Source organism: Mesocricetus auratus, unplaced genomic scaffold (assembly GCF_017639785.1).
Source record: "Mesocricetus auratus isolate SY011 unplaced genomic scaffold, BCM_Maur_2.0 Super-Scaffold_100022, whole genome shotgun sequence".
NCBI lineage: Eukaryota > Metazoa > Chordata > Mammalia > Rodentia > Cricetidae > Mesocricetus > Mesocricetus auratus.
This window is the reverse complement of record NW_024429203.1, coordinates 13,659,626-13,803,804: the sequence shown is the minus strand read 5'-3', so window position 1 is coordinate 13,803,804 and position 144,179 is coordinate 13,659,626.

Genomic DNA, 144,179 nt, shown 5'->3' with positions numbered 1-144,179 from the left:
CAGAAAACCTACAGGGCTAACTCTTGAGGTGTTAACTCTGAAAGTGCCATGGGGAGATGACATGGGCGGTTTCTTTCCTTCGGGACCCTGCAGGGCTCAGACCCATGGGGCATCCCTGTGAGTTGGATGCTACTAAGTGATCCTTTGAGGTTCAGGTCCCCCTGGTTTCTTTAAGCTTGAAAACAACTGTCAGCAGATAAATCAAGTAGCCCTCAAGGTGTGGGAAAATAGTTCCCAGAGAGAGCTCAGCTGGAGGAACCGAAGTCACAGGGAAACCCTGAGTTTGCAGAAAAATCTGTTGAAAAAAATTGACAAGTGTTTATTTGAGAGTACCCACTGTGAGTCCAGAGGCAGACTGGCCTAGAGAGCAGAGGTGGAGTTGCATAGCAATCATTCACATCTAGTCATTCTTCAGCATCCACAAAAATATACAGCCTGAAAAAACATACATACAAGTAACATTGTGTAGATTGTATATATCCTTCTCAGTCTATACAAGGCGATATATGCATATATATGATGAAAACACCATGTATTTCAAACAGAGCAAGGCAGAAGATAAGGTAGGATTTAGAAGGAAAGGGGGAAAGGAGGGATTGGTGATATTGTGCTATATTATATCCCCTTTCCTTTCTAAAAAAGGAAATGAAAATACAGTGTGCCAGTTACTGTGCTAGTGCAGACAGGTAAATCAACAGTGAACAAAATTTGTCTTCTGCTCTCATGGAATAAATATTTTAGGTTACTTGCCTGAAATTAAGGCACATTTTCTTTCCAATTATATTCTCAATAACAAAGGGAAACACCAGGTAGGCACATCAAAAGTTGTCATCACCTGGACTAACAGATAGCTGGCATTCTAACCCATTATTCGTAGGTACATCTGGGACAATGATGGGTCACCATGACTACACACAGGGACACACAAGCAACATTCATCTCCTATGTGAAGCATATGCTCTCTGTTTAGAACCAGCTGAAGGAAAAGTTCACAGTTTCTTACAGTTTTAATAAAGCCAAAATGTAGAGCCAAATCTTTCCTATTGGGGATTCTATAGTTGGTTTGAAAACATTTTTGAATGTAAAAAAAAATGAGTGAACAATTCAAGATAATACAGTCAAGCTCCCTATTATCAGACCACTGCTATTAAATTTAAATGCGGATTCTACCTTCTTAAGTGCGCAGACTGCTTCTAAGAACTTGCCATTAATTAGTGCAATGCAGATGGGTACAAATGGATGCTGCTAGCCATAAATGAGTCTTATATATTAAATGAATTAACACTCATCAAGAATATGTCATCTGTCTTCCAAGTCATAAACCAATTTCTTTATAATTATATCATTTCTGCATTTTATTTATCAATTCATTTTATTTACTGACTCACCCACATATTTCATGTATGTGAGGTAGTTTGAATGTAACTGGCTCCCATAAGCTCGTAGGAAGTGGTACTATTAGGAGGTGTGGTCTTGTTGAAGTAGGTGTGGCCTTGTTGAAGGAAGTGTGTCACTGTGGGGGTGGGCTTTGAAGTCTGTTTTGCTTAAACTTCACTCAGTGTCACAGGCACTTCCTGTTGCCTTCTGATCAAGACTTAGCCAGCACCATGTCTTTCAGCATCCTACCATGCTCCCTGCCACGATGACAATGAACTGAACCTCTGAACTGTAAGGGAGCCACCCCACATTAATTGCTATCCTTTATAACAGTTGCTGTGGTCATGGTGTCTCTTCACAGCAATATAAACCCTAACGAAGACAGTATGTATTGGTCTCTGGAGATAACACTGAATAAAACAGAAACACAGAGCATCTTTCCTTCCAGGGTCTACACTCTAAGGGTGATGGAAGAAGAGGTTAAAAAAACCAAACTTAAATTCAATGATTGCAAACTGCAAAAAGTCTGTGGAAAACAAGAATGCAACACTAGGAGAGAGGATTATGGGAAAGCTGTACTCTAGATAGAGTGGTCAGAGAAGGCTCAGGAATGAGTGGGATTGGTGGTAGTTCAGTCAGTCAAGGGTACTGGAGTGACCGGGTGAAGCAAATGACCTGAAGTGTTGGGGAAGTCAGGCTGAAGGAATGTATGGATTTGTCATTTCTTGATTGATGAGTAGGAAAGAGCAGGAGGAACCTAAGATGACTGTTTCTTTTCCCTTGAGTGACAAATGGATAGGATGTCCATTGTAATAGTGAGGATGGAGATAAATGAGGGAGAAGAGACTTGTTGACCGATGCTTGGAGAATGAGAAACTTTATTTATGATTGTAAATAGAAGATGAAGTCTTTGGTCATAGCTCTTGTTACGGTAAATTAATTCTTAAAAGTTCCTTCCGAAGACCTCCCCCTACAACATTCTTTGATGTGCACATTTTCACTGAGTGATCATTTTCCTTTTCACTTCCATGCTGTCAGTTTTTGTACCTTCCCATTCCGCTCCAAGTTGTGTTTACCAGCTCTTCCTGCCCTCTGAACCACTTAGCTTCAGGAATGTAGGCATCTTAGTTTAGCAGACACACACAGATCCCTCTCTAGGTACATATTCTGTTGCAATCCACACCCAAGGGAACCACAAAATGAGGCAGAGTATGTTCAATTTCTTTTAGTATCACTGCCTGTGTCCCTCTTTAGGGCATCCTGATCACTGTGGGGAATGTGGAACAGTGCTTTTCTTTCATTGCCAATTTGATGATGCTATTATACTAATTGCCTCCTTTACCACAATGTCAACTCTTCATCACATCTCTCAAATAACCTAACCTTCCAAACTCAACCCAGGAGGACTTTACCAGCCACCTATGTAGAAAGCCAGTGTGTTAAGCTAGGGTTTGTATACACACACATACACACACACACACACACACACACACACACACTCAGCATATGTATCTAATGAACATGCTATACCATAATGCTATAGGAGGAAGTACCATTCTAAAAATAAATGTAATTCCATAATTACACTAATTTCCTGTCATTAGTTACAAACCTTGAGTCCCAGCAGGTAGAAGGATAAGGAACTGCAGTTTAAGCAGTCTGTGTTTAGAGTCTAAACATATGGAAGAGTGGCACATGGGGACAGGGCCTAGTTGGAAAGAAATGAGACTCACTGATCTGTACCCATTATTAATTTATCAATTCTTTCATATCTCAAATATCCACAATGCATATAGCACGTGGTATGTGACCTGTCTGCATGCTGTAGTCACGAGGAGTTTAAGAAATGAACAGGAATTAATTATCATGGAAGAGCAGAGATGAACTCAACATGCTGTTGAAACTGGGACTCAGAAGGGACAGCTAGCTGTCCAATGGCCAGGGTCCTGTCAGAGTTGTGGAAAGTGTGGGGAGTGGCCAGGCAAAGTGTTTACAAAGGAGGCAGCAGTTAAAGTATAATCTCAGCAGTATTGCATTGCTATCACATTTGGGGATATAGGTGAAGAAGAAGACAGAGAATGACAAGAAAGGATGCTTGTAGAGATGATGAGACAGAAGGGATATACAGAAGTGATTTGTTGATATGGAAATACTCTTTGCTTTACATTTCATAGATGGCATCCATAAACATCTTGTAAACTCTGCTGGCAAGCTGTTTGTTTGCTCCGGATATTATTTCCCTCTGTATCTTACTCAGATGTATGCTCCATACTGTTTAATTGAACTTGTGGTCACAACTACAGAGAGCAATTCTATGTGTCAAAGATGATCCCCAACTCTGATTACTTGCCTTTTAGTGAATCAGTCCACCATGCGTTGTGCATACAGACCTGTGGTGTGCTGCCGAGGCAGACAGAATTGTAGACAGAGTGATAGTCCAGAATAAAGAAGCAAGAAAGGCGTGGTGGTATGGTTATAATCCAATTGTGGAAACTGTAGCATGAAATTCACTAGCTTGAGGTAACATAGTGAGACCCTGTCAAACCCTTCCCCCATACATACACACATTAAAATAAAAAGGAGTGGGGGAGGAAGGAAGGGTAGGAGGCAGGACCAAAGAACTAGTCTCAGTGCCAGTTTTGGCTTAAAAGCAGTGTTTGGGTATCAAGTTGACAGAGGGTGGAATTGTGATGTGCAGTGATAATTGTCAACTTGATGGGGTATAGAACCACTTGGAAGGCGGCCTCGGGGAATGCCTGTGGGGATTATCTTGATTGCATTATTTCATATAGGATGACTCATCTTCATTGAGAGCAGGGCCATTTCCTGGCCAGGGGATCCCATACTGTCTAAAATGGAGAAAGCGGGCTGAGTACCAGTGTGCATTTGTCTCTCTGTCTCTGCTTCTCGACTACATGCTGTGTGACTAGCTCTTTCAAGCCCCTTTCCACTGTGATGTCCTCTTCCCAGTGGACTGCAACCTGGACCTGTGAGTCAAGATAAACTTTGTCTTCCCTGAGTTGCTTTTGTCATGGTATTTTATCACAGCAGCAACAACAAAGAATGGTCCTCAAGTTCCTTAAAATCTAAGTGGTGGGGAAACACAGCAAGTTGAGATGACTGAAGGACACTTACAGGGTATCCTATGGACAGGTACAGGTCTTCCTACCCTGACTGACAACTCAGGAGGTGATAAGCACTCCAACATCTGTACTGGTGCCCTCCCACAGACAGTTCACTGAGATAACCTTTGAAGCATTCTGGTTTTTGTTTGTTTGTTTGTTTTTCATAGCTTAAGGAGGGAGCAAAGATGGTCTTGACAATGAGAGGTATGGGCAGGGGTAATAGGCAAGGGCTCATGTCCAGGGAGTTGAAGTTAGTGAGACAGACTGCACCCAAGAAATCTTTGGATGCTAAATGACCAGCCAAGCTGAGAAACCCATGCTCATTTGTTCTCCTGACTCAGAACTGACATCCATAGAAAGATTAAAATAAAAAGAAAGACTTAGTTTTGGCAAACCAATAACAGGCTTTGGGATTTTGCTTTAAACATTCTGAATAATCCTATTAGCAGCTTAGAAAAACGGGGTTATTTTAATGACAGAGTATGTGTATCTATATATTCATATGTACCAGTGTCTGATAGAGATTATCCTCACCAGCTGAGGTCAACCCCTTTCTGTGATATATCCCTGCCACCTTGGGAAAGCAGGCAGCTAAAGCATCTCTGTTTTTATTCTTCTTGGGGCCAAGCCTGTTACACAAAGTCTTCACCTAGTCACCTGCCAGTGGTCCCTGAGCCACGTCAACCCAAAAAAACACACAGAGACTCTATTAATTACAATGCTGTCAGCCAATATCCAGGGCTTCTCATGTTTCTATAAGGTCTTCTTTTACCGAGGATGCCAGCCTCATTTTTCTTCTCTTCTGGGGTCACATGGCAACTCTCCACTCTTGACTACATTTCTCAGAATCCTCCTCAACTCCTAGTCCCACCTATCTTGCTTTCCTATTGGTCAATAGTACTTTATTTATCAACCAATAAGACAAACATAGACACATAAGGACATGCCCCATCAGTCTACTGACCAGTTGTCCTGGTGTCCAATGGTCCAGGTCCAGCATGGGAGATATGGTACAACAGACAAGAGTCAAACTGCAGGTTGAAAAGACATGAGTATATGACTTGGTTCTGGCTATGCCGTCTTACTTACACATTGGAAATACCCATCATATTAAAAGTCATGGGTTACCTTGGAAATGAAGACTATACAAGTAGAAGTGCCTGGTCACGTGCTTAGACCTCCACTGATGGTTGCTACTTTTGCCTGTCTGGATGTCTCAGAGAGATTGGGTATTATTAATAGCCATGCCTGTAGAATCAGCTGCCTTGACTAGGATCAGGTGGAGTTTGTTTTCTGGCTTACCTACAGCCTTGAAAGATAGAAAACATGAAGGAAGAGGTGTTCTGGTCTTCTCTTTCAGACTTGGGATCCTACCAACAAGGATCACAAAATTAAGCCTGTGTTTGCTACTGCATTTGAATGAGATTATGCATAAAGTCTTATGGTTATGAGCTGTGAATTTCAACACTATGTGGTTATGTGTTCTGAGTAATCTTTTAAAAACTGCTTACGCTTATTTATTATACATGTGTGTTTATGTATGTATGTGGGCATGCGAAAGCAATTGTGCATATGCAGAGATAACAATCCTTCCGCCATCTGAGCTATAGGTTTGTCAGCTTGTCCTTTATCCACTGAGCCATCCCACTGGCCCTCAGCAATCCTCTCTCCATCACCTCTCCCTCAATTTCAGGAACTGTGTCATGCCTGGACAAAAGGAACATAGATAGTTTACATAAAAAATACAACCAAAGCCTCCTGTCCCCATGAATGCTGTTACTTGCAGGGATAAGGCCTGCCTGTTGCCAAGAACATTTATCCTATATTTTGTAATGACTCATGTCCCCAGGATAATGAGCAAGACTTGGCAATGGCCATGCCCTAATTCCAGAGCCAACAGAGGACGTCTACATCAGAGAAGCTGGTAGTCACGAGCCCATCCTGAAGCTTTGCCTGTAATTCCTAGAGCAAGAAATAGTTTATTAGCTACCAACATCCTTCCCTCATTCTAACACACAAACTAATATGTTTCTTGTATGTATATTCTTTTGTAATCACCTACATTTCCCCTGGTGAATCTTTATTTCAACAGGTAGGGGAGGTGAAGAAAGCTTTGGGAGGTATTAATTCAGTCAAGGAAATCTACTGAGAGGCGTCTACAGACATTTTATTCTTGAAAAAAAAAGTACAGTTAAAACTACAGCTCAGCTTTCATTTAAAGATCAAATAGATTTAGGCTTTGTCTGGCAGGTGCTGGGAGGAAAAAGTGTAAACAGTATGCACAGTAGACTTTAGTTAAGGGAGAGTCAAATGGATTGGCATGGAGGAAGGGCTGTATGGAGAAGGAGACATGAGTGACAGCAAGCAGAACCCCGGTGATGAAAGGGGGTAAGGAGGAGCTCAGTGGGGGGCACTGAGTCAACCGGAAAAAGGTGCTGGAAGTCACATACTGGTCTCTGTTGTTTCGGGGTGCTGTTGCCAGCTGAAATGTTAAACTGATAAACTATTTTCAAATCCTCCTCAGATGTTTTAACCTTTAAACCAAATCCCCTGTAAATTGGATAACCATAGCAACCTGATACATTGTTAACTTTTCTGGGTGGACAGCCACCTCTAGAGGTGGCCAGAGGCCCAAGGAAATGAGTGAAAGGTCCATATGGTGCTTTTGAGGGGAGGTCCCCCATGCTTTAAACCTGGGGTTTGGCCTGACAGTGGCTTTCCAGACTTGCCGTGCAGAGGGGCTGCATGAAGAAGGAACTGTGTTTCTACATGCCCCACGTGTGGCTGCCCTCAGGATTCCGTCATACATCACTGTATAGGACAATGTAACAGAAGAGTAAACAGAGCGTTTATTTCTACCCAGGCAGAACACAAACAGCAGCGTGAACAGCACGCAAGATTCAATGTAAGAACAGCCTACAAAATGCGGACTGTAACCTCGGTGGTATTGATTGAGTGCACCTGTCCGTCTTCATTTTAAAACGGGAGCTTGATTGCTGGCAAGTTTATAGGATTATGGGTTTAATTGGATGCCTGTGTTTTACTAGATGTAAGTGAAATTTATGGCTGTGGGGTTTGTGGTGCCAAGGTTTACCTCAGTCATTGCCTATCAGCTGAGAAGCCAAGACTCAGGGCAGCCAATGGAAGTAAGCAGTGGGGGTTCTCCTGCAGGACAGTCACCCCGGGGAGCTGCTAGCAGGTTGGGGCCACAGGAAGAGCAGATGGACCAGGTGACAAGAGCCAGGGGCTAGCACTGTGCCCTCAAGGCTCCCTAGCTCTCTGGCCTCATGTAATGCTAAAAGGAGCTGGTAGCAAGCATCCTGCAGGAGTTACTGATAATCTGTTAGAGCCCTGAGTCCTGAGCCCTGAGCCCTGAGCCCTGAGCCCTGAGCCCTGAGTCCTGAGCCCTGAGCCCTGAGTCCTGAGCAAGGTGGAAGAGCGCTCAGGAGGACGGCGACTGCACTCTGTGTCCTGTGAAGCACTGTAGTACAGTGTTTGTGGAGATTTTCTGTGAGAGATGGAGGGCTTTCCGGAGAGGAGTGTGTGCATGGGTGCAGATCCTTTAAACCCAGGGGCTGGCACACTCATCTGCTGCTTAGCAGCCTATTATGTAAATTTAAATGATTATTTTTTCAGACACTTATTTGGGCTGAAAGTAGTTATTCTTCAGTTGAGCACGTTATTCTTTGAGTCCTTAATGTAGGCCATTTCCTAGGCTTAGGCAAAAAATGGAAAGAATTCCTGTTGTCTTTACAGATGAGAAAAGTGGAGGCCTGGAAAATGTCTTTGTTTCTCCCTAGTTTCCTGGAGATGCATGGGTAGATCCAGGCACGTGCCTGGTTCTTTGCTCAGAAAGAACTTGGTCAGCTGATTGGGTGGAGTCCTAGTTGAGAAAACAAGCAAAGAAACCTGGGTTCATTTTGGGGTGGAGTGGAGGGGTATTATGTTGCCTTGGACCTCTCTTCACCTGCTTGGAAAATTCAAATGCTCAATTCTAGTTTTTGTTGGTCTGGGACAGTTTTATGAACAAAGTATGTGGCTCCTCAAAAGTGTCAGATTATATGCCACGTGGTTCTTCTAACGCAGGAGAATGGACACTAATGAGATCCAACCCCAATGTTTCATTTCATAAGTGCTTCACTGTTATTGAAATATCCTTGAACTAAATACTCTGGGTGGAGCTCAGATTAAAACAGAAATTATCTACCATCATAATACATTCCAACAAAACATATAAGTCCTTTAATGTGTGTCTGGGTGTGTACACATACACAGACATTATGGGCAGCATTTTATTCACATTGCCCTCCACTGGTTCTGAAAATGCTCATTTCATAGATGATGCTTGGGGAGATTATACAATTTTCTCTGGGCGTTCAATTCCCAAGTGGGTTCTAAATTCCTTTAACTTCATCGTCGAACCCATGCTGTTAACCACGAAACTCTCCTCAGAGTACTGAGGTAAGCTGAGATAGTTCTGCCCCTCAGAGAAGTGCTACCTTCAAGAACAGAGAGGTACACTATTTGGAGAGGTGACCAGGGACCTGTAAAGGCAGAAGTAGGTCTCAAACAGGACTATTGAGAACACGTTTGAAAGTGAGTTTTTAAGGAAATGGACAGATAACACAGCATTTTTAAAAAGAACACATACTCTCCAAACGTCTATTAGAGAAGGATATCAACATTTGTCAGAAGAGGGTATAGTGCTGAAAGCTAAGCTAAAGCTGGTGAATTTAACTGTTTGAAGAGGCTTGGTAGGATCCCATGGCAGCACAGAATTTCTAGAGGCTTTTGAGAAGGGCAGCAGAAAGTCGAGGGCGCGCAGTGACACTGATGGTGTCCAAGTAGATGCCATTGAAGGTGTTCAGGAAGGACAGACAGACTTAGGCAAAGCTACTGATTTGATGTGGGGCCCACCTATAAAGGGACCTAAAAACGTGTCCAGTTTATGTGGGTATCTGAGAACACGTGGGCAATTGTAGATTAGCCATCAGGAGAAAGTGGGCAGATGTCAAAATATATCAAAGTCCCATTAGATTAGAAAGGAGCGGAGGGGTCCTGGGCAGGTGATAATTGTTACCATCTTAGGGATCTGGAGTTTAGTGTTTCTCACTAGCATGCATATTAGTTATACGCAATAACAGGTTCAGCATGGCATTGTGTACATGTGCATGTATGTGTTTCTATCACACATTACTTTACCCTCTATTGTTCTCCTTTGCCTGCTGATTCCCTTTCTCTTCTCGGGGCTCTGGTTTGGCAAAGGCAGAATTGAGAAAAGAATGAGGAAAGTAAGAGTGCAGAAGAGCATATGGAGTGTAAAGAGGATATGAAAGGGTTTCGCTTCTTCAGGGAAGTCCTGGAAGGAGGGCTGAGAAGCAACAGTTGAGGGTCAGTGAGCTGCTCAGTGGGTAAAAGGCTTGCCTATCAGACCTGAGTTAAACCCTGGAACCCACGGTAAAGGTGGAGGAGAGAACTGACTCCCCAAGCTTGCCTGTGATCTTCACACATGCTCTGCATATATGTATGTCCCCACATACATTATACATATAAAACAATAATTTTTTAAAAATTTAAAAATTACCCTTGCCCCTGAACTAGTAAGGTAAGGATGTGGATATTTTCTTCCCTGAAGCTGTGGTTCAACTCAGCCTAGAGGGTGGGATGACTCTTTGAGGGTAGTAAGAGATTGGTGAAGTAGCCATCAGAATGCCATTTGATTTTACAGGCTGGGGATAGAAAATACGTATAAAGTAGAGCAGAAACTAACGAAGAGAGAAAGATAGATGTTATGAGACCGGAGGAGAATTTTTAACAGAGCAAAGGAAAAGGTGGTAAGAAAAGTGTGGGTTTCCTGATTCAGGAAAAAAACACAGTGGGTTTTATTTAAGAGCTTAGAATGAGACAGCAAAGAAAGGTATATTGTGCTACCCATGAATGATGCAAGTAATAGTCAGATCACCTGTTAGAGCATGCGTAGGTGGGACAGGGGAGGAAACACTTCAGGTGATTTTTAGACACAATGAAATTTAGTTGATATGTATAAAGATTTCACCTGAGACTAAAATGTCAGGTGAGTTTAGTTAAATTGACTTTTGCAGTGAACAAAAGTTAAATGTGTTTTCATGAACTTCCAGCAGTTACAGTTTAACAGTGTATTCCAAGCTCTGTCTCTGTGTCTCTGTTCTCTGTCTCTGTGCCTCTGTCTCTCTGTCTGTCTGTCTGTCTGTCTCTGTCTCTGTCTCTCTCTCTCTCTATCTGTGTGTATATGTGTTTTTGTAATTGAATCCATGGATTTGTACACACAAAACACACGATCTACCACACCAAAGCCTGTCGTTATATTTTAAACCTCTGAAAATGAGTAGAAAAAGCAGACGGTAGTCTTCCCAAGTTAACAACTATCAGAGAGAGCGTTGGCATAGGAAGTACGGCAGTTGGGCGGTGACATGAGTCAGCATAGCACTAAGATGAGGATGGAGTAACACAGTTGGTTCCTAGGACTTAGAGCTACACGAGCCAGTTCATTTGAAATGGAAGCAAAGGAGTGTGGAGAAGAAGGGTGGGAGTGGAAAGGAACTACGGCAAGATAAGTTCCTAGGGTTACAGGACCTCAGCTGTAAGTGGTGGGTGGCGGTGACATAGGGCTGTGCTTGTGAATAGATCAACTGCTAAAGAGTTACAAGTCCATAACCATAAATACTAACCCTTATTAGTTGATAGCAGAGCTAGTAGACACTGAAGACAGTATGGTGTAGGCAGACATCCAGGGGTAGTGAGGAACACTGTTGTGAGTACTGCCATGTGTAAAAACTATCCCATTCTAATGGTTGGATGTCAAGGATTGGGAGTCAGGTACAGGAATAAAGCCTGTTGAGAGACAACTCTGGGGAAGAGAATGGAGCAGTTATAAGCATAGCTTCTTGATCAGACCAGCTGATTCTATTCTACTATTGCTATTTTCTAGTACTGTTTTCTTGGGTAAATTACTCAAGCACCACAACCCTCAGTCTCCTTGTCTCTAAGATGGTGATCCCTCAGATGAGGATGCTATCTACCTATAGGGTCCTAAAGGATTAACTGCAAAAACTTAGAAAGTAGTAGCATGGAGCTCACTAGATGATAAATAAAAAAATGATTTTCCCTTCCTCCTCCTTCATTACCACTACCATTAGCACTGGGAGTGTATACAGTGCTTTCTGTGGCCATGTAGGGAGGAGTAACTTAAATACCAGTGATGTGAGGGATCTTGTCTCCAATAGAATCAGGGTCATATGTGTATCTGGGTTTTGTCCCTTAGAGTAACAGTGCCTTCAAGAGCGGGGGAGGGGTACCCTGGTGGGAAAGGTGACCATGGACCTATAAAGGAGGAACAGGGTCTCATGAAAGACTATTGAGAACAAACTATAGCCTGGGGTTGGGAGTTGGTAGATGCAAACATGTTTTATGAGAGTGCTCCACCCCTATGTTTGATTTGCTGCATGGCTAGGATGTGTTTGATGGCAATATCTCATAGCTTCACTCTGGAAAATTTTAATGTTAAGTCTTGAACTGTAAATTTTGCCCCAGCTTTACTAATAGATGTTAAATTTAATGGAAATCTCTTGTTGTGTTTTATTCACCTTGGGTAGTTTTAAAAATCCCTTTAAACTTGTCATGAAATTTAAAGAAAATATATGAATGTATTGGTAACTACAATCCTAACCCCTTTCTCTACCTTGTAAAATGACAGATTCCCCTGAAGAAGCTGTTTTGCTTCCTTTCATTAGAGGATCTCAGCCAACCAAGAAAAAGGTTCTGAAGAAAGCAGGAGGAAGAAACAGTTCTCATTCAAAAAGACCCTTTTCAGGGATTTATGGGAGATGGAAGGCATATGCAATGAATGTGGGTTTCTTTGGTGAACAAAACTTTGGGGAAAGAAAGACATTTTAAAATACTGCTTAAAAATTGCTATGAAAAATTTAAAGCTTGCAGTAAAGTTGAAAAATTGTTCAATGAATAACAACATATTCAGCATTTACACTTGACAATTGACAGTGTTTTTCTGAATCTGCTCAATCCATCTATCTGACTATCTTTACCCATGTTTATTCAAAGCCATTTAGAAGTCAGCATTTTATCTTTAAGTTCCCTGGTATGCATCTCCAGAAGTTGTCAAGGACAGTGCCAAGTTAATTTTTCTTCTTAATAAACCACTCTAAACTCAGGGGCACAAAATAACAATTGTGTTATTTCCTGACTGATCCCATATGTGAAGAATGTACAGAATGGTGACGTGTGCCTGCCAAACATTATGTAGAGTTGTAGCTGAGAATATTGAGATGGGTATGGGCTGGAACTATCTGGGCATTTCTGAAGATTAGCTAGGGAATGTCTGAAGGTCAAGATGTAATTAGGTATGGAGACTGGGCAGCTTGCATATATACTGTATTCCCCTATGTCTCTGGCATTGTCCACTATGGGACCTGGATTCTGAGAGGGAACATTTCAAGAAAGGACCTTCTAGAAAATGAAGCCTAGAAGACACAGGAGGCATCTGCATGGACTTTTTTTTTTGCTGCAGCCTTGGAAGCTGTGTAGCATCACATTCAGTCAGCTCTGCTGATGAAGGTAGGAACAACTGTGCCCATATGGGGAAGGGAAAGAGGTGACCTTTTCCATGAGGTACCAAAAGATTTATACCTGCTTTTAAAGTCCATCACAAAGACAGTATCTTATATTACATGATGCTATTGCCATATCAATAACATAATTTATAAATTTTGTCTGATACTAAGAATTTCTGTTATTTCAAAAGAAGGTTTTTAGTAGCTGATTTTTCTTATTTATTTTGTTGAGACAGGGCCTTACTATATAGACCCAGCTGGCTTAGACCTCAAGATCTTCCCAAACAATCTGAGCTATTGCCAAGGCTCTTGGTGGCTCTCTCCAAATTGATGTTGAGGCCCTATTGTAGAAGACAACATCCTCACAATTCATTGAACATGGAGAAGTTGAGCTGGTGACTGCCTTAGAGCCTTTACATGTACTGACTAATGTTTATGGTACTGGAAGGTACTCTGCATGCTACCAGAAGAGGAAGGTAAACACCAACTCAGCTACAAACCTTCCAATCCACAATGGTAACCTGTCTGAAAGACATACTGCTGTAATAATGGCACTTTTGTATTTAAGGCCCACTCTATTAGATGGAACCCATCTCTGACACTGCTCAGGTAGCCAGGAAACCGAGTCTAGATAGGCCATGCAGCTATATGAAAACCAAATACTTCAGTTCTGCAAAAGAATGAATTAATCAAGTGACTCCTAAGAACATTCTGTTGTACTTGTAGATTGGTGTCTTGGTCAGTCATCATCAGAGAAGCTTCCTCCTGCAGCAGATGGGAACAGATGCATAGAACCACAGCAGGACAATGTGCAGGGTGAGAGACACTCAGTTTCAAATTGATGTCTCCATCAAATCCCTGTGTTGTAATTTAAGAAAAACAGTGCATGAGAGAAAGATGCTGTGTGACAGGGTTCAAGCAGAGGCTTGTTTTTTAAATTAGGGAACGGGATCACAAAATGAATGTGTGTACAGCTGAGGGTGTACCCTTTAAGAACTCTAAGGAGAGGCCAGTACTGATGCCTGGATACCAGTACCCTCCCCTTAGGGCTCAGGGAGCTTAGTTAAAGTGGAGGTGGAAAGAGTGTAAGAATCAGTGGGTATGGAAGACACCAAGGAAACAAGGCCTTCTACAACATGATGTACACATGACCTCACGGAGACTGTGACAGCCTGCATAAGTCTTACATAGATCTAAGTCAGATGGGGTCTAGGACCTGGGAGGGGAAGTGGTCAGAAGCTGCTATTTCTAACCTGGAATCTAGCTCCAACTGATAACTATTCACAGATGAAAGATTAATTTTCTTCAATGGAGTCTTACTGAGAATACAAACAATGCTTAAAGACAGGCTCAATCCATGCCAGTAATATATTTATTTATTTATTTATTGAGGTTTTTAATCTCAGAATGTTTTTCTGGGCATTTATCTTTTTTTTTTAACCTTACAGGCCTTCCGCACATGTGTCATGGTTTCTGATTTAGTGTTTTGATGGAATCTCCCTCTCTCCCTCTCTCCCTCTCTCCCTCTCTTTCCCTTATGTCCGTGTGTGTGTGTGTGTGTGTGTGTGTGGTACCCTGTGCTTTTCTTTGACCTTTTTTTCTTGTTTGTTTTGTCATGTTCTGTTTTTGTTGTTGCTTTCTTGCTTGTTTTCTAATAACAAAAAAATTGTAGATTTGGGTGTATGGGGAGGCTGAGAGGTTTTTGGAGAAGTTGGGGGAGGGGAAACTGTGATCAGAAAAATAGTATCTGAAAAATTATTTTCAATAAAAATAAAAAGATTCTCCTACTTCAGACTTTCTCAAATGCTAGTTTATTTTTTCCTCAAAACTTGGTTCTTATTACAAATAATATGTCTTTTTTTATTCTGTTTTATGAAAGGTTCTGCAGAAGACCTCTGGTATAATATGCAATGTACTAACCATCTCTCTTTTTCCAGGTAGCTGACTTTCATAAGTTCTTAAGTGCTTTCTTTCACAAAACCTGTCTTTGCTGTAGATTTAGCCTGTGTACTGAGGAGAGCCTCAAATTACATTGACTCTACTTGTATGGTTTGTTCCTTCAAAAATAACATGGAGAACATATTCCAGGCACTGTGTTAGGCTCCAGACATAAGACCATAATTATAGCAAAACACAGAGGAATAATTAACCAACCAAAAAAATCCAAAAGTGCCAGAGAAATAGAAAACAGTAATCAATAGAAAATTGGTCAGGATGAGCAAAAACCCAACGGGCAAGTACAATCTAGGAAAGTGACTGCTCTGACACAGGAAGCTTAGCAGACATCATGGGGGCAGAGGTCTTGTGGCTCTCAGTGTCCAGGAGTCAGTCCAGGGTCTGATGGCAATGTCGGTAGGTAAATCATAGACAGGTTCTATTGAGCAGTAAGCACAGATATAACGGTGGCTCGTGGCAAAGAAAGCACATTCAGTGACCTATTTCCCACAAGATGAGATCCAAATGCATTAATTAGTACACTGTGCTTTATCTCTGTTTTATCTCTTTCCTTTCCAGATTATTCTTCCAATGTCCAGAAACATCTTCTAAGTCTTTGTTCTCTTGAATGTTCTCTGGCCTAGGCTATTGTTCCAATTGGCTTATTTGAATCTTTTATAAGTTTAGACTTCTCTTTTTATGCTTAGACACATTTACGGGGCCCAGACACAAAGCCTGCCAAGTGAATTTCCCGGGTCTTTGTTTGTTTCCCTTTGGTTTTTTATTTTTTATTTTTTATTTTTGCTGTAGAAACTGGAAAGCTGATGGGCTCCCACCGACTCTACCATTTTGGACCACATTCATGGCTGCTCACTAGGGAAGCCATAAAACCCGGCTCATTTGCATGAATCTCTGCAGTGGCTCTTTTGACCCTAGGGCTGTTAGAAGTACTCATTAGATCCTCTTTAATTAAATATGTAACACACATCATGCCATCAAGAATAAAAAAAGACAGAAAAATATAAATCCAAAAACGGCTCCTGCACCTAATTAAAAGCAGGCTGTCTTTGCCTCAGAGCAAGCTGGGGACAGTGCTTTTATCCTGGGCATAGCCATGGAACCCCTGGTGCCAAAACCGGGGACACAAGGACATGAGGCTTTGGATGTGCCCAGGGGGCTGAGCTTTGTTGGGTGACACAGGCTCCCTTGCCTCCCAGTAGGTGGGATCTAATTTCAGCTCCTGATACTCGACTCAAGGTGAGGACCAGATTTCCTACCCTTTCATCCTTCTTTTCAAATGCTCTTCTAGTGAATTCTACCTAGTGGTGTTGGAGGTAAACAGAACATGGATACAGTGGTATGGGCTCCCTGGCAAAGCAAAAGGTAACCGTTCAAAGAAAATGGCCATCAGACTTCAGTTGCTCCTCTGGGAAGTGAGGAGCAGAGGGTCAGTTGTTGGTCTGAGATTCCCATGGGAAATGAGGAGCAGGTTAGCGGGCTCACCGGGTAGGCTCCCTGGGGGGTCTTTATTTGGCACAATGCTGAAGACTGAAAGTAGCAAATCCATGTAGAGATTTGTTCCTCGCCTTCTCAGAATCTGTTTCGCAGATAACCTCCATTGTCCTTCTCTCCTCTCCTCCCCTAATCTTCTGCCCTCTCCACCCGCATTGATTCTCTCTCTCCTTTAGGAAAATTGTAAAACCCCCTGCACCTGCACCCTCGGACTACTTTCCTATTGTATGTGCATCTCAAAACAGTTTCCCGGTGCTCAAGGGATTCAAAATGCTCATTACATGTCAGTGATGGCAGCCTGTGAACTGTTACATTGTTGGTAGAAGGGCGGGTCAGAACAGGGGGCTGAAAGCCACAGGTGTCTTGAGAGGCCATTCTTGCGCATGGTTTATTTTCTTGCAGGTGGTTTATTTGTATAGCTATGAAGGACCCTGGGCACTTCCAGTAAGCCAGAAATTCTGGGTCCTCTATGAGCTTTGAAGTGAAAAGGAAAGCTTTGTTTTTCCTGGACTGCTATTTGCAATTTTTTAATTCAAACTCTCATCCAATGAAGCAAGCTAACAGAGAGAGTAGAAGGAGGAGGTTCATGGCATCTGCTCATTATGTTTGCTGCCAGTTCTTTGGGCACAAGAGCTATTGAATCTATCAAGATCCCTCAACTATAGACACACTCCTGGAGCAAGTAATTGTTAGGGTCCCATTATGTGCCAGGCCCTGTTTGAAATGCCAGGAAGCCAGCAGCAGAGGGAAGAAATGATGCCTCTTCTCCGATGGTTTTTATATGCTAGATCAGAACTTCATAAATTCTGGGTCATGATCTCATTATGGGGTCCTATAACTGAGTGGGGAGGTGGCCAAAATTTGGCAATAGGAAAAGGTTTCTTAATGTTCAGCGATAAAAAATTGGTTCAAAATCAAAAGCATTATCAATCTGAAGTGCTTCCAGCAGAACCCACCCATGTGGCATTATGTGACATCACTAAACCTGAACACTGGGGGTATGCACTTAGCATCCTGTAGCATAACACCAACCAATAGTGTCTGAAACACCTCAGTTCAGACTCCATACTATTGGATGTTGTTAACTGTGGTGTTTTTACTGTAAACACTGTTTTCTGCTCTTATGGGAACATAATGGTTTAATTACGGAAAACAAAGATTTTGAATATTTTTCTACCATCATTTCTCAGCATGTCAGTATCATATTAGTATGTCTTCAGATTGTACTGTGTTAGAATATTTGATTTGAAAAATTGCTAACTTGAGTTTTATTTTAAAAAATTAAGTGAATTTTGACTTAAGATTAGGATGGAATTTCCAACAATTTCTGAAATACCCCTAATTGGTACTTCTGCCATTTTATATTATGCATTTGTGCAAAGTAGTGTTCTCAACATTGACAGTGTTAAGTAAAAATATTGATCAACTCAGTAAAACACTGAAGATAATCTATATTGTATACTATCAAACATTCAGTCATGATTTAATTTCTTTGCATAAAAATAAGCAGGCACAACTATTTCATTAGCATGTAATTTGCTTTCATCTTCAATAAATTAAAAAATGTGTAGGAAGAATTGTTTAAAACAATGTTGTTGTGATTATTGGTAAATATCTGATTTGTATAGTAATTTTATATACCCACTGTTCGTTCTCCTTTCATTTTTGTTGCTATGGTGAAACCACTATGACCAAAGACAACTTAGGTGAGATAAAAGGTTTATTTGGTTTATGAGTCTAGGTGACAGCCCATCCTTGAGGAGAAATCACTGTGGGAACTCAATGTACTAGTCACACCATAGCCATTGTCAAGAGCAGGGTGAAATGAATAAACCATGTTCCCTGCTTTCTATGTAGCTTAGGAGCTTTGTTCACTTAAGTAGTCTAGGACCAACGGCTAAAATAATGGTGCCACCCACAGTAGCTTAGTTCTTCCCACATCAATCAATAATTAAGACATGGACATGCAAGATGGCCACAGATCAACCTGATCTAGGTAAGTTTCAGACTGAAGCTTTCTTTCTACGCATTCTACCTTGCTTTTCTGTTGCTAAAACACCAAAGACAACCTCAGGAGGAAAGGATTTTAGGTTATAGTTTATCATGGCAGTGTGTGTGTGTGTGTGTGTGTGTAAGAGAGAGGGGGCATAGACAGAAAAGAGACAGAGACAGAGAGAATGCAGAAACTCAAGCAAGAATTTGGAGTCAGGAATGACTTGCTCATCCTGCCTTTTTCTTCTTTCTTTCTCACACAACCCATGAACACCTGCCTAGGAATGACTGTCCCATACCATTCATCAATTTAAAAAATGCCCCACAGACACACACACAGGCTAATGTGATGAGGCAATACTTCAGTTGGGGTTCTGTCCTCCCAGTGATTCTAGTTAGTGTTACAAAAACTAACCAGTATACCAGGTAATTATGGTTATAGAAAGTTAACATTAAAAACTAAATAGTACACCTCTGTACTCAGTCATATAAAAAATTCCCAGTTGGAAAGAGGTCTCAAGTGAAAACAAAAACATGTTCTAGAGTGTCATAAAATAATAAAAAATTGACATTCAACTGTAAAAATTCTGAATACTAGTGGAGGAAAACAGACAGTCAAAGTGATAGAGTTGGTAGCTCAGATATGATGATTGGGGAAGTCTGTGTTTTGAGAAAAGACTTGTGTGACATGACACTGTGTGAATGTCTGTGGGAGGGCAGACTGGCCACATTTCAAGGCCATTTCTGTATCTAGAGTAGACTCAACTGATAGAGAAGTATAAGGATACTGCTGGTTGATTCTGAGGAGCCATTTGCATGCTTATAACATTACATCTGCTTTGGACAGAGACTGTGTTTTCATTATAATGTACAAATAATTTTACAAGACAGAAGTGATGATTGACTTCTATCACATGGACTGCCTGGAGGCAGTTCAAAACACTGGAGAAGTAGATTGAGATGATTGACCACAGGAATCCTTTGTGTGAGAACAGAATGAGGTGGAAACTGGACACACTAAGCAAAGGCACTCTTGAAAGATTATGAACCTTCAAGATGGAGAACAGATATAGAGAGGCAAGAGGGTGAATCAGGAATAAGGAGTCTAGAATTCTCCTTGCCACTTAGGGCTTTCCATCTAGTACGTATATCCCTTGTATGGCAGACTTCTACACTCATTGTTCATCCTTAGTCTTCCTCATCTCGGATGAGAACTCTGTTTTCCATTTTGTCCAAACTCTCTTTACCCTTTTTTTCTAAAACCTTACCATCAACTTCGTGGATTCTACTTTCAAAGTGTCTTCAGAGCATGGATATATCCTATGATTTTTATAGCAGCTTCCTGCCCTAAGCCATCCTCTCTCTCACATGTCTGAGGCTGCCTATCCTTGGCTAATCCCTTGTCCCACAGCCTATTGTGACTCAGCTACCAGGATAGTAAAAGAACAAAAAAAATCAATGAGAAATCATGTAATTCCTTAAAACTGTGAGATGATTTTCCATTTCCTTCAGAGTAAATTTCTCAATCCCTTAGACTGTGAGGCACCTTCACTGAGATCCCCTTACCACTGCGACTTTTTCTACCTCCACTGTTCACTTTGCTGGCTCTGCTATCCCTGTGCAGACAGGAAAAAGATATTCACATTAGAGATTTACTGTTCAGAATACGTACTCCAAACAGAGAATTATGTACCACAATATAAGGTCTTATATTGTGATGATGTTTATTTTATGGTTTAAAAATTCTAACCAATAATACCTTATCATTCCTAAAGCCTTAGATCATCCTCACATTTTTATTTTTTAAATCTCTATTGATACTAAATTAGTTCTGATACTAATGCTATTTTTCACATGTTGAAATACAGTCTCACTTTAATCTCATAAAGCTTAATAGAACTTTAATGCAATCTAACTGCCCCAAATAGCTTGACCTCTACAGCAGCCAACTCATTTCCTTTTCACCATATTAATGAAAATATTCAGTTTTGCTCTGTATATTTTAAGCATTTTATTTTGAAATATATCATAGGCACGGAGGATGCCATGCAAACTTGCCTAGCTATACATAACAACGTTTATAAAGCCACTAACATGTTTAAGAATATATGTATCCTTGTCAGTTCCCTGGAGAATGTTTCTGTGGGTCAAACATCTTGTTATATTCATTGCCTTTCCCCAGAGTTAAAGGAATTACTACTACTATTATCATTAATAGTAATTCTTTTCTTCCTAATTTCATCTTTGTATATGTTTTGAATGACCCATTCTTCATTTCTGGAAATCTGAAACATATAGAGTTAGACTCTACGTTCTTTAGGATAGTTTCTTCACTCAGTTAGTTGTATGCTCTATATTAATTTCTATCTTATTGATACATGCAATTGGGAATTATTGAGATTTTTCAGGCCAACTTTAAGGCCCACATCTTCCTATCCTTCTACTAGATTCTATGTAGTCTTTAAATAAAATTTCATTTTCCTCATTTCCTAGGGACTCCTATATTCTATGTTATAATATAATTTTTCATATTCTCTTACATTTACTCTTGGTTTATTGGTCTTTATAAAACAGACTGTTTATCTCCTTTTTCTTGTTTCAATAGCACTAGACCTAGAGAATATGCATAATTTATGATTATAAAATGCTTATTAAATGCATGATGTTGAGAACTACAGTATATACTTGGATGGCAGACCCTTTATTGCATATTCCCCAAAGCCTAGCTAGCTCAATAATAAATACATCTCATCTATTTCTCATCTCACTATGCTATTGTACACGCTCAGCTTAGTGTTTGACTTCAATTACATTCTCAATAGCATTTTTCATCTCTCCAAAGATATGTTTTGTATCTGCTAACCTGCATCTGTCTAATATTGAAATCTTTGCTCTAAAGAAAACAATTGGGTAAACAAAAGTGTAAGTGGGCGAAGGATTAATCAGAGTTGGGGCTCTTAATTCTGTGCTGCTTGTGCTAAACAAATGTAATGAAGGGGACTCCAATAATAGAAGCATGAAGAGTAAGAAACAGTCCCCAGGAGTGTGCAGAGACACAGCTGTGCTTACTCCAGTCTCTGCTAAGTAGCAGCACAAAGGTTCCCATGGCTGGATGTCCTGGAGCCCTGGGATGGTTGTCATTCTGAAACCCTTCTTCAGGAAAATGCCCCTGCCTGATCTGAGCCAAAGAACAAGTGTATTTGAGAAAGCTCACGTGAATTCCCCCAAGCTCAAAACACACAGAGCAAAATACAACTTCCTTCTGAAAAGGAAATGAAGTGTTTTATTTCTTTATTTATTAGATTTGTTACTAACCGTACCCCGTGCCAGAGGCCCCTAGGCAGAAGAGCTTATTGTAAAATAATAGAGATAATTAAATTTTATATTATGAAACAGCAATCAATGCAGCAAAACTAGTATCTCATCCACTGGGGATACTCAAACTAAAGAGGTGGGTTTCATGTGATGTCCCAAGGCCAAACGGCACTGCTATCTCTATTCTCTGCTCTCCTCCTTATCCTTTCATATTCATTAAGAATCGTGGTTGCTGAGCACCTTGTATGTCTTGTTTTCCACAAATTAAGACTGGCACTCAATTATATAGTAATGGCTTGGATAATACTTGTGGTATTGACCCAAGAAGAACTTAAGAATACATGCCATCACCCTAAGGGGAACTTGTAAAATTGGTTAATTTTGTTCTCAAGGAGTTGTTGGCCTCTTTGCTGTTCTTGTCTCTTTTCTGAGCTTTCTTCCTCAGATCAGAGTTTCCAGTGTGCACCCTTCCTGCTCACCCATGCAGAATTTCATGTGGAAATTTCTGTTTTTTTTCCAGACTCTTAAAGTTGCTGTGCTCATGGCATGGCATGGCATTTGCATGTGCTTAAAGGACTTGCTGTGAACCATGACATACTCACGTGTTGGCCATAAGACTTGAGGAAGTATATTTAGTCCCTTTAAATTTTTATTTTCAATTATACCTGGAAAATAAGTCTATCTACACTTTTTTGAAGACAAACTAGCAACTTTTTTGGTGGCTACCAAGTATCTGCTCTCTGAGGAAGAAGAAGGCAAATCCTACAAAACATAATAGAAAACCATTCCAAACACAAAGAGACTGAGGACTGCAGTCACCTAGATTTGTCCAAAAGAGTACTTCAGTCCTGGGCAAATGGGACCAAGAAAATTATTGTATGAAAACAGCAATAGCCATATAGCAGAGTACAGAAGATTATGGAGAAATTTAGAAATCCAAAAAATCCCTGCAAAGTTTCAAGGCACACAATGTTTCATCGACATCAGAGATCTTTAAGGCATTGTACATTTAGACAATAGCCATGCACACTGAGTTACAGCTCTGTAGAAATTGGAGAGACAAATATATATGGATGTTTGATTTAAAATCATCACAAAACCAGCTAGGAGTGTTGAACTTTTAGCTTTAACTTGATTCCATATTGCTTGGTTTGAAACTGTGAAAGTCGTTTTCAGAGCCTAAATTCAGTGGAGAAAGAAGTGCAAGAAGTTTTAAATAATAAAGACATTCATTCAAGGAAAGGAATCATTCATCCTTTTTATAAGTATTTGCACATGGGCAGCAGTGATCTAACTCAAAGTTCTTCTGTTTGGATACCACTTTACTGTGTTGGTTATTTTGTGATTAACTCAAACATTGGTGGTGCATCTTTTGTTCTTACTTCTACCACTGGATGGTAAACACTAAAACTGCGAGAGATACCAGAGAAATTACCTGTCTTTCTGTAGAGTACCAAGCCAAAGTGTGGTGAGAAGTCTATCTTGTGTGAAGAGCAATACAGCAATGTAGGAAAGACTTGTGAGCCTGTGAGGAAAGATATGATGCCTATGATGCCAAACTTGTGGAATATGACACCTTCTTTGTGCCTGTATTATCAAAAACTGAGTATTAATTATTTTACTAGGGGAAATCCAGTCAACAGATAACATCAAAATGTCTTTATTGCCTCCGAATACCTGATGGGTGACTAAACAACAACTAGGGCTTAAAATTATGTCTTCTCTATTTTCCTGATGACAATAACAACCAAAGAGCATTAAAATCATCTTGAAGTACAATTATTAAACTTATAGTAGTCATGTAAAGAACCAAAGATTTGGAGTCACAGATTTAGGGCCCATCATTTATGGTCATGGGGACTGGACATATGCCCACAGAAGGTATTACAGCTGAAGCATAGGAGAAACTCACTCACCTTTAAGCATAGTTGTTATTTTGATCATGACTAGGAAAGGGTGTGAGAAGTAACCTGCAGACTACATTGACAATAACGGGAAAATAGTTTTTCTGCATGATGACTCATAAAAGAATGATGTTCTCTGAGCAAATGGTGTAAGCTGCCATTCAAATACCCAGAAGAATATGGAAATACACCCGTCAATGTGATCAGAATAAACAAGCATTTTAAAAAGGTGAAAACAATGTCCACATGAAATGAAAATAAAAAGTATACCACTTGGGTAGAGAAATGATAATAATGCGATCACTATAATAGGAACAGTATTAGTGCAAATCATATATCTACATATGCCAATCATTCTTAATAATGAAATGTAGTTTTATATCTTGTACATCTGCATATATTATGTGTGTATAAATGTACACATATATACATAATTATACACATATTGGATAAAAAGATTTTGGTTCAATAACTGAAACATCCTTAGTTTTGAGCATGGATACAGTGTAGTAGTAGAATACACCTGTTTAAAGAAAAGTAATAAAACAGAAGAGGAAGGTAATTTGATCCATCTGTTAGCACACAGTACCCCTGTAATAAGCAACATCAGCAACAGGGTGGAGACCTGAAGACACCTGTATAAATCCAGCAGTAGAAATGAGCAAAATTTGATGATGAAGGACATGATCAGATCACTAAATGTAGTATAGAGATATACTTTAGACAACATAAAACTTCTCAAGAGGGTGTTGCTGACTGCATGTAATACTTTCATTACTGACCAGGCACTTCTAAAAATGAAGCACCTTGTTAAGGTAAGCTGCAAATCATTTTAGTTTTTATTTCAAAGGAAAACAGAGCACCTCAGGGCTGGCTCAGAGGTTACTTACTGCTCTTGCTGCAGACCTGGATTTGATTTCCAGTACCCATACAGTAGCTGACAACCATCTATAATCTAGTTTCTGGAGATCCAACAGGTACATACATGCTGTACACACATGTATGAAGGCAAAATATTCATACACAGAGAGTAAAACATATTCATCTAAAATTATTAAACATAAAAGGAGTAACAAGGAGGAAATTATTGTATTAATTTAAATATAACTATTGCAAAAATGGCTGTTGTCACTAAAACATCAGGGACTTTGGGTAGAATGATTCTGCATTGTTCTAGAGAACCTACAAAGACACAGAGCTTAATAATAATATAACCAGGGAAGAATGAGTGGGTGTATAATCTACAGAAAAATATGATGACCTAAGAGAGATAGTATGGTAAGAAAACTGGAGGAAAACAATCCCATAAAATAGGAAATTATTCTAATGATAACAAAAGATCTTCAAATCTTAATGAACTGTCAAGCTGAAAGTGAGGTTCCTTTTTTTTTTTAAAGGGACACATGCTAAGGACTGAAAGAACATCAAGGAAAAACACAAAAGAACAGCCTAGGAGCCAGGATATAGGAATGATTTTTTGGAAGCCTAAATATTGTTAAACAAAGATTTGAGAATGATGATTTTTATAACATAGCAATGTAAAAGCTGTGTGCAACACATGGTGTTAGGCAAAGAAACTGTCTTAGTCTGAGTTTCTCAGGAAGGAGCATCTGAGAGAAGGTTTGCATACTGGTAGAAGCATTTGCAAGCAATCCTAAAATATAGCCATCAGGCACCACATGGGAGAGGTAAAGTCACAAAAAACAATGCAGTATAGTGTAGGTCACTGTTTTAGGTGGCCAACCAGACCTTCATATTATGACCCTATTGCATACACTCTGGTCATAGGACATGGAGAAATCAAGTCAATACTGACTTGGAAACTTGTTCCATGACAGTTAACTCTCATAGTACTGGAAGTTACTATTCAGGCTACTGGCAGGGGCAAAAGACAGTAAGTAGTTTTATCTAGGTATGAACACTGTGAACTACAATAATGACCTTTGATTCAACAGTGGCATAGTAGCATGAAAATCATGATGGTAACAAACCACTTTCTGATTGGATTTAAAGCCTTCACAGGATGAAAAAATGCTGACACAGCAAATCTGGTCAAGAATCCACAGTTGTGGAGATCACAAGCCCTAGGGCAGAATCTGCCTGCTTGTTTTCTACTGAATGACATATCAAACAGCCCTCTAAATTGATATTTCTTTACTCATAGGTTAGTCACATCAGAGATTTTTCTATGAGCAGTGGATGATGGCTAATGCAGAAACTCCCAACTGGCCAAGATAAAAGTTTAAGTGTTAGTGGGATGATAGTGTTGTATCACCCACTGAAGGCCCAGGGACCATCTCATGGGAGGGGGACGAAAGCCAAAAGTTGGACGACTGGAACAAACTGGGGTCTTGTGGACATTACAGGACTATTCCACTGGTGAACTCACAGCAGCTGTGGTCACCTGCACAAGATCACACACACCACTCAGCCTTCCAGCATGGTGTCTAAAGGGGTTCAGGAGCCTCTACCCCAAATTGAGGGCATTGGATGGCTTCTTGGGGAGGAAGAGCCAGTCTTCTCTATGGATGTGGTTGCTGATAGGTCACCCATTCTCCAGAGAGTGGCCCCACATCCAGGAGTGTATGACAACCTAATAGGAGTCAAGGGGTAACGAAAACAAAAGCAAAAACCAAAACACAGCATAAAGTTGGAATGAGTCTAGGAGAAATTATGGTTGAATATAATCCAAATATGTTGTATCAAATTTGCAGAGGCAATGTAAGTATTTAAAGGAAACTACATACATGGTATCTTGGAAGAGGCTTTCCAGTCTCTTGTCTGGATGTCCAGACTTGAGAACAGGATGTTTAATCTGTCAGTTCTGACTGTTCAGTGGGGAAGTGTGTTTGAGAGCATTCCTGCGTGGAGCTCATTTTTCTATGCTTGTAGCTTGTCCTTGCTCAAGGAGCATACAGATCTGTTTTACCCATTAGAGTGGACACTGAGTAGTAGGGAGGAGGGAACATAGCTGACAGGCACTACTGAAGTCTGTCAGAGCTTTTTTTAGAATTGGCTGATGCAGTTACTGCCAGAATAAGGCATGTAACCTAAGGAATCTGTCCAACACCCTCTGCCCCCGCCCGTGTGCATGTGCATGTGCATGTGTTTGTGTGTGTGTGTGTGTGTGTGTGTGTGTGTGTGTGTGTGCTCACACATACCTGTATGTGTACAAAGATAGTATAGGACTCTTGCTTCTGTAATGCATTTTTGTAATGCATACTGAGAGCAAAAAGGGAAAGTCAAACAGCTGACATACAATTCCTAGAGAAAGGTGGAAAGCATAGGTTTGGTAAAATAGAATCTACTTTCACATGTCTTTACCTAGAATACAATAGAATACATAAAGCTCTGGGTTCCTCTTTCTCCATGAAAATTCTGGGTTTTGTTAGCTAATGATTCCAGTTTATTTCACTGTGATATTCAAGAAGACATCCAAACAGAAAACACTAAAAAATGAAATAAAATAGTATTTGGGTAGGAACGGTGAACTGACTAGTTTTATGTCAACTTGACACAAGTCAGAGTCATTTAGGAAGAGTGAATCTTCAGTTGAGAAAATTACCCCACAAAACTGGCTAGTGGGCAAGCCCCTGATGCATTTTCTTGATTGATGTTTGATATGGAAGTGCCCAGCCCATTGTGGGTGGTGCTATTCCAGGGCAATATAAGACTGAATAAGAAAGGAGTCTGAGCAAGCCTGGGGAATAAGCCAGTAAGTGTGTTGTTCCTTGGCCTCTGGGTGAGCTCCTGCCTCCATGTTCCTGTGAGTTCTTGATCAGACCTGCTTTGATGATGGACTCTATTGTGGAAATGAAAGCCAAATAAACCCTTTTTTTCCCAAGTTGCTGTTGGTTGGTTGTGGTATTTTTTCTTTATTTTTTTCTGCGTAGCAATAGAAATCCTATCTAAGACACAGGATGACATGCTCCCATAATCCCACAACTAGAGAGACAGAAGTAAGAGGATCAAGAGTTCAAAGTCAGCCTAGGCTACATAAGACACTGTCTCAAAAAGGAAGTGAGAAGCCTCAAACAAAAACCCAGCTATATGTGACACAATGTGTACAGAAGGCAGGAGAGTTGGGAAGGGCACTTCCACTCTGTTTTACAAAAGGTGGGCGTTTGTGTGATATGCTTGACTATGCCCTTTGTGTGGAGCCCTGGCTGTGAGTTTGAGAATCTTTTAGGTCTCCATGCCTGTGATTTTAGCTATTGGCCTAAGGCATCCTTCATCCATCCTCACAGCTGTGTCACCAGCACCGAGATGTGAGTTTGGCACAGAAAAGATGTTCAATATCACCTGGCAAATGAGCAAATGACTGAAACACCATTGTTGTAGTAGAACATTAACGTATATCTTGAAAACAATTTGAAGACTCTAACAGGTTTTGAATTGTAAATATATTGATCTTTGTATGGTAGATCTCATTCTCAAGTTTCAGTGAATAATTATAAAAACAGATTACATTATAGCTCACAAATAAAATGCATATCAGAAATTGAGTAGGAAAATGCTTGGTCACCATATAATGCCTGTAAATTAATACCCAGACTTGAAAAATCAAACAGAAATAAGACCTAGCAATTTGGTAATTTAAAACATTCTTTAAAAAACCTATTAGGACAAACAAGATGAAATCAAAATTACAACGATAGGCTATTTAGAAAATAATAGAAATAAAAATATGTTATTATACTGCAAAGCAGCTAAAGTTTCTCAGAGGCAATAATCTTAAATGCTTTCATTATTAAAATAATAATAAAATAAAGGAATATAGCAATCAACTGAGTAACTTAAAAAAGGAACCCCAGTCTATATCTAAGGAAACAGAAGAGAACATATAATAAGGACAGAGAGATTTTTAATGGATTCAGAAATGAAAGAATGTAACTTCTCAGTAAATCTAAGAGCTTTTCTTTAAACACAATGCAGCAATATCAGTGAAAAAAGGCAAAAGGTGAAGCCAGCCAAGATAAAAGAGAAGGAATAAACACAGTTTGTGATGTGAGGACATAAGAGCAGATAAATTTTTAAGTCAAGAAGACATGACTCACACTACACAATAGGTATTTTTTAAAAGTCACATTAAATAAATGATTTCCCAGGGAAGAAAATCAATGCCCAACATTTAGCAAAGAAAAAGTAGAAAATTGGATTTGACCAAATATAGAAAATAAATGATTTAAAAAATCTTTAATAACAGATCCACAATCAAATAATTTTACTGCTAGAATTTTGCAGAGCACATAATTCTCCTGCCACCCACAAGTTTTAGAAATATTAAAAAGCAGACTGCTATTTACTTCATTGTTTTTAAAAGCCCACCACCCAAAAAGACATAAGGAGAAAGCAGCACCTTGCAGAGGCTAGAAAGTATCTATGTAGGAGATTTCTGGAAGATACTGTTGTAAAACACTTAAGCCATTACCAAATCAGATTCCGCACTGTCTCCAAATAATCACCAACTGTGACCAAGAAGTGAGATTCAAGAGCTGGGTTATTGCATGATTATAATACACTGCAGCACAGAATCTCATATGAAATAATTCACCAGTCATCAGACAAGATGCTGATAACATTTGACGATGATCAATTTGCATTCTGATTTTTCTCTTTCATCCTTTTCTGGTTGTCTGTATTTAAGAAGCACAAACACTTTTGGGACCTAGGTTCCGAAGATTAAGCCTTTGACTCTGTAAGGGTGTCTACTGGAAATCAATAGGTCATGTGGTTAATGTTGATACACTAGAGTCAATCTTGTTAAAAACAGACTAATGTTTACTGTCTGCTACTTAATCCTGACTTTTTATGACCAGGAAGCAAAATAAAAGACAGAGAAATAGCCTTGTCAATATGGATGGCAAAAGGTAACTTGGGACTGCATTCATATGATGTGGTAAAAATAATTTCTAGACCTGGTTGTGGAAAAAATACGGCAACAGGTGGAGAGCCAAATGTAATGACCTTTGAGGAACAGCCATGCCACAGGCTGCTGGAGACAAGCAGGGACTCTCTTAATCTGTAATATGCAAAAGAAGGGGATGACAAAATAGAGAACTGGATTATTGACAGTAGTCTGTGGAGAGTTAAAAGATCATGAGTTACATAATACTTGTAATAAAGTTTGTGAAATAAAAAAAAGAGAGAGCTTTATGACCACAGTGCTTTGCTCATTCAGAAAAGGCATAGTTAGTTTAACTGCCTAATCAAATCTTCAAGTATTTCTTTGTTTTCCTTTCTCTTCTCTCCTCCCTCCCTCCCTTCTTCTCCTTCCCTCGTCCCTTCATCCCTCTCTCCTTTCCTTTTTGGTTCCAGGGCTCAAACCTCGGGATTTGAACATTCTAGGAAATACTCTGTTACTGAGAATTGGGTATGCCAGTTACTCACCACCTAAGGGTACCACTTCACAAGACCATTGTGTTCAAATTTCAACATAAATTTCAAAGGTGACAAATCATAATAATGAAGTTATACATAAACATATATAATTAAACTCTTAAAATATGTAATTATTTTATAATCATTCATACAATATGTTCCAAGATGCATTCTACACTATACGGTATTTGTCAAGCTTCCTCATGTGCCATTTGTACAGTTTATCAGTATATTTAGGTTTTAATTTTCTTTATCCATAACTTTATTTAGTCTAGTTTTTGATTATTTGAGTCTGTGCTCCTTTTTATTTTAATTTTAGTTCATTCATTCATTTATGTTAGTTTTGTTTTGAAACAAATTCTTTTTTTTTATTGAAAATAGATCCTTTGTTTTTAGGCCTGGCTGATCTCGGAGGAGAAGCACAGCTCTGCTCCATGTCTCTAGACATGGGGTGGGAAGTATTTCACCCATGATCCTCTGGTGCTGAGCAGTCAGGCAGCATTATGATTCTTCGAAGCAGGCTCCTGTCCAGTGCCACGAAAGACTGAGTGGGAGAAACGAGACCCTCATGTGGCACCGGGCAGATGGGAACTCTTACGGTGAAGAAATATATGGTGTGGTATCGGAGAGGGAGAGAAAGGCAGAATGGAATGGTTCATGCCCTGTGGACAGAGGCATATCTGAAGAGGTGGGAGCAGTGAGGAGCGGGCTAGCATGGGCGGCCCGATCACCACCCAGGGCCATGGTGAAGAAGTCTGGGTTGGGATGCTTCCTGGTTCACGGCCTTACTGCAGCCTCAGTCTGTGTTGATGTCTTGTCCACGGAGCCTGTTACCACTGAAGGCTGAGAGGACAGGGCTGCAAAACGCTGGCCCAGCCCCTCACTGGCTGCAATTCCAGGCAGAACTGATCCTGCCCCTCACTGACTGAAGCACTCAGGAGAGCGGGCAGGTCCAACACCTCACCTGGGCCGCTCAGTGGGCGAGGGCAAGCTGGCCCTCCTGCGTGTGAGAGAATAGGAGAGCAGGTTGCAATTGCCATTTGGTGAGAGAAAGATGCCTCCCCTTGCTCCTGGTCACCCAGGAGAACAGGTACCACGGTAGAGTTGACCCTGTAAACAGGGGCATGGGTGAGCCAGCCCCAAGGGTGTGAGAAGGGCATAGCGGGAACCGCCTCCGTTGTCTGTGGTGTAGTAGTGGTGGGGAGGGAGAGGTGTTCTCCCTCCTCATCTCTGCCATCTCCAGCTGACAAGGGAGCTGAAAGACAGCTCTGTGGGGGCAGCGGTGAGATGGTCTGAGAATGCGAGCATGGGAGGTCTGGCCCCACACCTCATCTACCACATGGCAGCACCGGAAGGAGGGAACTGCCATCACCCCACCCCTTTGTGCCTGAGGTACGTTGCAGAGCTTTCCCTGAGGTCATAAGTGTGGGAGAGCTTTTCTGGCCCCTCACCAGCTACAGCACCCAGGAGAGTGGCTCCTGCTCCTCACCTGAGCCTTACTTAGCAGATTCAGTGAGCCATGTTCTCTTTGAGTCCTCCATCCACTCTGACTCCTACAGTCTTTCCTCCATCTCCCTGAGCTCCAAGGGGAGGGACTCAATGGAGACCTTCAATTTAGCCTGTCTCTCTGCACAATGTCTGGCTGTGAGTCTCTGCCTCTGCTCCCATCCCATCTGATGCCAGAGGAAGTCTTTCCAATGACAACTGGACAAGGGACCCATGTGTGAGTATAACAGAATATCATTAGGAATAATTTCATTGATTTTTTTTTGCCAGTTGTATTTGGTTATACTCTAGATCTCTGGCTCCTAACCATCTAGGCTCCATCATGGGCTCCCTCAAGTTAAAGTAAAGTGGGCCTCAACTTAAATTAGACATTCGTTGGTCACTTCCATTAGTTCTGGGCCACCATTGCCTCAGTATGTTCTGAAGGCAGAAAGGATTGTAGATGGAGGATTTCATGTCTGGGTTGGTGTCTCTCCATAGCTCGTAGAATACCTTCCGCATGTCAAAGAGGCTAAAATGTAAGGGTGAAGGTAGCCCTTACCCGCTCCACCTATCCACATTTAATGAGCTGAGTGGAAGTTGTTCTTAACAATGGGGCCCTGCTTTAAGTTTTCAGAGGGAAACCTTCTGTCCTAGCAACAGTTTTGGTTATTTAGTGATCTCTATTAGGACCACTTTGGCTAACAACTCAATAGAATGTAAAGTTGGAAGCCTTGACTAGTTACAAAGATGACCAGTTCAGCCTCCTTATCCTTCATTACTAGTACTCACTAGGGTCATCCTCATAGATTCTAGGAAGTTTCCACTGTAATAGGTTTTGATACCTCCTCCAAGGGTCCTCAATTCTAGCTTTCCCTGCCCTCTCTTCCTTTATCACCCCACCTCAGCTGACCACTTCTGCTCCCGTCCGCTGCAGTCCCCATACTACCCACAGGATCTTTTGTATTTCTCCTTCCCAGGGACATTTCATGCATTCCTCTTGGGCTCTCCTTATTGTCTAGCTTCTCTGGGTCTGTGAACTGTGTCCTTTAGAGTTAATATCCAGTTGTAAGTGAGTATATACCATGATTGTCTTTTTGGATTTGTGTTACCTCACTCAGGAGACCTTGAAAGAACAATACTCAACTTCATATGGAAAAAGAAACAAACAAAAACCAGGACAGCTTAAACAATCCTGCACAATAAAATACCTAATCTCACAATGCCTGAACTCAAGTTCTACTACAGAACTATAGTGATAAAAACAGCATGCCATTGGCATTAAGACAGACACATTGACCAGTGGAATTGAATCAAAACCCAGACATAACCCACATTCCTATAGACACAAAAGAAGCCAAAATTATACAATGGAGAAAAGAAATCATTTTCAACAAATGGTGCTGGTGTAACTGGATGTAGGCATGTAGAAAAATGCAAATAGATCCATATCTATCATCCTGTACCCCATTTTTAAGTTGGATTGTTTGGTTTGCTGCTGTCTAGTCTCCTGAGTTTTTAAAAATATATTTTGGCTATTAGACCTCCATCAGATGTGGAATTGGTAGTCTATACCTATTCTATAGGCTACTACTTAGTTATACTAAAGGCAGCCTTTGCCTTACAGAAGCATTTCTGAGTCATGAGGTCTCATTTTATTAATTGTTGATCTTAGTTCTGTTCAGAAAGTTGTCTCCTGTGATAATATGTTCAAAGCTGTGCCTATTTTCTCTTCTATCAGGTTTAGTGTATCTTGTTTTTATGTCTGACCCACTTGGATTTGAATTTTGTGTAGAGTGGAATCTTGATGGGAATTGCATTGAATCTGTAGATTGCTAGTGGTAGGATGACCATTTTTTATTCTGTTAATCCTACTGATTCATGAGCATGGAAGATCTTTCCAAATTTTAATAATTTTTAAATTCCTTTCTTCCAAATCTTAGGTTTTTTTGTCACACAGTCTTTCACTTGCTTGATTAGAATTATCACAAGATATTTTATATTGTGTGAGGCTATTGTAGAAGGTGTCATTTCTTTCTCAGTCTGTTTGACATTTGTATATAGTAGGGTTACCGATTTTTTTAGTTACTATTGTATCCAGTCACTTTTCTGAAGGAGTTTATCAGCTTAAGGAGATCCTGGGGTAGAATTTTTAGGGTCACTTAATATGTATACTACCGTATCATCTGCAAATAACTATATTTTGACTTTTTCTTTTCCATTTTGTGTCTCCCTGATCTCCTTCAGTTGTCTTATTGCTCCAGCTAAAAGTTCAAGTACTATATTGAATAGATATGGAGAAAGTGCATGGCCTTGTCTTGTTCCTGATTTTAGCAAAATTGCTTTGAGTTTTTCTCCCTGTAATTTGATTTGGTTATAAGCTTCCTGTAAATTGTCTTTATTATGTTTAGGTATGTCCCTTTTATACCTAATCTCACAAAGACATTTATCACTAAGGGGTGTTGGATATTTTCAAAGGTTTTTCAGCATCTAATGAGATGATATTGTTTTTTTTTTGTTTGCTTATATGGTGTATTACATTGACTAATTTTCCTATGTTGAACCGTCCCTGTATCTCTGGGATGAAGCCTTCTTGATCATGGTGGATGATCTTTTTTTATTTGTTCTTGAATTTGGTTTATGTAAAGGGAAAGCCTTCTCCTTGAGAGAAACCTTCCCACCAGCCTGGTTCCAGAGCCGCATCAGTCCCAAATAAACACACAGGAGGCTATATTAATTATGAAGCTGTTGGCCTTCCTTGTTTTTTACTGGCCAGCTCTGACTTAAGTATTTATCCCATAATTGCTAATCTAAGTATTTCTCTTACCAGAGAGGTTTCCGGGCTTCCTACTCCATGGTGTTACATCTTGACTCTCTGTGTTTCTCCTGTGTTTCTCCTACCCAGAGTCCTCCTGGATTCCTAGTCCCACCTATATTGGTTCCCTATTGGCCAACAGTGTTTTATTGACATATACACAGGACTTCCCCCATCAGGTTTACAAGTATTTTATGGAGAATTTTGCATCTACAGTCATGCATGAAATTGCTTTGCAATTTTATTTCTATGTTGAATAATTGCTGTGGTTTTGGTATTAGGGTGATGTAGCCTCATGAAATGAATTTAGCAGTATTCCATCCATTTCTATTTTGTGAAACAATTTGAAGAGTATCTGACAGTAGTTGTTCTTTGAAACTTCGGTAGAATTCTTCACTAAGCTGTCTGGCCCTGATTTTTTGGTTTTTGCTTTGCTGTTTTGTTTTGTTTTTGGTTGGGAGATTTTTAGTCACAACTTCCATTTCCTTAGGGGTTATAGCTCTATTTAGGTAGTTTATCAGATCTTGATAACTTTGGTAAGTGATGAGAAAATTATCCATTTATTTTAGATTTTCCAATTATGTAGAGCCTATGTTTTTAAAGTATGACCTAGTGATTCTCTGAATTTCCTCAGTGTCTGTTGTTATGCCTCCTTTTAATTTTGGGTTCTGTTAACTTGGATAGTCTCTCTCTCTGTCTTTTAGGCAGTTTGTATAAGGGTTTGTATATCTTCCTTATTTTCTCAAAGAACTAACTCTTCATTTCATTGATTATTTGTTTTGGTTTTTGTTTCTACTTTATTTATTTAAGCCTTCAGTTTGATTATTTCTTTCCCTCTACTCCTCTTGGGTGAACATATTCTTTTTGTCCTAGAGATTTCAGTTACTGTTAAATAACTAGTATGAGATCTCTCCATTTATTTTTTAATGCAGGCACTTAGCACTTTGGACTTTCTTTTAGCACTGCTTTCAATGCATCTAGTAAGTGTGGGTGTGTTGTGTATTTGTTTTCTTTGAAGTCTATAAAGTCTTTAATTGATTTATTTCTATCTTGACCTATTTTTATTTAATTTCCATGAATTTTCAAACTTTTTGTTGTTGAAAATCATCTTTAATCCATGGTGTTCTGATAGTATGTAAGGAGTTATTTTAGTTTTCTTATATCAGTCAAGACTGGTTTGTGTCAATTTTGGAGAGTTCCATGAGTAGCAGAGAAAAAGGTATATACTTTTGTGGATAGGTGGTATCTTAGTTAGGTTTTCTATTACTGTGATGAAACATCATGACCCAAAAGCAAGTTGGGGAGGAAAGGGTTTACTTGGCTTATACTTCAGCACTGAAGAAAGTGAGGACAGGAATTCGACCAGGGAAGGACCCTGAAGGCAGGAGCTGATGCAGAGGCCATGGGGAGGAGCTACTTACTGGCTTGCTTGCCATGGTTTGCTCAGCTCACCTTCTTATAGAACCCAGGACCAGCAGCCCAGGGATGGCACCACCAACCATGGGCTTGGCTCTCCCTCATTGACCAGAAACTGAGAAAAAGCCTTGCAGCTGAATCTCAATCAGGCATTTCCTCAGCTGATGCTCCTTCCTCTCTGAGGACTCTAGCTTGTGTCAAGTTGACATGCAAAATCACCTAGTACAGGTGGAATGTCCCATAAATGTCTGTTATTTTCATTTGGTTTATAGTATCATTTAGTTCCTGTATTTATCTGTTTAGTTTTGCCTATTGGTGAGAGTGGGGTATGGAAGTCTACCATTATCAGTGTGTGAGTGTCAGTATGTCTCTTAAAGTGTAATAGAGTTTCTTTTACAACAGTGGGTACCCTTGTGGTTGGGGCACAGATGTTAAGAATTGAAATGTCATATTGGTGGATTTTTCCCTTTGATGAGTAAGTAGGTAGTATCCTTCCCCACATCATTTGATTAATTTTGGTTTGAAGCCTATTTTATTAGATATAAAAATGGTTACACAACCTTTTTCATCAGGTCCATTTGTTTGGAACATCTTTTTCCAATGCATTATCCAGAGGTATTGTCTATACTTGATGTTGAGATGTGTTTCTTGGATGCAGAAGGATGGATCCTGTTTTTGCATCTATTCTGTTAGACTGTGTCTTTTCTGTTTTGTTTTCAGAGTTTCCTCTATGTAGCTTTGGAACCTGTCCTGGAACTCACACTGTAAACCAGGCTGGGATCCAACTCACAGAGATCTGCCTACTTCTGCCTCCCAAGTACTGGTATTAAAGGCATGGACCAAAACTGCCAGGCTTTGTCTGTGTTGTTTGAGATAAATTTTATTGAGAGATATAAATGACCAGTGATCATTAATTCCTGTTATTTTGTTGCTGTGATGGTGGTGGTGGCTGTAAATGGAGTTCTAATTGGTCTAAGTAATAAAAACCCAGAGTCAGATACAGAAGAAAATGCTGAGAGATCAGAAAGGAGTTAGTCATAGCCACACCTTAACTCCTTAGCATGTCTCTGCAGACAAGAGATTGAGTCCCTGTTTCTTCCTGCTTATATCCTGTTTCTGCCCAGCTATCTCACTTCCTGTCTGTCTGTACAGACCTCCAGACCTTTATGATTAGCTAGTGGCAAGCTCCCTTCTCTGACCTTCTGACAGTCTTTATTTGTACAAGCAAGATATCACCATGGGTGATAAGTATGTATGCATGTGTTTCCCTTCTTTTGGTTTTGCTGGTATGAGATTATTTATTGTCTATGTTTTCATGGGTATAGTTAACCTCCTTGTTTTGGAGTTTCCCTTATAACACATTTTGTAGGGCTAGATATACAGATCAATATTGTTTGCATTTGATTTACTGTGTTTGAAAGTTTTGCTGGGTATGGTAACCTGGGCTGGCATCTGTGGTCTCATAGAGTCTGCAGCACATCTGTCCAAGTCCTTTTGGCTTTTAGAGTCTCCACTGATAAGTCAATAGCAGTTCTAATAGGTCTATTTTTATATGTTATTTGAACTTTAGTATTCTTTTTCTTTTGTTTTGTTTTGTATGTTTAGTGTTTTGATTATTATGTGGTGAGGGGATTTTCTTTTCTGGTACAATGCATTTTGTGTTTTGTATGCTTCTTGTAACTTCAGAGGCACCTTCTTTAGGTTAGGAAAATTTTCTTCTGTGGTTTTGCTGAAAATATTTTTTGAGCCCTGAGAAGAGATTCTTCTATTTCTATTATTCCTAGGTTTGTTCTTTTCAGTGTCCCTGATTTCATTGATATTTTGTCCCAGGACCTTTTTAGATCTAGCATTTTCTTTCATAGTTTTTTTTCAACTGTTAGTTTGACTTTTCTTGACTTTCTTTAAGAGATTTATTCATTTTCTTCAATTGTTTGTGTTTTCCTGTTACTTCTTTTAGGGATTTATTCAGTTCCTATTTAAAGACATCAATCATCTTCATATAGTTGGTTTTTAAGGTCTTTTCATATACTTCAAAATGTTGAATATTCAGGGCCTGCTGTGGTAGGATAGATGGGCTCTGGTGGAGACATATTGCCCTGTCCTATTATTGTGTTCTTACACTGGAGTCATGACATCTGCATTTGGGGTGATTAGAGGCCTAGCTGCTAATTTCTGTGCTTGTCTTTGTTGAGTGGGTGTTTTGTTCCTTGGTTTCTGTTTGATGTCAAGAGTTTTAGAAATTGTTCTGGCTGTGTGTTGGCTGCTTTAGTGGCCTACTGGGCTGATATGTTCATGGGGAATGCTTGTTAGTGTTGAAAGCCAGGGAAGATGGTCTTTTGCAGCACTAGGTGCTAACCTGAGGGATGAATCTGGGAGAACAGAGGGCGGTCATTTGGCAGGCATGGGCTGTGGTTTAGCATGGGGTGTCTGACAGAATTGGATGATGGAAAACAAGAATGAGGAGAGAGAGGAGACAGAGGTAGGTGGTGGCCTTTGTGATCCACAGGAGGCATGGGTAGGGTAAAGGGAGGCTGCAGCTTGTGTTCTGTCACAGCACTAGGGGCGACCTTGAGTATTGTGTCTGGGGGAACAGAAAGTTGAAACAGTACAGTTGTCCTTAAGTATTTGAAGTCCTTTCACATGAAGAGAAAAATAAATGTAGGTAGGATTGTGTCCAATGAATGGCAGTCCAAAGCAGAAATGCCTGTTTCAGTTTAGAGGTCAGGGGAAGGTGAGGAAGAATTGACCCATCACTTATTAAATGTGTATGTATCAGATATTGCACTGTCTGCAAACTTACATTACATACACTCATTTCTAGTAGTTGGTGCTCTCTAAATGTGCAATTGCACCCTAACATATTTTATAAGGATTCCAAGGGGAGGTAAGATATTAACTCTCTCTCAAGCCCTCCCACAGTTTATTCGTTGTTATCTAGCAGTTCTACAAGGGGGAATGAGGCTGGGGTAGGACCTGGAGGAATCCTCCAGGCTTCTTTGCCTGCTGTATGGCCTTAACTTCAGAGAACAAGGTGCTATGAAATCCATTCTTTTCCGTACGCAAAAAAAACTCTTCTGTTTGTTTTAGCTTACATAAATAACTTTGATCTGGTTATCTTTGGAGACAGGATCATATGCTTAGTGACATGTACACAACAGGAATTCCCATCAGGTAAAGAATCCTTTCCATCAGTCAGAATGCCACAGTTGGCTGTGGGCTGTGTGAGACTGAGCATAGCATGAAATGTACAGCTAGTTAGAATGCCAGATGGTAATTCAGACTATACCTTGTAGTGATATTTTGTGTGTGGATCTAACAAATAAAGCTTGCCTGAAGATCAGAGTGCAAAGCTAGTCAGGCTAATCAGACATCGAGGCCAGGCAGTGGTGGCATACAGTTTTAATCCTAGCAACCACCCATGTTAGCCATAGTAGCTGGGTGGTGGTGGTGCATACCTTTAATTCTAGCACTAAAGAGGAACATAGGGCAGGTGGAGACAGGAGGGCAGTGTATTCAGTTTGCAGTCATGATGAGGACTGGATTGCCTCTCTTGGTCTGAGCCTTGGTAGAGGTAAGAACTCTCGTGGCTTGACTGCTTTGCTTCTCTGATCCTGCAGGTTTCCCCCTTAATATCTGTCTCTGGTTTTTTATTATTCATGATACAATACCTTAATCTGTGCTCCCAGATTTCTAGACAATGACCTATTCTTGGGCTTATGGCCTGCTTTTTTTCTATTTGTACCATAAGAAAATAATTGTAAACATCATTCCTGACACAGATGATTCATCTTCTGAGGAATGCCCGATTTTTTTTTCCTTAAGGAAAATCTTTTGTCCAGGAAAATGCCTTAATTAGCCCTTGCATCTTCAAGCCTGGATAGGGGAAGAGAGTAAAGCTCTTCTACATGAAATGGAACCTTTATTTCAGGAAACAGAAAGCAAGAAGAGAAGGGACCTGCTAAGACAGGACTCCACAACTCAACAGAAGTTTGTGTGTGTGGGGACCATTATCAGAACTCTTTGAAAAGAAGAATTTTCCATGCTCAGAGGGGATGAAGGGATTTTAGGAACACACATATGTGGGGAGCCTTGCTCCTAATGGGTCTGATGACCTGGAATGGATGTGTGAAGTCAGCAAAACAGACCACCTGTTTCAAACAAGTGACTCTAGATAGCTTGAGTCAATTTTATCTATACCATTCCAATCTTTGTATGCACAGTTTTACAATCATATATGCTTCCTTACATTTCTAATAATAATTACAATAACTGCCAGTTTGTTCCCTTACCTCATTCCCTTTCTGTCCCCAGCTTTCCTACTAGTAATCATTATCTATGATTCATAGCTTTAATATCAGAAGAATAAGCACTACAGCAAGCAACACAGGATGTTTTCTAACCAGGCACACCTACAGATAAAACAGTGTGCCTAGTTGGCAGCGTTTGCAGTTACAGCACCATGCAAAGTGGAAGAGAATCTTTGCTTTAATGGTTAATGTTTATCTCTGGTCAAATCTAATTCTTATAATCAACTTATCAGCCAAAGCTGAATCGATTCATTCTTCACTCTGTACTACTCTATCTCCCATGGTATATATAGCATGTTTTCTCCCATCATCATGTAAACTACATAACTTAAAGCTTATTCTTAGTAGTAGGCACTGCTTATCTCTTGTTCTCATGTCCATTTCCTCTCAGCTTCCTACACTATTGGCACAGTATAAATGAGGGCATTTTGAGTATCTATGATTCTGCTTCATTCCCTGTTCTTAGATTGTTCTCACTAACTCTTGATATCATCTATTCATTTGCATTACTCTGACTCTTGTGGTTAAAATCATTTTCTCTAGGACAATTATGCAAATTTATGATATTATCATGAACTTCTGTGACTCTTTCATGCCAGTCACAAGGTAACATCCTGTTCTTGAGAATCCTGAATCTATGGACACACCTGAAGCATCAAAGGCTTTAGAAGCTGAATCACATCCACTGTATACTTTTAACAACATTCTCTCTGTCCTACTCAATGGAGAGTCATCAGGATAAAGTTTTCCGAATGCAGTAGTCATTTCATGTATGGCTCTAAGAAAGTGTAACTTGAGGTAACCAACAATATGATTTGTGTAAGGAAAGCAAGGTGAGAAGGTAGTACATATGCTCCTGAGGTCATGTCCAGAATTATACAGCAAACTATCTATCGGCCTTGCCAAAAATGGGTTAAATTTGTCATAGGCCTTGCCAAAATGAGAACATGTTCATGCTATTCTCAGGACTTGTCTCCCCAAAGAAGTCACATGGATTCCGGCACACATGTGTAACACACTTAATATTAAGGTTATGTCTGTCTATTGTGATATAACAACCACTTGTTATACACAATCACCTTGTGAGAACAGAGTTTTGGGAGACAAAGGATGAGGAGATGGGTTGGTGCTTGAGTTATCACCAAATAAGAAGATGGGAGCAGCCTCTGGACAGGAGATTAAGTTTAATGGAGATAGATCATTAAAAATACAGATAGCCACTGGGAGGTACAGTTTTGATATATGAAAACTCTTCCAGAGAATATTGGGCCTCTTATTATAAAAGACAAGAGTGTCAGCTGAAGTTAATTTATGTAAGTCTCAAAGGGCAGAGTGACTCTGTTGACACCTGGACTGGATATATAATTGACTCAATTCTGTTTCATTAGGTGTCAGTAGAAACATCTTGAAAGTCTAGATTGTGGAACAATTACAAACATGTCCTTGTTATGCTTATGACTCTGGAAATTTTTTTAAAAACTTTTTATTAAAATTCACTAAGTAAGCTCAAATTCACTATTTCACATTGAAAGCAGGCTAGGTAATATGGCCTATCAGATACTTCACATCATTCAAACCTACTCATTGGATTTGACCTGAACAAACCATGGGGTTGTTTGAAACTAGTTTCAGAAATTGGAAAGGCTTTAATTTTTAATGTGGTGTATTAGCAAAAAGCTAGAGAAATCTCGATTCAAAACTCATTGTCACAAAGGATCTATGCTACTACCTCATATATTTCCTTGAGGGTTTTTTAATGCCCCTTAATAGCAATCTCTAAATGGAATCAGCTAAAATCCAATAGAAAAGTGGCCTCAGGCCTTCCCATGAACCAGGCCTCGAGACTCCTCCCAACCTGCTTCCATCTGGCAAGCTCCAGTCTGAGCAGCTTGGTGGTACATTGCTAGGATTGCTTTCTCTGTTTTCTTTATTGATCTACTACAATGACATAGAAATATGTTTCCAAATTAAAGGAGAAGTGGAATTGATACATGAATAGCCCCGGAACAGTTTCTGCTTTACTAGATTCTGCACTATTTTCACACTCAAGTCACTTGAATGTGAGCCGAGGTGTGAACAAGGCATGAATGAGAATCAATAATTAAGCCTGTTCCCTTTATACCCACTATGCTGGGAAATCCATTTCTCTTTCTCAGCCTGATTATTGTTTAGCATTTATCTAATACCCTCAAGCCACATCTCTACAGCAGTGGAATACAACTTAAGGAAAATGAAACAAAAACACAAATCTGAACAACCCACTTAGCCTGTCTTCAAGATTATTTTATGCCTGGGAATAGTCAGGTCCTGCAGGAGAAGGCTGACACACTGTAAGAGAGGTGACATGTTTATCATCTGCTTTCCTGAATGTGAAGTGTCATATGTTATCGCACAGAGTTATCACCACATGTGACCACTGAAAAGCTGGAATACAGGTCTACATAGAGTGGCCTATCCCATATTTACCCCAGCAATGAGGCTTTGCTCGTACAGGTGGCTAGGAAGAGTGTCATTTGTAGCAAATCAAAGATGTCCTATGATCATTAGGCCAGCATGTCAAATTTTGAGACTGTGCCTCAAAATGTTACTAACAGACTTTCCAAGAAATCAGTTAGGGATTGTGTTGAAATGTTACTTAAAAGACAAAATGCAAAATTTCAGCTGAGAAAGAGGAGGTACCTGTTTGCACCATCACTGGTGATCAATGAGACACAAAGGAGCTTGATTCTGAGATTGCCTGTCCCAAGGTGATGGCCTCACTGGGGTTCAGGGAAATTAGTCACACCTGAAGACAAGTTCAGCTCCTGCTTTTCTTTCCATCATTTCTCCCTAAAAGATGGAAAATCATCAGGAAAAATAGGTATCCTCCCAATGATCTTCTGGGTCCTTTGTCTAGTTAGAGCCAGTAATGTCACCTTAATGGCTCTATATGGATACATGTGTGCATGTGTGCAAGTGGGCATTAAGGCATTGGGTGCTATCCCCATGCTTCCCTTACTGCTCATTCAATTTTCCCTTGAGAGGGGATCTCTAGCTGACTAGGAGTTCACTAAGTAGGTTAGGCTGGTCTTGGGAATCTACTAGTCCCCACCCATACCCATTCTCCGTAGCTTCAGCTCTACAGGTATTTGATACTTCTCACCCCTTTTCTCTCTTTCTGTTCTGGGGATGGGACTCAGATTCCCTATGCTTGCGAGTTGAGCACTTACTCAACACGTGCTCTATGAAGAAATGGGACAATTCTTTATGCAATTCAGCTATTTGCTGATGGCATGTCATTATTTGAGATTGTGAAGTGGTTATGTAAAGCTATTTAGGGTTGTTTAAATCTAAATATCGCTCACTTTTAGCTCACCTTTCATTCTGTTTCATCCACCTGAAATTTGGTTCCCATGAATACTAACCTGTGATAAGGAAGCCACCAGCATCCTTCAAGGTTCCACACAGCCTCTCACTTAGCTTTCCAGTGAACTTTCCCTGTTTGTTTATTGCTTGAGATCTTGTCCAACCTTATTCAAAGTGCCTTCCCATCCATTTTGTTGATGCTCTCAGCTATTGCCACTTTACCTTTTCAACTTAGCTTTTGTACACCTGGATCTTCCTCTGACATCACTTGTGGGCTGCATACTATTGAATTCATGTCTCAAATTCAGCTTGTCCTGACCAAATTCACCTTTTCAGTGTCAGATCCAATGTCACCTAGCAACTGAAAACATGACAAGTCTCCATCACTTAGCCTTAGTATTCTGACCACATTTTAAGTTTATTTTATTTACATCAAGATAAACTAGGCAGACACACAACCTGTAAATCCACCTTTGCTATGCTTCTCATGTTTTCTTCCTGTCCACACCCAAAGACTTCCTAGGATTGATTTGATTTCTTCTGGACCACTTAGCTCACTTTCCAGATGCTCACTTTATCTTCAGTCCTATTGTAATTTATCTTTCATACTGCTATACATTCACTTGGAGAGTGATGATCTGAGCATGCAAGTTGCCCATTCCAAGCTTGTGATGATTCCTAACTAGACTTCATGAGTGCTAATCATTCACACCCGACCTTCAGTGGTGACTTTCACACTGGTCTTTATTTACTTCTTACCAAAAATATTCTACCTTTCTTGGCTGTAGGTAAGGACCCCCACCTTTCCTGAAGTCCTTATCTGTGTCTATAATTGTTCAGCTCAATCACCACCTCCCAAGAAGGCTCTACAACTTTTTTTAGTTAAAAATGAGCTATCCTCTGTTGTTGCTTACTTTTTACTTTTTTGACTCTTTTTGGGGCCCACCATGCAGCCCCCAAGAAATCGCACAAAGGCTTGTTTCTTTTCTTATGAATGCCTAGCCTTAGCTTGGTTTATTTCTTGGCATCTATCTTTTGGCTTTGGGCTTTTACCATTTTCTATTTCTGTATATCTTTTCTTTACTCTTACTGCATTTTTGACTGTGTGGCTGGATGGCTGGCCCCCAGTGTCCTCTTCATTTACTTGTTCCTTGATATCCTCTTTTCAGATTCCCCCTATTTATCCTCCCTGCCTGCAAGCCTCCTGCCTATCGTTTCTCCTGCCTTGCTATTGGCCATTTAGGTCTTTATTAGACCAATCAGGTATTTAGTCAGTCAAACTAACACAGTTTCACAGAGTTAAACAAATGCAACATAAAAGAATGCAACACACCTTTGCATCATTAAACAAATGTTCCACAGAATAAACAAATGTAACACATCTTAAAATAATATTCTACAACAATGCTTTGTTAAATACAAAACAAATCAACCAAAAAAATCCAACTATCATATTTTGTTATCCCACCCAAATTCACTCATGGCACATTATAATTGACTTGAAATAGTATGGCAGAACTCACAAAGGCTGTTTTTGTCATTTCATGGACTTCATTTGTTGTCACTCCTCAGGACATCTCTTTGTAGGTCAGAGGTATTAGATTATTGCAATTGAATCCCTGAAGTTTCAGACCTCCTACCTCATAAGGGGTAAGTACACAAGAAATCATTGTAGTTTTAACGTTTGCTTCATCCAGAATCCAATATTTATTTTGTGTAGCTCCATGCTTCAATTATTTTCCACTTCCAGACAATCTTTCTCTTGTTACTTGTGCCCCAAAATATGAATTGCATTTGACTTTTGTGAGCCAAATCTATGCATATTTTTGCAAATCAGCTGAGAGAAAAGGATTTTTGTGCATGATGTACATCAGGATTAAAAACATTGGCAGCAGTAACAGGTACCAGAGGAAAAAAAACTTTAAATGGTTTGACTGTAAAAGCAATCTTAATTACAGTCATTTAAATGTACTGCATACCATGTGACCCAACAGTAATGATTCATAATAGTAATGCATGTTAAATTAACTTTGTTATAAATTTTACTTGATAGGATTTTCTTGATTACACTGCTAAAATGTTTATATGTATTTAATTGTTCCCATTTTCATATGGCTCTGTATTCAGAATTTAAAAAGAGACATGAGATTTGCTTAGCTTGATCTTCGATGGTGTTGGGTTTGTTGGAGGTAAAAATAAGAGATAGAATCCTTAAAGAGACCGAAATGTCACTGAAAAATAATCAAGCTGCTTAATTAACTCTTGTGGGAATAGTTTTCATGACTTTCAACAGATAAAGATGTAAGCAGACACCTCTAGAAGCAGAATACAAAATATGTCAATCAATTATAATGAAAAACAGTTCCTGGTATTTTCCCCTTTGTAGCTAGATCATCTTCCCAATTCCTACTCATGACAATCACTTATTCTATGTTGTCCCTGAATACTTTCCCAGGGAGTTATGAAGGACTCAACTTATGAGACTAGATTCTCTCACTTAGAGCCATCAAATTGTGTGTGCATTGATGGCAACTTCCTTTTTATAACTGGGTAGCATTCCACTACAAATAGAACTTCATCTGTCTATTTACATATTTAGTTTGTTTCTAACTTCTGGTGATTATGAATAACCATTCAATTACCTGTACAGATTTCTCATGTAATTGTAAGCTTTAATTTTTCTACACTTGATATGGAGGCATCTAAATACCAGGTCATATGGTAATTGCCTATTTAAGTAGAAAACACTGCCAAATCACTTTCCCACTGTTTATACCATTTCACACCTGCACTAACAATATATAAGAGTTCTAATTACCCTAAGCCATCACCATAACTTGGTATTATGGTTTGTTAATAAATTTGACTTATTCTAGTTTGTAATATTATAGCTTGTCAGGAGGGCTTCAAGTTATGTTTCCTTAAAGCCTACTGATACTAAGGATCTATGTCTATGATTTTGCCCATTTATATAATTATACATATTTTCTTACATCGATAGTTTTTATACATTTTTTTAATTTAAATTAGAAACATGCTTCACATGTCAATCCCAGCTCCCTCTCCCTCCCATCCTCCCCCAGCTCCTCAGCCCCCCCAACCCTCTACCCAATACCCACTCCATTCTCTAGGGAGGGTGAGGCCCTCCATGGGAGTATCTCCAGCGTCTGTCATTTCATCCAGGGCAGGGCCTAAGTCCTACCCCATGTGTCTAGCCTGAGAGAGCATCCCTCAATGTGGGATGGGCCCCCAAAGTACTGATCTACTATCCAAGGCCCCATAGATTGCCTAGGTCTCCTCACTGACAACCATGTTCTGGGGGTCTGGTAAGTCCCATTCTGGCCTCTCAGCCATCAGTCTGGGGTCCAAGAGCTCCCCCTTGTTCAGGTCAGCTGTTTCTGTGGGTTTCACCAGCCCGGTCTTGAACCCTTTGCTCATCACTCCTCCCTCTCTGTCACTGGGTTCCAGGAGTTCAGTTCAGTGTTTGTCTGTGGGTGTCTGCCTCTGCTTCCATCAGTCACTGGATGAAGGTTCTAGGATGGCATATAAGGTAGTCATCAAACTTATTATCTGGGAGGGGCATTTAAGGTAGTCTCTCCACTATTGCTTAGTTTGGCAGTTGGTGTCATCCTTGTAGATCTCTGGAAATCTCACTAGCATCAGATCTCTCTTCAAACATACAATGACTCCCTTTATTAAGGAATGGGGGCCTGGGGGGATGAGGGGAAAGGGAGCAAGGAAAAAGAGAGGGGGATATGAGGAGGGGAGGGGAGGATATGGGGAAGCAGGAAGGTTGAGTCAGGGGAAGTGATTGATTATACATATGTGTGTATATACGAGTGTATCTGTGTGTGTGTGTTTTTGTGTGTGTGTGTGTGTGTGGTATGTAACTGATCTATTCAAGTTGAACTGTATCTATTTTTCCCTAGTCATATGGTGTCTTCCTGTCTGTAACTATAATAAATCTTGATGTTGGGCAGTAGTTTTCTTGCTAACTTTGTTAGTTTTTCAATATTTGTAGCTATTATTTATTTACCTTTCTATGTGAACTTAAGAATACATTTCACCAAGAAAATCTTGCTTGTTTTTATTATAATCATATTAAATCTATACATCAATTTAGGAAGAATAAATCTTCACTGTGCTGTTTCCCAATCAATAAATACTATATGATTTATGACTTGTTTATGTCTTTTATTTATTGAATTTTTGACAGTATCTCTCTATTTTTGCAGTGGTTGTGCAAGGGATACAATATTCTTATTTACCTTTTCACATCCCTCTCAGAATTAATATTTAACCACTTAAAATGGAATGTTGAAGCCTTGCCACTGTATAGATTTTTGTTGTAGCTTAAATAAAATGTCTGAATTTTTCATTTCTAGATTATATGTGTATTTTACTAATTTTAATTTTTATTGATAGAAAAATACATATATTTATCACCTAAAACATGTCTTTAAATATGCATACCCTGTGGGACTGCCACATTGATCCAAATTCTAAATGCATTACTTCACATATTTATTGTGGACAGAATATCTCAAATCAACTTTCTTAGCAGTTTTTAGGCATTTCACATGCTGTCATTAACTCTCACCAACATGTTCTAAAGTAAATCTCTTTGGATTGTTTTTCCTAAGTGGGGTTTTATGTACTTTGACAAACATCTTCCTCTCTCAGTTACTGCTGCCCACTGTCTTACTGTGTAAGCCTGAGTTTTATCTTTTACATTTGTTTGAGATCATTTAACACTTTATCTGTCTAGATTATCTTACTTGTCCTCTATGCTTACCTATATAATTTCAAATAACTAAATATTACTCCTTTTTAAAGCCTGAAAATCATTCAGTTGTGTAGTATAACAAATTTATTTACCCATTCATACCTTGTTGGAATCTTAGTTTGACTCTGCCAATGTCTTGGCTATTGTTACTAATGGTATAGTGCAACTGGTAATGAAGGCATCTTTCCTATCCATTATTTTCATTTACTTTGAATATATATTCAGCAGTAGGATTGCTAGATCATATGGTATTCCTATTATAACTGTTTGGTGACCTTTCATTTTCCTTTTAATTATTGAGACACTCATCTACATGTCAACCAATGCAGATAGTTCCTTTCTCCATGTCTTCTCCAAGACTTGGTCTTCATAATTTTATTACGTGTGAATATGTGTGCATGTATATGATGTGTGTGAGTGTGGTTGTGTACACATTTGTAGTGGTCAGAGGACAATTTTTGAGAGTCATTTCTCTCCTTCCACATTGTGATGCATGGTATGGGCCTTGGGCTATAAGGTCTATGTGGCATGTATTTGTCATCTAAGTCATCTTTCTGACGCTACATTTGATAATAGACAATGTAAGGGGCTATCTTGATGTCGTTTTAATGTGCATTTTTCTGATGAATAGTGATGTTGAACACTTGGACATTTTTTTAAAATTTTACATCTTCATTTGAGAAAAGTCTATTAGGATCAGACTTTTAAACCAGTTATTTGTTTTCTTTATACAGAGTAGTTTGGTTTTCTTATAATTTTTGTAACTTTGTTTTCTTGTGTGTACAAGTGCATGTGTGCGTGTGTGTGTGTGTGTGTGTGTGTGTGTGTGTGTGTGTGTGTGTGTAGGGTATATATGCCTATGAACTGGCAGAGACAATGGAAGACACCAGGTATCCATTTCTATTGCTCTCTGCTTTATTTCTTTGAGGCAGGGTCTCTCACTAAACTTGGAGTTAATCTAGCTGCTAATAATCCCTAGTGATCCCCTTGTCTCCACCTGCCATGGCACTGGGCTTATAGGTATCTGCACAACAGTGCCTACCTCTTTTTTTTTTTTTTTGGTTTTACAAGACAGGGTTTTTCTGTATTGTTTTGGAGGCTGTCAGTCCAGCCTGGCCTCGAACTCACAGAGATCGCCTGCCTCTGCCTCCCGAGTGCTGGGATTAAAGGCGTGTGCCAACATCACCTGCCAGTGCCTACCTCTTTTAAAACCAAAATTTGCATGTTCATGCTTATGAAGCAAGCACTCTTACTTCTGGAGCCATCTTTCTGGCCCCCTTATATGTATATGAAGTTTTGAGACAATGTCTCATTATGTAGCTCTGGGTGGCCAGGAACTAACTGTGTAGAACAGGCTAGCTCAAGACTCAGAGATCTGCCTGACTCTGCCTCCAGAGCACTAGGTTTAAAAGTGTACACTGCCATGTTCAGCTCTTACATATAGTTTTAATATTATGCTCAACTAGTTGAGCCTGAATAAGTGTGTTTATTTCCTTGCTCAGTCTTCTGTCCTATTGGTCTCTTCCATGCCAACACCTTAAAATTATGAATTCTATAGATTTGAAGTCAGGTTTTATTATATCTTCAGTTTCATTAATATTGCCCACGATTGCTGTGCTACTAGAATACTTTGTTGATCCATATAAAATATAAGATTTCTTTATGTATGCAAAAAGTAATATTGCAATCTTCATACAGACTAAATCTGTAGGTCACATTGGATTATATGGACATTTTGATGATATTGATTTTTCTCTTCCATAAGCATGGATATCTTGATATTTATTTGTATCTTCTTCAGTTACTCCCATCAGTCTGCTATGGTTTTTGACATGTGGATCTGACTTCCTTCACTGAATTTGTTCCTAAATATTTCTAAAGGGTTTACTAGTTTTACAGGCAGGATTTTGTTAGTACACTAGTGTTTATGATATATGAATGCTGGTTTTAGTTTCTGAAATTTTGTTGAATTTCTTTACTAATTCTAAGAGTCTTGAGGGTTTTCTTTAGGGTTCTCACACCATCTGTAAGCACAGACAGATTGGCTTCTTCCTTTTTACTCTGACTGCCTTTAATCTGTTCATTTGCCTAATTACTTAGTCTAAGACTTTCAGCATTATATTGAATTTACAGGGTAAGAATAGGCATCTTTGTGTTGTATCTTGCCTTACAGAAAAATATAAAATCTTTTCATCATCAAGTCACATGTCATGTGTGTTTAATACAAACGGGTTTTGTGTCATGGCAGATTCCTCCTGTAACTAAATTATTGAAATTGCTGAAAAGACATTATATCTTGTAAGAAGCTTTTCCAGCATCCACAGAAATTATTGTAAGTATTCTTGCTTCATTTTCTATGGTTTGAATTTGAAATGTCTCCCACCAACTCATGTGTTTGAATATCTGGTCCACTACAGATAGCACTGTTTGGGAGAGGCTGTGAAATCTTAGCATGTAGGACAATTGGCAGAAGTAGATCACTGTAGGTGGGCTTTGAGTGTTGTGGCCACTTCTGGTTCTGGACTGCTTTCATTGATTCCTTCCTGCTATGATGTAGACAAGAGGCTGCCTCATGCTCTCCCTGTCAGAGAGACACGGCTGCTACACAGCCCTGTGCCTCATTGACACAGTGGACTGAAACCAAGAGGAAAATAAATGATTCTTTCCATAAGTTTCTTCTTCTGGGTATAGTGTGACAGTATCACAAAGGTGACTAATACATTCTTTCAGTTGAGGATGATTCCATCAATGTGCATCAAAATCATTGGTCTCCATTTCCTTTCCTTGGGTCCTCATCTGCCTTCAGTGCCTGAATAATAATGACCTAAAAGTGAGTTGAGAAGTATTCCATCTTCTCAGATTTTGGAAGAGTTTTTGAAAGATCAATATTACATTCTTTAGATGTTTGGTTGAGTTTCCTAGTTAAACCTCAATTAGATCCTTAGCTTTGCTTTGGGGTGAGTTTGTTTAGTATCAATTCAATGTCTTTATTCATTACTTGTTATTATATTAACTGAAGTGTATGTTTCAATGAATTTAAACAGAGAGATTGGTCTGTTATATACTTTCTGGTGTTTAAAGTTCCGACTTTTCCCTTCCATTCCTAAAATACCAACTTTCCCTCTAATGCATTTTCCTTCTGTGTTCATTTTCTTTAGCATTGATTTCAAAGCTTGTAGTTGGCAGTGGGTTCCCTTGGATTTCTTTTATCCTATAATTTCTTCATTTTGCTTTTATTTCTAACTAGATCTCTGTGACATTGTGAAATATATATTTGGACTTTGTTCTAGTTTTCATAATGTTGTTCTGATAAAGGACATACAGGTAACAACTTGGGGAGAAAACTTATTTCATCTTACAAAACCTAGGTCATAATTCAACATGGATGGAAGTCAGGACAGGCAGTCAAGCATGAAAGATGGAGGCCTGAACTGCAGCAGAGAACATGGAGAAATGGTGCTCACTGACTGAGTTCTCGTACTCATCCAGCTTTCTTATACAACCAAGGACCATCTCTGCTTCAGAGCTCGTACAGCACTCAATGACTTTGATCCTCCTACATCAAACATTGATCAAAACAAGCCTCATAGACCTGATCTCAGGATACTCTGGTGGTGGTACTTCCTTTCTTGAGGTTTTCTCATCCCAGCTGTTCCTAATTTTTGCCAATCTGGTAAAACCTGACCAATAATTGACCCATCAACCCTATTGCCTTCACACTTCCAAAACTCAGTATCATGTGGGAGACTTTTACAAATAATAAGTTCATCTGTCTGCTTGAGATACAACCTTGGATCCCTGACCCATGGCTTCTATGTACTGACACTTAGAAAATCCACGCCAAAGGATCTCACCTCAATGCTGCTAGATTCTTCTTATTCATAGGTAATTCTTCAGAGCTAGCTGATGCTCACCAATCAATCTCAGCAAGCAAAGTTTTCACTTCCACAGTTTCTCAGTCTAAAATATCTAACAAGTCAGGCCTCCATCATCTGCACCTCTCTCAACATTCTATCTTGCAAGTGCCCATAACAGCTAGCTCATCAAGCTAGTTCCAAATGCATCCGAAGTCCTCCCCCCAAACAACATGATAAGGTTCAACATAGTACATCCCCAGTTTTTGTCCAATGCACTTGGTATTAGTGAGGTTTCTCTAGGGAACAGAACCAATGGGATGAATATATATACCCATAAAAGAATTAAATCAGTTGATGTTAAATAGGAACCATAGTTATCTTATATTCAAGGAGCTGAGAACCTGTTAATGATTGATCTTTAAGTATGTGTGCCTCAGCAGCCCCGATTAATCACCATGCTCCCTAAACCTGGAAGGTTTCTGATGAACAGCTCATCCTTAGAGAATAATAAAAGTTTGGAAATGATGCTTCTGATAAAAGTGAAAAAATCAGCAGTGTCAGCAACATAGGTAAATCGACTTGATGGTAAAAGGGAAAGCCAATCAAACAAAAGACAAAGAATCTTCCTTCTGCCATGCCACCTTCGAAAAAAATATCTGGACTGCTACCAGTGCACAGTTTAGGGTGATTTTTCCACATCATTGAAGATAATGAGGACAGTTCTTAAGGTGACACTCTCTACTCAGGTGATTCTAATTTATGGCAAGTTGACTTTAACACCAATCCTCACAGACTTCTTGCTTCCTGGTACATAATTCCTAACATTCTTGTAATCTCAAAGGCATATGTGTCTTTTTCTATGCTGGTGAGTAGAGTGATGACTAGTCTCTGCTCCTTGGAAGTTATTATTAAAGTGGAGGCCCCTCCCAGGGAAAACACAAGATTTGAGGGTTCAAAATTTTCTTTCCAACTGCTAACTTTAAAGGAGGTGAGAGAAGCTGATAATTAAATTGAGCGTAGTAGTTCTGACTGGTCGACTCAAGTATGCATAGCAGAGAAAACCTCCCAGAAAACTGTCTCATCATCTTCTCATCTCCATCATCATATCTTTTATGACAAACTGATGAGTGTATTTACCTGGTTTGTTAATTTCTTCTTGAAAATTAATTGATCCAAGAAGGAGGTTGTAGGGATTCCAGGAGGTTGTAGGGATTCCAGGTTTTAATATTTTTATTTTACCTACCTACCTACCTACCTTCCTACCTGCCTGCCTGCCTGCCTGCCTGCCTGCCTGCCTACCTACCTACCTACCTACTTACCATCTACCTAGTGGATTAGAACTCCCAGAGTCCTGGGTGTTGTTAAGAGTTTGAAATGTGGAACAATCATGATTGATCCTTCAACCTATGGGATCTGGCAGTGTTTTCAGATAAATAGTGCCAGAATTAAAGTGAATTAGAGGCCATCGTGTGCTGTTCACTGCAATACTAATTGCTTTCCTGGTTTGTAGAAACAAACTACCACCCGTTTGATGTTAGAAATGTGTTGTGAGTATACTAGGTTAGTTTGGATTTTTAAAATCTATTTACAGAATGTAGGATGACTGAATATAGAATTGTAGACTGACAGTCATTTACTTTCAAAACTTGAAAATGTTGTTCTATTATTTTCTGGCCTCCATGGTGATAAAACAAAACTTATGAAATGTCCTATATTTACTTACAAGATCTGGAAAGCCAAGTGGGAGAGAAATAAGAAAATTAAACAAGAAACCTTAGATATTTTTTAATGTCTGGTTAAACCTTTATGACTCATTATGACTATATTGCCTTGACTTTTAATCCAACTGTATTAGTAATTTTCTGTTTTTGTGATAAAATGCCATAACCCAAGACAAATTAGGACAGAGATATATTATTTTTGCCTGTAGTTTTAGTGGGGATGAATCTAGTATGCCAGTGTGGAGCATGGCAGCAAGTAGCAGGCATGGAGGCTGAGAGATCCCATCTTTAACTTCAAACATAAAACAGGACTGGAAGTAAAGGGGGACCTGCCTCCCACGAAATACAGGGAGGCTGTACCTCCCTGTAACCTGTCCAAACAATGGCACCAACTGGAGATGAAATATTCAAACGCTCATCCAAGCCACCTTGGATTCCCCTTACAAACCAATTCAGAATCAGTAAATACTTCTCTTCCAGTACTGTGCTCTGATCCCAAATCTGCCCTGGCTTTACTAATCCCACCCCTCTCATCCTGAGCCAATTTGTGTCCAATTCAAACAATGCGTGTCTCTCCTTCCTGAATTTCATTTGTTAAAGTGCCTTTAACTCTAGGTTTAGCATATATTTTCACAACTGCTTTCTAGCCGTGTTGTCAGGAGTTTTGAAAACTGTTTTAGGACATTGTCCTTACCGACAGAATCTTTAATCACTCTGCGATCACATTATTTCCAGAGATCCCTCAATCTCAAGAGTTCTGTCATAGCAGTGGTTACTTATGAGAATTCTATAGTCTTTGAATTTTCCAAAATCCAAGATGCTCCTTTCTGTGTATCACACTGGTTTCTTCTCATTGCATTTAAGATAGTTTCTTTCTCTTCCTTTTCATTTTGTTTAATTTTTAATTTATTTTTATTGAAAATACATTTTTCATACAACATATTCTGATTGTGGTTTCCTGATCCCCCAACTCCTCTCCACTTTGCCACCCACTCAAGTACATACCCTTTACTTTCTCTCTTTCATTAGAATACAAACAGGGAGATACATATAATAATAATAATAATAACTTTATCATTTCACAATCTCACTTGGATACCTTCCTTCTCAGCATGTATTTCTCCTTGTTTATCCTGCCTGCAGTTTGGTAAGTTTCTTTATTAGTTACATTGTCTCTCAACAGCATATAAAGATCTCACAGTTCCAATATGTTTCCTGTTACAAATTATTTTTTCTCTTTTTTCTGGACACTAATTAAATGTGTACTAGATATTATTTAACCTTCTCATTGATACAAATGGCTTTGTTTCTTTAAAAAAATTCAATTTTATAAGACCCTATTTCCACCTTTGATTTTTAGGGACTAAATCTCATTTAGCCCAAGTTAGCATCAAATTGGTTGAGGGTGACCTTGAATCCTTGATACTCTTGTTTCCACATATGAAATGTTGAGATTCCAGACATATAAAATCATTCTCAGCTTTCTAAGACTACTTCATTTTAATTTCTACTAGTCTATTTTCAAATTTATTGATATTTTGTTCTTCTCCATCATGTTATTAAATTAACATATTGTGTTTTACAGCAATTATTGTATTATTCAACTTTAAAGTTTCCATTTGGTGTCATTTAAAGCTTACACTCTGCTCATAAAACTTTGCAACTTTTCTAGAGTTTTTATCTTTATCTTTACTTTATTGTGTTATTATAACTGCTTTATAATCTTTGTCAGATAATGACTTCTGGTTCATCTCAGAGTTAACTTTCTGCTACTGTTTATTCCTTTCAAACTTCTCAGGCTTCCCTGGTTCTTTGTGCTGTCTAATATTTTATTGGCTTTAAACATTTGAAGAATGAGACTCTGAGTGTTTTTAGAAACCTTATTGAGATTGTGTGTGTGGGGGTTGTCAATCTGACTTTCTAATGTTGGTTGTATTTCAAAGGCCTAGGAGTGTTACTGCAACTAGCAAACATTTGTGGCTTTGGAGAACAACCTCAAGTCTAGATAACGGTGTACTCCATGGTCAATTTCCTATGAGAGCCTATTCAGTCAGCTTAGCGGCATATTTCTGCATGAAAAGCTGAGATGAAGAGAGTAGAAGCCTTGTCTTGTTTCAGATTTTAGAGGACTTGTGTTGAGTTTCTGTCCATTTAGTTTGATATTGGCTGTTGATTTGCTGTATATAGCTTTTATAATGCTTTTATTATTCCTGATCTCTCAAAGACCTTTAACATGAAGGAGTGCTGGATTTTGTAAAAGACTTTTTCAGCATCTAGTGAGATGATCATGTGACTTTTTTCCTCAGCTTGTTTATATGGTGGATTATATTGGTGGATTTTTTTTTTTTTGGTTTTTCGAGACAGGGTTTCTCTGTGGCTTTGTAGGCTGTCCTGGAACTCGCTTGGTAGTCCAGGCTGGTCTCGAACTCACAGAGATCTGCCTGCCTCTGCCTCCCGAGTGCTGGGATTAAAGGCATGCGCCACCAACGCCCGGCTCATTGGTGGATTTTATTGTGTTGAACCATCCCTGTATCCATGGGATGAAACCTACTTGATCATGGTGGATAAGTTTTCTGATGCATTCTTGGATCTCTCCATACCTCTTTAATATTGTACTTGAAGTTCTAAATAGAGCAATAAGACAACAAAAGGAGCAAGAGGATACAAATTGGAAAAGAAGAGGTCAAACATTCACTATTTGCAGATGATATGATAGTTTACATAAGTGACCCAAAAAACTCTACCAGAGAACTCCTACAGCTGATAAATACCTTCAGCAAAGTGGCAGGATACAAGATCATTCAAGAAAATCAGTAGCCTTATTATATACAGAGGACAAAACAACTGAGAAAGAAATCGGAGAAACACCACCATTTCCAATTGCCACAAACAACATAAAATACCTTGGGGTAACGATAACCAAACTAGTGAAAGACCTGTATCACAAGAACTTTGAGTCTTTAAAGAAAGAATTTAAAGAAGACATGAGAACATGAGAGATCTCCCATGCTCTTGGATGGGTAGGATCAACATACTAAAAATGACAGGCTTGCCAAAAGCAATCTACAGATTCAATGCAATCCCCATTAAAATCTTAGCACAATTCTTCACAGACCTTGAAAGAACAATTCTCAACTATATAGGGAAAAACTAAACACCCAGGATAGTCAAAATAACCCTGTTCAGCAAAGCAACGTCTGGAGGCATCACCATCCCTGACTTCAAGCTCTATTATAGACCTATAGTTCTGAAAACAGCTTGATATTGGCACAAAAATAGATAGGCAGACCAATGGAGTCCAAATGAACACTCCAATATATCACACACACATATGAACACCTGAACTTGATGAAGAAGCTAAAATTATACAATGGAAGAAAGAAAGCATCTTCAAAAAATAGTGCTGGCATAACTGGAGGCAGACATGTAGAAGACTGAAGATAGATCCATGTCTATCGCCATGCACAAAACTTAAGTCCAAATGGATCAAAGACCTCAACATAAATCCAGCCACACTGAACCTCTTAGAAGAGAAAGTGGGAGGTACCCTTGAATGAATTGGTACAGGAGACTGCTTCCTGAACATAACTCCATTAGCACAGACACTAAGATCTAAATTAATAAATGGGACCTCCTGAAACTGAGAAGCTTTTGTAAGGCAAAGGACATAGTTATCAAGACAAAAAGGCAACCCACAGATTGGGAATAGATATTCACTAACCCCACATCTGAAAGAGGGCTGATCTCCAAAATTTACAAAGAACTCAAGAAGCAAGTCTCCAAAACACCAAAGGATCCAATCAAAAAGTGGGTTACAGAACTAGAGAATTCTCAGCAGAGGAGTCTAAAATGACTGAGAGACATTTAAGAAAGTGTTTATCATCCCTAGCCATCAGGGAAATGCAAATCAAAACAACTCTAAGATACCATCTTACTCCTGTCAGAATGACTAAAATAAAAAAACACCAAAGACAATTTGTACTGGAGAGGATGTGGAAAAAGGGGAACACTCTTCCACTGCTGGTGGGAGTGCCAAATTGTGCAGCCAGTTTGGAAATTAATATGGAAATTCTTAGGAAAATGGGAATCAGTCTACTACAAGACTCATCAATTCCATTCTTAGGCATATACCTAAAAGATGCATACAACAAGCATGTCTGTTTCACTATATTCATAGCAGCATTATTTGTAATAACCAGAACCTGGAAGCAACCTAGATGCCCCTCAACTGAAGAGTGGATAGAGAAAATGTTGTAAATCTACACAATGGAGTATTACTCAGGGAGAAAACAATGGAATCATGAAATTTGCAGGCAAATGGATGGCCCTAGAAGATACTATCTGAGTGAGCTAACCCATTCACAAAAAGACAAACATGATATGTACTCACTCATATATGGATTTTAGACATGGATCAGGGTAGTGCCAGCCTAAAATCCCACTGCCACAGAATCTGTAAAACAGAACCTTCATCCAGTGATTGATGGAAGCAAAGGCAGCCACCCACAACTAAACACTGAACTGAACTCCTGCAATCCAGTGACAGAAACAGAGGACTTATTTGCAAATGGGTCAAGCCTGGGCTGTTTTAACCCACAGAAACAGAACAAGGGGGAGCTCTTGGACCCCAGACTGATGGCTGGGAGGCCAGCATGGGACTGATCTAAACCCCCTGATATTGGGTATCATTGAGGAGGCCTAGGCAATCTATGGGGTATTGGTTAGTAGATCAGTATTTATCCCTGGTATACAAATGGACTTTGGTTGCCCATCCTACAATTAGGGATGCTCTCTGAGCCTGGACTCTTGGGGGAGGGCCTTGGCCCTGCCCTGAAGGAAATGACAGACTCTGAAGATCCCCCATGGAAGGCCTCACCATCCCTGGGATCAGGGTGGCGACTGGGTGGGTCTGGTGGGGGTGGGTGGAGGAGGGGAGGAAGATCGAGCTGGGATTGACATGTGAAGCAAACTTGTTTCTAATTATAAAAAAATGAAAAAAAGAAAATCTGAGATGATTCCAGGAGTTATTCTTCTCAAACAGTGATTCTGTTCTCTTTTCCGTGCTATAGGTTCTCTTCAACACTCAGGAGTAACAACAATGAGATTTCAATGAAACAAGAGGCTTTGAATTTGGAAGAAGGAAGGTTATATGGGAGTGTTTGAAGGAAGAAAGGGAAGACAGAAATGATGTAATTATAATATCAAAAAGAAATAATTAAAAAACTCTTGTAAACAGAAAAATAGCACAAATGTTAAACTGTATTTCATTAGTTAACAGATCCTAGCAGGAAGCTTTTTACCCATTAGTTTGTTACATGTGTTGCAGAGACTTTAAGGAATCTGATGGAAATTTCCAATCTTTTTTGAAAAAAATCACTTAATCAAATTATAACATTAGATGTTAAGAATTAATGTTTGTGCAGTTGTTTACCCAAATGGACACAACATTAAATTGTCTTCTAAATATCTATGCTTATACCAATAATTTTTAAAAAGATGTTTCCACACTCAATCACAGAAGTCATTTCTTACAGTGAACGGCAAAGAATGAAGAGGTTCATGGCTATCCAACATGCTGATACCAAATGATGAATGTAGGCTCAGTCCTAAACAAGATATTTCGTTTCATTTTTTCCTTTTTAAAAATTTAATTAGAAACAAGCTTGTTTTACACAGCAATATCAGTCCCCTCTCCATCCCCTTCTCCCCTGCCCTGCACTGATCCCTTATCCTATTCCCTTTCTGCTCCCCAGGGAGGGTGAGGCCTTCCATAGGGCATCTTCAAAGGCTATAATATCATTTGGAGCAGGGCCTAGACCTGCCCTGTGGGTCTAGGCTGATAGAGTATTCCTCTATGTGGAGTGGGCTCCCAAAGTCCATTAGTGTACTAGGGATAAATACTGATCCACTACCTGAGGCCCCATAGATTAACCAGACCTCCAAACTGACATCCTCATTCAGGTAGGTGGTTTGGAACAGTCCTATGCTGGTTTCCCAGCTCTCAGTGTAGGGTCCATGAGCTCCCACCTGTTCAGGTAAGCTGTTTTTGTGGGTTTCTCCAACCTGGTCATTTGCTCATCACTTTCTGCAACTGAATTTCAGAGTTCAGCTCAGTGTTTAGCTGTGGGTGTTTTGCTTCTGATTCCATCAGCTACTGGATGATGACTCTAGGATGGCATGTAAGGTAGTTAGCAAACTCATTGTCAGAGAAGGGCATTTAAGATAGTCTCTCGACTACTGCTTAGATAGTTAGTAGTGATCAACCTTGTAGATTTCTGGACAATTCCCTAGTGCCAGATTTCTCTTTAAACCTATAATGGCTCCCTCCATTATGGTATTTCTTTTCTTGCTCTCCTCTATTCTTCCACTGGTTCGATCTTCCTGCTCCCTCATGTCCTCCTCTCCCCTCCTCTTCTCTCCTCTTTCTCCTAACTGCCTCTCTCCTCCCACATGTTCCCAATTACCTCAGGAGATCTTGTCCAGTTACCCTTCTCCTAGGTGCCATGTAAATCTCTCTTAAGGTCCTCCTTGTTTCCTAGCCTTTTTGGTGGTGTGGAATGTAGGCGGGTAATCCTTTGCTCTATGTCTAAAATCCACATATGAGTGAGTACATACCATGTTTGTCTTTTTGTGACTGTGATACCTCATCAGGATGGTTCCTTCTTGTTCCATTTATTTGCCTGCGAATTTCAAGATTCCAGTGGTTTTTTTTTCCTGCTGAGTAGTACTCCATTGTATGTACCACAATTTCTCCATCCATTCTGCAGTTGAGGGGCATCTAGATTGCTTCCAGTTCTAGCTATTACAAATAATGCTGTTATGAACATGGTTGAACAGATGTTCTTGTTGTTGTATGAATGTGCATCTTTTGGGTATATGCTTAAGAGTGGAATTGTTGGATCTTGTGGTAGACTGACTGCCATTTTCCTGAGGAACCATCATACTGATTTCCAAAGTGACTGTACAAGGTGGAACTCCCAACAAAAGTGGAGGAATGCTCCATTTTCTCCACATTCTCTCCAGCATAGACTGTCATTGGTGTTTTTGATTTTAGCTATTTTGACAGGAGTAAGATGGTATCTTAGAGTTGTTTTGATTTGCATTTCCCTGATGGCTAAGGACGTTGAGCACTTTCTTATGTCTTTCACCTATTTTAGATTCCTCTAATGAGGATTCTCTATTTAGTTTTGTACCCCACTTTTAATTGGGTCATTTGGTGTTTTGGTGACTAGCTTCTTGAGTTCATTGTTTATTTTGGAAATCAGCCTTCTGTCAGATGTGAGGTTGGTGAATATCTTTTCCCATTCTGTGGTCTTCCGTTTTGTCTTGTTGACCGTGTCCTTTGCCTTACAGAACCTTCTCAGTTTCAAGAGGTCCTATTTATTAATTGTTGATCTCAGTGTCTGTGCTACTGGTGTTAAGTTCAGGAAACAGTCTCTCTTTACCAGTTTGTTCGAGGGTACCTCCCACTTTCTCTTCTAACAGGTTCTGTGTGGCTGGATTTATGTTGAGGTCTTTGATCCAATTGGACTTAAGTTTTGTTCATGGCAATAGACACGATCTATATGCGGTCTTCTACATGCCAGCATCCAGTTATGCCAGCACCATTTGTTGAAGATGCTTTTTTATTGCATTTTATAATTTTAGCTTCATTGTCATATTTTGGGTGTTCGTAGGTATGTGGCTCCATATCAGGGTTTTCAATTCTATTCCACTGGCCTGCCTATCTATTTTTGTTCTGATACCAAGTTTTCAGGACTTTAGCTCTACAATAGAGCTTAAAGTCAGGGATGGTGATGCCTGTGGACTTTTCTTTATTGTACAGGTTTGTTTTGGCTATCCTATGTCTTCTGTTTTTCCCTATAAAGTTGAGAATTGTTCTTTTAAGGTCTGTGAAGAATTGTTCTGGGATTTTGATGTGGATTGTTTTGAATCGCTATGTTGCTTTTGGCAAGATTGCCATTTTTACTGTGTTGCTCTTACCTATCCAAGAGCATGGGACATGTTTTCATTTCCTGGTACCTTCTTTAATTTCCTTATTTCATGTCTCAAATTTCTTGCTATACAGCTCTTTCACTTGTTTGGTTAGAGTTACTCCTAGATATTTTATGTTGTTTGTGGGAATTGTAAAGGGTGATGTTTCTCTCATTTCTTTCTCAGCCCATGTATTGTCTGTATACAGAGGGACTACTGCTTTGTTTTTAGTTAATCTTGTATCCTGCCACTTTACTGAAGGTGTTTATGCGCTGTAGGAGTTCCCTGGTAGAGTTTTGCCGGGTCACTTATATAAACTATCATATCATCTGCAAATAGTGCAAGCTTGACTTCTTCCTTTACAACTTGTATCCCCTTGATCTCCTTTTGTTGTATTATTGCTCTAGTAAGAACTTCAAGTACAGTATTGAAGAGATGTGCAGAGAGTGGACCACCATGTCTTGCTCCTGATTTTAGAGAAAACACCTTGAGTTTCTCTCCATTTAGTTTGATGTTGGCTGTTGGTTTTTCTGTATATTGCTTTTATTTTGTTTAGGTATGATCCTGTTATTCCTGATCTCTCCAAGACCTTTATCATGAAGGGGTGCTGGATTTTGTCAAAGGCTTTTCCAGCATCTATTGAGATGATCAGGTAATTTTTCTTTCTCAGTTTGTTTATATGGAGGATTACATTGATGGATTTTCATATGTTGTACCATTCCTGACAGTATTTTGTTGAGTATTTTTGAATCTGTATTCATAAGGGAAATTGGTATGTAGTTCTCTTTTTAGTTGTGTCATTGTGTGGCTTGGGTTCCAAGATAATTGTAGCTTGGTAAAAAGAGTTCGGGAAGAAGCTTCTGATTCTATTGTGTGGAATGATTTCAGGAGTATTGATATTATGTCTTTGAATTTCTGGTAGAATTCTGCACTGAAGCCATCCTGCCCTGGGCTTTTTTTGGTTGGGAGATTTTGATGACTGCTTCTATTTCATTAGGTGTTGTAGGTCGATTTAAATTGTTTATCTGTTCTTGATTTAGTTTTGGTAAGTGATACCTATTCAGAAAATTTTCAATTTCCTTTAAATTTTCCAATTTTGGGCAGTACAGGTTTTTAAAGTATGACCTGAAGATTGTCTGGTTTTCCTCAGTGTCTGTTGTTATGTCCCCCTTTTCATTTCTGATTTTGTTAATTTGCATATTTGCTCTCTGCTGTTTGGTAAGTTCAGATAAAGGTTACCCTGTTGATTTTCTGGAAGAAGCAACTCTTTGTTTCACTGACTATTTGTATTGTTTCCTTTGTTTCTACTTTATTGATTTCAGCCTCAATTTGATTTTTTCCTGGAGTCTACTCCTCTGGGGTAAGTTTGCTTCTTTTTGTTCTAGAGCTTTCAGTTGTGCTGTTAATTCTTTAGTATGACTATCCTCCAGTTTCTTTATTTGAGCACTTAGTGCTATGAACTTTCCTCTTAGTACTGTTTTCAAAGTGTCCCAGATGTTTGTGTTTTGATTATAATGTAAGGAGGGGACTTTTTTGTTCTCCACTCTATTTGGTGTTCTGTAAGCTTTTTGTACTTTCATTGGCATGTCCTTCTTTAGCTTGGGAAAATTTTGTTTTATGATTTTGTTGAACATGTTTTTTGTAACTTTGAGGTGGGTTTCTTCAGCTTCTTCTATACCTATTATTCTTAGATTTGGTCTTTTCAAGGTGTTCCATATTTCCTGTATATTTTGTGTTAGGGATTTATTGGACTTAAGATTTTCTTTGGTCAACGAATCTATTTCTCCTAAGTATATCTTCAATGCCTGAGATTCTCTCTTCCATCTCTTGTATTGTGTTGGATATTCTTACATCTGTAGTTCCTGATCATTTACCCAGCTTTTCTATTTCCAGCATTCCCTCAGTTTGTGTTTTCTTATTATCTCTATTTCAGTTTTCATGTCTTGAACTGTTTGAATTGTTTCCTTCATCTGTTTGACTGTTTTCTCTTGGCTTTCCTTGATTTCTTGTATTTTTTAATTTGCTTTTCTTCCATTTCTTTAAGGCCCTCTATCATTTTCATGAGTTGTTTTTAAGGTCATTCTCTTTTTACTTCATCTGTGTTGGGATGTTCAGGTCTTGCTGATATAGAGTCCCTAAACTCTGATGTTGTCATACTAGTATTTCTGTTGTTGAATATGTTTTTATATTGTCTCCTCCCATCCCTTCTTCCATTGGGTGCAGGAGGAGTCTCTTTCCTGGTGGGTTCTGGTCCTAGGTTCACTTCAGGTGGGTGTCAGCAGATCCTATACTCTTATGGCTCTCCTCTTCCTGTGGGTGCAGGTGGTATTAGTACTGGGGTCTTGTCAGTCTTTAGGTGGGCTGGACTGGCAGGATGGGTTCTCCAGTGTGCAGTCTCCATGCTTCAGGTGGCTCTGATCAGGACACCTCAAGGTGGGCTGGAAACAGGCCCAAGCTCACCGCATGCTGTGGGCAGAGAAAGGGACTAGGATTCTGGCAGTCTCTGGGTGGGCTGAACTGCCGGGATGGGATCCCAAGTGGGCAGTACCCAGGCCTCAGGTAATTTTCTAAAAATTAAATTTATTCATTTTACATCCATCTACAGTTTCCTCTCTCTCCTCTCGTCCCATTCCCTTCTCCCACTTTGCTTCCACATACCCCCCCTCCAATCCACTCCTCCTCTGTTTCTGTACAGAAAGGGGCAGTCCTCCCATGGATATCAACAAAGTGTGTCACACCAAATTGTGCTAAGACTAAGCCCCTCCCCTTGTATTTTAGACTGGGCAAGGCAATCCAGTGTGAAGAATAGGCTCCCAAGTACCAGTCAAAGCATTAGGTATAGCTCCTGTTCCCATTGTTAGGAGTTCCACAATTGTATCAATTTACACAACTTTCACATATATGTAGATGGATTAGGTTCATCCCACGCAGGCTCCTTGGTTGTTGCTTCAGACTTTGTGAGTTCCTATGAACCAGGTGACTTTAAACAAGAGATTTATGCCAAACCCCTCAAAGGCTCAGAAAAAAAATTATAGTGTAAGTATATAAGGAATTCCATTCTCCAGCCTCAGTAAAAGAACTTTAATCAACTCACAACAATAGTTGTTACCTGTACTGGGCCCACAGAAGAGAGATCCTGTCAATATTCAGTCTTAGAACCAAGAGGGGCTCAAAGAGCCCTACCTTTACCCTAGAACTGTTTACTATTGATAGATTCCTGGGAAGGATATTCAGTGACTTTAGACACTGAGCCCAACAAGTTCCTTTGGATAGCTCCAAACCTAAGGGCATACAGACATTCTTGGTTAAACACAGTGGCTCATAGGACAAAACAAATAGATATGAACACGAGAAAGATTTTATAGGGAGGATGGAGGGAACTGAGAAGCCATAGGGAGAGGGCTGAGAGAGAAAAGAGCCAGTATGCATTTTGTACATGTGTAAAACTGTCTACGTTTGATTAATGAAAAAATGTACTACTTCAGTGAATTGACAGGTTGGGCAAAGATAACCCACAACATGTGTCATCTTCAGTAGCTTCTCCCCAGGTAACAAGAAAAAGTGTTTGACAACCAGGTTATCTGTACCATTGATCAGAACTACTAGTTCTGGTGAAGCAAGAGACTGTTACAAGCATTGTATAGACCCAGAGCCACAGCAGAGGGATAGGTCTAGCATGTCTGTCATACACTGTCATTGTTTGAAAACAATTTCATTGGAAGTGCCCACATTTGGGGTAGATGATCCTGGAAGAGGCCATATGAAGATGATTAACTTAGTTGATTAAACAAAGTGAACCTCAACCTTTCATGCACTTATTCTGTGATGATTCATCCTGACAACTTGATGGGATTCAGAAGCACTATGGAGACAAAATTGTGGATATGTCTGTGAGGGTTTATCTAGATGGAGTTAACTGAGGTGAAAGACCCACCTTGAACATGTTCAGTATCATTCCATGGGCAGGGTCCTTGAACTGAATATAAAGGAGAAAGTGAGCTGTGTGTCTATAACCATCTCTCTGCTTCCTGGGTGTGGCTGCCATGTGCCTGACCCCTCAAGCTCCTGCTGCCGTAACTCCATGACTTCTCTGACATGATAGACTGTGGGCTCTTCCCTTCCTTAAGTTGCTTTTATTAGGCATTTTGTCCTAGCTATGCACAAAGTAACTAATACACTGACTATTCTATTATTAAAATTGCTACAGAAGCTGAGCCACATGGGTTTGTCATAATTGAATACGTGAAAGGTTGTTCTATAAACTGAGGCTAAAGTTTACTTTATGCTGCCCAAAGGACAGTAGCAGAGTCACTAAAACTCTTAGGAGACACATTTTCGTTTGTGCTGTGGACAGTTTTATGGTAATTTTTTTACAATCTTAAATATAACACAAAGTGCCATGAATGAAGTGTCTTTTCACAAACCATTTTAAGCACCTAGTCATTCCCTTCAACATCACAGTATGACAATTCCCTGTTGTGTTTAGACAATGGATGCTCAGACCCTCATCATTTCTGTAATTTTAACTGGATTCATTCATGTCAGGGGCCTCCCTTCCCACTCTGACTTGGGCTCTCTTTCAGATTCATCCTCCTAAGAAATCCCTTTCACTGTGACAATGCTCCCTTTGCCAAATAATTCACTTTACTCTTATACAAACAGATACTTTATTTAAAATAAATCTTATATAAGATGTATACATAAAAACGTACAAAGCAGATGCTCAGGTACATGATACATTAAAAATGAAAAACACACTCGTCATTACCAATGCATTTGGAAGGAATGCTGCCAGCACCCTGGAAGCCCACATTCCTGTTAGTTGTTTACTCCTCCCTCCCTCAAAACACTATTGTGCTTTTCAGTAACAACCCCATTGACAGATATACTAGCCAAGTATATGTCCCAGAATGTTTTAGCTCTGCTTATATTTTGAATTTATACAAACAAAATTATGTGCTATCTATTCTTTTGTGTCTGCCTTCTTCATTTGAAAGTATTTTGTGAAATTCAAATATGTTGTATCAATAGTAGCTAAGTCATTTTATTGCTTCATAGCCATTCTATTGTTGAAACATAATACAGTTTATCTCTTCTACTCTTTATAGCTATTTAAATTGTATTCATTTGGGAAATATTACAAATAAAACTACGGTGGCTATTTCAGTGTTTGCTTCCTAGTACATGTAGATTATGGTATAGTATGTTAGTAGATATCAGAGTTCCTGTGAACAGGTAGAATAAAAATAGCATGAATTACGTGTCCATAGGTGATAGGAATTCATTACTTATAGTTTTGGAGGCTAGGAAACATAGATTCTAGGCATTCTTCTGGGTTACAGAGTGTCTATGTCTCTGTTCTCAGGCATACGCCTTACTGTGAGGAGCCTATTACATGAGCACTAACCCTATCCATGCGGGCTCTGCCTCATGACCTAGTCACACCTCAAAAGCCACACCCACAAAAATCATTACATTGGCAGTTAAATTTTTGCATATGTATTTTGGAGCATACATATCCAGTCTGTAGTAGCAGAACATGTTAAATTGGGGCTGGAAGTCATTATGCCAATTATACTCTCAGTGGGATACACAGGATGCTAGCTGCTTGCTATCATCAATGTCTTGTTTCTTGTTTGGTTTTAATTCTTGCACTTATCGGAGGGTCTTTTAAGTAAATTGCATTGTTTCAATTCATATTTGTCTATTATTAATGAGGTCACACAATTTCACATAGTTGATTGATCATTTTAATAATCTATTCTGTGAGCTATCTATTTGGGTACTTTATATTTTACTATAGTATGTTTTTGTTTATCATGCATAAATAAGTTATAATCTTAATTTTTTAAATAAAGTCAAGCCAGAATCAATTTTCACACTTTGATATAGATCTCTGATTAAATAACATCTTCCCCAGGGAATCAATTCTCTCTTAGTGGTCTGCAGACTCTACCTTTCGTCTAAGTAAGTTGAGACTATAATGGTAAATGCTCTATTATGTTTAATTCACTAACAGTCTGTGTGACAACATAATGCTTTTAATATTATCATGGTCTTAACTGGATGTGGTAGCTTAAGATTGTAATTCTAGTGTTTGGGAAGGTAAGACAAGACTGTCTGTGAAAGGCCAACCTGGGCTACCTAGTGAGACCTTGCCTCAAAAAGCAACACTGTGGTCTTAATAGCCAGTACAATAAGTCTTACGTCTTTATTCACCTTGAGATTTCTTTACTGATTTTTATTGCTTTGTATTTCCAAGTGAATTTTATAATTGGCTTGAAATTTTCCACAAAATACCCTTGGGAGACTTACTGGAGTTGTATTTGATGCATAGCTCAATTTAATATAATTCATACATTTATAACATCAAGCCTACTAAATCTTGAAAATAATATGTACCTGTGTTTATGCATTCCTCAGTTTCAATAGTATTTGGTATTTTCTGTGTGAGAATATTAAATATATTTGTTATTTTCAGCCCTATGTTTTTTCATGTCATGGTATTATATTGCCCCAAAAGGGACATTAAAATAAATGGGCCAATAAATATTGAAAGTAAATGAACGGGAATGATATAGAAAGTTAATATTAAGGAAAAAGTAAAATGAATTAAAGAAAGGCTGAGAAACCAATATGAGCATTGGGCAATCTGAACTTAATAAATAATACCATTACAAAACAAGAGTTATATCATATACTGATGATGTTAACTATGGAAAAGTGAAAGTATCAATCATAAGTCCATATGGATCTTTCCACAGAACCTCTAATGTATTAAACAGTATCCAGTAGAACTGAAATACTATGCACAAGAACCAATAATATTGGAGCTTTCCCCTTTCTGAAGCCAGCAGAAAAAATGTATGAATCATATGCAATCATTTCAGCAAAGTATCAGGCACACTCATTCTCACACAACTGTATATAGAACTACAGCCCAGTGGGTAGAAATGGTACTCTCCCTACCCAATTACACTTGTAAGACTTACAAAGGTGGATTATTAATTAGGTATTAATATAAGAATATCTAAAACAAAAATTTCCATGACAAATACCAACAAGGATATGAAGCATCTAGCCATGCAAACATGGCTAGAAGGCATGTAATAATGCATCAGAAGGACTTCCTGTTTCTTTAAAAAGCTTAGCACAACACTTCACATTCCACATAGTCTATACACATCCACTGATACATGCAACAAAAATAAAAATGCTTATATAAACAAAGGTGGAACTGATTTGTTTTTGTCTTACTCAGACTAGAAACAACTGTCTTTCACTTGCCTATCAATATGGCTAAACGAATTTTGTTGTGTGCACTCACATTAAGAGGGAATGGACCACTGATGTATGAAATGACATGTATAAGTCTCAGAATAGTTGTGCTGAGTGCCAGAACCAAGGAGAGATAAAATTATTCACCCTTTTATTCCACATATGTAAAAATTTTTCAAACCATTGATATATGGTGACTCTAGATCAGTGGTTATGTATGGTGGATGGGAATGTGGAAGACGAGTGGGGAATTGCAAAAAGGCACAAGAAAACCCTGGAAGTTGATGTGTTTACAACTGTGTTTGAAAGGAAACCTGTAATAATGAACATACCACATTTCTGCCTCACTGAAACTGAGGTGCAAGGCAGTTCTGAGTATACTGTGGTTATCTATGTGCACCTCAGTTCATGCAAGTCTTTTACCTATTCTTATAGAGAGTAGCAGAAGTCCTGAGTGAGTGAGTGAGCAAATGAGTGAGTGAATGGGTGAGTGAGTGAATGAATAGGCGAGTGAGTGGGTGGGTGGGTGAGTGAATGGGTGAACCAGTGAGTGAGTGGGTGGGTGGGTGAGTGAATGAGTGATTGAGTGAGTGAGTGAGTGAGTGGGTGGGTGGGTGGGTGGGTAAGTGGGTGGGTGTGTGAGTGAGTGGGTAAGTGAGTGAATGAGTGAGTGAGTGAGTGGGTGGATAGGTAAGTGAATGAGTGAGTGAGTGAGTGAGTGAATGAGTGATTGAGTGAGTGAGTGAGTGGGTGGGTGGGTAAGTGGGTGGGTGTGTGAGTGAGTGGGTAAGTGAGTGAATGAGTGAGTGAGTGAGTGGGTGGGTAGGTAAGTGAATGAGTGAGTGAGTGAGTGAATGGGTGAGTGAGTAGGTGAGTGGGTGGGTGAGTGAATGGGTGAGCCAGTGAGTGAGTGAGTGAATGAGTGAGTGAGTGAATGAGTGAGTGAATGGGTGAGTCAGTAGGTGAGTGGGTGGGTGAGTGGGTGGGTGAGTGAGTGAGTGGGTGGGTGAGTGAATGGATGTTGCTCACATAGGCATGGTCATGCCAAGGACCACATAGCCTCAGCCTTCCATAGGGAACTGAGCATGAATGTTGACAGTGCCAAAAATGTCCTACCCCCACCAATGTTTACACTGTAAACTTTATGGCCTGAAGACTGCTCTCTTACACAGACTCTTCCCTATCAAGACAAGCTAAATCTGTGCTCTTAATCCAGCTGTATACCATAAACCCTGCCTCCTTGTTTATCTCTGTGTAACAATCCTGCCTCCTTGTTCAGCTGTATGCAATTAGACTGCTGCTCTGTTCCACTTAGTGCAATAAACACTGTGAGCTTCTGTGGTCCTGTGGATTCTTAAGCAGAGAGCACTGACCACCTGATCCAAGCTTTTCCGTGTGTCTGTCTGTGTTTGTCTTTTCTTCATTCCCTCGCCACTCCAGTCAGGTCCATCTCTAGAGCCCTCTTGAACACAGTACATCCTAGTTTATTGCACATGAGAAACTGACATACCGTTGCACTATTTTTTTGAATTTAGTTGGAATTCTGTTTAATTTTCCTCTTTTAAAGCACATGTTCAGTTTGATTTCTGTTTGATTGTTAAAATCATGATCCATTTAAATATATATATATTACTTTTAAGAATCATTATTCTCTCTCTCTCTCTCTCTCTGTGTGTGTGTGTGTGTGTGTGTGTGTGTGTGTGTGTGTGTGTGTTTCTGTGTGCAACTGCTGAGTGCACACAGCTTCCAGGAGTCATTCCTTCCTTCCATGATATGAGTGTTGGGGATTGAAGTCAGGCTGTTAGGGCTGGCTGCAAGGACTTTTACCCACTGAGCAATCTTGATGTTCTCATGATCCAATTTTAAGTCCAAAGTTTGCTGGGGGCTTACGCGATGCTGTTTTCCTAACTCCTCTAATCCAGGTTCTGTGACATACTACAATAGCCTATGCTCATCACTGTATAAGAGAGAGGAAGAAGGACCATGGACAGGAACACTGCAGAGCAGTGATATTAGCGTGGCAGGAATTTTACATAGGGCCTTGATTTCAGAGGGAGATCTAGTTACATAAACTTTAAAACAAGTTTATCCCTAAAGCACTGGCAATTTGGATCTCCCAAGTTTGGATATTCTCACTTATAATGTTGTGATTTTTTAAATTGATTTCCAAAGCCCACTGTAGTCATTAATGTTCTTCCATCTTTTTGTTCCACAGAGTATACTTTCCATGAATGTTGCTTGAGCCTTTCAAGAAATCCTTGGGGGAGGAGGAGTGTCTATGAAATAAGAAAGCAGCTTATGGAACAGAACAATGTTCTTACAAGAACCATTTAATATGTACATATGAAAGAATTTAATTATGTTTAAACCCTTGTTTGTTTTTGCTCCATGATAGTCGGCCTTTTAAGAAATGGTAGTACTATCATGAAAAATGTCAAGGTGTTGCGTGATTGATCACCTGATGTGTGGGTAAATGACATTCAGTTTGTGCATTGATGCATAGACAGCATTTACAAACTAACTATCATATTGATGTATGTGGTCTATTTTGTCTTCACTGTTGTATCTTATATATCTTTTCTTGTTTTTTGTAACATATGGGGTGATTTTTTATTATCTTGTTTATTCTTTTTAATAAAATATTTTCTATCTGATTTGGATATTTTCTGTCATAGCATAAAATTCATATGAATCAAATTTTATCACTTCTTGCAGTAATTAAGTAATCTGTGATACCACTTCTTGCTGTCTACTTTCATTCAATTGCACATTGTATCTTATGATCTGTTCTTGGAGTCACATCAATATATTTTAATTTTTAATAAATTCTGTGTTGAAAGTTGGAAAATGCTGACTTAGTCAAATCATTATTTGTATGACTATTTGATTAATGTTTCCATCTCTCTCAAGAAAATGTTTCAGAATGGGCTCCATGCCTATTTTCCTGTTCAAGTCTGGATCTCTCAGACCTAGCTCCTGTCACATGTAAGTACTATAATAAAATTGCATAATAATATATATATATACAATCCATGCCATTGAGCTAGCAGCACTTCCATTATGCATCAAGCCCCTTGATGGATGGAGAAAGAATTTTACTGGCATGTCTTTGCCTTTAGGTCTGGATTGCTCCATTTCCTTCCAGCATCTTTCTACCTGACCTGTATGGGATTCTTATCTACCTGATCATTATGGGATTCCTATTATCACTAATTGAATATGTTAGCATTTTGTGCATTGGCATTTATGACAAGTCTTTCTTTCCTGGAAAGGAATGATTAATTTGGCTGATTGTGAAAAACTGTATTTAATAGCTTGTAGAATTTAAAGTTAGTATTAAAGTCCCCTCCCCTTGTAATTTGAAACGTCATATTGGCTTCCTAGAATGTGTAAATCTGTATTTAAATTGAGCATATTTGTGGTCATTACCTTATATATTTTATTTCACAGCCATGAGTACAGATAAAGGAAATTGAAGCTCACACCATCAGTACCTTTAGATCCTGATCTGTTGACCTGTCATATTATTGATAACACTTACTGTGTTTTCTTCATTAAAAACATATTATTCAGTTCAATTCACACTTCGAGAGTAAGAATTAATCTCCATCCTTCAGGAGGAATTTGTGGATATATTTTCAAACAACTGCATAGAGATATTTACAAAAATCAATGTTCTTAGATAAAAGTAGATACTTCATTTCTAAAGCAAGAATGGGCTATTATAAGAATGAATAGTCAGATAAGAAGAAAAACTTCTAAAAGTTAAGGGAAAATCATTAATGTGATTACTGAAATATATGCATGGAAATCTAGTAGAAGGGATAAAACATAAAATTGGGAAAGTTGCCCAGAACTTCTTACAAAAAACCAATAAAGATAAACACTGTAGGAAATAAATAAGAATATTGATGATCAATAATAAAGAGCAAACATCCGCCTGACAGAAAAGCAGTGTGAAGAAAAAGAGGGTGCTTATGAACCAGAGGCAGCAGAGAACAGGAGAAGGAAGGGATCATGAGGTGAAAAAGTAGATCAGGAGACACATTAAACGTTTCTCTAAACCTGGCAGAGTTAAGTTCTCACCAGGACCCCTGATTGCAAACAGATGATATGACTACCAGCTATTTTTCTTATCATGATGACCACATTATCAATGACACAACTTCAGAATGGAAGATTTTGGCCCATGATTTTAGAGTGCCATTACATGATCATTTGGTCCCACATAATGGACAGAACTTCATGTACAGAGACATGGTGGATTAGATATGTTCACATCATGGCCAACTAGGAAGCAGAGAAAATATAGTGTTTCCCCTTTCCTGGCTTTCTTCCCCCCTCTTTGTTCTGTTAGAATCATGAAGCCATGGGAGGATGTCATAGCCATGCCAGGGGGAGGATAACCTCACACTTACTTCTTTTTAGAAACATACACACAGATACCTAGTGGTATGCTTTCATAGGTCAATATGGAATCCAGTTAAGTTGACAACAGAAAGTGGATTAAACATCACATTTAAAAGTGTGATCAAACAAAACTATCATAACTAGAAATGTGTCATGAGATAGACACAATATTTGTTTTATTTGGGAACAAATTTGCATGTGAAGTCACATGCTTATCATCCCTGTATTCAGAAGGATCAAGAGTTCAAGGCCAGCATTAGTTACTTAGTGATACTGAGGTCAGTATGCTCTATATGAGACCCCATTAAAAAATAAAAAAAGAAACCTATGAAAATAATTTTTATCTTTCATAAAGCCATATTTAGAGAAGTAGGTTTCAAATTGGAATAAAAGGATTGACATCTCTGGGCAAAGGTCCACAGAAGGAAAACTGAATTAATTAGGGTAACAACAACTGAATTGTTCCTATCTCATTAAAGCAGGATAGATTAAATGAACCTATCTCTTTAGACAAGCCAGGAAATCTGGAAGAAAAACTGGGTGGAAACAGTGAAAGTTAACCAGGTACTCAAGAAACATGCAAGTATATACCTGCGTGAATGCACTTCAGAGCTGGGTGTGGTCTTAAAATCCCACTTCTTGAGAGGCTGAGACACGGAGATAGGCAGCTTTAAGTCAGCCTGGGCTACATAGCAAAGGCATCAAGGTCAAGGTTTTATCATAAGAACATTTGTGATTTCAAGAAATGCAGCTAGGAAGAGCTGCACTAAATAAAAATGGCTTAAAAGCAGCCATGGTGTTTGCAGCTCACAGGTACAAGTGTCTTGTGAAGTATTTGTGCTCAGGATTGAGAAACAGAATTATACTATGCTAGTATAGGGGGTAATTTATAATGAGGGCATCCCTTGCATGGATTCATGCCTTTATTTTAATCACAATTGTCATATTGGGTTAAGTTAATCTGGAATTATTACTTCCCTAGTTACCTGTCAGGAGAAAATATTCTGAGGGAAGAGAATCATTTTGGAAGGCAACTATGTCTACAAATTGACAACAAATCCAACTAGGAGTGCAAAGACGTTATTAGAAGCCAAGGGCAATGATTTACCGTAGGAAAAAAGCATGCAGCAAATGGAGTAAATGGAATTATTTAGACAAATTAAAGTTTAATATGTTAACAGACATTAAATATAGCATTGAAAGTTCAGCCAAAGACTAAATACATGTAAACGAACATCAAAGCTCTAGAACCTGAAGGTAAAATTAAACTCTTCCTATTATTTTTAGTATTTATATTCATGGTGTGTGTGTGTGAAGTTGCATGTGGCTGTGTGTCTGTAGAGGCCAGAAGTTAATTTCAGTGTTTTACTTTCTGTCTTATTTATTTAATTTTAGTTGTTGTGTATATGTTATGAGAATTGTGTGTATTTATTTGGGGTGTGTGTGTGTGTGTGTGAGAGAGAGAGAGAGAGAGAGAGAGAGAGAAGGAGGAAGAGGGGAAAGGAGGGAGGGGGAGGGGGAAGGGAAGAAGAGAGGGACAGAGGGAGGAAGAGAGGGAGGGAGGAAGAGAGGGAGGGAGAGAGAGAGACAGACAGACAGACTACATGTAAAGGTGAAAGGACAACCTCTAGCATCAGTCCTCACCTTGATTGAGACTGGGTCTCTGTTGTTCATTGGTATGTCTGTCCATCAGGATTGACCTGTGAGCTTTAGGAAGTTCTCTAAAGAATTTATTCTCTGCTTCCCACCTTACTGTGAGAGAACTGGGATTACAGCCTTGTGCTGTCCTCGATGACTTTGCCTTGCTTCTGGAGATCTGATGTTTTCATGCCAAGTTCTTAGCACATAGAGCCATATCCCCAGTCCTCAACTTAATTGAGATGGAATCTCTCACTGAACCTGAGGTTTGCTAATTTGGCTAGGTTGGCTGGACAGCAAGCCCCTGAGGTCGTCCTGTCTCCTGCTTCAGAATGAGGATTAGAGAGCTTGAACTGCCCTACTGGAGTTTTCCAAGGATACTGGGATGCAAACTCAGGTTCTCATGCACTTGACCAGCTGACTATCTCCCCTGCCTAGGGAAGTACATTTTAAAAGCAGGCTTGTCAGTTAAATTGTGTTAGTATGTCCCAACTTCTAAAGTTCTTTCTCTGGAAAGCCAGATTGCATGCATATTAGACTGTCTAACCATTACAATTACCTTGTCTCCTCTCCGTTTTTCTGTAGTTACTGCCCTCCCTGTGCTTAGGTTGTGCTCTTTTGTTGTGATTTGCCTTCTAGTTTGCTCATTCTGTGTGTGATATCGTTAGCTAATAAACTTCAACATTTTTACCATTTTTTCTTTTAAAATTATTTTATTGTATTTATTTATTTTACTTATGTGTGTATAAGGTATGTGTGCGTGCATATACATGGCACACAGTGGAGGTTAGAGCACTAATTTGGAATTCATTCTTTCATCTTAACAAGTGGGGCCCAAACATGGAGTACAGGCTTGGCATCAAGCACCTTTATCCACTATCTTGTGCAGGCAACAGGGAATTAATTGAGACACTGGGTGAGGCTTGAATGTATATGAGACCTCAAATCCTGCCTCCACAATGACATACTTCCTCCAACAAAGCCACGCTTAATAAAACGAAGTAACACCCCCTGATAATGCCACTCCCTAATGAGCTTATGAGGAGCCAATTACATTCAAACTACCATAACAGGTAAATACGACAGTAAGTCTAATTTAGTATTTGCTGAAGGAAATTAGTCTAATAGCATAAGGTCCAATGATATCATACAGATTTGTAAGTAAAGACCAACCATTTATCATCAGGAGGGTGTAGAAGACTTTTAAAGTGCCAAAGTTTTTACTTTATATAGGTAAAATCATTCATTCACATTGTATTTTTATTATATCATGGACACATGATGCATACTTTAGCATAGTCACTGTAAGAAAAGTTAAAAAATGCACAGGTAGCACAGGTATTGAAAGAGGAAATGAGCATACTAAAAATAAGACTGAAAAGAAATAATCTAAATAATTTGCTCATGTAAGTAATTAATCTCATAAAGCAATAATCTCTCATTAAAAACAGAATAGAATCAGATAAAAATGCAATGCAATGGAATATTTGATGTTGAATGCATGAGAAACACACATGAGATTGATTTCTGACTTCCAAATGCTAATGAACATGCACACATATGCACCTTCATACACATGGCCTTGTCCTTGTACTCATACACATGAACATGCATATGCATGCATACACACACATACACCCTTAGACACAGATTGATGATCTTGACAAAATGTGTGTACTTTTCTAATTACAAGATGAAAGCTGGCTATTTAATAGTATATAATACTTTTTTTAGTTTCTTGTTTTAAACATGAAAGTATGAGCAATAATAAGAATCCTGTATTTGTAATTAAAATTTAATAAAACCCTAGTGGCCATAACTAAAATGAAAAAAATTCTTTGTGCAAATATTTTCTGATTCATATAAGCATAATTTTCATACTGTAGTGTCAATTATTATCACTAAGTATATACTAATTTCTATTTCTTCTGTTTGCCTTTATATTAGCCAATGATAATAAAATAGTTGGCATCATTTAGTAGTTTTCCTTCTGTTTCAGCTGTAAATAATATATAAAGACATTAAGTATCCAACTTAAAAAACCTCCTATTTTAATTTCTTCCTTATTTTTGTCTAATATTAGCATTTAAAATAAAATTTCCCAGTTTGCTGCTTTAAAAAGTGCTTTTACAATGTACACATTATTTTACTAAAGTAAATGAGTGTAAAAAGTAAAAGCAAACAGGCCTGGAGGGAATTCCCAGTATACTTCAGGGGACCCAAGACTCTTCTAGCCTCCATAGTCGCACGCACACACACACACACACACACACACACACACACACACACACACACACACCATGTACACGCACACAGACAGCACATATAAAAAACCTTTTAAAAAGTACAAGTAAACATTTCATGTGGGCACTGAGATTCATGAAGAGAATACATGCGAGAGCTGAGAGGTGTCAGGAATATTGGCCACCACAAAAACTGAAATTCTGTAAAATGTATAAAGCAGTTGCTGAAATCCTGCTGCAGAAGTGCACTCTGTTGTTAAGTGAGCAGATGAACACAGTTAAGTAGAGTAAAGGTAAGATTGAAGGAAGTCAGAGATCACAAAACTGGACTGCTCAAAAGAGGAGTGATGTGTGCTAGCCGTCTGGTGTCCAGGGAGACACAGAAGCAGCAGAGTACTGTCACACAGTACTGCCACACTGGTTCAGGATCCTATTCACACCAAATCAGTGTTAAGGGCCATACTGTATTTCCACTTACGTTGTTACATGAGTGCAGGACTGAGGGAATATTAAATGGTTCTTTACAAAATGTGTTAAAATATTCATTCCTACATAAACATTTACCAATTTAATAAATTCTAGATAAACAGTGTGTCCTTGTCTTGGTGTTGGATCAAACTCCAGTACTTGGGGCACAAAACATGTTTACTTTGATAGCATCTTTGTCTATACTTCAAGCTTCTGATGGTACCTTGAAAGGTGTGTATGAGGTGAAGTGAGTCCCCTAATATAATTTCTAGCCTGTTGTAAGTAATTAAGAAATAATAAACAGCTGCCTTATTATTATTATTTTTTTTTTGGTTTTTACGAGACAGGGTTTCTCTGTATTGTTTCGGAGGCTATCGGTCCAGCCCGGCCTCGAACTCACAGAGATCCACCTGCCTCTGCCTCCCGAGTGCTGGGATTAAAGGCGTGCGCCACCACAGCCCGGCCCAGCTGCCTTATTATTAATAAAAATGAAAAAAAAGCTGTGTTCCAGAGCCTGCAGATCGCCTGGGAACTGCACAGAGCTCCCAATCCCGGCGGGAGCATCAGGTAAACAGGCCAGCTTCCCGGCCTGTGTTCCAGAGCCTGCAGATCGCCTGGGAACTGCACAGAGCTCCCAATCCCGGCGGGAGCCAAGCACCCCAGACTCCAGATCTTCTCTCCCACCAAAGAGACCAGGAAACTACAGGAGCCAGGGAGACCAGGGGAGTAGCTGTTCCGGATCAGGTACAACAGGACCCAGCATAGGGTCCAGGGGACCAGGTAGGAGGCTAAGCGCCCCAGATTCCTGTTCTTCTTCTCTACCCACGGACCAGCATTTGGACAAGGCATAGAAGAACCACCAGATTACTGGACTTACTAGCACCCACCAAAAGGGAACTCTGGTCCCCAGACCAGGAAGGGGCTCTTTCTGCACCCACTAAAAGAAGAGATGGGAAAGAGACAATACAAAAACACAGTCAGCAACAGAAAAACAAATATGACACCGCCAGGTTCTAGAGACTCCACACCAGCAAGACCCCAATATTCCAACGCGAAGGAAGCAGAAGAGAACGACCTTAAAAGCACTTTCATGAAAATGATAGAGGCCCTAAAAGAGGATATTGGAAAATCCCTCAAAGAAATGGAAGAAAAAACAAACCAAAAAATGCAAGAAATGGAAGAAAAAACAAACCAAAAAATGCAAGAATTGGAAGAAAAAACAAACCAAAAAAGGCACGAAATGGAAGAAGAAATGAAGCAAAAAATGCAAGAAATGGAAGAAAAAGCAAAGCAAAAAATGCAAGAATTAGAAGAAGAAACATACCAAATAAGGCAGGAAATGGAAGAAGAAACAAAGCAAAAAATGCAAGAAATGGTAGAAAAAACAAAGCAAAAAATGAAAAAAATGGAGGAAGAAACAAACCAAAAAAGGCAGGAAATGGAAGAAGAAACAAAGCACAAAATCCAAGAAATGGAACAAAAAGCAAACCAAAAAATGCAAGAAATGGAAGAAAGAACAAACCAAAAAATTCATAAAAGGCAACAAATGGACGAACAGATAAACAGAAAATTGCAAGAAGCAATGCAAACGCTGCAAGGGTTGAAAACTGAAATAGAGACACTAAAAAAACACAATCTGAAGAAAGGCAGAAAATAGAAAAGCTGGACAAACAGTCAGGCACTACCAATACAAGCATTACCAACAGAATAGAAGAGATGGAAGAGAGAATCTCAAGTGTTGAAGATACATTAGGAGAAATGGATTTATCAACCAAAGAAAACCTTAAATCCAACAAATCCTTAACACAAAACATCCAGGAATTATGGGACACCATGAAAAGACCAAACCTAAGAATAATGGAAGGAGAAGAAATCCACCTCAAAGGGGCAGAAGGCATATTCAACAAAATCATAGAAGAAAACTTTCCCAACCTTAAGAAAGACATGCCAATGAAGGTACAAGAAGCCTACAGAACACCAAATAGAGTGGACCACAAAAAAATCCCCTCGCCACATAATAATCAAGACCCCAAACATACAGAATAAAGAAAGAATATTAAGAGCAGCTAAGGAAAAAGGTCAAGTAACATATAAAGGCAGACCTATCAGAATTACACCTGATTTCTCCATGGAAACTCTGAAAGCCAGAAGGTCCTGGATAGATATTCTACCTACACTAAGAGACCATGGATGCCAGCCCAGACTACTATACCCGGCAAAGCTCTCAATCACTATAGACGGAGAAAACAAGATATTCCATGACAAAACTAGATTCAACCAATATGTGTCCACTAACCCAGCCCTACAGAAAATTTTGGAAGGAAAACTCCAACCCAAGGAAGCTAACTACAACCAGAAAAACATAAGCATTAGAGAATCCTCTCTACCAACAGCCAAAAGAACAAAGGGGCGAAATTCCACCCATAATTCCACCAACAACAACCACCGCAAATCGAAGAAGGATGAGCAATCAATGGTCATTAATATCCCTCAATATTAACGGTCTTAACTCACCCATAAAAAGACACAGACTAGCAGAATGGATTCGAAGACAGAACCCTTCCTTCTGCTGCATACAAGAAACACACCTCACCCTCAAAGACAGACATTACTTGAGAGTTAAAGGTTGGGAAAAAATTTTTCAATCAAATGGACCCAAGAAACAAGCAGGGGTAGCAATCCTAATATCTAACAAACTAGACTTTAAAATAAAATCAATCAAAAGAGATGAAGGAGGTCATTACATACTCATCACAGGTGAAACCCACCAAGATGAAGTGTCTATCCTGAACATCTATGCCCCCAATACAAAGGCATCCACATTCGTTAAAGAAACATTATTAGAACTTAAATCTCATCTAAAGCCCCACACAGTTATAGTGGGAGATTTCAACACACCACTCTCACCACTAGACAAGAATACCAGACAGAAACTCAACAAAGAAGCAAAGGGTCTAATAGAAGTAATGACCCAACTGGGATTAACAGATATCTATAGAACATTTCATCCACATAAAAAAGAATATACCTTCTTCTCACCACCACATGGAACCTTCTCAAAAATCGACCACATACTTGGCAACATATCAAACCTCAGCAGCTACAAAAAAATTGGAATAACTCCATGCATCTTATCAGACCACCATGCTTTAAAATTAGAATTCAACAACAACACAAATTGCAGAAAACCTACAAATTCATGGAAATTGAATAATGCTCAACTGCACCATCCCTGGGTCAAAGAGGAAATAAAAAAAGAAATTAAAGACTTCCTCGAATTCAATGAGAATGAAGACACAACATACCCAAACCTATGGGACACTTTGAAAGCAGTGCTACGGGGGAAGTTCATAGCATTAAGTGCTCACATGAAGAAACAGGAAAACAGTTATACCAGAGAATTAACATCACAGCTAAAAGCTCTAGAACACAAAGAAGCAAACTCCCCCAGGAGGAGTAGACGCCAGGAAATAATCAAATTGAGGGCTGAAATCAACAAAGTAGAAACCAGGAAAACAATACAAAGAATCAATGCAACGAAGAGTTGGTTCTTTGAGAAAATCAACAAGATAGACAAACCTTTGTCCAAACTTACCAAACAGCAGAGAGTGAACACGCAAATTAACAAAATCAGAAATGAAAAGGGGGACATAACAACAGACTCTGAGGAAATCCAGAGAATCATTAGGTCATACTTTGAAAACCTGTACTCCACAAAATTCGAAAATTTAAAGGAAATGGATGACTTCCTGGACAGCTATCATTTGCCAAAACTAAATCAAGAACAGATAAGCAATTTAAATAGACTTATAACCCCTATGGAAATAGAAGCTGTCATCAAAAGTCTCCCAACCAAAAAAAGTCCAGGTCCAGATGGCCTCAGTGCAGAATTCTACCAAAAATTCAAAGAACAGCTTATACCAATTCTTCTCAAAGTGTTCCACACAATAGAAGCAGAAGGGTCTTTGCCAAACTCTTTCTATGAGGCTTCAATAACCTTGATCCCCAAGCCACACAAAGATACAACCAAGAAAGAGAACTTCAGACCAATATCCCTCATGAACATTGATGCAAAAATACTCAATAAAATACTGGCAAATCGGATCCAAGAACACATCAAAACAATCATTCACCACGATCAAGTAGGTTTCATCCCAGGGATGCAGGGATGGTTCAACATACGAAAATCCATCAACGTAATCCACCATATAAACAAGCTGAAAAACAAAAATCACATGATCATCTCACTAGATGCTGAAAAAGCCTTTGACAAAATCCAACACCCCTTCATGATAAAGGTCTTGGAGAGATCTGGGATAACAGGGACATACTTAAACATAATAAAAGCCATATACAGTAAACCAACAGCCAACATCAAACTAAATGGACAGAAACTCAACGCAATTCCTCTAAAATCAGGAACAAAACAAGGCTGTCCACTCTCTCCATACCTTTTCAACATGGTACTTGAAGTTCTAGCTATAGCCATACGACAACAAAGGGGGATCAAGGGGATACAAATTGGGAAGGAAGAAGTCAAACTTTCACTGTTTGCAGACGATAGGATAGTTTACATCAATGACCCAAAGAACTCTACCAGGGAACTCTTACAGCTGATTAACACCTTCAGCAAAGTTGCAGGTTACAAGATCAACTCAAGAAAGTCAGTAGCCCTACTATATACAGATGATAAAAGGGCTGAAAGAGAAATCAGAGAAACATCACCCTTTACAATTGCCACAAACAACATAAAATACCTTGGGGTAACGCTAACCAAACAAGTGAAAGACCTGTATCGTAAGAACTTTGAATCTTTAAAGAAAGAAATTAAAGAAGCCCTCAGAAAATGGAAAGATCTCCCATGCTCTTGGATAGGTAGGATCAATGTAGTAAAAATGGCAATCCTGCCAAAAGCAATCTACAGATTCAATGCTATCCCCATTAAAATCCCAGCACAATTCTTCACAGACCTTGAAAGAACAATAATCAATTTTGTATGGAAAAACAAAAGACCCAGGATAGCCAAAACAACCCTGTTCAACAAGGCAACGTCCGGAGGCATCACTATCCCTGACCTCAAGCTCTATTATAGAGCTATAGTCCTGAAAACAGCTTGGTATTGGCACAAAAATAGACAGGCAGACCAATGGAATCGAATTGAAAATCCGGGTATTAACCCACACACGTACGAACATCTGATCTTTGACAAAGAAGCTAAAAATATACAATGGAATAAAGAAAGCATCTTCAACAAATGGTGCTGGCATAATTGGTGACTGGCATGTAGAAAAATGCGGATCGATCCATGTTTATCGCCATGCACAAAACTTAAGTCCAAATGGATCAAAGACCTCAACATAAATCCAGCCACACTGAACCTCTTAGAAGAGAAAGTGGGTGGTACCCTTGAAAGAATTGGTATAGGAGACAGCTTCCTGAACATAACACCAGTAGCACAGACAGTGAGATCAACAATTAATAAATGGGACCTACTGAAACTGAGAAGCTTCTGTAAGGCAAAGGACACAGTCAGCAAGACAAAAAGGCAGCCCACAGAATGGGAAAAAATATTCACTAATCCCACATCTGACAGAGGGTTGATCTCCAAAATTTACAAAGAACTCAAGAAGCAAGTCTCCAAAACAGCAAAGGACCCAATTAAGAAGTGGGCTGCAGAACTAAATAGAGAGTTTTCAATAGAGGAGTCTAAAATGGCTGAGAGGCACTTGAGAAAGTGCTCAACATCCTTAGCCATCCGGGAAATGCAAATCAAAGCAACTCTGAGATACCATCTCACTCCTGTCAGAATGGCTAAAATCAAAAACACCAATGACAATTTATGCTGGAGAGGATGTGGTGAAAGGGGGACACTCCTCCATTGCTGGTGGGAGTGCCAACTGGTTCAGCCACTTTGGAAAGCAGTATGGAGATTCCTCAGAAAAATGGGAATAAACCTACCACAAGACCCAGCAACTGCACTCTTAGGCATATATCCAAACGATGCCCATTCATATAACAAAGATGTCTGTTCCACTATGTTCATAGCAGCTTTATTTGTAATAGCCAGAACTTGGAAGCAACCTAGATGTCCCTCACCCGAAGAATGGATAGAGGAAATGTGGTACATCTACACAATGGAGTACTATTCAGCAGAAAAAAATGATGGAATCATGAGATTCGCAGGCAAATGGATGACACTAGAAGAAACCATCCTGAGTGAGGTAACCCAGTCACAAAAAGAGAAACATGGCATGTACTCTCTCATATATGGATTTTAGACATAGATCTGGGGAGTGCCAGCCTACAATCCTATTGCCAGAGAGTCTGGGAAACAGAAACTTCATTTACTGGCTGGTTAAGTACTGAGCTGAACTCAAGAAAGCCAGTATCAGAGAGGGAGGACTGATGATCAAAGGGATTAAGACTGGGCTGGTTGAACCCCCAGAAACAGCTGACCAGACAAAGGTTAACTCTTGAATCCCAGGCATCAGCCTGGGAATCCAGCATGGGACTGATCAAGACCCCCTGAATATGGGTGTCAGTGAGGAGGCCTAGGTAACCTATTGAGCCTTGGACAGCAGATCAGTACCCATCCCAAGTATACACACGGTCTCTGGACTCCCATAGAACAATGTGAGGTGCACTCTCACCCTGAACCCTTGGGGAAGGGTCTAGGCCCTGCCCTATATGAAATGACAGACTATGGACACCCCCATGGAGGGCCTCACCCTCCCTGGGGGAATGAGGGGATAATGGGGGGGATGGGGGGGAGGGCACGGGAGGAGGGGAGGGAAAGGGAGAGGGACCTCGTACTGACTTGTGAAGCAACCTTGTTTCTTATCTAAATTTAAAATGGAAAATAAAAAAAATATTAATAAAAAAAAATAAAAAAAAATAAAAATAAAAAATAAAGAAATGAAAAAAAAATGAAAAAAAATCTTCAGAAAAAGATGATGATCTCTATATGGGATCAAAAGTCAACCAATGACCAATATTAAGTTTCATATTCAATTGAAACTAAAATATTATCAGCTATTGTAATAGACCTAAGTAAAATACAAAGACACAAAAGATACAAAGATATATGCACATACACATATATATTGTACCATATATCATATCAATCACTAACTTAATGTAAGTTGGCATAAAATTTAGATAAGAAGACAGGATATATATTTTATTTTTAAATTATATATTATTTATTTATATAATGGAGTGGGGGTCACATATTGAGTTCAGATGACTACTCAGTAGGGTTGATTCTCTCCTTCTACCATGTGGACCCAAGGGTGAATCTGAGACCATCAAGCTTATCGACAGGTACCTTTACCCACTAAACCACCTCAAAGATGCACGATATGTTATTTACAGAGATCAATAGAAATTCTTCATTAATTAGGTAAGTAATGATCTTCTTTCTATCTTTTAAAAATAAATAATATTTTTTGAAAAATGTAGATAATAAAGGCAGCCAGCATCCATGCAGATTGTGCGTGCGCTCTTATACACAGAAAAGTGGCTATGCTGGGTACTCTGATCAAAGTGGGTCACCTAGGAAGGTTTGTGATTTCCTTGCCAGTTTCACTTCTAAAGGCCCTTTCATGTCTGCATTTAGTACTTTGATTGATGCATTCTGTTTTGAATGGATACCCAGAATCCCCTGGTTACTCAGGGTCCACTTGTGCCTTGCTATCTCTGCAGTATTCTCACCAGAGTGCTTGTCATTCTTTGTCTCATTTCTTGATGTTCAGGGCCAGAGCAGGGAGAGCACTTTATATTCCTATGATTTTTTGCATCATCATCATCATCATCATCATCATCATCATCATCATCATCATCATTCTGTGACCAAAAAACATGCCACACATTTGAAGGTTTTGGTTTTCACTTAAATTTATATGAATATAATTTCACATTCATATACAGTTGTATAACAATGTGGTGTGCTCATTACCCAGTTTATCCTAATGGGAGCATCTTGCAAAACTATCCAACAATATCATTAACATTGAAACAACCCATTGTTCTTATTTCTTACTTTGGACTTCTCATTTTGCTTGACGTTATCCGTGTGTACTTAGTTCTGCATAATTTTAACACACATGTGGATAGATTTATCCATCACCACAGTCAGCCATAAACTCAGAGTTCTCAGTAGTTAACATGTATTTTCTCATAGCTGGGAAGGATTCCTAGGAAGTCCACGATCCAAGTGGCTGTGGACTTGGTGATTTGTAGACTTGTAGATGGCCACCTTCTGATGTGCCCTTTTAAGGAGAGACAGAGAGGGAAATGTAGAGGGAGAGAGAATGAAGGTCCGATGTATTGATGTATTCTAGCCTCTTGTGATTCTTGTTAGACATTGAACCATCACAGAAGCTCTACCCTTAAGACCTTCGGTAAACCCAGTCACTTCCCAGAGAAGTATTTCTCAACCTGTGGATTGCAATCCCTTTGTGTGTGTGTGTGTGTGTGTGTGTGTGTGTGTGTGTGTGTGTGTGTGTGTGTGGCTATAGAACAGATATCCTGTATATCACATATTTATTTCACAACAGTAACAAAATTTCAGTTATGAAGTAGAAATAAAATAATTTTATGGTTGGGGGTCACCATATCTTGAGAAAGTTTATTATTAAAGAGTCACAGAATTAGGAAGGTTGAGAACCAGTGTCTCAATGGCTTTAACTCCTACACCTCATGAGGGATTAGAGTTTCAACATATGAGCCATGGAGGGACAAAGCAAACTAAAACAACATCAAAACTGAAGTCAATAACAACAGACAAGCCTCAAAATTTTATCAATGAAAAGATCCTGCCAATTGCCCTTTTGTTCTCTCTGTTGATATCCCTAACTGTGGTACTACTAATTTATTTTTCTCATGTAAGACTTTATTATAAAAATAGCACATAAATGGAATGATATAGTAGGTGATATTTGGAGACAGCCTTTCCTTTGTATATGATTCACTAGAAAGCCCTCTGCACTGTTGCGTACATCAGTGGTGGCTTAGTTGGCACTTCACGAAACAATCTTCCATTGCAGCATATGCCACCACCCCCAACTGAGGGACATCTGGGCTGTTTTAGCTTATTATGAATATGGTTATTATAAATAATCATGTAAGTGATTTTTACATAAAATGTTCTTATTTCTTTGGGATAAAGAAGGCCATTGCTAAGTGATCAAACTGGTTACATCTCTCATTGCCTGACAACAGCAAAGGAAGGAAGGCTTTACCTCAGCTCACGATTTAAAAAGGATAGACTTCTAGGGGGAGCGGGAAAAAAAAAGGATAGACTTCATGACAAGGGAAGGCACAGGGCTGGGGAGTGACACATCTGGCCACACAGCGTCTTCAGTCAGGAAGCACAGAGAGATGAATGCTGGAACACAGGAGGACCCTTCTCTTCTTTCTCTTTGTATTCACTCTGAGCCCACAGGATGGTGCCAAGTCCAATCAGCGTGTGCCATACCTATTTAGTTAATTCTCTCAAAAATGCCATTATAGACACACCCAAAGTGTGCCTTACTATCCTTCTAGGTGGTTTCAATCCATTGAAGTTAATTTAAATGAGCTATGATGGCTGTACAATAACTGCTTGTTTGACGACCCAGACTCTGCCCAATTTCTTTCTAGAATGTCTAGACTGTTTCATCTCACCAGCAATGCAAGAATGATCCAGTTTCTCTCCACTTCTGCCAGCACTGGATCTCATCCCTCATTTTATTTTATCTATCCTGATAGGTGTATAGTAATATTTCATCATGGTTTTCAATTGTCTTCCTGATGGTGAAAAGAGATCATTCCTTGGAGTTAGTTGCTATGTTTCTGTTGTCTTCCCCTGCATCTATCTGTCTGTCAGTCTTCTGCTGTGTGTGTGTGTGTGTGTGTGTGTGTGTGTGTGTGTGTGTGTGTGTGTGTTGGGAGAAGTGAGAGAATTGGATTGGAGAATGAGAACTGGGGGAAGAGAGAGGGAGAATTGAGTTTTAACACTTCTTTATATATTCCAGACACCCCATCCCTCTGTTGGATATTTGTATTGCAGATATTTTCCAGTAATATCCACTTTGTCTTCTTATATGAGCTTTTGAAGTTTTAATTTAGATGAGATGCACTTGATCAGGTTTCCTTTTGACAAATGGTACTTTTGGTGTCAAGATTAAGAATTCATTGTTGAGTCCCACACCCTGAAGATGCTTTTCTGTATTTGATTTTTATAAAATGTTATGGCTTTACCTATAGCACTTACATCTCTAGTGCTTTCAAACTAATGTTTATATGAAAAGTGATGTTCCTTCTCATGTTTATTTAAAATATATGGCAGCATATTGCTTTTTTGTTTTAGCTAAAGTTCATGCTTTCATAAATTGTAAGAGAGGCAATGAAATGGCGTGTTTTGTACTCTCATGCCTTTGTTTTTCTGTCAGTTGCGTGAAGTATGTAGTGGTCGGTTTTAAGTACTTACTCGTATTTGTACATTTGTCTATCATTAAGTGCAGCTCCAATTCCACAGTGTTCGTAGACAATTTCTTACGGGCTCACTTCCTTCTCTGATGCTGTGTAACATTTGTTTCTACAGTTTCTGCTACATGCACCTGGATTCTAGTCTTCTTCTCTTTTCCCCCTCACTCCCAAGTTAGATGGTAATCTCTCCTACCACAGAGACTTTGCCTACTCTATTGCCTTAAAATCCCCCTCTACAAACTTAACCTGTTTGCCTCTTCTCTTTTATAAAATATAGTAAGAGCCCCAGTTTCAAGAGATCATGGAAATGATATTCATAAGTGTTGCTTACCAGCATCAACTTGTGTTTTTTTAAATTTTTTTAGTATAATTACATTTCTCCCTTTTCCTTCCTCCCTCTAACCCCTCCCACATACTCCTCCCTGCTCTCCCTGAAACTCTAGGCCTTTTTTCCCAGTAACTGTTATTACATGTACACATGTGTATGCAATAATATTCTTAAATATAACCTGTTTAACGTCTATAACGTTACTTGTATGTTTATTTTTAGGGCTGACCATTTGGCGCTGTACAACCAATTGGTGTGCTCTCCTCTGTAGAAGATCACTTCTCCAACTTGCAGCTTTCTTTAGTTGCTTATGGTTCTTTGTGTAGGGTTGAGGCCCCCTCTCTCTTCTCTCTCTCTCTCTCTCTCTCTCTCTCTCTCTCTCTCTCTCTCTGTCTGTCTGTCTGTCTGTCTGTCTCTCCCTTGTGTGTGTGCTTGCGCACGCATGAGCGCACACGTGTGTGTGTGTGTGTGTGTGTGTGTGTGTGTGTGTGTACATTGAGCCCTTGGAGGTCTGAAGAGATTATCAGATTCACTAGAACTGGAATTACAGGTGGTTGAGTGCTCATAATGGCTGAGCCATCTTTCCAGCCCCATTTCATGATGTAGCCCTCCTATTTGAAAACAAAACAGCAAAATGAGTAAATGAATACATTTTGATTTGTAAATCTCTAAAATCAAAAGTTGTCCTTAATAATTGAACTTGATATTATCTAGATGCTAAATAATTCCATATTTGCTCTTCAAGTGAGAAAATAGCAGAATAGAAATATGAACCCAGATAAAATAGGGGTCTGGACAGAGGGTGAGGTGGCACATAAAACACATCCTGAAATGCCCCTGTGACTAGCATTTGATGGCTGCAATAAACAATCAGAGTGGTTTCTTCTGTACACTTAATTCCTGAGAGTGTGGAGTCATAGCCCACAAAGCCTTCTAACATGCCTCTCACATAGTAAACTCAAAAGCATTAAGAAATGGAGGGGCAGTCAGGCAGAGGAGGCTATTAGTGGCCGGATGTGTACCAGAGCACTTTACAAAGACTGAATATAATTTTGTTGGCCTATTTATGAGTTAAAAATATACATTATTTTGTTTGGCCCATTTTCCATTTTCCATTCTCCTGGGAACCCTGTGGAACCATAGCTCATTTTTTACTCCCTCCCATCACTCCTCATTTTCCATCCACTCATGTAGATAGGAGGGAAAGTCACTTTGCCATTGTCAGCTGCTCCAGAGCATTCAAGTTGTCTGCCTCAGAGATGGAAAAGTTAGGGCCCCACATTGAGAACTTTCCATTCTAATCCCCCTTGCTTTGGCCTGAGGGAATAATCAAGTGTCCTAAATACTGACTAACTGGAGTGGGTCATCTCCATGCCTGTGTTCCAAAGTGAATCTGGGAAATAACGTAAGTGTGAAGGCCATTTACACACACACACACAAACACACGCGCGCGCGCGCGTGCGCGTGCGCTCATGCACAACGCCCCCCCCCCCAGTTCATTTACATTGTTCCCTTTATCTGGAGAATGCCAGCACAGGAAGCTAAGGAACAAGTATTTTGGGGAATGTAATTCTAATAGATCATATTTGGGCACTGTGTCTCATTAAAACTTCCTACCCCATCCCTGCATATCAGCCTCCCGTACATCCGAAACCACGAGTGGGACACTGTGTATCTCCTGTCTGAAAATCTAATAGTCCTTGCCAGACAGAATGAAAGAAAATGTTGATTGCACTCAGCTTTGCCAATGCCTCTTGACAGGAAAGAGCAGACAAAATCCTCTTGAACAAATGAAATGTCACTCAGAGCTCAAACGTAAGAAAACAAGATATGTTGTATTACTTTTGTAGATTAAAGATCAGCTGGTTCCAATTAATTCCTACGATGTATAATAAGCTAGCAGGGCTGGTTTTGTGATCCAGGAACACTGTCTAAACCAGTTTAGTGGCTGTTTATACACTGAAGCTCCTACTTCCCTGTAAAGTTGACATTACCTGTGTCTTGGAGGGAGGCTTTCTGGGAAGCCTGTGCTTTGGGAATTGAAAGGGTACACTTTCTTCTTCCTTCTTGATGAGCTTTATAGTCTATACAGTGTTAGAGCAGACAAAGATTTGAAAGGGAAAAAAGAATCTGTGCTGAGCCCTTTCCATCTTGGCAGTCCCCACCCCTACCCTCTTGGAGCTCCAGCTTTTTGCCAAAGGAAATCATTCAAGAAATTGGCTTATGTGACAGTGTTGGTGAGAGGCAGAGAGGAAAAGGAGGTTGTAGAATTCCACAAGGCTTTTGAAATGGGTTGCAGGTTTTCATGGCAGAGGATGTGTCATTGGAACGTTCACAGGTTTGGGGACACTGGCTTTTCTCCTATCTCTCCTCAAGGCAGATCTTTGTTTTCTAGTCAAAGCTCCATGTGTCCAGGAGGAAGGAAAGACATCCCTTCCTTCCCTTCCCGGCTCTTGCAGTGAGTAATTATGACACTTGTAATCCAGAGGCCACCACATTAGCATTGTGTCTCTAGCTTACTGTAGGATCTCAGTACTGAGTACCACCTTATAGATCTCTCTGAATTCTGAAAATGTAACCCAGTAAATAGGCCATTTCCATTACTGGGGAGCTGGTTAGTAATACAAACTCTACTTAACACTTGACTTTTAAAATATAGCCCTGAATGTCTAGACAAATTAAAATGTGAGAAACACCTTTTATTTTATATTTTAGGAAACCATGGCACCAAATGTGGGAAATATTTATTCATCCCACACAATTACAAACTGGAGTCTCTATAGATACACTCTCTATAGATACTACTCATCCATCCTCCACCTGACATTGACTGTCTTGAATACTGAGTTGTATCACTGGTCGATTTCTGCTCCTTAGCAAAAGGCAAGCTGGCCCCATCCACATAATCCATATAACCTGTGTTTCATTGATGTAGGATGGTGGTTGGTAGTGGTGTCTGGGTTTGGTTTTGTAGGCTCTTGGCCTCTTATTCAAATAAGTGAAATAAACCCTCAGACAGATTCTAAAATAGTGGAGAACTTTTATTCAAATCAAAGTAATGCTACATATGAGAAGAATGTGTTTTCAAGATTAAAACAGGCCCATATTGGTATTCAAGGGTTCCAATCATTCTCTGGGTCTGTTTTTAGGGTATTCAGGAGGAAAGGGCATTTAGTTGCCCAGGAGTATAGCATGGGAATTCCTCAGTTTGGTAGGTTTGGATTATGTAAACTTTTGCCCATCACACATGTCCTATCCCATGACACATTTGATTTTAACCATAGGCACATTTATTCATGCATAGGCATAAGATAATAAATAAGAGACTCTACCTAAAAATTCACTTAGAAGACACAGTTTATTTTGGGGGGCATGGACTCAAAGTCAGGTTAACAAGATAGATCGATTGCCCGCAGTTTCTCCAAGTGTTCCGGGATGTGTCTGAATTGAAATGGGTTATTATCACAGGGTTAAGAAGAAAAGTGACTTGTTTCCATTGTTTAGCAAGTATCTGTCTAACTTAATACAAGGTGGGAGTCCTAGAGTGCTAATAGGATGCCTTGTACACTGTTTGGAAGTGTGTGTGTGTGTGTGTGTGTGTTTGTACATAACATATGAGAATAACTTCATAAGTTACCAAGTGCATTATTGGAAGAGAGATACGTGTAGTGTGCAAACCAAGTGTGTCCCAGGTTGCTCAACCATCCCCCATTCTTCATTGTCTCACAACAAATATTAGAAGAATATTAATAATATGGGTATCACTAAATATGAATGTTATCACTAGTGTTGTGTATGTGTAAAGTAAAAAAATAATGGAATTTTTCTGTCTGAGTAGGATGATGTCTGGTCTACCCAAACAGCTCATGGAACAGACCAGGTAATACATATTTTGGCAGTATTCTAAAATTGTACTGGAAGTATATATGACGGCTAATTTAAGCTCTCAAAACATCTTATTGCAACAGACATGCATATCAAGGAATGAAAGCTATAAGAGAAAAGGAGGATGGCATGATTCAAAATCAAGATGAAACTAGACTAAGAATATATGTCTATGATAATGATACAGTATACCTTTCATGAATCCCCCCCAAAAATCCTTTTGTCTAGTGATGTCAGAACCATTGTATATCACAGTATAATACAACACACACATGACTGACTGTGCATGCTGGTGAAGGCAATTACCCTGTTCTGCTTCCTGTAGGAGAGCATAGCCCATGAAGTTATGAACTTGACAATGACAGGAAATAGATGTTAATACTTTAGCATTTACTATCCCATGCTAACATACATTATTGTAGAGTGTATTTTACCCATGTATAAAAGCATGCTTTTTGCAAAGCAGAGCTCCATATTATCCTAACAGCAGCCACAGATATCTCATGTTTCCTATGTCTCTTGATTACGTCAACAGACCACATTGAGTGACTGACTTACACCATCTAGATCTGTGTAGTCTACAATGAATGCATAGTGACAAAAGAAACTAACAGCTACCCACATTATTAAGGAACACATGATTGTATATGAGTTGGCCTTGAGTACCAAACAGTCTTCCATCAGGTGGTGCAATGAAGAAATGTCCTTTTGGGTAGAAGAAATAACATATGCAAGGATGGCCAAAAAAGTTTGCTCAGAGGATAGGTAAGAATAGTTTTAGCCAGGCGGTGGTGGCACACGCCTTTAATTCCAGCACTCGGGAGGCAGAGGCAGGGGATCTCTGTGAGTTCGAGGCTGGGCTGGACCGACAGCCTCCAAAACAATACAGAGAAACCCTGTCTCGTAAAAACCAAAAAAAAAAAAGAATAGTTTTATATTATTGTAAGAAATTCATGGAGTGGGCAATGCTGAGAAGGCAAGTTGAGCTTTGATTCTCTAGGAGCCTGGATGTCAATTGGCCTCTGTCTTCACAGAAAATCCTAAGTGGTAATGTGAGGTAAGTGGAGCTGAGTTTAGAAGTATATCCCTAGCATATGGCCTATGAGGAAGAACATAACTCTGAAGACCTGTCTAGGACCAGACCTTGGACCAGAGAAGGTGTGGAAGGAGCAGGTAAGTTAGACAAAACATGCCTTCCCTTCACTTTGTGTGTATGAGAAGTGGTGGGAAAGCATTGTTTGACCTTAGATCTGGACTTTGGACTCAGAGGGACCACTCTTGATAGTGTCCTTGTCACATATATTTCTATACAGGGAGAGCTACAAGGAGAAGTCCCTTGTCATATGCTTAGTTCTATGTGGATTTTCTCTCCACACATCCCTGGGCCTTACCACTTGGCTTGTAAATAAGTGTGGAACAATTCCAAGATTTTTCACCAGCTGACCTAGACACCTTTGTGAGTGTTATGTCAACACTATCTCATGCTTGTTTATCTTTTGTACCTTACAGACAGGTTAAGCCTTTGCTTACCCTTTGACGTGTGTGGGACTTCTATGCCAGAAGCTTGATGTCTACTTTTCTTCAGACACATCCAGTTCTGAACATGAGAAGCTCAGGGCTGGACTGGGTGAGTGTGCTGGATGAGCATGTCATTGTAGACACTGCTGCTGAGCTGCTTATTTTAGGGTTCTTCAGAATTTTCACTTGTGGGGATGTCACATGCTGCCTGACAGGATGACGGGAGGAATTTGGCGTGCGCTATTATTTTCCTGTGGAGGAGACAATGATGACAGTCCTTTCTGAGATGTCTCTACAGGTCCCACACTTAGGTACAGATGACCACCACTCTTCTAACTTCATACTGAACAATGTTGAAAGGGTCGAGCCACTTTCCATCTTGTTCGAAAATCACAGGGTTTAAACAGCAGTGCCATATTTAATTAGAGCCCGAGGAAGGCTTCTGCTGTGAGGCAGAAGAAGCTTAGAAATGGAGCTTTTCATCTGTGAAAGGTTTATCATGAGGTGAAGCTTTACCCTTGGCTGTCCAACGAAGGTGAGCCAAACAGAGTCTTATAGACTCCAAACTATTGGCTTCCAGGAAGGACTCTTTTGGAACTATACACAAAGTCTGAGGCATTGCTAGTAAGTACTTCCCTGTACAGATCATACTGGCATGAGTCTAATGCTGTAAGTGCAGATTAGAAAGCTTACCTTGAAAGCAGTAGGATCATATCTCCTTCAGGTAAATGTTGGGGAGCTATTGTTTAGCAGATAGTCACAGATTCTGTATGAGCACACACATCTGTCTGCAAATGTTTCCTCTGTTCAAGCTCTATGATCTTTGAGTATTCTTTGTAGGTGTTGTCAACGCCCTTCTCTTATTGTTAAGCGGAGACTAGCTGAACTCAACACAGTGGAGAACTGTATGGATTAAGAGACATAAGAGCTGTTCTATAAGGTTTGAATAATTTCCCTCACAGAACAAAAGGTGTTCTCCTTCAGACAGGTCAAGCAAATGTTATCAATCATTTGTCAGCAGCAATCGGGTTTCATAATTTTATTCTTCCATTAGCATGTATCATGGAACTAAATCTTTGGGGGTACACAGTTCTATGAATATTGCCACTTCAGCAGATCAGTATAAGCACAGGGTACACAGAAGGGGCACGCACCTCAATACTCCCTGCACTACTCCTTCAACTTCCCAGCTCCCGTATGACTCATGCTGACTCCATCACTGTGATTGCCTAAGTGTTCCATATAAAAGAATTGGGCACTAACTTTTTGAGTGGATCCTTTAGCTCTGTGTAACACCTTTGATGTTTGTACAAGTCACCTATCAGTAGACTGCTCCTTTGTGTTGCTGAAAGTTATCTTGTTATATGAAGGTGTCACTGCTTATCCATTCATTGGTGGAAAGTCACTTGGATGGCTTTCATATGTGGAAACTCACCAGATACGCTGCAAACACTTGATGTACCAGTTTTGTGTGAACACAAAATTTCCTATCTCTATGATAAAATTTCCAGGAGTAGGATTTCTGATTCAAATAAACAGGAAATACATGTCTAGCTTCTTCTAAGATGCCAAATGCTGTGACTATACTATTTCTTGTTCCCACTTAGCAAAGTTTGGAGATATGAAACACCCTGTTTCCTTACCAGACTTGGGCATTGACAGAATGCCTTCTTTTATCATAGTATTCTACTAGGTCTGAAGCAATATGCAAGTAGCTTCAGTTTGCACTTTGCTAATGGCTAGTGAAGCCGTTTATTTATTTATTTACTTTTACTATATGAACCTCCCCTTAGAATGACTGCTCAAATTGTTTTCACTAATCTTTAAATTCCATTTCATTTTACTACTGAAATTGTGTTACCCGCAGATCAATTTGAGAATTAACAATCATGTCTTTTTAAGTCTTCTGATCGTTAGTTCTGATTGTTTTCTGTATATTTGACCCCTCATGGATTTCTGTTATTAGCTCTCTTTAGCATGAAGATGTGACACAATAGACTATACTGGGTTTATATCTAGGCATTTTGTGTGTTTTTAAGTTATTTTAGACAGGTAATTTGTTATTTCTTTCAAATCATCCATTGGCAATATATGGATAAACCATTTGTTATGTGTTGAATGACATTGATAAAACTGTTCATCATTTCTAGGAACACTTTTGTAACTCTCTTGGGGTTTTTATACTCAGCACCTGAAAATGAGCAGGTTTTTGTGTCTGTATTTCTTCTCTTGAAATGCCCTCTATTCAAGTTCAATGCCTGCTTCCTTGTTTTTTGTCGTATATCCACAATGGAACAGGAAAGAGGAAAAGCATGGAAGTCCATGTCTAGTCACTTGGCTGATATTTTGAATTCTGTCATTTTCCTCAACTTGACTTTTAGGTTGTGTTTCACTAGTATTCAAGGAAATTCCCCTGCAATCTGCACAGATTTCACAGCTTCATTCAACTCAGGGGATGATGGGAATTTTGCTTCAAATCCGAACCCAGATATGTGAGCCTGCCCTGGGACAGAGAGGATGGATGGAGAGAGGGAGGAAAGGAGAGGGGGAGGGAGGGAGGCAGGAAGGGGAGAGAGGAAGGGGGAGGGAGGGAGAGATCTTCAGTGCAGATAGCACATTGAATTCTGGTTTCCTTAGCATCGTGATCTAAGAAATTGAGCTAAATGAGTCTAGACACAGGGCAAGAGAAACTTTAACTCGGCTTATGTTCAGATTATTTCAAATTAGTGAGTTAATGAACCCCTGAAACCACAGAAATTATTTGGATCAATTTACAACACAGGAAATCAATGGAAGCTTTCTTTGGTTGGCCGGAGTGGTTACTGGTACTTCTGTACCATCTGCATTTGGAAATGGCTGTGTGGGTAGGTGCTGCTGGATGGGCTAGGACCCTCTTTGAGGGGCCACACAGGGAACCAGTCGGGGACAAAGAAACAAGGGAAGAGGCAGCCTGCAAGTTCTTTTGCGGTGTTCTTCCTGGTCTTGCTGGGTTTTGTCTACTGCTCTGGAGTACCCCATGCACTGTAGTTCTCCGGAAAACCTGTTCTAGCTCTGCTGATCTAGCTGAAAACTCCGGAAACCCAGCCCTATAGCTTGCTTTCGTCCTGGAATGCCTTGGAATGAAAGCCAGCCCAGACCTTATGAGGCTGCGGTTCACTGCACTGACTTCCTTCAGGGGCACAGACAACAGCTTGCAAAGTTCTTTTAGGTGTCTCTTTCCCCTTAGCCACTATGTCCAGAGGCTCTGAGAGCTAGTCTGCAACATTGCCATCTGGTGGCTTCACAGCTACATTCAAGGTTCAGAATATGAAAAAGGAAAAACAAAAACAAAAACCTCTCACTCTTTCTCTTTTCTCTCAAGCCCCCTTCCCGTTTCTGGCCTCTTTAGACAGGGTTTACTCTGTGTAATAGTCCTGGCTATCCTGGAACTCACTCTGTAGATGTGCCTGCCTCTGCCTCCCGAGTGCTGGGATCAAAGAGGGGCGCCACCGCTACCTGGCTAACCCATTATTTCTTTCTTTGGCTACTTTCAATTGGCTTGTGATGAACTTCTGACACACCTGTGCAAGCACTTTTAGCCTCTGCCCGAACTATTTTTCTCTTCCTGGATGCCTGCACCCAGAGGGAGATCTGACGTGAAGGAAAAACATGGATTTGGAAAGCAGCGGGATTTCTGAAAAGATATTTCAATTTATACGGAGAAAATGGGCTTGAGATGCATGCAATTTTCTTCTCCACTGGGGTAATTGTTTACATTTTTAGTTTCCTCATCACTGGCAACATACTCAGCCTAAGGAATCTTCTTAGTTGTATGCTTCTGTACTTTGGCATGTGGTGGTTTAAATGTAAAATGTCCCCTGTAAGCTCATGGTTTTGAACACCTGAGCCCAGCTAGAGGTGCTGTTTAGAGAGGTTAGGGAATGCCTTGATAGATGAAGTAAGTCACTGGAGGTGGGCTTTGAACGTTTCTAGCCTGGCTCTGCTTCCTGTTATCTCCCTTCTGGACTGCCTGACACAAAGTGGCAGGCTCGCCCTTCTGAAACCGTGTCTCCCCTTTTATGGCAGACTGTAGCTCCTCTGTAACTATGAGCCAAAACCAACCCTGCCTCCAATAGGTTGCCTTCGTCAGGGCATATTGTCTCAACACCTGGACAAGATACCAAAACAGAGGGTCCACTGAAAGAGAGCAACGTCACTGAAAAAACGCCTTTCTGCCTGGTCCTCCTCTGGAGCCCTTTCTCGTGCCAAAGCCTACGCAATGAGTTGTTGTTGCACATGTTACAGATTTTCTTCACTCTCTAAACAAACCAGGAGAGTTTTCCTGTTGTCTGAAGTTTTTAGTATTCTGGTTGAAAATGTCAGCTAGCTGCTTCAGCCATCCTAATGGGACATAGTGCTGAAAGGTGCAGGGACTCGAATGCTTTTATCCCACTTCTGATGGCATTTTATTTCTCTTCCTCCTATCGCTCACCTTAGGAATCCCCCTCTGTGCCTCCTTAATTCTCCATTAAGTTCCAATTCCTTGATGTGTAAGGGGCAACATTTATTTGACTTTCAGGAGAGACTGCTGCTCGCTGAGGTACTTTTATGGGTGGTGTTTTTACTTACTCTTTGAAATTTTCACATGTGGGTATGGTGCACATTTACCACCCCCCCACACACACTTTACGCTTTCCAGATGCCTCCCACATAGCACCTCCTCCAAGCTTCATGTCCTCTCCCTCCTCCTCCGCCTTCATTTGCTGCAACCTGCTGAGTCTAATGAGCCCAAGGCCACTACGCACTACTCCATGGCCAATGCACTAGGAACCACACCCCGAAAGAAAACTCATGCTCCCTCCCCAGCAATTGCTGAAGTTGTTTCTCCTTCTGGAGCTTTGTTAGCAGAAGCTGATTGCAGCATCCCTGCCTCGCTCTCTGGCTTTATGATGTACACTGCTATTGGGCATTGGCTGCCAGGTCCCATCTATACTTGATAGTTGTCAAAAAAAAAAAAAGCCAGCTATGCAGGGCACTTAAACATTAGTATATCATTTTAGGAATTAACACAGCAGGAACTTCACTCTAGGCAATGAAGTGAGACTGATTCCAGGGCAGCAGGAGAGATGAAGTGGGTGTGGACCGCTGATAAGCTATCCATCTGCCAAATGACCACATTCTGAAGAGTTGAATATGAAAATGATTTACTGCCTGTGAATTTAGAGGCATTTAAGCACAGACACTTAACCCACTTCATTTTCTAAAAAGGAAAGATCCGAGAAACTTGGAAATCGCAAACTAGTCCACTCAGAAATACCGAGAGATGAAATAATCAGCTGGAATTCGAGTGAGAATTAGAATTGGGGACTTTATTGTCAGGCAGACGCATTCCCAGAAAGGCTATAATTATCTGAAGCACTGATGGCAGTTTCACCTGGAGTCCAGAAGGCAGAAAAAAATGTAAGTTCTATGCCGGTAAGACTGGTGTCACAGACCTTATGTGGTAAAACTTAAAGTTTAATTTTTTACTCTTAGCTAATTCCTTACATATAGGATCTAAGTAAATGGCTGTCAGTTTGCTGAAGGGTTTCCTTACTAAGTATGCCTAGCTGATTTTCAAAAACATATTAAACATACAGAGTTGACAGTGGAAACTCTATTTCGGGCAAACAAACTGCCAACACTGGGAAGCTATAGATAATAATTTAGGGAGAATTTTTGAATTATACACGAAATGAGATAAGTAACTCAGAACTTTGATGGCTTGATTTATTTTATTTGGTTTATTTCTATTATTTGACTTTATTATTATGAAACAGTGTCTCACTCTGTAGCCCAGAATGTCATGATGCTTTTAACAATCCCTCTGCCCAAGCCTCCCTTGTAGTTCAATGACCGGTATGGGCACCTCTGCTGGCTTCTACTTCACACATCACAAAAGCTCTAAGGTACCACTGATTTGCAATACTCCATGGACTACAAACTGAACTCCAGAATTCATATCATGGTCTTCACCCTTTGCTTTAAATGTAGCAAATATGCATATGTTTTAGTACTAACTACTTCACTGAAATAAAGGCTGAAAATATTAGATACTTAAAAATGAAACTTGATGATCTATAGAAATTGGATATATCACTTTCATATTTCTTGCATTAGAGGGTATCTTCTGAAGAGACATTGTTATATATAATCATGCAGGTGAAAATGTCTGCCCCAGGAACCTCCTGGAAGAAGTAAAATGCATAGAATGAGAGGACAGAGTCTAATTTTCATACAGATGCTTCAAAGTACAGCGTGTAAGAAGAGACAGATGCTATGAGAAGGAAGAGAAAAGGAAAGGGATTAAGAACAAATTGTATATTCAATTACTCATTAATGACCCAAGTATTTACAGAATTTTCTATAACAGCTCAAATGTCAGTCTTCCTGATAATTCTAGCACCCAAGCTTCTTGGTTAGTTTCTCAAGTAAGTATCTTATTTAAGGTTAAAAAAATCAAGTCCGCCAGACGGTGGTGGCACACGCCTTTAATCCCAGCACTCGAGAAGCAGAGGCAGGCAGATCGCTGTGAGTTCGAGGCCGGGCTGAACCAACAGCCTCCAAGACAATACAGAGAAACCCTGTCTCGTTAAACCAAAAAAAAAAAAAAAAAAAAAAAAACAAGTCCATAAAAAAACAAAAAAACAAGAGATCCAAAATGGATCCAAAATGAAGGGCAGGCAACTCAGGACATATTTGGACCCCTGCTATGCCAATTATGTTCTGTGGGTCATTAGCTGCCATTTCACCTGGATATATGTAAAGGTTCATTGTTAAAGTTCATAGTAGGTGGCCTGTCATCTCCTAGGTACTTAGTTTCAGAAGGGCTCTGCCTTGTTTAACACAGTGTTCTTGCCATCTTGAAATTTCCCCCCTTTAATTAAAATTAGATTCCTTTTTAATATAATATATTCTGATTTCGGTTCTGATCTCTACTCAAGCTCCTCCCTACCTCCCCTCTCATCCAGATCTATTATCTTTCTGTCTGTCATTAGAAAAGAACAGGCTTCTAAGGGATAATAATACAATATAAAAAATAAATTATAAACAGATTAACAAAAGCTATCACACTGGAGTTGGCAAGACAAACAAATAAACAGAAGGAAAAAAGCCCAAGAGAAGGCACAAGAATTGGAGACTTGTTTGAACACTTAGGAATGCCGTATAAACACTAAACTGGAAGCCACAATCTATAAGCAGAGGACCTGGTACAGACCGGTGCAGGCCCCGTGCGAGCTGCCTCAGTCTCTGAGTTCATATGAGGTTGACTCATGTTGACTTTTTTTTTATGAACTGAATGTTTTTATTTCATATAATTCTAGAAAATTCTTTCCAAAGCATAAATTTACCATAAAATATTAAAAACTAAATCTATAATGGAATCATGAGATTCATAACATAATTAAAATTAATATTAAAAAAATTAATTGTATAATAGACTCATGTTGATTTAAAGGGCCTTGTTTCCTTTGTGTCTTCCCACGCCCTGGCTTTTATACCCTTTTTACCTCCTCTTCTGTAGGGTTTTCAGAGCCCTGGGGGGAGGAATTTGATGGATAAATCCTATTTAATCTTGAGTATTTCAAGGCCTCTTACTCTCTGTGTAATGTCCGACTGTTGGTCTCTTTGTATTTGTCATCTTGAAATTCTTAACTTTTGGGAAAAGGTCTCTAAACTTTAGTTTCCACTGGACCCTAACAAATGATGTGTTTGTTATTGTGTAGACTGTTTTTTTTTTACTTTTAATTGTGCTATAGTGTGTCTTGGTGGATATATTCATGAGTGCAAGTGTTCAAGGAAGTCAGGAAAGGGTGTCAGATTCCCTGGAGTTGGAGTTGCAGGTGGTTTGAACGTTCAGCATAATTTCTAGGACCAAATGTGGGTCCTCTGCTAGAGCAGCATACAATCTTATGAGCCACGTCTCCATCCCTTTCTCTACCTTTGTAGGCTCTCAGGATCTGTAAGAGAGGAAACATGATAGATCCCCATGTTACCAAAGTCCTCAGGTCATGGGCATGTTCTCTACATGTAACCAATACAATTTCGGGCATAAGGAGCTTAAAAGGAAAAGAAAAATCAACATCTGGCATACGGTGCTCTGAAGCAGCAGCATTTATATTAATGATCCTGCCGGTTATGGGACCTTGGCTGACTAGAGCATCAAGACTGTGCACGAAGGGAAGAAGGGAACAGTATAGGTTAAAGGCCAAAGTTATTTTGGCCTCTATCTGACTAATATTGCCATGAATAAATATCGTCTTGATAAAATTCTTGGACTGTAGCCTCAAGCTTGACACTGCTAGCTTCCACCAACCCTAAGGCAAGAAAGTGACAATGACAACATCTAAGTTCTATAGATTTCCCTAGCTTGCTGAATCTTGCCTCGGCAATTTCTCAGATGTGTTTGTGAACATACTGATTCCTACCTTTTTATTCCTGCCACTTTAGAAAAGGAGTAATCTTCCCTGGAAGTAATTTGAATACAAGTTTCCTTATATCCATAGGCACTTATATCTTGCTCAAGAAAAATAATTTCTAATTTTTACCACATTATGTTGACAGCAGCATTTCTTTTTTTGATTTGGGTCTTGTAACACATGAATAATTCACATGTTTTATCTCCCTTGAAGTCTTAAAGGATTCATTAATAAAGCTGTCACTTTTCCATCACTGTCAGAGTATATAAGGGAAGTCAACACAACAAGACAAAAGGTATTGTATCTCTGTTTGAAGGTTCCACCACATAAGTGGAGAGATTCATTACATCTAGGCCTGTGGTGTGAGAGACGGTACATCATGACGGGGATTGCATGCTTAATAAACAAGGTCAGGAAGTGAATAAGCCAAAGAGCAGGGGCTGGGGCTGGAGTACCACTTCCTACTTTAAAGACAGGCCCTGAATGGAAATCATCCCCAACCAGGCACCATTCTCCAACTATCTCCTAAGGATTCCAACATCTTCCAGTAGCATCAAGTTGGGGATTCTGTTACTTGAATTTAGACCTTAAAAATGTTGTCTCCCTCTTTGTTTCACTAAGGATAAACAGGTAAGAGGCCTATTTTGTTATCAGTTGCTGTACAGAATGCCAGCGGTTTTGGTTCTCTGTGAAGACTGCTGTGTTTTGGATCTAGAATATGTCTCAAGAGATCATGCCTTTGTTGCTCAGCCTGGTGCAGCTGGAAGGTGTGAATCTGCTGATGTCAAGGGACAGAGTCTGGAGAGAAAGAACATGGAGCTGTGCATTTTGGGTTCTGTCAGACCTTGCCTTATATGTCTCCTTGAGTTGCTTTCTGAGGTGCATTCTATTCTAATGAAAACATAATAGTAAACATAACCCCCCCAAGCTCCCTAAGTTATTCTGTCAACTATCAAGGCAGAGGGCATCCTGGGAACTCTGGGATTTCTAGCTGGTTGTTCAGAAGTGCAGGCGGCCTCTGAACCACTCATGAATGGCTGGCACCTGCAAAAATGGCAGTCTCATTAGGAACCATGCCTGTCCACTTGTGAGACCCACCCTAACTCGAGGCGGCTAGTGTGAAGTTTTACTACAGGGTACCGATGGGTTTCCATAGAGTTACACAGGAACAATGGTGATGAGATGTTGGCATTCAGTGTCATCCACTTAAGTCCATCCTTGTCACACAGATGTACACTTTTAAGTCAATGAGGACCACATAGAACTATGACACCTGCCCATGGTAGCTTGATATGCAACTCAAGGTGAAAGCCCTTCTATTTTGCAGTAACATGAGACAGTGAATTCAGAGGAATCTAAGTTCAAAATGCTTCCTGAACCTCTTCTTAGTCTTTTAGAATTTCCACGTGAAACTCCTTTCATCAGGGGAATTTTGCATCACCAAGGTATACAGATATATAAATGGATATACAGATCAAACACTTACTGATAAGAAATCCCCAATAAATTATTTTTGAGCCAAGCAGTGATGGCACATGCGTTTAATCCCAGAACTTGGAAGGCAGAAACAGTTGGATCTCTGTGAGTTCAAGGATCATCCTAGTCTCCAGAGTGATTTCTAAGATAACCAGATCTGTTACACAGGAAAACACTGCTTCAAAAAACCAAACCAAACCAATAAAATAAAATGTATTTTGGAATTATTCTTTGGTATACATTTAATTTACCTTTGGTTAAAAATTAAAATAAATCTGTTTACTAATGAGATAGATGCACTTACCTATCTTTAAGGAATTAAATCTTTTCTGAATATTTACTAGAATATGATGCAGAGCATTTTAAGAGTTGATCAAATTTTTATTTTTTAGTCAGCATTGATTTTCAGGCCATTTCATAAAATTTCAGAAATCCTCTTCTAATTCCAAGAAAAATGCTTTTAGTGATTGTGCGTGTGTATATTTCAAGTCAGCAAGTCAAACATCAAGGTTTGAAATCAAACACTCTAAGAGTACAAAGAGATGTGAATCTTATACTTACAAACTGGAGAATTATGTAAAATCTTTGTTGTCTGTAAATAAAACAATTCTGTTTCTTTAAGAGCAGGAAACTGTGTGTGTACAATAAAAATAATCCATGACATACAGCAGTCTTGAGCTTGGGTGAGGGTTTGTTAGCCGCATTCAGTGTCCTTGTGTGGCATGACCTAATGATGGCATCCACAGGGCAAGTGTGCATCTGACAGGTTCAAACCAAGGCTGCAAGGAAGTTGTGTGATCAACAGAGGAGAGCAGTGTTTGAAATGCCGTGGGTTCATTATACCTTTGGTTTTGAATTAATTTTTGCTAGTTATCTGTTCAGAAAGTTTTTATTGCCAAATATATAGTCCCAACACTAATTTACATTACCCCATATGGGGTTGAAACTTACAGTTTAGGAAGCTGGGGTTTAGATTTGCACACAGCATTTAATTTCTCAAGTTGTGCTTTTCAAAAGGTTTGTGAATAGTAACAGAAATCCAATGAATTGTAGCTGTCATGGTCTGAAAAGCTGTTTTCCTAATAATATGCATTAATGTTAGGGAATTTATTTTCTGTCTTATTTTCAAGAATTTAAAGAAGCATGTTATAGGACTGGGGAGGTAGCTCACTCAGCAAATGCTTGCTCTGACAAACACAAGAACCCAAGTTCAATACATGTAATTCACATAATATGTTAGGGGATGGTGGCATGTACTTGTAATCTCAGTACCAGGGAAGCAGAGGTAGCTAGATCCCTTGGACTTTCTGGTTAGTTAGCTCAGCCTAATTAGCAAGATACAGGCCAGTGAGACCAACAGTTCTGTCTCAAATATAAAATTACGTGTAGCTCCAAAGGAATGGCACTTTAGGTTGTTCACACATATATACATGCATAAGTATACATACCCTGAACATACACACTCACCTGAACAGGAATGAATATCCATTTTCAATATACAAAATTGTATATATATATGCATATGTTTATATATACTTGTATAAATATATACATTTATATATGCTTATGAATGTGTGTGCTTATTTATATTCTACTGTGCACTGTGAAGTAAAATATAGGTGTTTCTGGAGAAAAGTGGAAATTCTGTAAAATTTCATCACCTATGGTTAAATTATATACAACACATAATGTTTTCTATCTGCAGACGTTTTTTGAATTAAAATAATTGATGCATATCATCTTTTAAATGTGCCTATGATATTACACCACCACAGCCTTGTAAATTGTTAAGCCAACTCTGCTGTTATATGTGACCCTCAAATTTTGATTATTGCAAACAAAGGTGTGATATCCCAAAAACTATGCCTTGGAAAAGGAACCCTTAATTGTTTTTAAGGAAACATTGCTAAAAGCATATTTCTTAATCAAAGGATGTTCATTCTACCTACTCCTCACAACCACACACTTTCTTATTTAACTTTGATCCTCTTAGCTAAAATGAACTGGGTCTTCAAAAATCAGTTCAATCTTTGTAGAGACACTAGATTTGAAAATAAACAAACAACAATAAAAAAATCACAGCTTTGCTGTTCTTAGGTTGACCCATGCATCAGGATCTGCAGCATTTATTACTTGGTGTTCATTATCTTTTGTTCTTTGTTTATTTTTTATTTACAGACAAATGGATTTCTTTTGTGCCTTTTATTTTTCCCAAAGGATTAAAGTTTGGAATACAACTTTTTTGGTATAAGCAGTTTCATTTTATTTCAAATTTCTACTTGGAAATTCAAATATATCTGTGTTAGTATTTGATTAAGAAAGAAAATTAAAGATGGTCTATAATCATTACTTAAAGTACAATTTCTATGTTTAAAACCATTTTTAGAAGAGAATTTTGCTGTTCAAGAAAGCAATGTATTGTTACATTTGTTTTTGTAATGCACATAACAACTTCATAGTGATTTTAAAAGTCCACTTTTGATATGAAGGTATTGATTATTATTAAAGACTCCAGGAACATGTAAACTTTGGCAGGCTAATAACAAGGCAAAATCAAAATAATGGTTTAAAATACTGGCTTGCTGCTTAGAAATGAAACAACCTGTGGGTTACCATTTCTGACCTTCAAGTTTGATATGTACGTCAAATGCAAACTCATTACCTACTTGTAAGTCATTTTATCTGCTGTGTGCTAATCACTGAAGAACACTTTCTGTGTTCAACTCTTAAGTTTTCGAGAATTTTGTAATTAGTGTGAGATATTTCTTCCGTCTATTCTTGTTCTTCCTCTCTCCTTCCTTTCTGTGTGTTTTATGTTTATTTGGTACTTTTAAATACCAATATTAACCAAACATCCTGTTTGTTTTCATTGTCTGAGGTAGGGTCTTACTCTGTAATCTGGTTGTTGTCGAACTCACTATGTAGACCAGGCTAGACTCAAACCCACAGAGATCTACCTGCTTCTGCCTCTTGATTGCTGGAATCTGAGGTGTGTGCCACCATGTTCAGATAATTAAACATTCTAAAGTACTATTTGTACAAAGATAGCCAAATGAATATACAGTTCTAAATAAGCGATAAAACAACAAAATCACTACCCACATATAAAAATGAAGTCACTAGTACTTCAAAGGCCAGAATGGGCATTCTTGCTTCACTAAATAATTAATTACAACCCTTCAATTTATTTTCCATTTTAAAAATATATTTTATAATTTACTACATGAACTATTTTTGAAATTTAAAAAAATTTGAGTTATGCTGAATGTATTTCTCTCTAACTTGCTTTTAAAAAGTGAATTTTACTTTGATTTTCTGAACTGGCCACATGGTTGGAATGCCCTCAGTTTTATGTTTATTTGAACTCCACTCTAGGAATATATGCAGTTCATTTTTGTGTTTCCTCAGGTAGCTCTAGCTGTTTGCTTCTGCTCTTGTGACACTGGAGATAAAAGCTCAGGTCTTGCTTTCTCTGGCCAATGCTCTAGCATTCAAGTGCATTCCAGCCCTCTCTCATTTTGCATATGTCTTTAGGTACCCACATGACAGAATATTTGGGAATTCTTGAATCCTAGACAAAACAAGATTATATACTGTACTGTTCACAATGTATTATTATTTCTCACTCTCTTCACACTTAAATTCAGATTGTCCAAGTTTTGACCATTTGGTGACTGTGCAGGGCTGTTCCTACATGCTTTTAGCTTACATGTCCTTTTTTCTCTTTTTTTTTTTTAATTTAAGTTAGAAACAAGCTTGTTTCACATGTCAATCCCAGGTCCCTCTCCCTCCACTCCTCCCCTACCTTCCCCACCAGGCCCTCCAGTCCCCCACCCCATCTCCACTCCAATCTCCATGGTGGATCTCCAGAGTCTGTCATTTCATCCAGGGCAGGGCTTAGGCACTCCCACAAGAGTACAGGATGAGAGTGGGATGGGCACTCAAATTCTATTTGTACTCCAGGGATAAATACTACCCAAGGCCCCATAGATTACCTAGGCCTCCTCACTGACACCCACATTCAGGGGGTCTGGGTCAGTCCCATGATTTCTATACAGCCATCAATCTGGGGTCCAAGAGCTCCCCCCGTGTTCAGGACAACTGTATCTGTGGGTTAAACCAGCCCAGTCTTAACTCCCTTAACTCCTTTGCTCATCACTTCAGCAATTGGCAGTACCAGTTTTGGCATAGGTCGACTTCCCTTTAAGTGGATCACTTTCTGGACTCCTGTTCGGTTCCATTTGTCTATTGATGCATCATCATTTATACATCTTGGTAACTTGTAGGAAAAGTCCTCTTAAATTATTTGATTAATTCAGAAGTCTCTTGTCTATTTTAAGACCTTTGCTTAGCCATAAACTTTAGAAGCACATTTAGTTAACAAGAAAAATAACCTAATGGGATTTTGATCTGAGTTAAAGTATAGGGGGGAGCTAACACTCTTGCAATCCTAAACCAGCTGTTCAACAAAAATAGAAAGTCATTGCATTTATTTATGCGTTCTTTAACGTCTTTAAATCAATATCTGTGGCATTTTCATAACAAATCCACATGTTTAATTGGTTTTACACCAGAAATTTTTTTGCCCATGATCTCAGCTCAAAGGAAGAATAGCACCAGGAGTAATTTTGGTTGTTCCAATATTATACCTTTTTAAAAATAACACAAACTGCGGATTTAAGAAGTAAGTTTTTTGCTTCACATGTCAAAAATTACTTCTTAAATCAACAGTTTGTGTTATTTTTAAAAAGGTAAGAATTCTTCTAATTTAAATTTAAAAAGTTAAAAAAAATAGAAGTGAGTTTTTATGGGACCTCTAACAGTGGAAGTGGGTGTATCTCTGACTTTTTTACCTGCTCTTGGGACTCTTTTCCTCCTGTTGATTTGCCTTGCTCAGCTTTAATATGAGGACTTTTAGCTTGTCCTGTTGTATCTTGCTTCATCATGTTTGGCTGTCCTTTCTTGGAGCCCTGTTCTTTTCTGAAGAACAGAATGAGGAGTGGATCTGGGAAGAAGGAAGGTCAGGGACAGCTTGGAGGAAGGAGGGAAAACTGTGGTTGGGATGTTTTGTAAGAGAGAAGCATCTATTTACAATAAAAGAGTAAATTAAAAAATGAGGTGAGTTGTATATTAGAAGCAAAAAACTTGGGAAATTTTATACTATTTAAAATGTTCTTGACTTTTCAACATTATTTTGGATTTTCCATGAAGCAATATCATTCACTGGTGGAAGTTTGTTTTATTTTATCATATTTTCTCCCTTCCTTTTCCCCTCCCTCCCCTCTTCTCCTCTAATCTCCCTCTTTTCTCCTCCCCTCCCCTGCTCTTTCCTTCCTTTCTCCTCTCCCTCCCTTTCCCTCATCTCTTGCTCCTTTCCCTTCCATATCCCTCCTTTCCTCTTTGTAGTTGGAATTTTCTTTGGGCTGCCAACCAGCTCCCGAATAAAGAACCACAAACTTTATTAATTATGAGTGCTTAAGTTTGTCTCACTAGTTGTTTGTAACTTAATTCAACCAGTTTCTATTCATCTACATTTTTGTCTCAGATTTTTTTATTAACCATTCTTTCATTCTGTAGGTCCTACATTTCTGCATCGTCCATGTCTGTCTGTCTGGCCCCTGGCATCTCCCGGGCATCTCTTTTCTTTCTTTCCCAGAGTCTAAATTCACTCACCCTGCTCAGGAATCCTGCCTATATTTTCTACTTGGCTATTGGGCATTCAGCTTTATATTAGACCAATCAGGTACCTTGGGCACGCAACTTAAAACAGCAACACATCTTTACATAATTATTCGAATGCAACAGGTCTTTGCATAGTTAAACAAATATTCCATAATATCCCTTCTCTCCCTTCTGGATACTCAATGCAAGGAGAAGTGAAAATAGGAATTTCTTTTATAGTCGTAGTTTTAAAGTCAATACTTCATGCAATTTGCCATTGTATATAGTACATTGTTGATGATAACAAAAAAGCTAACTTATTCTAACTGGAATTTATACAGGCATTTTAGAAAAAGATGCTGGTTATTTTATTAAAGCATTTGTTCTTCTATTGATAAGATCATGTGGGTTTTCAATCCTTAGTCTGTTACTATTGTAAATGGCATTAGCCATTTTTCTGATTATAAACTACCCTAGGATTCCCATGAAAAGACATTGAAGTCATGCAGTTTACTAAACTTACAGCTTTATTATGTTGTTAATACATTTTATTAGACATTCTATTTTACATTTGTCAGTGAAATTGTCATATAATTTTCTTTTCTCATACTACCCTGACCTGTTTTAAGTATCACATTAAAGACAGTGTCATAAAATATTCAAGGTACTACTTTTTTAACAGAAGTGGAATAAAATTGAAATTATTACTTTTTAATATTTTGACAGAACCTATTTGTGAAAGTCTGACTATGGTATTTTGAAGGGGAAGATTTTAAACTATCAATTCAATTATACAAATTCTTTTAGAATTATTCATGGTCATCATTTTCTTATCAAGTGAATTATGCATTTCTTTTATAACGTGCCGGTCCATTTCATTTAAATTCCCAAATTAGTTTACATAAAGATTATGATTATGTAGTTTATTAGCTACTGTATGTTCTGTAGTATTCCTAATATTTTTGTGCTTTCTCTCCTATTTTGTGGTGAGCCAGTGACTCTTAACTTTTTCAATCAGGTAAATAAGGTTGTTTTCTGGATTTTTATCTTTTTGCCTCTAGTTATCAATTTGTTCTATTCTTCTTTTCCTGTTAATGTGGTCTGTGTGTGTGTGTGCGTGTGTGTGTGCGTGTGCACACACACACACACACACACACACACACACACACACCATTCTATCACTAACCTGGAGCTTACCAATTGGCTAGACTATCTGACCAGTGGATTCCAGGTATCTTCTCTCTCTCCTGCACTGATACTGATTCTGGGCACATACCTCCATTCTCCATGGGTGCTATGGATCTGAACTCACATTCTTATGTTTGCATAGCTGGCCATTTACTCCATCTCCCCAGACCCACTTCCATTTGATGTGCTTTTCTTTTCTAACCTTTAAATTGGGATGTTTGACTCATTTCAGTTTTAACTCTTCCATTCTGTGATAATAGCTGTCATGTTGTGAGTTGTCCTCTGGACAAGTGACTGACTGTCCAGTTCACTCCAGTAAGCATTTAAAACTATCAGATATTTCCTAGGAGCAGATCACTCAGCCCAAGCTTTTCAGACAACTATAACCCAGACTTCTTTATACATACATACATACATACATACATACATACATACATACATACAAACATATGTATATATATATGTATATATATATATATATTTAATTTGTTTTTTATTTAGGTTAGAAACAATCTAATTTCACATGTTGATCCCAGCCCCTTCTCTCAAGGTGGATCTCCAGTACCTGTCATTTCATCGAGGGCAGGGCCAAGGCCCTCCCCCAAGAGTCCCAGCAGATAGAGCCTCCCACATTGTGGCACAGGCACTCAAAGTCTATTTGTAGGCCAGGGATAAATACTACCCAAGGGCCCATATGTTACCTAGACCTCCTCATTGACACCCACATTCAGGGGGTCTGGGTCACTCCCAAGCTTTCCACAGAGCCATCAATCCAAGGGGAGTCCAAGAGCTCCCCCTTGTTCAGGTCAGCTGTTTCTGTAGGTTAAACCAACCCACTCTTAACTCCTTTGCCCATCAGTTCTCTCTTTCTGACACTGGATACCAGGAGTTAAGTTCAGTGTTTGTCTGTGGGTATCTGCCTATGCTTTCATCAGTCACTGGATGAAGGTTCTGTTTCCGAGACTCTCTGGCAGTGGGATTATATGCTGGCACTCCCCTGATTCATGTCTAAAATTCATAAATATGTGAGTACATACCATGTTTCTTTTTTGTGGCTGTGTTACCTCACTCAGTATGGTTTCTTCTAGTGCCATCCATTTGCTTGCAAATTTCAAGATTTCATTGATTTTTTTTCCACTGAATAATACTCCATTGTGTAAATATACCACATTTTCTCTATCTACTCTTCAGTTGAGGGGCATCCAGGTTGCTTTCAGGTTCTGGCTATCACAAATAATGCTATTATGGACATACTGGAACAGACATCATTGTTGTATGAATGTGCATCTTTTGGGTATATGGCTAAGAGTGGGTCTAGCTAGAACTTCAAGTACAGTATTGAAGAGGTATGGAGAGAGTGGACAGCCTTGTCTTGTTCCTGATCTTAGAAGAATTGTGTTGAGTTTCTGTCTGTTTTGGTTGATGTTGGCTGTTAGTTTACTGTATATAGCTTTTATTATGTTGAGGTAAGTTCCTGTTATCCCAGATCTCTCCAAGACCTTTATCATGAAGGGGTGTTGGATTTATCAAAGGATTTTTTTCAGCATCTAGTGAGATGATCATGTGATTTTTGTTTCTCTGCATTTTTATATGGTAGATTACACTGATGGATTTTCATATGTTGAACCAACCCTGCATGCCTGGGATGAAGCCTACTTGATCATGGTGGATGAGTTTTCTGATGTGTTCTTGGATCCACTTTGACAGTATTTTATTATTTTTGCATCAATGCTCATTAGGGGTATTGGTCTGAAGGTCTCTTTCTTAGTTGTGTCTTTGTGTGGCTTGGGTATCAAGGTTATTGAAGCCTTGTAGAAAGAGTTTGGCAAAGACCCTTCTTTAATTTCTTTTTTATTTCTTCATTGACACAGGAATGGTGCAATATCCACATTATTCAACCCTCCATGACTTTTTAGGGTTTCTGCAATTTGTGATGTTGTTGAATTTTAATTCTAACGCATGGTGTTCTGATAAGGTGCATGAAGGTAATCCATTTTTTTGTAATTTTGAGTTTTGATATGTTGCCAAGTATGTGGTCAATTTTTGAGGAGGTTCAATGTGGTGCTGAGAAGAATGCATATTCTTATTTATTTGGATGGAATGGTCTATAGATGTCTGTGAATCAAAATTGGGTCGTAATATCTATTAACTGCTTTGCTTCTTTGTTAAGTTTCTGTCTGGTAGTCCTGTCTATAGGTGAGAGTGGGGTGTTGATGTCTCCCACTATAAGTGTGTGGGTCTTTATATGTGAATTGTGTTTTAGTAATTTTTTTATGAAGTGGGTGCCTTTGTATTTGGGGCATAGATGTTCAAAATTGAAACTTCATCTTGGTGTATCTCTCCTGTGATATCTATGAAGTGTCCTTCATCTCTTTTGATTGATTTTATTTTGAAATCTAATTTGTTAGATATTAGGATTGCTACCCTCGCTTGTTTCTTGGGTCCATTTGATTGGAAAATCTTTTCCCAGCCCTTACTCTGAGGTAATGTCTGTCTTTGAGGCTGAGGTGTATTTCTTGTGTGCAGCAGAAGGATGGGTTTTGTCTTTGAATGCATTCTGTTAGCCTGTGTCTCTTTATGGGTGAGTTAAGACCCTTAATATTGAGGGATATTAATAATCATTAATTGCTCATTCTTGTTTGTTTTGGAATAGTTGATGATGGTGGAATTATATGTGGATTTCCAACTCTTTCCTTTGGCTTGGTGAAGTGGGATTATCTATTGCCTATGTTTTTCTGGTTGTAGTTAACTCCCTTTGGTTGGGGTTTTCCTTCCATAACTTTTGTTAGGGCTAAGTTAGTGGATACATATTGTTTAAGTCTGTTTTTGTCATGGAATAGCTTGTTTTCTCCATCTATAGTGATTGAAAGCTTTGCAGGGTATAGCAGTCTTGGCTAGCATCCATGGTCTCTGAGTGTTGGTAGAGTATCTATCCAGGACCTTCTGGCTTTCAGAGTTGCCATGGAAAAGTCAGGTATGACTCTGATAGGTTTGCCTTTGTATGTTACTTGGCCTTTTTCCTTTGCTACTCTTAATATTCTTTCTTTATTCTGTATGTTCGGGTTTTTACTATTATGTGGTGAGGGGATTTCCTTTTGTGGGCCACTCTATCTGGTGTTCTGTAGGCTTCTTGTACTTTCATTGGCATGTATTTCTTTAAGTGGGGAAAGTTTTCTTTTATGATTTTGTTAACTATATTTTCTGCCCCTTTGAGGTGGATTTCTTCACCTTCTTCTATACCTATTATTCTTAGGTTTGCTCTTTTCATGGTGTCCCATATTTCCTGGATATTTTGTGTTAGTAATTTGTTGGACATAAGATTTTCTTTGGTCGATGAATCTATTTCCCCTAGTATATCTTCAACACCTGAGATTCTGTCTTGCATCTCTTGTATTTTGTTGGTTATGCTTCTATCTGTAGCATCTGACTGTTTGCCCAGCTTTTCTATTTCCAGCATTCCTTCAGACTGTGTTTTTTTTTGTTGTCTCTATTTCAGCTTTCAACCCTTGTACTTTTTGAATTGTTTCTTGTAATTTTTGCTTTGTCTTTTCCTCTCTTTTTTGCATTTGTTGAAGTTTTTGGTTTGTCTTTTATTCCATTTCTTGCATTTTTTGGATTATTTCTTCTTCCATTTCTTGCAATTCTTGTGTTTTTTGGTTTGCTTTTTCTTCCATGTTTTTAAGGGATTTTCTCATATCTTCTTTGAGGGCCTCTATAATTTTCATGGGTAGGTTGGACCCCCGCCTTGCCTGTCCTGTGGTTGGAGACTGCGACTTGGAAGCTGGGAGTCTGCGTGGCCTTAATCCAGTCGGTGTGGGATCCAGATCCACTCTGCTCAGTCCTCAGGTCTCCAGTGTTTCTGCTCAGGCCACTGGAAGCTAACCTAGACTTCTTAACTGCAGTTTCAAAAGACATCATGAGCCAGAACCACACAACAAAGCTACTTCTGAACTCATGGCCAAGAGAGTATAAACTAATAAACAACTGTTGTTTCCATCTTGGTATTTTTGCAGTAATAATTATAGATAACTGATAAAGATATTTAACATGTGTACGTTTATATATAATATAATATAAATAATATATAAACGTATATGTCACTTTATGTTTTTACCTCAACTACCAGTTTAGAAACTATATAAATTATTGTTACTCTTATTACTTACCTGATAAATTATATCACACATAATTAAAATCACAAAATTTATAACTCTCAGCCAATACAATGATTTTAAAGTAATCTCTGGACTCTCTTCTCTTAACTGATACTTATTGCAGTTATGTAGTCAGTTGATATATTTTAAAGTCACACATTTATAAACTGTAAGCAATACTATCCTATTAATGTTTCTTTGCTAAGTACAAACTCTTTCACTTCAAACTATCTGTGCATATGTAAAATCCTTTTAAGTAAAACCCTTTGGAATTCCTCTATATGTTTTCTGTATATGTTCTCAGTTTGGCTTATCTCAAAATATTATTTCAAAGTTGCTTTTAAATTTCATTATAATGTAGTAAACCTGCATCAAATAAAAGAATCAGATTTGTGAAATAAAAGTTAAGGAATTATTACATGACAACAGTCTGGGGTATTTCTTTACATGCCTCATCTAAATTAGCAGGCTAAAATTTACACTTGTCCTCCATTATAATACCATAAACTAGCTTTGGCATATCTGAACTCTACACAATAGAATTCTGTGGTATAGAAAATTTTAACACCAGGGTTTTTTGTTCAAATATTCATTTGTGACATTTGTCATATTGTTTCATGTGAATGTAGTTTGTTCATTTTCATGAATGTAGAACATTTCATTACTTTTTGTACTTGACTATCAATAAATAGGTAGTTCAGTATCTCTTTATTGAAAACATGTCACTATGAAATTTCTTGTGTACTAATAATGCTGGCTTCTTTATATTCACATATTCAGTTCTAATATGTAACCTAACCATTTCCCAAGTTCTTATACCAATGATTTCTTCCATCCCCAGGTACAGGAGATATACTTGGTCCACACCCTTGAATTTGGAATCATTGGCTTTTGTGTTTTAGACATTTTATGGCTTGGGCAGTCATGTCGTGGTTTAAGTGACATTTCCTTGGATAAGAGGATTGAATTTGTTTCATATTTCCACCAGTTTTTCATTTTAAATTGTCTTTAATTTTATATTGTCTTAAAGCAATCTTTGAAAAGTTATTGTTGGAAACCCTATAGGTATCTTTCCTTTTCCATGACTTACCTTCCCACACAGGTGTGTGTGAGTGTAGAATGTGTGTGTGTGTGTGTGTGTGTGTGTGTGTGGACTTCATATGTGACTATGTGAGTGTGTATGGAGAGAGGGAGGGAGTGTGTGTGTGTGTGTGTGTGTGTGTGTGAGAGAGAGAGAGAGAGAGAGAGAGAGAGAGAGGGAGAATAAGACAGCATTTGTTGCTTTGCTGGGGATTAAACCCAGGGCCTTAACAGTGCATTTCTGTGACCAACATTTCCTAATTTAAAAATACTATATATTTTTATGAAATAAATACATATTTATCTTCTTTATGAAGATTTTAAATTTTAATTAGTGTGTATGCTTGTAAACTTATATGCTAGTATATGTGTGTGACTTCAGGTGCCCCCGGAGGCCGAAAAATGGGACAGATCCTTTGGAGCTGAAGTCTCAAGCAGCTTTTATCTGGCCAATAGGAACTCTGGGAATTAAGCTCTGGTCATTTGCAAAATAGTACACACTTTTGGTCACGGATCCATCTCTCTAGCCTTAACTATTTAATTTCTGAGGCAATGTGCATTCCAGGTTGGCTTCCAACTCCTGAGGGCTGGGATAGCAGCTGAGTGACACCATTCTTGGCTAAATTTTGTAGTTTTAATGTGATATTCAGCAATTATATTCCCTGTGGTTGGTGTCTTGAAGGCATCTCCTTATGCTGTTTTCTAGAAGCTATACTTAAAAAAAAACCTTGTTTTGTGATACAGTACACAGTGAGAGATTGAGTCAAAGATTCATTTGTTCATATGAACTCTTCTATTAGTAAAGTATTTTTAATAATTAATGTGAACTGAATAACTGGATTTTCTCAAGTTCCTTTCTACCTTTATAAAATAACTAAGTTTCCTTCTATACATTGAGTCATAATACTTAGTTTTGAAATTCAACCATCATCTCTTATTGCTCTAACAACTTATATGGAAATATGTTCTGTCTCCTTGAACATGTTTTAATTTTTCATTTTTATAACTCTTTCTTAATCTCATTCAGTAATGTTTTATACTTTGTGAGTCTTGAACTTCTTTCATTAGATTTACTTGAATTTTATGCTATCATAAATGATTTGATATATTTAAAATTTTCATTTACCTTGGTTAATATCTGTACTAAAAATAGATTTTTTGTTCATCTTATCCAGATATTTTCATTCTGTAAATTTCATTATTCTAGTAGTTTACATATAATCTTTTTAAGAACACAATCATATTGTATCTGTCTCTTCACAGTTTTATTTCTTTGTTTCAATTTTGTTCTGTTTCCTTTTCATTCCTTATTATTGAATTTGCTAGGACCAACAAATCAGTGCTGAGTAACTAGCACAATGGACTATTGTTTCCATCAAATTCCGGGGAGGGAGCATTTCAACATTCCACAAAGGAAATAATATTTGCTTTTAGCATTTTTAAAATGTATCATTTATCGGAAAAGGACATTTCCTTCTACTATTAAATTAAAGTGTTCTTTTAATAATTAATGGGGACTGAATTTTCTGAAGTTCCTTTATAACTCTATAAAATGACTAAGTTTCCTTCTATACATTGAGTAATAATACTTGATTTTATATTCAACATTGCAAACCTAGATTTCAGCCTACTTGATCCATGATATATCAGGTATTACTAGGATCTATTTGTTAACATTTCATTATTTAGTTTTGCAATCATCTTTATGAAAGAATTTAGCATTTATTTCCCTCATATTATTTTTAATCATGATTTATAATCCAGATATCTGTTGATTTAAAATGAATTATGAATTAATATCTTCTATTCTATTCTCTCGAAGAATTTTTGCCATGCTGATGAGATTTCTTTCTTCAATAATTTAGAAGTTGCTTATGATGTCACCAGTCATAAGGAAATCTATATTTAAATGTTCATTTTATACTTAAGTTATGTCCTTTTTTTTCTGGGTATAAACAGGTAAATGTTGTTCTGAAAAGACATACCCAATGGTGCAGTAGTGGCATGAATTTTAGGGAAGAAAGCAACCACTTTGTAATTGGAGTTAGGGCAACTCCTCAATATGAACTGCATACCTGTCACCATTATCAATAGGCATATTGATGTCACAGATCCCAGGTGAAAATCTACTATTATTGTGTTGCTAAATTGACTTTTCATTATACCTATAGATTAAGGCATCACTCCACCCTCATCAGAGAAACATCTATTTGCAGTAGATGGTGATTAGCATAGACACCCACAGCTGATCAAGACTCTGAGAATAAGAACTGCAAAATTCCATACATATGACATCCTCATTGCCAAAGGCTATGGGATCATACCGAAGAGGGGCAGAAAGAATGGGATATCCAGAGGTGGTAAATGACTACAAAAAGCTGTGTCTTCTGAATGGAGCAGGGTAGTTGCACATATGAACTCCCAGTGATTGTGACAGCATTCTTAATAACCCAATAATAGCCCGAGCCAGATGAGACTCTAGCATGGAGAGGAGAGCTGGACATAAAGTTCCACCCCTCGTGAAGCAACTATTAGAAATTATTAGGTGTTGGGAGAAGTATTATAGTACAGGTCAGTCATTTTATAACCCACATTATTCACAGCTGAGTAAAAAAAATCATGATTATTTTTCTCTTTTTGAAACATGCATAGTTCCTTCTAGCAAGCTATCTAAGAAGAATAAATCTTTCATTTGAGTACCAGGTAGTTTTCTCCACAATATAAGGCTCAAGTATGTACTATTCTAGATATGCTACTTTTTGATACATACTCCAAAGACTATATTCTATTGCAGAGACACTTGCTCATTCCTGTTTATTGTTGCTTTACTCATAATAGCCAGGGAATGGAAACAGCCTGGATGTCCGTCAATGTGGTAAGTTCACATAATTGCATGTTACAGCCAATAAGAAAAATGGCATTTTCAGGTAAAAGGGTGGAACTGAAAGCAGTCATTCTGAGTGAGATAATCTAAATCCAGAAAGAGAATTGTTTCATGTTTTCTCTCATTTGTGTGTGTTCGCTTTGAATCTTTAGCTATGTTTCATTTGGAATAGCCTTAGAGGTCGGGAAATTCGTTGGGTGGGGTTCATGAGTGCAGGTTTCCAAGGTAGGGAAGTTGAAATGTACTGGTACAATGGATTAAAAGGGAATTATGAAGCTGGGACAGATGAATTTGAAGGGGCAAGGCAAGGTAGACGAGGGAAACTGGGATGGATAAATATGGCCATATGTTTAGCATGATAAACATTTTGAAATTTATTGAGAGAGTTATTACCCATAATTTGACCAATTTCTACATGTACTTGAAAAGAAAGCATATTCTAAATGAAGCCTAGACTTTTAATTGAATTTCGTCTAATTTACATTTAATGAAATTGCTAAAGTAGTTAAGTGAACATTGGCCATTTTGTTACTTATTTTATTTTGGTAATATGTTTCTTTTTTCTCATTTTCCATGATTTTTCAGTTAATAAGATATTTGTTTGTGTTCTATGATTTTTCTGTGTTTGGTTATACATGTGTTCATTTTATTTTCATTGGTAACTACAGAGATGGCAACATGATTCCTGGAAATTTAATAGAATTTAAAGAGCAAATCATTTGACAATTTGATATTCTATAACCTATGGATGGAGTACCTTAGTTCCAGTAAACCTCTTCTATCTTAATGTTATCAATATTTTATATTTGAATTTTGTGTACAGTTTTAAACTATTCAAAATAGTTGTGTTGGGGGATGTAGTGAATCATACTGGTCACCTGAGAGCTCAGAGGCAGACACAGGAGAATTGTCTAAATGATAGTTTGAGGTGAGCTTCAGTTAACATAGCAAGATTTTTGAACTTATACTTTAGTTACATTTCTCCTTTCCCTTTCCTCTCTTCAAATCCTCCCATATGCAGATGCCCCCCTAAGTCTCCTTGAAAATCATGGCTTCTTTATTGTTGTTGTTGTTACTAAATTTTATTGCATGCATATTCTAAATATGACCTTTCAGACCTTGTTACCTGCAAGTATGCTTTCAGGGCTGACCATCTGACACCAATTGGTGTGCTCTTTCCAAAGGAAGGCTACCTCTTCCATTCCCAGCTTTCCTTAGTTACCTTTATGTATAGGCTTTTCTCCATTCAGTTTGGCATGTTCATAGGTGCTATCCTTGTTCAGCTCATATTTCGACAGTCATATTGGTAAAACTTTATGGGTATAGCTTCTGATGTAACTAGAGTAAAAAAAAATCCCACAGCAAGCACCTTTATCCTCAGGCTCTTATACTTTTTCCATCCTGTCTTCCACAGTGTTAGTTGCTTGGCAGTATTTTATGTACCTCTTGTATATTCCTGATGCAGGCTTTTTACTGGACAGTCTGGATGGATTCTTGGGCCTTGCCTACAGTGTCTCTTGTGCTTGGCAGTGGCTGATTGCTTCCGGTCCCACCTTCAGCAGCTATGGAGTTCTTTTGTGTCTTGAAGAAAAAGCAGCTGCATCTTCACCCATTCCTCCTTTCCGGACCAGGCACCTCAACTCAGGAATTTTATTTTCTCTGCACACCTGTGTCTAGACACACTGTGTCTACAAGTAGCTTTCGTCTGCTAGGATAACAGGCTTACCAAATAAAATGGAGGAAAAGTCAGCTGCATGATATTAACGGTTCAGTTCTTCCTGAAATTTGCTCTTCTACAAAACTCTTTCTTTACAAGGAAGGGGAGCTGATTATTTCCTGAGATTCCTTCACACAGATGTTTGTGTAAATTCCCCTCCAGTTTCTCACTAGTTGGTATGAGCATTGCTCTGCCACCAGCTGCTTCATCATGCTTGAAATGAGTTGGATGCCCCCTACCCAAGTCATAAGTTGTGATTTTATTTATTTCCTTTACTAAAATTTTGTTAAATTCTTAAAAAATTTCACTTCTCAGGCATTCAGTACTGTGTGTATAGACACACTAATTGCACTTATTATCTATGAAACTCTTTGAGACTCAGTGTTTGACTCTTTACAGGCCTGTTTCTGTGCTACCCATTTCTGCTGCCTCCTGCTCAGGGTTCTTTGTTTTTCATGAGTTGGGCACTTTTATTATGAGCTCATGCTCTCTGAAACTATCTGTGGGAAGCTTCAGATGGCTAAGTTAAATCTGTTCTCTTTCAGGTAGGATTTTAATCTGCTTCTGATGGAGACCCTGGGTCCCTACTATCCTGGCACACCATCCTGCCCACACAGCAAACACCTTAAATACATCAAGATTCTGCATTGCCCTGGGGCAGGAAGCTGGCTTCAATCCTCATTTGGTACTCTTAAGTCTCCTTTTTATTCCATTTTTGGACTTTGAGTATTTTCTTTGTTTTATTGACAACGCAAGAATGAATTCAGTGTATTTTAACCTTTTGTTGTAAAGTTTAAAAAGATACTGAGAACCATGTAAATTATACAGCTTACTATAGGGATGCCCTTCCACAAACAGGAAAACTCATGGGAATCTAAACCCACACAGCTCCTTTGCATAAGCCACAAACCCTCTTTCTTCCTTTTGAAGAGCATTACCATAACCATCGAGAAACACATTCACAGACTTTTACAAAGTGTAACTACCTACGTGCATGTTGAGAGGCATTAAAACACTTTCCCTTATATGTATCTATTAGAAAAAACTTCCTCATAGAATTTACTGATGATGACCAATATTATCTCTTGTGCTCTGGATACCCTGAAAGTGTATAGACTGTCCCAGCAGCACATTGGCTTTCAGCTTTGCACCTTTGGCAGTTTTGTAGGTAGTAAATATAATCCAGTCACCACCCCCATGGCCACACAATGCACGGTTCTCTAACATTAGACAACCTTAGTGTGTGTTGATGCTCATTGCATTGATCCAGCCATTAACTGGGGGCTACAGATGGCAAAATTTTATCCCTTCTTTTGGATTTATGACTCTGAATACTGTTAGGGTGAAACCTCCAGGTCACTCCGACTTGGTCCAGAAAGCCCCATTCCTCTCTCTCCAAACCCTATTGTCTAAGAGAATCTCCAAGAAAGAAAATGCACCAAAAAGTCCAGTTCCACATTCTTGGCCACTAGGGCGGTTCCTCTCCTCCTGAAGTTGCCAGCAGCCAAGTCCCTGCCTAAGTGCTCAGCTTTTCACCATACTTGGGCACAAATCCAGCTGATGGCACACATGTCATGACTCTTTGCCTACAGGCTCTATAAGATCCTTACTTTAGTTTGGCCAGTGACTTCTCTTGCCTCCATCTCTGGGACTAGAGAGCTCATCCAGGATTTGTTTAAACCTGTTCTTTTACTTTTTCAATTCAACTTGAGCTGGCTTACTGCTTTGATGGAGAAACCTATTATCGTTATACAGAAAACCTATGAAATACTTTTATGAAGATGAATTTCTCTTCATCAGTTAACAGTTTAGTCAGTGAAAGTTTAGGTCTGATTTCTTTAACCCTAACCACACACACACACACACACACACACACACACATACACACACACACACACACACACACACACACCAAAATGCTTAAGTTGTAAAGGTGTATATTTAAGACCATTTTTTAATATTTTGATAAACCCACATTCATTAAATATAGTCTTCTTACTGAACCCCAAATGGCTCCATCTTGGCATTCAAGGATGCAATCAAATTGTCTCCGAAGTTTTTCTAAGGCCTTTGAAGTCTTAGGTTCAACTTGCACATTGCTTGCCCTTTATACAGAATCAGATGATTTTTTAAAGTTTGAAACCACAACCTAATCAATATAAATTGTCATTTTATTCAATTGTCCACTGCCAATAAACCTTCATGAAGTACTTAATATACCCTGAATTCACTTTTCTACAAAGGGATTGTCTCTATTATTTTGTCCAACATAATTCCAGAAAATGAGGTCTTTGCCTATGGGTTCATTGGAAGATCATATTGCATTTCTACCACATAGATCTTTATACACAGCTAAATTGGAATTTAAATAAGAATTAAAGTTATTTTCTATTTATGAGCATTTAGGTCTTTTTCCTCCCAAATATTATGTTTCTAGATAAAAAGTTCCTATGCATAAAAACTTTTTTTTTTTTTTTTTGGTTTTTACGAGACAGGGTTTCTCTGTATTGTTTCGGAGGCTGTCGGTCCAGCCCGGCCTCGAACTCACAGAGATCCGCCTGCCTCTGCCTCCCGAGTGCTGGGATTAAAGGCATGCGCCACCACCACCTGGCCGCATAAAAACTTTTTAAAAGTTCTAATAATGTCCTTGGTCTAATTTTTTTTGAGGTAGAATTGCAGGTTCCATTTTCCAAATAGGCTAATGACTTGGAAGTAGATTTCAATCCTCTGTTTTTATTTTATTTTTTTCTGGTTGTTTTACTTGAACTGAGTGACAGTGAAGCAGAGAGAAAGAATGAAGGAGAAAAAAAGGCAAGACTGTGGGACATACACAATGGACTATTTTTCCCTATAAAATACCACATGGCCAGTTTGATTATCACTAAGTGTAAGAAGAACTTAATCAATGTATTTATGCCTCTAGACCCTAATCAGACATTAAGCAAACAGAAGATTCAGTTCCTTGGTCTTCAAACCTACAGAAGCAAGTCCTCAAGGGTCTGGCTGGGTAGGCAGACAATACATAACACCCATGGGCATCTCTTCAGTGAGTGATCCCAGACTCCACAGACCAAAACTCTCCTCTTTGGGGTTTACCTCCTCCACTACCACAATGTAGAGGACACTGGGCATTAACCCTTGTCATTCCCTACTCCTATTTCTAACCAGTTGTTATTTTTAGGACACAGATTTCATTTGTTTACCCGATGAACCCCCAGAATTAGCAGGTAGTAGAAGCCAAGGTGCTTGGGTTCATAGCAACTAGGACAAAATCTCTTTGTCCTTGGCCTTGGGCCATACGACTCAGATGTCAAGAAAGGCACACCAGGGCCAGAATGTTAGGAAAGGTGTGGTTTTCTTGGGAAAGGGACCTGGACTCTACATCTGCTGGCTATTTCCCAAGGCGTGACACCATGAAGGAGGAGGGTCAGGCATTAACACAGCTGGCAACCCACAGTGTTAAATTGTCCATAAAAGCGGTTGTTAAAGCCAGAGAATTTTTTTTTTGAGAAAAAAAAAAGGCCCTTCTGCAGACACTCCATAGGCTGCTTATTCAGGAATTTTACAAAAGCTTAAGGCTGGTAATGAGGCCTCTGGTACTCCTCTGCAGCCGGCTCAGCGTGACCAGTGGGCCACGTGACGCCTGTACATTGAGGCCTAATTGATGAGGTTTTGAGGCTTAAATGGAGCACTGATTGCGGGAGTTGCAAGGAGCTGCTGCCAGCCAGGGCTGGGAGGTGAGGGGAGATTTTTACACTTCATTCCCAGAGCTCCCCTAATAACTGTTATGAAATGAAAACTAACTTAGGGAGAAATGGAAAACTGGAGGGTTCTGAATGCCTCCAGGCCAAATTCTGTAATCTGATAGTCCCTTAGCAGGAGGCAACTGGAGAATAAATGTCTGTGGAATACCTTTGCTGCTCAGCTTCTGAGAGTAGTCAGCTTGTCTTATTTTGTATTGTGTGGTGTGCTGCTCCTTCTGGAAGCTTCCATCAGTGGGAGAAGCAAATGCCTTAAAAATGAGACCCTGTGTGAATTGCAAACCACTTACCTTGGGTGGGCCAGTAGTCTCGGCCCAGCCACTTAACTAGCTTTGTGAAGTTTCTTTTCTTTAGAAGTTTCTTTTTCATCTTTCTGAAATTAGCCGTGAAGTGATACAGTGCTGAATTATTGTAAACATTAGAGGGGGAAACATGTAAGTATCATGACATAGTGACTGGATGTGACTCAGATCCCCCAGTTCCTCCTTTTTTTGGTCCCTCCTTTGTTGCAGAAGGTTGGTGAATCAATTATTTAAATACAGAACCACCAACTATCAAGACCCCTCTTTATCTTGCATCTTACCACTAGGGCAGGCATATTATACAAATCAGATCACCTCATGTTATCCTTGTAGCTCCAAAGGTCCCAAGAGATGGGAGAGCTGTGTTTCATATACCCTTCCTGTGGTTCAGATAGGAAACATTTTCAGGAACTCATGCAATGAATTCTTGGTGTTAGCTGGTGGTGACATTCTGTTAGGTAATGGAAACTGTAGGAGACTGTGCTCACTGGAGAAGGTCATTGAGGCTGTGTCCTTTGTACCAGGAGGTAAAGAACTTGCAGCTCAGTATATCAGCATGGTGTGGTGTAGCACTTTCCTCCCAAATGAAACATCCCGCCCTAAACCATATAGAGTAGCATATGAATCAGGCTCATAAGGCACTAAAGCAAACAAATACATACATAAAGAAGGAAAGCCAAATAAAAGAGCTGTGAGGTTCAAGCTCCAATGCCAGGAAGAGAGGGCCATCATGGGTCACTGGACAGCTGAATAGCATGTGATGTATACTAGGCAGATAAAGCAGACTCTGTTTACTGGCAGACACCCAGGCACATGCTAACATACACAGGCATTACACAGATGGGTATGGGCACTCATGCATAGACTGTTACACAGGTGGCAGGTAAGTAGGGACATGCAGCCCTACCCAGGCTGCATGACAATGGCAAGGGACTATCAAAGAGCAAAGAAGAAAGCACACATTTCTGACCCAAGTCCGTATTTATACAAAATCCACATAAACATGGCATTCTTCCAGAAACAGTTAAAAACCAGATTAAATCACTGCTTTCCCAGGTTCCCTGGGTATGCAATGTCAGCCATAATTAGCTGACTCATGGTCCACTAGCTGTTCAGTGTCATTCATATTATTATCTAAATGTAAATTAGCCAGTAAGATCCCTTGTTCCCTTCTGGGGATCATCTGTATCATTCAGAGATAAATGTGGCTCCATTTGAATGAAGTCAGAGTCCATAAGGAAAAAAATATACTAAAAGACCAAAGGTGCAACTGATGAACCTTTGGAAGGTCTTAAGTCCCTTAGTTCGTCACAGGGACAAAAAAAATAGAAAACAAAGAAGTTCAGTTGATATCCTAATCCACTCCCCAGTGTAGAGAAAGGAAGTGTATAGGTACAGGAGCCTCTCTGGCTTCTTCTCTTAACAGGGTGGCCAAGGTACCTGAAGTGAGGGCCATGCAGAGTGACTGTAAGCCCCACATTGAATTGTGGATTTACTTATCTTTTATGAATGTAGTCAATGCTGGAGCCAGCTCTGCCTTGCATCCTAGTGTTCCCAGGATTATCAGAGGCAATAAATATCAGATGACAGATATGATGACACAACAATATTGATACAAATGATTAATTTTCACTTAAGGTTGGACAATTTTCTCCCCTGAATGTGTTGTTAGCCAGATAGATACCCGAGGCTCCCCAAACTGTAAAGTATATTGCTATTGTTGTTGGTTATATACCAGAAATAGACAGCAAGTCCTCGTTGCTGAAGGATGCTCAAGATTTGACGGCAAGAGAAAGAGAAACAAAGCTAGAATTGAAGTGAAAGCACAATGCCTGTTGGATGATTTTCATTGTGAAGGTGCCATTCTGGCTGCTGGAGGATTGTCACTAATATGTCTACATGACTGTGGATTCTATATGCCATAATATCAATGCCAAGGAAGATGTGATTGCGCGTGCAATAGTGGCATAGACTGTTTAGAGTGTAACCAAGTGTTTTCCATTTGCATATAAGGGCCACTCAACATAGGGAATTTTAAGTCTGGTATGTAAGTCAGGACAAAAACCATTGGTAAGGGTGATCACTGGTAAGCACCAGGGTGCCAAACCTGTTATTATTTTGTTAAATTAATGGGATATGTCTATCAAACTGACTTCTAAATATGTTTGCATATACCCATGGATCACTGTTGCTAGCTGCAATAGATTATGGAAGAAAATTCCCTTTTGCAAATGATAGTGTCCAAACAGACTCATAACTATTGGTGAAGTTCCTGAGAAAAAGTGGCTGTTATTATGGCAAAATGTCATAATGCTTAGCTGTAGACAGATATCTCCATCACTATCTCCAAGACTCAGTAAGCATTGAAGAAGAAGCAGCAGAAAGAATGTAAAAGTTGTTACAAGGGATTGATTGTCATGTAGCAATTTCTTCCCAGTTGAAACATCCCATCCCAGAAAGAGGCTTCCTAATGTTAGGGGAGTTCTAGGGAGACTTCCTAAGACTCAGAGAAAAAGCAACTCACAATTCCTAAATTTTACCAGATTCACAAGGCCCTCTTTGTTCCAAAGGTTATGTTAGCAGTAAGGACTTAAGGGAGAAGAAATTGTCTGACTTACTGAGATACCTATAAGTTATACAGAAAGCTCCAAAATTTCAGCTTTTGAGAGTTGTCACCTATTATGGGGTGGACTTTTGATTGTGTAGCTGTCTTTTATTCATCTATACTCCTATAAGTAATCCAAATAAATGCTGTGTTCACTAAGTAGCATTGATGATATTTTTGCTTTAGTGTGCTGTTGATTCTCTTTCTAAGGTGAGTAGATGCTTGTTCATGATTCCCCAGGAAAAGTGTCATACTGCAATATGATTCTGCCTCATCATAGATTCAGAGTCAATAGCACCGAGAATTATGGCCTGAAATCATCAAAACTGTGAGCAAAAAGATGAAGCATTCCCCTCTTATATTGTTAGTTTTAATTTCCACTCCAATCCCTTTCAGGAGAGGGTTGGGATGAAAGATGAAGTGGCCTTGAGTGGCCTGGTCTAGGGTGAAAGCTGTACAAAAAAGAATCAAGGGATTCAGGTCTTCCCCACTTCCTCTATCTGACCATATACTCAAGTACCACTGTAGCACTTTGCCTAGTTACCCATAAAGGAAAAGGAAAGCATCACTTTGCTATACAGGTTTTGGTCAGAATAGCAAGAATGACTGATTTCTCACCTTCTCCCTTCCTACTTATTTCCTTCTGATTTATCCCCACTGACTTTTCCTGAGTTGTACAAATGTTGGAGTTCACTGTAGCTTCTAGACCAGGGTTGGCAGAGGAATGGGTTGTGTGTTGCTGGTAGTATCATTGTGGGAAGTAAGGCAATAGGTTCTTGATAGAAATAATAAGACGTAGTGCACTGAGTGATCTGAAGACTGGAAGCTAAGAATGATAATTCAGGTCTGTAATCCAGCATTTAGGGAACAGAGGCAAGAGCTCTGTAAGGCACAAACTAAGTGCATTTGTTGCAAGCCTGGGCTACAGAGCAAGTCCAGAAATCAATCAGACTAAACCAACACTAAACAAAAGCAATGCAAACTAGAAAAGGAGCCCAAAGAGTCTAGGTTCAAATTAACGATAAAAAGAACAATTACTCTAATTCACTTGGTATGTATATAATATGTATGTATATGAGTATACTTATTTGTAAGTATATCCCCTAAATGTGTTTAAGCATTGTGTGTTGATCAAAATTTGTTACAATACTTAAGAATGTGGCAATAGCCAGGCAGATGTTGTGCACACCTTTAATCCCAGCACTCAGGAGGCAGACGCAGGTCTCTGTGAGTTCAGAGACCAGCCTGGTCTACAACAGCTGGTTCCAGGACAGCCTCCAAAGCCACAGAGAAACCCTGTCTCAAACTCCCCCCCAAAAAAGAAGAATATGGCAATATTAAATAAATTAATTGGTCATTACACAGTCATATTTGAATCAAATTTTCATACCACATATGATATTAAGGCACAATTAAAACTAGAAAGGACCAGCTGCAGGGGGACAGTGAAATGAGGCAGAGTAGTAGGTGGAGGGAAACAAACAGGAACAAGATATAGTGACTCACATATTGTATGCTTACATAAAAAGTTAATTATATAAAAAGGTAAAGAACCTTGTAGGAGGCCAGAACACAGGAATACACTTAAACTTGATGTTTTCCACACACCGACTCCTGTGCTAGCTGAACCAGTAGCCACAAGTGCAGACTTTTTCTGTTCTATTCTCCTAGAATACAAACGTCCAAGCCTTTGTCAGGGTGATGGAAAGCCTATCAGCAAGTTAACCTGAGCCAGTGAGAGGATTTGACAATGTCTTAAATAGGTTTTCAACCAATCTTCATTAATTTAGCTTTTTCTCATCTACCTTGCTTCTAGCATGCTTGATGTCACCAATTATTGAGTCTTTTGGAGGTGCTGGCATAAATTGTGTTTGCTGTTGGATTTCCTCCTGATTGCTTGGCATTCAGTTTTCTCAAGCCTCAAAACTGTTTTCCCCATTGTCCATCTGATTTATACCACATACTGTTCAGGTATCGGTGACTCCTTTCTCACCTTCTGTGGCTAAACTTTGTTAACCTTTGGCCAAAACTTTAGGACAAAAAAGAAGCAGCTTCAGGGGACCAATTGGCCATCTTTATGCAACCCCCTTTACTTTCTATTCACCTGAATTACTAATGCATACTTACAGCAGTGAAATTTTAGAGAATTTATTTCTGAAGCTCTTTCTGTATAGCTCTCAGACTTGAAACGGTAGCTTAGCTAGGAAAGGTGCTTGTTGTTGTTCCAAAGTGACACTTTCTTACTGCTTTACAAATAATCTCCATTGTTTTCCTGAAGTAAATCGTAGTAGTGGTGAATCTTATCTTCTCATTTCCTTGTATATCATCTTTAAAGAAATCACTGTAAGGTATTATGACTTTCTTTATTCTTTGGTGGCTTGAAATTTCTGAGTTTTTCTCCTTTTTTATCTGCTATTAAATGCATACAAATCTTCCTGAATCTGTTCTCCATGTTTCCTACTCTTGCATTTTGTAGATAATTCGTCAACCACATTTTCTGTCTCATGCATTAGCTTCACACATTGTCCATTCTGCACAGTTACTTAACATTGTTTTTCATTTAAGTGCTGTAATTGATACTGCCTGGTGCTTGAATCCTGTTTTACATCATTGCTATTTTAAGCACATCTCTATATGACAATTTTGTTGAAATATCTGTCTTTCTCAGGGTGGCCTTCTGCTCAGATGCCGTCATGACAAACTTCTTTCTTGCTTGTCTTAAGATGTTGCTCTTCAGTGATAATGGGGAAGGTCCTGCTTCAGGGTGCATGTATGATAGCTACTGTTATAAGGTGATTTTTTCTTTTATGAGTAACCAAAGTCCTCCAGTGGTACCTGAGTGTAACATCAGGTAGATGAGGCAAGAGGACAAGTATATAACCAGATACCCTTGTCTCTCTGATCTTCTTTACACGTCTTCCATCCTAAGGCAAGGCACTCAGGGCCAATTCATCTTGCATTCTAGGCCTGTCCTGAGTGGGATGGATGTAGAACTCTAGTTCAGGATAATCCTATCTGCATTATACTTTAGAGATTCTTCACTCATCTAAGCTCCATTCATGTATCCCTTCCTCAAATTCTAGTACTGTTATACATTCTTAAATATTTTGAAAAAATGTTCCATAATTTCTATGGATGGTAGAATGATAGCCTAAAGCTCATGTAATCCTAGCATCTCTTTCCAATCCTAATATATTTATTTATAATTTCTCTTTTCTGCATAGCTGTTGTCAGCCTCCAATTCAGTACCCATACTGTCCACCCCACCTATCAGACTGATATAGCCAGCATCCTCCATATTTTACAAACCATTGTAAGTTTTTAAGCTGTCAACAGCATTTAACCCAATCAACATTAGCTTCCTAATTTTCAGGTACCTCCTGAGAAACTCTAGTGTCCTCACATTCCTTGCTTACTCTTTCCTGGTCTCCAGTGACTGTCATACTAGGCCCGCTGGAAAACTTGATGGAAGTTCAGAGACTTATCTCTCTCCTGATGGCTTTGTCTGTTAAGATGGCTTTAAATAGTGATGTGATGACTCTACCTGAATAACCGAACTGCGTGTGTGAAATGGTCCATCCTTCCCTGCTAATCAGTTCATGATAAGGGCATATAGATGGTATTCCACAGTAGAACATTGCCCTTTTACTTCATAGTTGGTTGTTCCCTATAGCTTGTTCGTGTTATTAACATGTCAGTCTTGAATTAGTTTCAATTTCCCATCAAAAAGGAATATTAAATGGAGACTTGAAAGTAGTGTGCAGGTAACTGATCAAGAGAAACTGGGGATCAATATTTCGGGGCTACAGCCAACTCAGCTAGTACTTCTCTGACTGGAGGGAATTTTTGGAAGTGTCAGATAATTCTGGATCACAAGCAAGCTGCTTATTATGGTGAGGAAAGGTACAGGATTTGGAGCCAGCTCAAAATAGCATTTTTTTCCTTTTTCATTTATTAGCACTGTGACTTGGCAGGTGAGTTAACTTTCCTGGGCCTTTGTAACCTAATATGTAACAATATGGGATTGTATTACATCATGCCTGAGGTCTCTATAAAACCAGATGATTGAATTATTTGTCAAGCAATGCTTTGTTGTTCTCTGGAAAGTTCCACTCTAAACTCAATTCCAAATTAGAGATTCTTGCCCTACTTTGCCTTTCAAAGACATTACTCCTCTCTTATCTGACAACCCCAGAGAGCTTTTCTCTCTACTCAGTCTGCACAGTGTAAGGCCTCACACATTTCTGAATCCTGATCGGTCATTCGCTGATGGGGAAGAGAGAGTGCATGTTATCTGACACCATGAAACATCACCCTGTGATGTATAGGCAGGAGCAATAGCACAGTTCTATGGAGTCATCAGCAACATCTGCCCCAAAGACTCTGGTAATTGTTGGTTGTCTCTTCAAGTCACGCACACTCTCTCAATTGTTAGACCCCTGTAGCATCAATATGGACAGTTTGTGCATTGATCTCTTTTCAAAAATCTATTTTAGATTTATTTATTTTCATGGTGTTTGCATGTTTGACTAAATGTGTCATGTTTGTACACCATGTGTATGTTCCTGGTGACTAAGAGGTCAAAAGAGAGCATTGTATCTCCTATATGCCCAGAACTGAGGTTATTAATGATGTGAACTACCATGTGGGTGCTGGAAACTGAACCTGGGTCTTGCAAAAGAAAAATGAATGCTATTATCTGCAGAGCCGTCCCCCCACCCCCATGAACTAAGATTATAATAAATACATTACAGCAGAATTTGGTACTCTTACATAAATAAAAGAAGGGGATTTTATAATTCAATTTTCTAAGTGTTCACCAATTTTTAGTTTAAAACTATCTTTAAAATGTGACATATATTCAGCTCAATGTTCAGCTTGTTTGCCAGTATATATAATGTGTATGATACATAGATCACCTTTTCCTTACATCTTTACAGATGGGGAAATAGAGAAACAAAGAAGTTTTGTGTCTTGCCAAATGTTTCAACATTTGCTGAGGGAAATGAGAACATTTTAATGTATTGAAGTGAACTATGTTAACATGTACATAGCTTTTCCTTATAATTTTTCTCTTTCTTAGGAAAAACAATCCTTAAATAGCTTTGGTCCAGCAGATTGCAAAACGTGTTTTTGGCTTCATAACTTAAGTATCACATCACAGTACAATTCTGGAGAATAGAAAAGTATGAAGAGAGCAAACTTTGCTTCTGATTCATTTCATATTACTTGAGTCTTGTGTCATAGGATACTCTGATTGCCTATGGTATCATCATGTATGACTAATAGTATATGAGCATAATGAGGACATCATCACCCATGGCACAGTGCCTTATGTTGAGAAATCTTATTTGCAAGACAGGTCTTTATTGCTTCTGTGTCTGGTGTCATGAGAAGAGTAAAGAAGTAACTGATGCATGTAGATGTAAATGGTTTGTAACTGTAGAGGCCAGCTTCTGACTTTGTGTCAAGAATATGGCTATTGACCTTAAACACAGTGTACAAAACTAGTAGCCATTAGTCTGAGACTATCAAATCCCTCCATCCATCCATCCATATGTTGGATCCACATACACACACACAGCCATATTTACACTGTAAACAAGGTTGGCATCTATACAAGGAAACAATAAAGAATATAGATACCATTTACCAAACATCAGGAGAAATTTCTAATTTGATGTCTAGGAAAGGGGATCATAAACCCCAGTTTAATAACAGTGTGCAGAAAGAGCCCTGTTATGAAGCTGGAGTGTGTGCAGGAGCTGCCAGTAAGGTGATACCTTTATAGGAAGCAGAACATTCACACAACATTCTCTGGGATATACCGATAATATTAGCTTCTGGAAATGTCCTTTGAGATCATGAATACAAGGTCTGTGATAAGTAGCAATTATAAAAATAAGAGTCTATACTTTGTGGAATATGGCTCATGTAGCTGAGATGTTTAATAAGATCATTAAATTGACTTTATGGTATGTGGCATCTAGAATTCCCAAAGTAGCCTGTTGAATGTTTCAGTTTTCCCAGCCACTTTTATTTCCACTTATTAGTATTCTGGCTACATTATTTGTCTATTCTATTCATGCCTTTAGAAAGAAAATATTTTTGTGTTGTGTGATTAACAGTCTGATTTGTTCATGAAGTAAAATTGCTTGCAGTATTTTTCCCTTCATACATGAAACCATCATAGCATGTTGCTCTGGTGTGTCTGTAATGGGCACAATTTGCTTAGGGAATATTTCAGTAACCGAGATGGTGTCAGCCAGAGAATAGTTTTTTCCTAGGTACCCCCCTCTCCATACTGGGAATCTGGCTGCTTTGTTTCAATTACATTTAATATCTTCAGTTTCAGCAACCCTTAGCCTGCTGTGATTAAATATTGATACTGTTCTTCAATTTAGGCTTCAGTTTTTACCTTTGTTAATAGTTGTGTTGTATCTGGGGACAGAATGCTTATTAAATTCTCCCCTTTTCACCCCCAAATCATATAAGTGAAGGCAGAGCTTGAAAAATTGCTTCCTTTAAAGAAATTGATGAAGACATACTGATAACTTGCAAGTCTCTGCTCTGCATGACTGAGCATGCTCACTCACAAGGTCTACCTCTGACTGTGAACTTCTTCAAGGCAGAGTCACAGTTGAGTTTTATATCTTTAACCTCTTTATTTTTTAATTGTGTGTATGTGTGTGTATGTGTGTGTGTGAATAATCTGAATATCTCCCACGTGTGGTGGATACCTGTAGAGTATACAAGAGGGTGCAGGAATTTCTGGAGCCAGACTTAAGGGCAGTTGTGAGCCACTGATGTGAGTACTGGGAACTGAACTTGGGATCTCTGTAAGAGCAGCACATGCTCCTAAACACGGAGACATTTCTCCAGCCTACATCTTAATCTTGTCTTTGAATGCTTACACCATCACTGACAAGTAGATATTCAGTAACTCTCTAGTAACTCAGTTAAACAACAAAAGCATCTGGTTTCTAGATTCTGTGTTCATTTGCTATTATTCAGTGACTTTCATTTCAAAATCAGGTAACTCATTGCTTAACATTTCTGTCTTTGCAGAAACAGATGGGGTAACTACAATGGCTAATTTTTAAGTGTAGCCTTGCCATGATTAATTGATGTCAACATATCTGAAACATCATTACTCATTGCTGTCCACTGAGGTTATTTCTGGAAGTCATGGACATTAGTTGATTGGGTAAGGAAAGCCCATCCTAACTGATGTGAACAGCTACCTGCTGACTTACAGGTAGAAGATGACAAGACTTCCCATCTCTACCATCAGAGAAGCTCATTCCTATAATGGATCAGGCAGTCTACTATTTGTCTACCATCTATCTTTAATCATATTTACTTATATCCATCTCTATATAGATCCCATTGCAGCTGTCTTTCTTGAGAACCCTGACATACCCATATTCTACTCCAGATTTCTAATAACTATCCAGTGGTACTAAGACCAGTGTCATGAAGCCTCATAGCTGGACATTTGAGATTCAAGTTATTCATATAGTGAATTTCCTTTTGGCTCACATGAAAGGAAAAGGACATTCTGGAATGGGACGTCTATCTTATTACTACAGAACTCTGTGATTCTAGTCATATTGAGGGGTATGAATAGTCCAAAGGAAGTATGGTGAGTAGACCAGGCATTCTAAAGAGTCCCCTTTTGAGTTTGGCATATTTTCAAGGTCTAGAGGCGAAGTGGTGATATTAATGTGATTCCAATTAAAACTAGAGAATCACATGGACAGAACTAGAATTAAAACTGCATGAGACTGAAGAGAAAGTGACTCTTTCATCTCTGTAGATGAGACCTTCCCACCTCTGGCTTCTGCAGTGGGTCATGTGTCAGGGTCGGCTTTCCACATACCATGCTCATTACCACTGGGACTATGCCATCATCTGCCTGGGACTATGATCATTTTGTATCAACTCACCAAACTTGCAGTTTGTTTCTAGAACCCCTTGACAAGTGTATGCTCTTTAAAACAGCTGGATTTTTTACTTTTCTTCATTGCTTCTGCTGAGAAGGTATAGAAATAGAGTGACTTGTAATTGCTGTTCTTTTGGAAGTTTCCCTTTGACATGGTGCAATGCTCAGAGTTCTTAATTTTCAGTTCCTTCCTCTTGCCTCTTGTATTGACCTGATAAGATTTGTTGATATTTAACTTAGAAGTCCCAGGGGAGGCATTACTCTTGCATTGTCTCTCAAACTCTTTTAGCACATTAATCCTAGTAGGTGAGATTTCCTTTATATATGTGAGACAAAAATGAAGCAATACTCATCATCATTGACTGAGAAGTGATTTTAATTTAAAAAGTTTCATTTAAACCTTAGTTATTGAAAAAAATATCACCCACTGCTACTGTCTTCTGATAAGAAAGGGAGAATGGGAATAGTGACACTGTTCATTAGCAATCAAGCTAAAATGCCTTTATAAGTGAAGGCAAGTACTGCCAGGTGGGACTAGATTTGCCTAAGTCAAACCATTACCTGCAACACCTTGCTTCTGACTGCATTGCTCTGTAAGAGGGCCAGCTTACATATGCACTGCCCGAAGAAAAGAGAGGGAGGAAATTGAACTTTCTGAAGCTGGCCCATTGACTTGAAGCATCGTTTAAAACTAATTTATAGAAAAAGAAGAATGTCCAAATAACTCACAGCACTGTCTGTTCCTAGTGCGTGTAAACAAACAAGAACAGTAATGAATTCTAGATGGTTCCTGGCCAGCCTGCTGTGGAGAGGCAACGTCATTTGCTTTGGTGGATTCCTGATGTGTTGACTGGCTGCCCAGAATTAAGATCCAGTTGCCAGAGGGAATGAAGAATTAAATCTTGGCTTTCCACGGTGCATAAATTCCTGAGTGAAGATACAATAGAACAGTCTGCTACCCCAGTGAGATGGTATGAGGTAAAGGATTGAGAGGACTGCGCTAATCCTGAGATGAGTTGTCCTTTCTGGATTTGAAAAGTGTCTGAAAAAGAAAGATGGCCCATCACCTACCCAGGTGTATTTCTTCTATGCTTGTCTAGAAGCCTAGACCTAGGAAGTGGCCAGTCTATTCCTTACCTATGTCTTTGGGAAGAAAACAAGTCATGTGATTGGTGAACTTGAGAGAAGCAATCAAGGACTGGGACCTCAGCTCCCTTCACTTTGTTGCCTGTGGATAAATCCACGATGCCAGTTCTAAATCTGTGCTGTTGATATGGAGCTTATAAAAGATGCCCACATCCAGAACCCATCTCAAGAGAGGATGCTTTAGTTCATTATGGTGGTGGCAGCTTTGGGCACCGACTGCCTTCAGGACTTCATTCCTGGCTCTAATATGTAGTCAGGAGTGACAAAGTATGAGCTAAGACATTCACCGGACAAATGGCTCCCCTGCCCTCTCCTGTGGAAGTAGCCTGAGGCTGTCTGTGATAGTGCATGACTAGATGAGTGAGGATGCCACTTGGAGAAGGTATTAGCAAGCCTAGTTGTAGTGACATGTTGGAGAAGCTCTCCTAAGTGAGCTTTACTAATAATACATCTGACTTCCCATCTCCCTGACTCCTCTGTTATATCTCATTTTGTTCCAAACATAGAAATGTGATAAGTTTGATTAATTTTCAGCTTCAACTCCAAGATAAGGCACTTGCCATCTTCAGCTAGACTTTCACCTGCTATCGTTTAGTTTTGCATTCCTAGATTCTCCATGTCACATTTGCTCATCTCTCTGAGGACCAAAGACTCCAGGCCCAGAGAGTCCATTAGAAATAGTCTCAGACTTCCTGTCAAGAGAATTTCATTTTTATGTTTAACAAGTGTGATCAAATTGGAAGTAGCTTCTTTAAAAATATGTGTATGTAGGTAGCTACCTATGAGATATTTGTAGAAAGAGATAATGTATTTCTCAGGATTAATCAAAATCAAACAGACTTATTAGGCTCCTGTTATGATGTTCAAGGCTGCATTAAAAACAAACAAAAACACCAAGCTCTTTTTCTCTGAAGGCTTTAGGGATCCACTGTAACTAATTCAAAGCCCTGTGTTTATGAAACCATGGTTGATTTGAGGAAGCTATCAGTTTCTTTTCTTGGAAAAGTCACTGAAGACATGATTTTATTTTATATTTGAATGGAGAGATTCTACAGTTAGGATGTGTGTATGTGTGTGTGTGTGTGTGTGTGTGTGTGTGTGTTCTAGAGTTATATATGATATCTAATTATCTCCCAACTTAGTGGGAGATATTTTCAGCTAAGCAGTCTACAAAGACAGACCCAGGGAAGCAAGACAGTGTTGTCTGTGTCGGGAATGACTGTACACACAGAAGTATGTTCCAGTGCTGCCAGGCCCTAAATCCAGAAGTATGTCAACCAAGCAGCAAGGCACAATGCTTCTAATCTGCTGTGCAGCTGCAATGTTAATGAGCCAACTGCTTCAATTCACATTGCCTTGGAGGAACAGTGGTGCCGCCACAACTTGCTATGATTATGTTAGAAGGGCCCAGCCACCATGGACCCAGATTGGCAAATGACAGACTTTACACAGTGATGGGGAGTTATACTTATCTTGCTACTCCGAGACTCTGGAGAACAACAGATTTAGTACACAGAGGTAAATGAGCAATAGGAGAGAAATGGAGAAGGGCATAGCTTTCCTTAAGTGTTCAGAGGTGGGAAAAGTTCTCAGTGTGTGTCAACATTGGCAAAGGACAGGATCTGTAGGAGAGGCTTAGCAAATGTACATGGATCATGTCATCAAGCAGAAAAGGGGAAAGAGATCTGAAGTCAGAACTTGAGAGTCACTGCTGATCCTTGATAGTCATTTAAGATTTTTGTCATTTCCTTCTTCATCATGGAAGACACTCCTGCTTTGGAATTCATACTCTTTCTCAACGCTTAGCAAGGGATGCATATCAGGTTTGTTTAGCATCACTACTTGTATTGTGGGTGTTTCAGTAACTGCAGCTATGGAGTAATGCAAGGGTGCGAATGCAGAGCAAAGAGCTGCATCTATCCTAAAGGGAGGCTGGCTTGAAGGAATGCGCCCCCATGTCTGTTTCTTTCCTTCCCTTGATCCTCCCTTCCACCCCTCTCTCCTGTCGTTACAAGTGCACAATACCCTGTCATTTTTTTGATATGGAAATAAAGTAAGTTTAAAATATATTTCTAGGGAAGCCCTTGAAAGAAGAGTGAGCCACAGATGGCAAGATGCTGAGGAATTTGTAAGGGAGCCATAAAGGCAGAGCCATAAAGGCAGAGCCATCTGCATGTCCTTGGTGGTGAGGGTCGGACTTTCCAGGTAGAAGTACAAATGTCAAAAAGAAGGATGGACATTATCATCCTCCCCATTGGAGCCTTCAGGCTGTTCTCTGTGCTCTTGAGGAGGAAATGTTAAAAGTCACTTCTGTGGGTAGAGCCCTAACCTACTTTGTCCTAATGAGCAAACTTAGTTTTTCAACTACTGCTTGAAATAATTCATGTGTCCTGGTTTTGATTTAAAATGTTAGCCAACTTGGTTTTCCAAGCTAGACAGTTCTTGTCTCTCTCACTCCACTGGAGCACTGTCTCAAAAAAGCACAGAGAAGGTAGAAACAAAGGGGCCTAATGGGCAATGATGAATGTGCAGAGGACGGAAAAAGGAGTTTACAGTTATTGGTAAGAATTTCATTAAGACAAGAAGATGAACCATGTGATTTGAGATAGACGATAAGAGAGTGACCCTTGATGTATAAAAAGTAAAAGAAAGACAAAAATAATGGAGAGGGTGAAAATAGATGAGATCTTCGTAAGTTTGAGGGATGTGTAAAATAAGAGGTGTGCAGAGTTCTGAAGTGAAACAGGGATGACACATGAGTAATGAAGGCATGAGTGTGGTAGGCCTTAGGGGAATAGAAATCATCACTGGGGATGAAGCAGTAGAGAGACTATCATGCCTCTTGTCCATGTTAACATGATGTCACCATCTCCCAGGATAATAGCCTTGTTCAGTGTGGATATAAACAGTGTCACCAAGGTGCTTAATCATTTAGTAACTGAGGGGTAATGAGTAGGTCATTGCTTCTGAATGCATTGATCCAAGTTTTCCTTGAGGGATTCAGTTATATAATCTCCTTCCTTTATGCTAACACCAGGGGTCTTTGAATGCTGCACACCAGATATCTTGCTTTCCTAACTCGAGAATGTATATAGTAGTTCATTGACCTTTTTAATCAACCTGTTTTAATGGCAGCCCATGTTTGATAATGAACTCTTAGCAATGATCTATCCAGGTATGAAGACAAAACTTCCTATACTGTGAACCTGGGCTGGGCAAGGGGGCATCATGCTGATTAAGTGAGGTGATTGTGTATGTGTGAAATTCTTCTGAGTAAGGTCATTGTAAGCCTGTATTAGTACACTATCTATAATACATTCCCCATTTTATGTGTTGTTTTATTTTTGTGTTGGATTCTTGAGACTTTGTAGCCCAAGTTTGCCTGGAATTTACTATATAGCCTAGATTGTGTTCACGTCTATGGCAATCAATTCGACTTAGCTTCCCAGTGCTGGAATTATTAGCATGAGCTAGTTACCCAGTTCTTGACCATGTTTTAAAAGCCACGATCCTCTTGTATTCCTCTAGCCTCACAAAACTGATCATTTTCTGACTGTTGGCTGATGAGGCAGTGTTTATTTTCCTAGATGATACATCTTGTATCATACTGGTGTTTTTTTTTTCCTTGTTGGACCTTGACACTGCTTCCATTAAAGGGTAGTGTCTGTGTTTTCTTTGTTCCTTTGAATATGAACAGACTTTTTGCACTACTGCAACCAATGAAATGTGTCAGAAGGGACACTCTATTCTATTTTTAAAATCAGTCTCATAATTTTTTTAATTTAAATTAGAAACAACCTTGCTTCACATGCTTATCCCAGCTCCCTCTCTCTCCCCTCCTCCTCCACACCCCAACCCCCCAATCCCCCAAGTTAATACCCACTCCATTCCCCAGGGAGGGTGAGGCCATCCGTGGGGGATCTCCAGAGTCTGTTATTTCATTCAAGGCAGGCCCTAGGCCCTTCCCCAAGTGTCCAGGCTGAGAGAGCATCCCTAATTGTGAAATGGGCACCCAGAGTCCATTTGTATGCCAGGCCTCCTCACTGACACCCACATTCAGGGGGTCTAAATCAGTCCCCTGCTGGCCTCTCAGCTATCAGTCTGGGGTCCAAGAGCTCCCCCTTGTTAAGGTCAGCTGTGGGTTTCGCCAGCCCAGTCTTGACCCCTTTGCTCATCATTCCTCTGTCTCTGTCACTGGGTTCCAGGAGTTCAGTTCAGTGTTTAGCTGTGGGTGTCTGTCTCTGCTTCCATCAGTCACTGGATGAAGGTTCTAGGATGGCATATAAAGTAGTCATCAAACTCATTATCAGGGAGGGGCATTTAAGGTAGTCTCTCCACTATTACTTAGTTTGGCAGTTGGTGTCATCCTTGTAGATCTCTGGAAATCTCACTAGCGCCAGATCTCTCCTCAAACCTACAATGACTCCCTTTATTAAGGTATGGGGGCTTGGGGGATGAGGGGAAAGGGAGCAAGGAAAAAGAGAGGGGGATATGAGGAGGGGAGGGGAGGATATGGGGAATCAGGAAGGTTGAGTCAGGGGAAGAGACACTCTACTCTTTATGAAACTAATAAAAAGAATACTTTGTGGCTTTCTCTTGTTTGCTCTGAACCCATGCTCTTGAATCTCACTCTCCAGGCTGTGAGTACGAACCTATTCCATCTCATGTGTGAACTCACATCAGAAGTCACATGTTCAGGCACTGACTGACAGTTCAGTTGAGGTCCCAGCAAGTGACTGGTGTCAAGTGCTGCCCCATGTGTGATTCAAGGAATGAAGTCATTTCCACACCACTCGAGTCCAAGCTATTCCTATTATTACCATTCAAATTCTTTGCCTACAGAATCTTTGGGCTTATAAAAATTTACATGTTGAATTTGTTAATCAGCAAAAGATAACCACAGCATCAAAGCACTAATACTACTATTAGAACTAAATAATTGGGAATCCTGTGGTGTGTGTGTGTGTGTGTGTGTGTGTGTGTGTGTCTGTCTGTCTGAGAGAGAGAGAGAGAGAGAGAGAGAGAGAGAGAGAGAGAGATCTGTGTGAACACATGAGCTTCCTCCTGATTTAATCAAATTTATACCAGCCCTGAACTGAATTGAATCTGAGGTACTTTCAGGGTTGGTGATGCCTGATAACTGTCATGGAAATTCAACCAACTTGAGCACATCTCCAGAGCAGATAATCCAATCTGGGTATATTCCAACTACACTGCACTAACCAAATGTCAATTGTTCCAACTTCTCTGCAGATTCTTCCTGATCTTCCTTAGCTACACACCATGAGTATTTTTGAATCAACAGACCTCCTAAGCTGACTCATACTTCTTCCTACAGAATTCTTTCAACTCGACTCCCTCTGCCAATATCCACCTCCTTTCTTCCCATGGCATACCTTTGAACTTAGATCTTGGGTTGGATTTCTTGCTTGACAATGGCTTTTTCACCCCATATCCTCCTGGCTTTTATCCCACGGAGTTTCTATATCTGTTGAGCTGAGATCAATTTTGTCATAAAGATCTCAATTATTTGCATTATCTTTTAACTATCCTTGTGTTAGGAGTATTTTCAATCACTTGTATATGGCACAGTGCCTCTTTTTTGTTATTAGAAGTGCATAAATCACACACACACACACACACACACACACACACACACACGCACACACACACGGCAGCCTGTTTTGTATCTCCCTCAGAACATGTTATCAGTTACATAATGGGAAACTAAATTTCATTGTAATGGATTATAATATTAAGGTGCCCTTAGGAACTGATTCTCATATCTTATAATCCTTAAAGTCTGGAAGATTTTGCAATTGTCTATCTCAAAGGTTTCATATAAGAATTTAAATACATATCCTCTTGACTTGCTGTGAACAGATACAGAGGAAATGATCATACAACTCACTCGGCCACTCATGCATTATTCCTCCTTCTGCTTGAATTCTGCCAGGACATGCTTTCAGAATGCAGGGCATAAGCCAGCTCACTAGAACAACTCTTCCTTTCACCTTCCTAGGGTGCATATAATGACACAGGAGTGATTCTGATAATCTTTTCCCCTCTCAGAATCAGTATAAATCTACTCATCTCTACATATTTTGTTTCACAAAATAAAAGCCCAGAGAAATAATCTGTCTTCTCTTAAAGAAGAATATTCCCGAAGTTATTAGTGATCTGTAGAGCGTAAACCAGGAGATAAATCTTTGTGCTCTGTGAAAACCTTTAAGAGTTGTTTATCTGTTTGTTTTTTAAAGGTGGACAACTGTCACTAGAAGAAATAAACTCTGGTAGGAGAAACAGATGAATGTTTCAGCCTGGTGCTATTTTGCTTTTGGCTCAGGAAGGGAAAACACGTTTTTGTTAATAGATTTTTCCCCCTCCTGTCACATGTACCACAGGTTATAGAACACAAATGATGGCAAATCTCCTGTTCTTTGCATTAGAAACAAATAAACAGAAGAATACCAACCAAATAAAATAATATGATTTATAATTCTCTACAGTTGCATCTCTTTCCAGCAATATATAATCACACAACCTCTCTCATTTTTACAGCTTGGAAATGATGGAAGAAATCACATTTTTTAAACTTTTGCTGATAAAAAATAATAAGCAGAATAGCAAAATCCATCCATTTTCTTGAGTGTATTGTGGAGAAGGAACAAAATTGTGTTGCTATTTATTAATCACGTGGATTGTAAACACACAATATTTGACTTAAGCTCAATCTATGCCAAAACAAATATCCCCATAGCAAGCTCTGTATTAAGGCCATTTTTTTCAGATTAAAATCATCTAAGCACTGCCTTTGGTGTTGTGATTGCTTAGGGTCGCAGAAGTTTCCTGGAGACTTTAGCTCTTCCCAAGCTGCCTCACACTCAGAAGATACTCAGGGGTCCTTACCTGTGCTTGCCCAAAAACTCCAGCTAGCAAGAGTGTTGTGATTTCAGTAGCCATTTGTAGAAACGTTGCATATCAGAGGAAACCAAGGTCAGCCTTTTCATGTAATCTTTTCTACTATATTTATACTTTGGCAAACTCTATTCATGGATTTGATATGTTTTCTGCTTTGCGTTATGTCTCATCTATCCAGATAGCACTTCAGTCATAGCTATTGTTTACTTTTTGAGAAATTATAGGAAGTGAGATGCCTATTCAACTAAAGCTTGTTGACTAATATAGATACCAAAAATTAAACAAACATCTAAGCCACATCAAATGCATATAAAATTACATACATACAACATAAATATAAACATGCATGTATAACATATATTTGGTTTCTATTGTAAATAAGAGAGTGGAGAGAAAGATAACATGATAACAGGTAACATTAGGTAGTTCATAAATACATAGATCATCTAGAGTGTAACTGGATAGAGCTACTTCAAATACATTGAGAAGTAATGGCTTATGGAGAGGTTGCTATATAAATTGAGATTTGAAAAGGGTAACAGATATCAAAAGCTAGAGAAAGAGTGTTTCAAGTATAGTATACAACAACTATATATTTCCAGTGGTACAGACAAAGGGAAAGGAAAACTGGTAAAAAGGAGAAAGTTGAGATGAGAAGGCACATAACTGTGGAACCAGAAAAATGTGTCTGAATCTGTGTAGTGAGATGGAATTGGGTAGCGGGGGGTTTGAGTCAGGAAGTGATACAGTCTAACTCACAATTCAAAGAGATCAGTTCAACTGCCTTGTGAATAGATGTAGTATCTAAAG